Source organism: Trachemys scripta, chromosome 3 (genome assembly GCF_013100865.1).
Source record: "Trachemys scripta elegans isolate TJP31775 chromosome 3, CAS_Tse_1.0, whole genome shotgun sequence".
NCBI lineage: Eukaryota > Metazoa > Chordata > Testudines > Emydidae > Trachemys > Trachemys scripta.
Window position 1 is genome coordinate 136,763,547 of NC_048300.1, and position 144,179 is coordinate 136,907,725.

A 144,179-nucleotide genomic window follows, 5' to 3' on the forward strand; every position below is an offset into this window, starting at 1 on the left:
TGAAGCTGTTGATAATGGGGAGCCGTTATAGTGCTTCAAAGAGAAGGATCAGGATATTGGCAGTAAGTACAGAAATGCAAGCAACAGCTATTTCTAATTTTAATTAACATCAGAGACAATTTCTTTACTTGTAGAACATTTTTTTCCTCTAGTCCTTTGAAATCCTCTGTTGCTCTCTTCACCCTGTCATTCTCTAGTCTGCAAGTGACAATCAGCCATGATCTCCTATAAATATCCAGCTGCAGAGAGGATAAATGAGTCGCCCTATGCTCATCTTTACCTCCCTAACTAGAGATTTTCCATAGATCCTGTGTATGTCCAAACAGCTTGGCAGTGAAGTGCGTGACACAGGTTCTGTAAGCACATCAACAATGGCATCACCACACGCTGCAAGCATGATGCAAAACCAGGGAAAATAAGATCAAATATGTTCCTTAAAAGCTAGATAGAAATTATGATGATTGTATCTGCTTCCAGCAGCTAAACAGGTGTTTAATAAAGACTATCATATTAGGCATTAACAGGTACACTTAAATCAGCAATTAAAGAAATCTTTGATCAGCTAGAATATCTTGGTTCACCAGAAATATGCCATTTTCCAAAATACCTGAAAGGTTTTGTCTTAAATCAATTTATACAATAGCCTGTTTGAACAAAAAAAAAAAAACATTCTGTAGGAATACGTGAATTCTACACTGTTCGAAAATCCCTACCATCTGACGTAGAGGGATTTATAGGTTTAGTGGAAATTGCTTTCCCCACTGTCCAGATTAAATACTGCAGGATGATTTTTTGTATGAGTAAACATCTTTCCAATAACGAAGGGACTGATAATGTCTTAAAAAGAGAAACAGACTCTACATTTTGTTTTTCTTCTTGTGTGGACTATTTCTGGATATAGGACCCCAAAGTATCATGTTGACTGTCCATAAAATGCAGTTTAGCATCTTCTTGCTGTTGTGGGGATGGGTTTTGTCTACTGAATGCAGAGCTCACCGGCAAGGAAAAGAAATACATGAGGTATATAAGAAGGGCAGGTGAGTCTCCTTGTAAATTCAGATGTATACAATTTGGGCAAATGCAACATTGCAGATAACTATATCATTCCTAATGCAGACCTCTGAAGTTTGTATTGCAGCATATTCAGGGTTATCTGACCAACAAATATTGTGCTTAGCTTTTTCTTTTTCCTTCAATGACTAGTAGATTTACATTTTTTACATCCAAAACCACTAGTATCAACAATCTGGTTTAACGTGGCAACAATCTGGTTTGCTTGTTCTTGATTATAGCAGCTTTGGGGAAGGAAAGGAGGAGTTGATTGCTTATTGCGGTAGAATGCTGGGGTATTTACAAGACTGGATACAGAAGTTTTATTAGTTCCAACATTTCTGCAGACTACAAGGATACAATCAGTTATGCCTGTGAACAAGGACATTGAATAACCTGCAGATCAATTGCCCAGTTGTTTCCAAAAGGGCTACATGCTAATTTTTTTCCAGTGCTACCATATGCGGTCTTTTAGGAGTTTGACTGGAGGGAAATTTTCCTGATATTAGAGCAGTTTCGTGTTGTGTTTTGGAGTACTCATGTTCTGTTTTGTAAAAAATGTTGAGGTCTAGTAAGAATAATTACATAACATGACCTGTACATGCAAGTAGACAAACACTAGGGGATATTGCTGGAGAAAAAAAATTCTGTGCACTTGTCTGGAGGGTATCACTGGCTTATGCCTTCTAAGAAGTCAGTATTTAAAATGATGTCTGCTGAAGCTGTCCAACACAAATTAAGATTTTCCCTTCACTGCAATCATTGTTTTTGCTCATTAGCAACTATGAATTGTTGCCAATGCTATCTTAATTACCATGAGAAAAGTAGTTTTAAGGGAGATGAACTATTAATAGAGCTGCAGTAGTGTCAGGCAGGAAGAATTCAAGCCATTTCTATAAACATCAGTGTTAGGGGAAAAATCATCAGAGAATGAAGTATGGTTCCTGTCTGTCTTCAAATATTCCCCCTCTCTGCTTTCTTGAAAATGGGCCAGACTACCCTATTACAGAACTATTGCAGTGTTAATATCTGTGAATCCAAGATCCATCTTGCAAAGTATGAAATAGGTTCAATGGTGATGCCACATAGCCAGAAATAAAACTGGGAAGATGGATGCAGTGGCCCCTATTCACAAACAGACCCCAATGGATACATGGCAAGAGATATTAAAACAATGTCACCCTTTGTTGTTTTCATTCAAGTTCACAAAAATGGCGGTGATGTTCTACCATACTGTAGTTGACACTAGCAAAGTAGATGGCAAGGTGTAAACTGGCAGCTTTAACAGGTTGAACAAAAACGCAATGTACAAGTTGTACAAACCTGTGTACGCCCATAATGCAGCTGTAATTAGCATCTTTATTAGAGAGATAGCCCCAAGCACTTCATGTAAAATACAGTTAAGGGAAAGAATAAATCCTAGTGAGGGGAGACGTTAAGAGGTACGTGCCAAAGGAAGAATGCTACCTGAATATGCCACTTGAAAATAAATAGACTGTTCTTTGTGCCTTGTGTGGTTTCATTGTCCCACCAGGACCTCTGAAGCACTGAGAATCCAACTGAGGTGACATTGCTGCTGGCTGGTGTGGAGGGGAGCACACCCTGGACCCCACTTCCTCCATACACAATTTGGGATGGTTACCTCTGCTAGTGGCCAGGGCTGGCATTAGACTTGTTGGGGCCCAGGGCAGAACCTAAGGAGTCGGCCTCCTATCCTGCCTCCCTGGCCTGCTCACAGGTTGGATTTCTGCAATGCCTGAGGCCCCCTGTGGCGTGGGGCCCTGAGCATTTGCCCTGCTTGCTACCCCTTAACACCAGCCCTGCTCGTAGCAATAGTCTCGAGCAGTCCATGCAATTAGAGAAGTGTGAGGCCTGGAGCTGTGCCCAGTCCTTCCCTAGTGGTACAAAATGGAGGTGGAGGGGAAAGGTGCCTGGCACTCTTCTCTCCTGTGCGCTGCCTGTTCTGACCTAAGGTGTCAAAGACGTGGGGGAACAAGGAAATTGCATGTGTTCCTTGAGAGCTTTCAACATAGCAACAGCCACAGAGAGCATAGTTCACTGTTCTGATCTATAGACACAAGGGTATGTCAATTTGTTTAATAAACAGAAGCAGCATCTGGGAGTTTTGCAATAGTTAAGTGCCTTTAAGTATCTCTTTATTTTTGCAAAAAAGGGAGAAACATGATGAGACAGAACATAGGAATGTAATAGTAATGGAGAGGGCTAGAAGTAGAAAAAAAGGATAAAGAACTTTATCCACAGGATGAAATAGGATATTAAGATAGTTCCAACAGAATCACTTAATAAGTAGGCACACCCACGGCCAGCTCCAGGCACCAGCTGGTCAAGCAGGTGCTTGGGGTGGCCACTCCAGAGAGAGGTGGCACATCCAGCTGTTCGGCGGCAATTTGGCGGACGGTCCCTCACTCCGGCTTGTTAGGCCAATCAAGCTGATCTATTTGAGGACCCAATCACACAGGGCCAGATCCCAAGCTGCAGTCCAGCAACACTCCACTCAGCACACCCTGGGAGATCACCTTAAGCAACATTTGTGCTCCCTGATCCTGGATCACTCTGTAGGGCTGATCCTCCTGGGGCAATATGGAATAGCTGGAAGGCTGCAAGGGGCTGTTCCAGCAGCCAAAGATCACCATCCATAGGAACACACCATCCATGCCCCCTCTACCAGCCACAAGGAGGGGGGAAGGTAAGTACCCCATAGAGCAATGCTACTTCACTTGAAAATCCTTACTTTGAAGTGATCCTCCACTGGCCAAGTAAGGAAGTTTTCAGATAGCTTTGCAGCAATGATCAATCTGGACCTAGCCCAAAATCTCTCAGAGGTTTGTCGATTTTAAGGTTAGAGGTGACAATTATCATCTGGTTTGACCTCTGGTATAACACAGGCTATAAATCCTCATTCAGTAATTTCCACTTCAAGCCCATAAACTTCTGTTTGAGCTGTAGAATCTCTTTTAGAAATACATCCAGGCTTGATTTAAAGACTTAAAGTGATGGAGAACCCACCACAGTCCTAGGGAAGTTGTTGCAGTGGTTAATTATCCTCACTTTTAAAAAGAATTGCATCTTATTTCTAGTTCAAATTTGGAAACGGAAGCTAGGCAACCATTAGGTCTTGTTTTGCCTTTTTCTGATATGTTAAAGACCCTCTACAATCAGATATCTCTTCCCCATCTAGGTACTTGTAGACTGTAATCAAGTCACCTCTTAACCTTTTCTCAGCTAAACTATGTAGACTGAGCTTCTTTAGTCTCTTGCTATAAGGAATGTTTTCCAGACTTCTAATCATTATTCTAGGACTTATTTGAACCCTTTCAATTTTCAACATCCTTTTTCAGCTGTTGACATTGGAAATGGACACAGTATTCCAGTAATGGTTTCGTTAATACCACGTTCCTATCGCTATTTGCTATTTCTCTGTTTATACATCCAAGGACCGTGTGTCCTTAAAATCCTTTTAGTGTCACTACACCCTAGGACAATCTTCCATTGTCTGTGGCCTGCATGCTCTGTTCTGAGATGTACTGACCTCGCATTTGGCTGTATTAAAACATCTTCACATGAGGCAATCTTGATGCAGATAAGATTCCCTTTGATTTTACCAAAAGTGCTGCCTGCACTGAGAGTGCAGAATTGGACTCTGGGAGGCAAAACAATTCAGGAGAACCCCCACCCACACAATTTCAGAATTAGTAGATCATGGTGAAGGCTGTAATTCAGCATTTCTATTACAAGCTCTACTTCCTCATGCTTCATAAGCCAGCCCTTAAAATTCATTTTGTACAAGAACTTAGAGCAATTTGGGGTTTTTTTCAGTTTAAGGTTGGCTTAGTCCCTAAATTAGTTAAATGCAGGAAATGGCAAAATTCAAGTTCTTCTGATTTCAGGCTCTCTGCACATGGAACAGTATCATTTCCAGCAAAATATTGTAATCTGACTCTGAGCCATGCTCAGGCTAAGAGGCTGCGTTAAGCATAGAATCATAGAATATCAGAGTTGGAAGGGACCTGAGGAGGTCTTCTAGTCCAACCTCCTGCTCAAAGCAGGACCAATCCCCAACTAAATCATCCCAGCCAGGGCTTTGTCAAGCCTGACCTTAAACCTCTAAAGAAGGAGATTCCACCACCTCTTTACGTAACCCATTCCAGAGTTTCACCACCCTCCTACTGGAAAAAGTTTTTCCTAATATCCAACCTAAACCTCCCCCACTGCAACTTGAGACCATTACTCCTTGTTTTGTCATCTGGTACCACTGAGAACAGTCTAGATCCATCCTCTTTGGAACCCCCTTTCAGGTAGTTGAAAGCAGCTTCAAATCCCCCCTCATTCTTCTCTTCTGCAGACTAAATAATCCCAGTTCCCTCAGCCTCTCCTCATAAGACATGTGCTCCAGCCCCCTAATCATTTTTGTTGCCCTCCGCTGGACTCTTTCCAGTTTTTCCACATCCTTCTTGTAGCGTGGGACCCAAAACTGGACACAGTACTCCAGATGAGGCCTCACCAATGCCGAACAGAGGGGAATGATCACGTTCCTCGATCTGCTGGCAATGCTCCTACTTATACATCCCAAAATGCCGGAGTCTTCTTGGCAACAAGAGCATACTAACTCATGTCCAGCTTCTTGTCCACTGTAATCCCTGGGTCCTTTTCTGCAGAACTGCTGCCTAGCCACTCAGTCCCTAGTCTGTAGCAGTGCATGGGATTCTTCCGTCCTAAGTGCAGGACTCTGCACTTGTCCTTGTTGAACCTCATCAGATTTCTTTTGGCCCAATCCTCTAATTTGTCTAGGTCCCTCTATATCCTATCCCTACCCTCCAGCGTATCTACCACTCTCCCAGTTTAGCGTCATCTGCATCTGGAGTTTCAACCTTCACTCTGAAAGTGCTTGGGGTTTTCTGTCTAAGACTTTGAGACTAGACAGGATATTCTAAAGTAAGAACTGAAATGAAAAACAGTACAGAACCTACATAATGAGGTGGTGGTATAGCAGCAGACCAGGTGCCAGCTCACGCCAAGGCCCCTAGGCCTCTCTGAACACTGACCAATGCATAGCTGGAAGCCATTCTGGCTCACCTGTGTTAGTATTGATAAAATAGATGTTAAGAATGTGTTTATGCAATGCTTGTGAGTTGCTGCCTGCATTCATCTCACTTATAATATCTGTGTCCCATGTTATAGGGTAACTACTTGCTTTGAAACTATAAAAATGTTTGCTATACAACTGGAAACCCCCCCAGTCAGGAGAGAAGCATTACCAAGTGTGAAGTACTAGTTTACGACAAGAAGTGTCATCTCCTGTCCAACAAAAGAAGGCCCGTAGACATCAAATGAACCATTGTGGAATATCGGTGGACAAAAGACTTTGTTAATTGTTCCCTATTTGGAGAGGGCAATATTTCTAAACATAAGCAAGGGATCCCCAAGCTGCTTAGCATGGGTTAGCCCTAAAGGACATATATACAGCAGCTTCTAGTACTTTTTGAAACCCAAGACTAATCATTTTTGTGTGTCTGTGTGTATTTGTTTGCCTACTTTAAACTTGTAAACTTATTTTGTTTTCCTAGTTAATAAACCTTGAGTTAGTTTAATAATAGGATTGGATAAAAGCATGGTCTTTTGGTGAGCCAATGCTGCTAAGAGAGGAAGCAGAGAATTTGAGTATCAAACAGAATGGTTTACTAAGTTCCAGTCAGTTACACCTGTTGAAACCCTTTGAAGGCCAGCAGCCTGCACAAGTGTCACTGAGGAGATAATCTCAAGGACACTAGAACTACACGGGTGGTGTTGATGGCCTAATTAGACCTGCAGAATTATTACTGATGAAGATGAGCATATGAAAAGAAGCCTAGGCTCTCTGAACCCAGCTGACCATTAGGCAAAATATCTTTTAACATTAAAATCCTGAAGCCATTGTTACAGTCACATTTCAGACATGTGCCACCCTACTAGGTAGGTTTTGTTAAACATACGCATACTGTCTTTTTAAAAAGGGAGTGGGAGGGAGTATCTACAACACTTGCCTCTTCACCATCTCATTGCATGACCCTATCCATATTATTTCAGCTCATTATATTCTCCACATAGGAACTCTATTTCTGCTACTGTGGTGCAAGTGGTCCCATATTTTCTTCAATGGAGAGCAGTTATAACAACTGAAATATGTGCTTGCACCATAAACCATTTGGATCACCCTGGTGTTGGACGTTGGACTAAACCTATGGACTAATTCTATGAACTCTATGCAACCCCTAAGCTCACCATCTCTACTATGAAATTGATCCCAGAACTGTACTCAAGTCTCTATGTATAATGATCTTTTAACAAATACACACACTCTCTCCTCTTTTTTGTAATACATTTTAGTTTAGTTAATAGGAATTGGCTATAAGCATGTATTTGGGTAAAATCTGAAATATTTATTAATCTGAGAGGTAACGTGCCCTATCCTTTGGGATTGGTAGAACTTTCATATTTGACTTGGCTGTCTGGGAGGGAGCCCAAAGGTTGGGTTGCTTTTAAGGGAACTGTGTTTTGGCTTCTGTGTAACCAATAAGGTATTGTAGAAGCTGTTCTGTTACTAGCTGGGTGGATTTAAGTATTGGAATAACTACCAGCTTTGGGGATTGTCTACCCTGTTCTTTGCAGTTTGCCCTAATTGAGCAACCTCAGTGTGCCCCCCCCCCCCCCCGGGACCCCTGGTCACACCCTCAGACTCCAAGGTCTCAGGAGTGGCCCATGATTCTCACAATTCCTTCCTGGAGTTAGCCAACAAATCCCAAGCCAGAAATTCAACCTTAAACCGCTCCCACCTTTCCTAGGCTTGAGCTTTGGTCCCTCATAAGTCTTCTCTGATTCTCTATTCCTCAGCTGAGCACCAAAATCCCATGGCTGCCTCCCAGGAGTCTTAACTCCTCTGGCAGGTCTCAAAATGGGGGCAACTCCCCTCTTATATCTTTTCCCAATTCTCCTCATTCCTGACTTTTATCAAACCATTCTCAGAAAACAGGAAAAAACTCTTTTTTCCCCCTCTCCTCTCACCTTAAGGATACCTCACTGCTTTCCAGTGGACCTGCTAATAGACATACTGAACACCTTTCCAGGTGCCAGCGGACGTGGTAATTGAGCTCCCAGGCTCCTGTTAACCCACTCAGTATCACTGTGAGATTTACATCCCATCATAGTTCCCTTCTCTTTTCTTTTTTTTCCTTTTAATTTAAGACTCAATTACATAAAGCAACATTTGCTAAACATGCAAACAGGAAAAGCAGAGGAAAAATATGGCTAGAACAATTAAGAAATGTGTATATTACACCTAGCACACAGTTTACTAGCCCATGTTCTCAAGCTGACAGTACAAACTAGTATGTGTGAATCATCATCGTAAATGCACTTTTGTTTAATTGTTACTTTTGCCTCTGTAACTGCTCATTTTTTATTGCTAATATGGAATGTTAATGCTTGTAAGAGGCTGCCAGTCCTGAAGACTTCAGCATTCTATTCGCTAAACTGGTACCACATGGGTAGCAGCAGCACAAGCTTCTTAGCACTGCTCTGCCAGCTCGGGTCTGTGGAACCAGCTCAAGGGGTGAAAGGTTACGTAAAGGGCTCCACTCACTGCACATGCACCTCTGTGGCTAGGTCTAGGAATTAGCTTTTGCCCCACAGAGCAAGTGTCATTGGTTGCTCACCCTGTGCTTTCTCTCTTCACAACCCAAGGTGCTCCCTCTTTGTGGTGTGCCCCTCCAGCCAAGTCACAGCATACTATCCAGGATACCAAAGTCCTATTGGACAAGCTATCCAGGTGCCACCTCAGGCAGTCTTTCATTCCACTTCTAAGTCAGGTGCTGTTTCCCAGTGGCTGGTAGGAGAACCCCAGCCCATCTGCAACTCCAGGTTCCAGCCCATGGGCCTTACGACTAGCAACCCAGGTCTGCACTCAGTCTCACTCCCTGTTGCTATTTCCCCAATTCCTTCCTATCCCACTTCTCTATCCCCTGCTCTCTCTCTGGGTTTGCCACCAGAGCTTCCTCTACTCCCCATGGCTACTTCATCCCTCTTAGCCCCTTGCCTATACCAGGTCAGGATCCCAGGAATATTCTGCTCCCCCGTACAACTGCAGGCCCCTTCCTAGCAGTCTCCTGCTGACTTCACTTAGAATCATAGAATATCAGAGTTGGAAGGGACCTCAGGAGGTCATCTAGTCCAACCCCCTGCTCAAAACAGGACCAATCCCCAACTAAATCATCCCAGCCAGGGCTTTGGCAAGCCTGACCTTAAAAACCTCTAAGGAAGGAGATTCCACCACCTCCCTAGGTAACCCATTCCAGTGCTTCACCACTCTCCTAGTGAAAAAGTTTTTCCTAATATCCAACCTAAACTTCCCCAACTGCAACTTGAGACCATTACTCCTTGTTCTGTCATCAGGAACCACTGAGAACAGTCTAGATCCATCCTCTTTGGAACCCTCTTTCAGGTAGTTGAAAGCAGCTATCAAATCCCCCCTCATTCTTCTCTTCTGCAGACTAAACAATCCCAGTTCCCTCAGCCTTCTATCATAAGTCATGTGCTCCAGCCCCCTAATCACTTCTTGTCTTGATAATTCTAACCCAACTCCTTCCCCTCCCCCCCACAGGCTTCATTTTTGAATTAGGCTTTATCAATCCCTGGCTGCCCTCCAGCTGCAGCATATATGATTAATTGGCTCTTTCTGGCCCATATTAACCTGCTCAGGAGTTGTAGGGAGTGAACACCCGATCACAGGGGAGTTCATTCAGTCATTGGTGTTCTCATTCAGTGTTCAGCCTGGCTACCTAGATTGCCAATTAGGATAATTTATAATGTGTTTTGAGATGTTTATACCTCTCTGTGATGCTCTGTACCTTGGGGGAACACCCAGCAACCCCATGTTCATCCTTATAAAATGATTATGTGGGCTACCCAATGCAAAGTTTGTCATGCGTGTCTTCGGAAGGCTCGTGATGCACTGAGCATTGTTGTTATAGTGATGTTATAGGTTATAATTTCATGTATATAGTTATGAGGCTGAAAATGTGTCTTCATTGCTTAAAATAAGCCCAGGCAAAAACTCTTGAAGAGCAGAGAGGTAATTCACATCTCATCAGGGCATGTATGGGACAAACCCAGCCCAGCCTCACAGGAACAAAGGACACTGGCCTAGGCAGCAACAAAAGAATCTGTTGGACTTTCAAGTGAGTCATCCTCCTTCCCTTGGTCAGTTTGGAACTGCAATGAAGGGGGTGGGGCAAAGCCAAGAGGGAAGAAAGGACATGATAAAAGGGAGAGACATTTGCCATGCTCTCTCTCTCTCCCACCTCCATCTACAGACATGACTGAAGTGCTGATCAAAGGGGAGAACCTGGCTGAAGGGCAACCAGCCAGCCTGTGGTGAGAAGCATCTAAGTTTGTAAGGGCATTGAAAGTGTTAAGATCAGCTTAGAATGTGTTTTGCTTTTATTTCATTTGACCAAATCCAACTTATGTTTTGACTTACAATTACTTAAAATCTATCTTTCACAGGTAATACATTTGTTTGTTTATTCTACCTGAAGCAATGCATTTGGTTTGAAGTGCATCAGAGACTCCCCTTGGGATAACAGGCCTGGTACATATCAATTTCTTTGTTAAATTGATGAACTTATGTAAGCTTCCAGTGTCCAGTGGGCATAACTGGACACTGCAAGACGGAGGTTCCTAGGGTTGTGTCTGGGACCGGAGGTATTAGCTAGTGTCATTCGGTTGCACAATCCAAGGAGCAGCTTACATGCCAGAGGCTGTGAATGAACAGCCCAGGAGTGGGAGCTCTCACAGCAGAGCATGGTAAGGCTGGCTCCTAGAGTCAAGGACTGAAGTGACCTAGCAGATCACTGGTACAGATAACATGAGAGGGGAATGCCACACTCTCCATCAAGAACTAGGACAGTGACTACCTGCTTGTACCATACAGGCTATTAGCCAGCTATTAAAATTATCATCTAAGTCATTACCAACCTGAACTGGAGATGGGTTGGTGACTTAGAGAAGAAATGCTCTGCACCTCAATATTAACCCCTGGAAACATAGTGCCCCCCCCTTTAATTTTTCATTTGTATGTATCAAATTAAAGAGGGCAGATTGGGGTGTAAAATAATCATTTGTGCATCTAACAGCATGGAACACAAATGGAATGTTTTAATGCCAAATGAATTTTGAAATTTCAGTGAAGTTTTGAATTTTTTTAAAAATGAGAAATTTTGAAGAGAGTCTCTACGTTCTTTTTTTTAAAAAACAATGCTGTATGTTATGAAGGTTATAGTTTCCATACATATTTAGCTTTGGTTACATTGTGAAGAAACACTCATTTTCAAGTACATTAGCAATAAGCTATAGATACGTGCAATACGAATAGGTGAAGAGAGTGCAAACAAAGGAATGCAAAAAGCTATTCTATATTTATAACAACTCATTTCAAGGTGCACGTACATCATTGGTACATGTTTCATACTTGAAGCCAGGGACAGCTTAAGTAGAACAAAAGTTTGAATCACCATTGTGATATTGTGGTAAGATCTGACGATGTTGCATCATGACGTGCTGAAATATTATACCTTAGTATAGTGTTACAATGCCACAACAAATACTTTTTACTAGTAGTAAAGGAGTATACAAGTCAGGGAGGAATATATGGTGGCAGCACAGAAGATTGTGTAATTCACCCACTAGGAATAAAAGTGCCCATTTTACTACTAGATCTGTAAATGAATACTAATATGTGCAAAATGCTTGTCTCTTGTTCCTCCAGTAATTGCCTTATCAAGCTTTTCAAGTCCTTGATTATATCATTTGGTATTGAGCAGTCTTGCTTTCATCTTACATTTTTAATAAGGTGTTGCGCGATTAGACTATAATAGAATACCATTTATTTGAATATTTTTGGATGTTTTCTACATTTTCAAATGTAATTGAAATCAATATAACAGTATACAAAGAGTACAGTGCTAACTTTTTATTTATTTTTTATTACAAGTATTTGCATTGTATAAAGACAAAAGAAATAGTACTTTTATTAGGTGAATTGAAAAATACTGTAATGCAATCTCTTTATCATGAAACTTACAAATGTAGAATTTAGTATAAAAAAAAACTGCATTAAAAATAAAATATAAAATGTTAGAGCCCACAAGTCCATTCAGTGCTACTTCTTCAGTCAATCACTCAGACAAACAAGTTTGTTTACATTTGCAGGCGATAATGCTACTCTCTTCTTATTTACAATATCACCAGAACGTGAGAACAGGTGTTTGCATAGCACTGTTGTAGCCAGCGTTCCAAGATATTTACATGCCAGATTCACTAAAGATTCATATCCCTTCATGCTTCAACCACCATTTCAGGGGACATGCTTCCATACGGATGACAGGTTCTGCTCGATAACAATCCAAAGTAGCGCAGACTGATGCATGTTCTTTTTCATTATCTGAGTCAGATGCCACCAACAGAAGGTTGACTCTCTTTTTTGGTGGTTTGGGTTCTGTAGTTTCTGCATCAGAGTGTTGCTCTTTTAAGACTTCTGAAAGCATGCTCCACACCTCATCCTCTCAGATTTTGGAAGGCACTTCACATTCTTAAACCTTGGGTCGAGTGCTATAGCTGTTTTTAGAAATCTCACATTGGTACCTTTTTAGTGTGTTGTCAAATCTGCAGTGAAAGTGTTCTTAAAATATACAACATGTGATGGGTCATCATCCGAGACTGCTACAACATAAAAGATATGGCAGAATGCAGGTAAAACAGCAGGGAACATAAAATTCTACCCCCAGGAGTTCAGTCACAAATTTAATTAATTTTTTTTTTTTTTTTTTTTTTAAATGAGCGTCATCAGCATGGAAGTATGTCCTCTGGAATGGTGGCTGAAGCATGAAGGGGCATACAAATGTTGAGCATAACTCGCACGTAAATACCTTGCAATGCTGGCTACAAAAGCGCCATGCAAATGCCTGTTCTCACTTTCTGGTGACATTGTAAATAAGAAGAGGACAGCATTATCCCTTGTAAATGTAAATAAACTTGTTTCTCTTAGCAGTTGGCTGAACAAGTAGGACTGAGTGGACTTGTAGGCTCTGAAGTTTTACGTTGTTTTGTGTTTGAGTGCAGTTATGTAACAAAAAAAAATCTAATTTGTAAAGTTACACTTTCACAACAAAGATTGCACTACAGTACTTGTATGAGGTGAATTGAAAAATATTATTTCTTTTGTTTATAATTTTACAGTGCAAATATTTGTAATCAAAATAATGTACACTGATTTCAGTTACAACACAGAATACAATATATATGAAAATGTAGAAAAACATCCAAAATATTTAATAAATTTCAATTGGTATTCTATTGTTTAACAGTATCATTAAAACTGCGATTAATTGCAGTTATTTTTGAGTCAATCATGTGAGTTAACTGCGATTAATCAGCAACCCTAATTTTTAAGCTTTCATACAGACAGCAGCCTACCTATCGTACTCTTCATTCAGCTACTCGCTTTTATCGGGACAGAATGCATCTCTCTCTGCATGTAATTAGAGATAAACACACCTCTCAGGCTATTTTTGATTCACCAAAATTATTTCAAGGCAGCAAACCTTTTATTAATGTAATTTAAATCCAGGGTTTTTCCCTCCAAAGATGATTCGATTTACAAACAAACATGTTTCTCAAACTATAAGAAAGCCTGTGCTTTGTTTAGGGGAAAAGAAGAATTTTCAAAGTTAAGTTGGCACTTGTATACTGTGTATATATTGTATTCTTTTATTATATTTTTCCCTACTCTCCTTGTATTTGTTTCTCATTCTAATTTCTCTCTTCAATTTTTCACCCCATCAGATATTTGTTCCTGTCTGATTTTTAGCCTCTTATAAGAGGGATAACAACCTCAATGTTTGAGTTCTAGTTAAACTCTACAAGCCATAATGATTGAGTGTGTTCCAAAGTGGGCAAAACTGGTTTATCAGCCTGTCTTTATTTACATTATCGCATAGTGTCTTCTTAACACTTCCCTTTTGTGGTTTTTAAGGGGAGATGCTCACCAACACATTTAAAAGTATATTTTCTAAAATGCTGGAACATAACATATGACTGGTGGATGGAAAACACCAGGGGATAAGAAATACATTTACAAACTTCATCTCTTTGCCACTACCACCCTCTGTTTACTCTGATAATTTGCCAGAAATACATATCAACACTATTTCAGCAACTACACTGTCCAAGCAGCTCTTCTGTGCCTTTAACCCTTTTCATTTTAGTTACTGAATTTATTTTTTAATGTTTCCTTCACGTCCCAAACTTCACTTTGTTCAAAATGCAGAAATCATTTCCAGTTTTCACTTACCAGTTTCCAAAATAAACAAAAAAACAACAACAAAAAAAACAACCCAGGAGCGCCGCCAGCTTTTCTGCTGCCCTAGGCGGCGGAAGGTCCCGCTGCCGAAATAGCACCGCGGTCGCCGCCCCCCAAATTGTAGTGCCCTAGGCGACCGTGTAGGTCGCCTAATGGGTTGCGCCAGCCCTGCTCTGCCACATAAATCTTTGAGATTGTCCATAGACTTCCTGATGCCCCACCTTATCTCATCACTCAGCATATTGCCCTTGGGTAGTCAAATACCAAACTAGTCTGTCTTCACTCTTTGCCATCTAAGATATGCCATGAAGCTTTGGACACAATGCTGACCATGAGATGCAGATTACATCCTTATAGATCTGTTATCACTGGTAAATTGAGTGTTAGTATAAATGTTGATATTTTAAAGTGAGAAATTTAGATACTTCCAGTTCTTTAGTCATGAAACAATTTGTTTAATTGTTGATTTTTTTTTTTGGCTGCCCTTATAAAGTATGAAAAGGCTTTGTCTGGCTTTTTCCCCCAAAGTACTTCTTTGCATCTCAGTGCTATCATAATATAACTAAATCAAGTTACTTGACATTTTTATTTCAATCAATCCATCCCAGAAATTCCAAGGTGGTCTGTCATATGTTGCATTGTCCAACATTGGACTCAGTGTCATCTCTCATCTAAAAACACCCTAACATCCCATTTCCCTCCATCTCTTTAATTTTAAACTCATCAAGCAAATTAACTGTTCACACCACTTAAATTTTTTCTCCTCCATTTTTCAATTTAACCCCTTATAATCTATCTTTTGCTCACTTCACTCTCACAAAAAGAATAATGGTCTCATTCACCTTGAGTTACTTCCTTTTGACATAGTCAATCACATGACGCCAGGAGTTGGGATCACAAAGGGTCTATATAGCCTATGGCTTAATCCAGTCCTGCCTACATCTCATCTCACTCCCTCTGCTCTACTTTATTTTGCTTCTCTCCTGTCTATTTCTTGTGTATACTTTGTTCACTCCTGCCTTTGTGCCTTCTGGCCCTTCCTACCACTCATTTTGCCTAGAATAGATCCCAACAGTATGTTCCTAGTGGTCCTTCAATCCTTTCCATCTTCAAAACTGGCATTGTACTGTCTCTCAAGATTGCTCCATATTCAGATAATATGGGGATGGCCGGGGGATTTCATATAGAATTTTCTGGATCACTTCAAGTAATACAGTAGAACCTTTTCAGCTCATCTCCACTGATCCTCACACATCATTTGTATGCCGAAAAGGGCTCTCTTCCAGCAGCGATTTAATAGATCACTGTACTGAGGTGAAATATTAAGACTTCATACTACAGATTACAAAGTATGACCAGAAGTAATGACAACTAAACTGTTTGCCAAATATCTAGATAAAGTACCGTTACATTTTGTGTTACGTTCTCCTTGCTTTAAGTTTGTTCACAATTCAGAAATGTACAGTACCCTTGCTCATAAATGCAAATCAATGAGGTTTTATGCCACATCTTCAAAGAATAATATTTTTTTATATTGTATCTTCTGTTTCAGTCTGTGTGTGAGTGGATAAAACTAAGGGGTATAATGGCTTGTGGTCCCATGACTGCCAGTTTCCTACGCTGTATGTTTGCCCTTTCTTCCTTCAGCAACTGTATGCTTTTCTCCTTGTTAAACCATCTTACTCTGCTTTCCCTCCTCCATTCCCCAGCAACGCTAGTCCACTTTGAATTTCTGCTCAAACTTGCTGCACCAACTCCCTGTCTCCTACTAGTCTGGACAGTTTATTGATGCATCAAATGGAGACTCGCAAGAGCTCACTGTCATCCTGTCCTCATAGCCCCTCTCTATTTTACCACAGTTTCTGACTCCAACATCTCCTGTCTTCTATCCACTTCAAAACCTTTGATGTGTCCCCTCAACCTCATTCCCTCCAGCCCTACTTAGTGTCCTCTCCCCTTCCCTTATTATTGGCTTCTCTCCATTCATTGGCTCTTTTTCTCCATGTTCAGGCACTCTTTTTTTTATCTCTATCCTGCAGTACTCCACCCTTCAGCTCTACATCTCTCTCCAATTGTTGTCCCAGCTCCCACTTCCCATTTACCTCCAAGCTCCTTAGCCTGATGTCAACTCATACTCCCTCTTCAGCTCCCTCTTTGGCAGTCTGGCTTCTGCCCTCAGCATGTCATTGATGCTATACCCACCAAAGTCATTAACTGATGCTGAGATAACCAGAGAGGGACAGATTAGAGATTAGACAAAGAACTAGGCCCATCACCCTATCTTTAGACAGCTATGTGCTTTCCAAGCAAATTAAATCTGTGTGATGAGGGACTTTAAGGAGTTTTTAGATCTTCACCCATCTCTGGATAAGGAGGCTCTCCTCAAAGAATAATACATATTTTAATGACTTGAATATGCAAAGTATTCAGCCATTATTTATTTAGGCACCTCTTTCTCCTACTCCTGCTCCTCAGTCATTTGGCTGCCTTTGGCACTATGGACCACAACCTTCTCCTCAAAACCCAAGCCTATGCTATACCAGCAAATCCTTCTAGTATAGATGCAGCTTTACCAGCAAAGGAGTTATGTATACAGTTTGTATCAGTTCCCCAAATGATATACTGTCAAAAGGCCTTTGTTGGTGTAATGGTGTCTACACTAGGGCTTTATACTACACTTCCTACATCTACATACTATATTGGAAAAGCCTCCCAACTGTATACCCGCCTGAGGTGATTTGGCCAAAAAGTCTGGTGAAGAGAATTGAATCGTTGTCCAAGTCAACACCCTGACCACTGGACCATCCTTGCTGTTAGGAGCCAAGATTTGGGTTTAGGTGCATCATCATTCATAGCAAATAACTAGAAACTAAGGTGCAAGTCTTCAAACCTGTGCCCAGCACAAGTAGCCTGGGAGATTAGCAGGCATATCCTTGACATCTCTCCAGGAAGTGGGGAGGCAAGTGTAAGAGGTCCCAAACAGGATACTCTGCCCTTCCTCAGCACTGGCATCTGAGTGCTGACACACAAGGTGGCACTGCTGGACTGAGCTCCACACTGCACAGGGGTGCTCACCCTCTTCGCAACTCCCATTAAGCCGGTTTCCTTTGCACAATGGTTCAGCTTCCCAAATGGTGTCAGGGTTTATCCTTTAAAGAATGATTAGAGATACTTTCTCATTCAAAAGCAGACAAATAATCAGAGCTGGGGCATGATGAGGGGTGCTGGGACTGTACTAGAGAGCGGAGACATTGTGAGGGACACCAGGGCTGTAGGTTGCATGCACTGTTAGGACTATGCTGAGGAATTCTGGACTATGGTTGTGAACACTTATGTGCATGGAACTTTTGTAATAAATGAATCCCACAAGGGTTGTATTTATACTTGGAAGATGCTTTGGACTATTTCTGGGAGCTCAGAGAGAGGGAAACTGAGGCAGCTGCACAAGTTGTACCATGACCTGCCAAAAGGAGGGCATTCTGGGTGTTCTGGCCTTCTTACAGGCACTTTATAGACAAGTATAATCTGGTCTCCACCAAGAGGTGCTTACATTGTAAGTATATTTAATTATTTCCTGCTGTCTGGGTAACTAGAACAGAATAATAATGAGAGCCGTCATCCTTAGTACAAACCTGCAAGCCAGAAGATCCCAATTTCTAATCCTGACCCTAATCCCTCCTATGGTTTTAGGCAAATTAATCTCTGCTTCAGTCTCCTAATCTGTGAAATGGGATAATAATCCTAACTTCCCTGCCTCTCAGGCATGTTGTCTCTCTAATGAATAGTAACAAAGAACTCTAAAGGTAAAAAATGTTGTCTTATCTTCCGTATTATATGAAAGTGTCATAAGTGGTGGTGTGAACAGTAACAGACTGGGGGAGAGGATAGGGTGAGAGATGGGGTAGTACACTCCTCTCCTCTGACATTTTTATCAAGCTATTTTTCCTCATTCTGAAAGTCAGTTGCTCACTACAATTCTTCTGGTACTCTGTTAGGGCTTAGCTACACTTGCAAGTTAGAGCACATTAAATCAGCCCCCGGCGCCCTAACTCCTGAGGTGTCCACACTGGCAAGGTACTTAGAGTGCCTGGACTCCACGGCTGGAGCACCCCTGGTAATCCATCTCCACAAGCAGCATAGAGCTTGCTGTGCCCTGGCTGAAATGCCCCAGTGTCAGTGTGGATGACGTGTTGCATTACTGTGCTGTGATTGGCCTCTGGAAACCTCCCATAATCCCTTGAAATCAAGTGGCCACTCTGGTCGTTGTTTTGAACTCAGCTGCAGGCATGCAGATATCTCCTTTCAAATGCTCTGTTTCTGACAGCCGGCATGCTTATCTGCTCCGGGACACAAAGAAAACCATTACTGTGGAATGCTGCTGCCGAGGCAGGTGTGCGTTGGGGGGGGGGGGGGGGGGAGAGCTGATGTCAGGATTTCCCTCTGCTACTGTCTGAACTTACAAGACAGCATGCTGACACACTCTGCCCCCCAAAACCATTGTCTCTCCCCCAACACACAAACACACTCCCTGTCACGCTCCACCCCTCCCCCCATTTGAAAAGCACACTGCAGCCACTTGCACACTGGGATAGCTACCACAATGCACGGCTCTCCGTGGCATTGCAAGAGTTGCTAATGTGGCCACTCCACTGCGCTTGCAGCTGACAGCGTAAACACACTTCAGCGCTTTCCCTGCTGCTGTCTCCGAGGGCTGGTTTAACTCCCAGCGCTCTACATCTGCAAGTGTAGCCATAGCCTTAGGATTATGCAGCTGTAGCTGCTGGGGAGGGAGATGCATAATGTGCTGTGAAGAGAAGACCTGCAGTGCAGGCTGTCTGCTAAGGGACACTCATTAAAGCAGGGTCCAAATTGGGATAAGTGAAGAGGACATAGTTGCCTCAGTAGCTGCTGGAGTTGGGGAGGAACCCATAAAGCCAGGTCCTCGTGGGGAAGACAGACATATACTGCAAAACCAGGTGTCCGTGAATATTGAGAGGCAGAGCGGACAGGCCATCACAAGTCAGATGATTGGAGTAAAATCCCATGTCTACCACTCTTTGAAAGACCTCAGGTAAGTCACTGACCCCTCTGTGCACTAGTTTCCTCCTGCATAAATAGGGATGAGATTTACCCCCTTTAGAAAGTGATGTATAAAGTTAATGTGGTAGAACACTATGAATTACCAATTTAAAAGAATGACTCTTTTCTTATGTTCACCTCTTGTGCTTGTGTTCTATGAATATTTGTGCTAGCCTTAGCAGGAAAAGAACTCTGAAGTTGCATTTGGCAGTACTGATTAAGAGAATTTTAAATCTACACCTACAACTATTAATGACAGAAATGTTTGTGAAATTATCCCATCAGGGAACAGGAAAAATCCCATGTGACATAACTGCCCCACCAAAAATAGCTCAGTAAACATTGGTTGCCAGTACTTTTAGAGAACTGTCTGACTTCTAAAAACTCTGGCCTGATCACTTTTTGTAACAAGCAGAGGCTAAATCTGTCAAATTGTTTGTTGCAAGTTTCATTGTCTAGTTCCACCTCACTAAACTAGCTTGTTCAGATCATCAGAGAGAGATTGAGTGAGGATAGGAATTCTAACACTAACACACTAGTAGTTTGGGATTTTCACTTTACAGTACAGTATTTCCCTTGGGCCAAATCCTGTAATCCAGGGGTGGCCAACCTGAGCCTGAGAAGGAGACAGAATTTATTAATGTACATTGCCAAAGAGCCACAGTAATATGTCAGCAGCTTCCCACACACACACACACACCCACCCCGCTCCCAGTGCCTCCTGCTCGCCGGTAGCCCTACCAATCAGCACCTCCCCGTGCCTCCTGCCCGCCACGATCAACTGTTTCGCAGTATACAGGAGGCTCTGGGATGGGGAGGAGCAACGGTGCAGTAGGCTCAGGGGAGGGGGTGGGAAGGGGCATGAGCCTTGGGGTAAGGGGTTGAGTGGGGGCAGGGCCTGGGGTTTAGCAGTGGAAAGTTGGCACCTGTAGCTCCAGCCCCAGAGTCAGCACCTATGCAAGGAGCCTCATATTAACTTCTGAAGAGCAGCATGCAGCTCCAGAGCCACAGGTTGGCCACCCCTGCTGTAATCCAAGTTACTAGACACTTAATTATCTACGTGAACATAGTGGATATGCTGGAAGTTGGAACACCTGGCTCTTATTCTTGGCTGTGCCACTGACTTTTTGCATCATGCTGCAAATAATTTAACTTCTTTGTAAGATGGAGGAAATAAGGGAAGATAACCCAGTGGGCATTTACCTTTGAAAATTACTTAGTGCCTTTCTTCCACAGATCTCAAAGTGGGAAAAATGTTATGAACCAGGTGTTAGTGGCCTACCAGTAGAGAACCTTTGCTTCCGAGATCCCACTGACCACCTTTGAGTAAATAGGTGCATTAAGTGCTCAGACATTGCTTTGTGCAGTAAAAGCAGCTTCAAAAGAGAGATCTCAGTCTCACTCCTAGAGCCACCAAAGAAAACAGTGGCCCAGAAGAGTATGGAGTTAACAGGGTTTTACAAGTTTTAAGCTTAGGAGCTGAGGGTGGGTCGTCAACAGGGATAACCTGCATTTTGCTGTACATGTGGGTCCCTGGAGAGAAATACTAGAAAGGGAGCTGCTTCTTGGGATAAGGTAGAAGGCGCCCAGTCCAAGAACTTGGAAAGAATTGCATGGGGGCAGTTTTGATCCTACTGCTGTTCAGGGAAACAGAATGTGTATGTTGTACATACAGACTTAGTGCTATCAATTTCCCATCCAAATGGAAACCCATACAGTAAGGCTCTGAATGTGGGTTACTACTTGGCCAATGGGACAATACTACCACTATTATAATGGGAGTTTTGACAGTAATTCTCAAGGAAGAACTGGAGGATTTGAATGTCTCTACTTATAGAATACATTCAGTAGACAAATGCCATAGGAGAGATGGCTGAAGATTTTCACTGAAATAAGTTTCTTCGGTTTTTAAAACAAAACTTTCAAATCAGGATTTTTTTTGGGGTGGGGTGGGAAGGAAAATTGGTTTAAAGAAAACACTTCTCATTTTGAAGCTGTGGGGAAAGCCCACATTCTTTCCGTCCCACTTCCCCCCCTCCTGAAAAAGGGGAAAAAAGTTAATTATGTGTTACTTAATTTAAAAATTAAGTTTATACTGTGTTAACACTCAGTTACAAAGATGATTTAAAAAGTGAAAGATTCTCTCAAATGAACATCAACATTTAACATTAAAACGTTGATAGTAAGGGGGGAGGGATAGCTCAGTGGTTTGAGCATTGGCCTGCTAAACCCAGGGTTGTGAGTTCAATCCTTGAGGGGGCCACTTAGGGATCTGGGGCAAAATCAGTACTTGGTCCTGCTAGTGAAGGCAGGGGGCTGGACTCAATGACCTTTCAAGGTCCCTTACAGTTCTAGGAGATCTCTATTAATTATTATTATAACTCTTTGAGAGCAAGTGATACAAAATAAAACTGACTTTTGCAGTAAAAACAATTTTAAACAGTGAGCAGAGCTTGGTTGTTCATCTAGAAAAAGTTGGAAAACAGCATGAAAGTGGGAGGGAGGGAAAGATGTTTCCACTTTTTTTTTTTTTTTGAACTTTCACCATGAGAATTCATTTCTGAGGGGAAATTCTTGAATGGAGATTTTTCCTGATAATTCTCTCAGAAAAGTTCTCATTTCCCACACAGTTCTAATCAGATATATAGTGCCATAAGAAACTCAAGCCAGCTGAAACTTGTTTGCCAGTGCTTTTTTGAAGATAGGGTATGTTACATACTGTCTTTACATTATCTATTTTGATAATGTATTGCCTTGGTTGGCATGCAAGTACACTTACATAAACTGTACCTGCACTGGCAGAAACAAAAGGAGGGATTACCAAATGAAGCTGCTAAAGTGATAGATCATTTCGTTGTTCATGAAACCTGGATTTATGTGCTTAAAGGCCTGGTTGCTTGTTTTGTCCCACCAAGTATGCTAATTTAGAAGATCCTCTTTCAAAGCATGGTACTGCATAACCTGCAAAGAAGAATGAAATTGTCAAATGTTACGTACACCAGAGCATCTCCAGGTCAAGCTCCCCGGAATTCATTGTGTCTTTGACTCTAGGGAATCCCTGAAATGCATAAGATTTCAAGAGAGCAGCTGTCTCAGCAGAGATGCCACACCTGCTGAGCTACTACAGTGGGCTTGATAGGATATTAGCAAGGGTCAGAGAGCCTGCTCTGGTCAGAATAGATCTTTTTTGACTTGGAGGGAAGGATATTGTACAAGTCTAAGTAGGACTGGCTTTCTAATTCTGATCACTCTCCAAATAGACACTTAATTCTAAACTCTTGGCTGAAAGAACAGTATTAAATATGTCATGTCTGCCTGGAAGTAACATCCACCATGAAGGCTTTGAGAGCTTGGTTCTAATACACTTCTCTTAACACCTTTACATGGCACTGCAGGGTAGCCATGGTTTGATTTAGTAACAATATTACCCATAGTGATAGACAAGTAATAGCTTACCAGCCTTAAAGGTAACACATTCTGTAAGGATGCGTTACGCTAAAAATGGGTTGACTTTATTTTTCTCTATGCAATGTCAGGGTCAAACTCCACAGGAGGCTAATGTTAGGCAAAGACCGAACCTGTTTTGAGGGCTTAAGAGAAAACAAAGCAAATTAGTATAGGCTCAGGTCACATCCCCTTCCTGACATACAGGATGTCAGACTAGATGATCCAGTGGTCCCTTCTGACCTTAAATGCTAGGACTCTAATAAAGCTTTAAACATAAAAAACCTAACCAATATCTCCAGAGTTCTGATGCCTGGGTTTTAGAAACCCAAGGGCTCGGAGAGAAGCTTAACTCTTTTTAAGGGGAAGGAGCAAAACTTGGTGCATCTTCACCTGATGAAAATTTGGTCTGACATAAGCCCAAAATCTTCTTGGTCACCATCTGTCTCAGTCAGGCCTTTGCCAGAAGCACCACTGAGAAGCGGAGTAGTAACTTTAGGGCCCCTGCAGGGAATACAGAGGGCCTGCACACACCATGTGGTCCGTTTAGAAACTCATATATCTTAAGTACCACACAGAGCACTTTCTGTCCATGTTGAGTTCAAGAAACACCTTAGGATCTTGGCAAGTGGACAGAAAGAGAACACTGTGTGACTAAACAGCCACCGAGGCTTGCCAGGTGTATTCACTCATATTCAGAGGATGTTAAATTATAGATTTGGGCTGGTGGAGAACTGAAGGATCCTGGAAGTGGTAGAAGAGCCTGAAAGCTTTTAGGCACACAGGCCCAAATTCAGAGATGAGTCTAAGGGCTTGCCTACACACAAACTGCACCAGTTTAACTCAGGGCTGGTCTATACACAGATGTACCTGTAAATTACAAGTTCAAAAAACCCAATACAAGATTGCTCACACAGAAATACTAAATAATTTTAACATTACATCACTAGCTAAACCAGTGCAACTTCTAGGTTTAGTCCAAGCCCAAATTACTGTACTTCATAATTTACTCCAGCCTAGCAATGTCCACTTATTGAGCAACCCTCATGGCCAGGGGGTCACATTACCGGCACCCAGCCTCTATCATCCCCCTCTTGTTGGTCCCTTAAGCACTCCAGACAGTCTCTGTTGTGGCTTACAGCACCCCTTTCTAGGGCTGGTTCAACATGAAAGTTCACACAAACCTCAGAGTCCTCAATCACAAAATGAGCCAAACAATCCAATGAGCCCCCAACATAAAGTCCAAAATCTTGTTAAAAATAGTTTTAAAAAACCCTCATTCAAACTTAGCTCTGATTTTTCAGCCACACCCAGAGCTCTTTCACTGTCACTCTGCTCCACACAAAGCAGCTGGTTCCCAGCCATCTGGTTGGAGCTTCACCCTCTAGCCATACTTCCATACTGTCTCTCAACTAGACACATGCCTGCAGCTGCCCGCTATCTTTAATTTAAGAGCACCTGATTCCCCTCAGGTGAGGCTCATCTTGTAATCAAGGCTAGCTTAGCCCCAGGCTCACTAACTCATGGGCTACCATCCTGTTACCCAACCCCATCCAAGTGTACTGAACATGCCCAGCTGGAAATCCTGTTGACTCACACCAGCCTAACAAGGTGTAATTTACACCACTTTACACATCAATTCTTATGTTGGCCCACTGAGTGTAATGGAGTCTAACAAAGTAACTTACACGCTGTGGTCTGTAAGACAAGAGTGTTTCAAGCAAATCACCTAATGCAAAGGTTACATTAGGCCATCTGAGTCTTTAGTTTCCTCCTTTTTGTGACTTCTGGCACCTCAACATGTAAATTACAGCTTAAGTCTCCCTTAGGCTCAGACTCCCCTAACACATTTACCAACATGTAACTTACACCACTTGATATATCACTTATGAATTTGGCCCAGAAACTATCAGGCCTCTAAAGGGAAGTGAGGAAATTCTTCAGAAGCTTGGAAATAGAAAAAAGTAGCGTTGTAACCTGGTACGGCTGCCAGGAATTCAGTGAGCCTCTCCTAATAAAAAAATGAGTAGGTAAGAGACAAAAGCTTTGGATTTGGGACTGCCAGCTTGTGAAGACATGGAGAGCAAAGGGAGGGTGGAAGAGGCGAGAAAGGCATAAATGTAGACAGGGTTGGTAAAAGGGAGAAGAGCTTGTGCTTGCTATGGAAGAACAGCAGGAACCAATGCAGAGATTCAAGGAAACAGAGCAGCAAGAAAAGATGATTTTTTTAAAAAAAGTCAGGCTTTGGGAGTAGGAGGGGATTTCCATTATCATCCACTAATGTGATATGTATTAATCTTGGGCCAAGTCCTGAAAACTTTTACTCAGACAGGATGTCTGCATCTGAGCCTGCTAAATGTGGTACATAATGTGGGACAGAGACCCAAAATGAGGAATACGAAAAGCATATTCATGCAGGTAATGTAACATACTGTGGGATTAATTCCTTTTGTATAACTATCTTTCTGTAACCATAGTTCTTTATTTCTAATGTAAATAATTTTCAACAATAACAGTGACCAGGAAATTATGTGGACTTTGAGGACTAAAATGGGTGGTGTCCCTCAAAATGAGGTATACTTGAATAATCTGAGTTCCACTGACATCAGTGGGAATGTTTCATGTGTATTTACAAGATCAAACCCTTAAATAACAACCAGAAAGCAGGTTGGGGTTTATAGGGATTGGGGTTTCTTCTAAACACAAATATCCTTGTCATACATACCTTCTGTTTCATCTATGTACCTTAGAGAGTATCTCAAGACACTGAGCAAATGTAGCATAGCACAACAAAAATGGGACATTTTAGATATAAAAAATGTCATCCTTGTAAGGAGCATACCACTATCAGCTGAGAGGATGTGTAACTAAAATTGGCTGCCAGGTAGCTTTGATGAGTTTCTGGACTAGGTGCAAATGAAATGCAATTCTCATTTGTCAGGAGTGGCTGAACAAGTTTACCCTAGTAGGTTGCAGTATTTTTATAATTCACTTTAGGCTGCCTGCATTCTTCTAAGACTAATTTTTTATCTGAATAAAACTGAATGACTGCTGTATGTCTTGCCACCCTCTTTTGAATACCTAGTACTGAATGCTTTGGCACAGAAATCTCTTATTTCTCTTCTTAGGTGTTCTCCTATACAGGATGACAAAATCCAGCCCAGTACAGTGGCACCCAAAGGTGCAGAAGAGAGAAAGCTGGGTAGAAGACAAAGACCCATTACACCAAATTAAGACTAACTCTACCATCCTCTCCCAAGAAAAATTCAGGGTTTTAAATAAGTTACCCTGAAATCATATAACTTCTGAGTACTGCATTATTCATAGACAATCACTGGCCAGGGTCAATAACCTCCCTATAGCCAAAGGCTGACCGTGCTTCTAATTAAAGCAGAAAGGACCAGACTGCCCTATAGTAAACATAGGTCCAGAAATTATTATAGATTTCTTCTTGCAGAGCCAATGAAACCAAGTAAATTATTACAAAGGACAGTCTTGGACCCTGTGTAAAGAATGTGATCTATCCTGTCTCAATCCTCTGTCCAGCAACCTAGAAGCAATACTGACAGTAGTTTAGGAGTACTCTGCAGGTCCTCATCTCCTATGGCTATGTTGGCACTCAAGAGGAGACCAGAAGGATGGATTAAAAAAAATGCAGGTGGAAACATTTACACACTTTGTAAAGGTGGGCAAAGCAAGGACACATCGGTGCTGTAGTTCCCACCTACCCCTTGCCACTACTGCCTCCAACGCCACCTTTTTTCCTGGTATTACTCAAAGGTTAGATTTATAACGTGACAAGCTTTTTGTGATATTCTGAATGTTTAAATTCTTCCTTGTCTCTGTCCTTTTCTTACAGTCAACCGCAAAGACAGAGACGGGAAACACATGGAGAAACACACAAGCAAGGCAGGTATGCTACTAAAAACATATCGTCCCGATAGCCATTACATCTTGCTAGCTCTTTATATTATTGGCTGTCAGCAGCAAAATCACAATGCTTTCCTCCCCATCTGAAAGGGTCAGATTTAAGAAAAAAATCCCAGTTAGCAAATGAACATGGGAACTCCAATGGTAAGTTCCGGTTTGATGCTCAGAGTGGTGAGGTGTAAGTCTGTTCTCTCTGCTTCTAGGGCAGGTAACCCACTTGTCAGGAGGTGGTGGTATCCTTCTTTGTGCCTAATCCACTGAAGATGAGTCTGTTACAGCCTTCATCTACACCAGGGGTCGGCAACCTTTCAGAAGTGGTGTGCTGAGTCTTCATTTATTCAGTCTAATTTAAGGTTTTGCATGCCAGTAATACATTTTAATGTTTTTAGAAGGTCTCTTTCTATAAGTCTATATTTTATATAACTAAACTATTGTATTTAAAGTAAACAAGGTTTTCAAAATGTTTAAGAAGCGTTATTTAAAATTAAATTAAAATGCTGATCTTACGCCACCAGCCTGCTCAGCTCGCTGCCAGCCTGGGGTTCTGTTCACCTATCCCGGCAGAGGGCTGATTAGGTCCTTGGCCAGGACCCCAGACCTGGGGGGGAGTGTTTTAGGGGTCAGGGCAGAGGGCTGGGGGAGGGGGTTGAAGGCTGGGGTGTATGTGGCAGGGGTTCAGAGATCAGGGCAGAGGGATGGGGCTGTGGAGGTGCAGGGCAGAAGGCTGGGTGTGTGTTGGGGTGGAGGGGTTCAGGGCAGAGGGGTGGGGGGTGCAGGGCAGAAGGCTGGGGTGCTCGGCTCGTGGGGGTGCTCCCAGCCCCCTGCACTGAGCGACTCAAGGCAGGGGGCTGGAAGGGATATGCCCTGTTCTACCCTCTTCCCCCAGGCACCGTCCCTACCTCTCTCTGCCTGCTCTACAGAGCTGTGTGCATGCTACCGCTCTTCCCCCTCCCCCTCGCGAGGGCCATCAGCTGATTGGCGCAGGGAAGGAGAGGGGGAGGGGCAGGAAAGCACCACGCTGGGGGAAGAAGCAGGGGAGGGGGGAAGCTTGGCTGCCGCAGAACCAAGCTTCTGCCTCCTGCCCCCGCAGGAGAGAGTGGTGGGCGGGGGGGCTGAGTGGGGCTGGGGGCTGGGACCGCGGCATGGAGCTGCGTGCCATTCAGAATCAGCTCGTGTGCCGTGTTTGGCATGCGTGCTGTAGGTTGCCGACCCCTGATCTACAGAATCATAGAAGATTAGGGTTGGAAGAGACCTCAGGAGGTCATCTAATCCAACCCCCTGCTCAAAGCAGGACCAACACCAACTAAATCATCCCAGCCAGGGCTTTGTCAAGTCAGGCCTTAAAAACCTCTAAGGATGGAGATTCCACCACCTCCCTAGGTAACCCATTCCAGTGCTTCACCACCCTCCTAGTGAAATAGTGTTTCCTAATATCCAACCTAAACATCCCCCACTGTAACTTGAGACTATTGCTCCTTGTTCTGTCATCTGCCACCACTGAGAACAGCCTAACTTCATCCTCTTTGGAATCCCTCTTCAGGTAGTTGAAGGCAGCTATCAAATCCCCCCTCACTCTTCTCTTCTGCAGACTAAACAAGCCCAGTTCCCTGAGCCTCTCCTCGTAAGTCATGTGCCCCAGCCCCCTGATCATTTTTGTTACCCTCTGCTGGACTTTCTCCAATTTGTTCACATCTTTTTTGTAGTGGGGGGGCCCAAAACTGGATGCAGTACTCCAGATGTGGCCTCACCAGTGCCGAATAATCACTTCCCTTGATCTGCTGGCAATGCTCCTACTAATGCAGCCCAATATTCCGTTAGCCTTCTTGGCAACAAGGCACACTGCTGACTCATATCCAGCTTCTCATCCACTGTAATCCCCATATCCTTTTCTGCAGAACTGCTGCTTAGCTAGTCGGTCCCCATCCTGTAGCGGTGCATGGGATTCTTTCATCCTAAGTGCAGGACTCTGCACTTGTCCTTGTTGAACCTCATCAGATTTCTTTTGGCCCAATCCTCCAATTTGTCTAGGTCACTCTGGACCCTATCCCTACCCTCCAGTGTATCTACCTCTCCCCCCGCTTAGTGTCATCTGCAAACTTGCTGAGGGTGCAATTCATCCTATCATCCAGATCATTAATAAAGATGTTGAACAAAACCGGCCCCAGGACCAATCCCTGGGCTACTCTGCTTGATACCAGCTGCTAACTAGACATCAAGCCATTGATCACTACCCACTGAGCCCGATGATCTAGCCAGATTTCTATCCACCTTATAGTCCGTTCATCCAGTCGATACTTTTTCAACTTGCTGGCAAGAATACGGTGGGAGACCGTATCAAAAGCTTTGCTAAAGTCAAGATATATCGCGTCCACTGCTTTCCCCATATCCACAGAGCCAGTTATCTCATCATAGAAGGCAATCAAGTTGGTCAGGCATGACTTGCCCTTGGTGAATCCATGTTGACAGTTCCCGATCACCTTCCTCTCCTCCGAGTGCTTCAAAATGGATTCCTTGAGGACCTGCTCCATGATTTTTCCAGGGACTGGAATGCATCTTTCTGTACCTGAGCCACAGAGGATGTGAGCCTATTACATCCTCCCATTACAGAGCCTGGCTCTCTAGCTTAAGCTGGAGAGACCTGTGCTTTTTGCTCAAGAGATCTCATGTTCAATCTTGGATATGTGGCTGCTTATGTGTCATGTGCCGTCTTGGCAAGCACACTAGGGATTGACTAGGGACCTCCAGAGCTGAATGCATTAATCTCTACAGCTCAAGCTAAAGAGCCAGCTTCTATAATGGGAGGATGTAATAGGCTCACATCCTCTGTGGCCCAGGTACAGAAAGATGCATAACAATCACCATCAGTGTGTTACAAACACATCTGTCCATCTCGCCCTTAACTGAGATACTGGGGAAATCCCACACCCTCTACTCACCCTAGCAGCTGGGGGTCCCCATCCCTTCTAGTAACAGAACAGTATCTACAGAAGACGACTTCTGATAGTAGAAGGATCTTTAGTCCAGCAGACAAAGGCATAAAAAAGGTCCTATGGCAGGAAGCTGAAGCTAGACAAATTAAAAACTACCTAGTATTTCCATTTGGAACAGTGAGGGTAGTGAGCCATTAGAACAACTTATCTAGGCCTGCAGTGGATTGTCCCCCACTGAACATATTTAAATCAATAGTGATGTATTTCTAAAATATGTAGTTGAATTGGAGCACCTGTTATTGGGCTTTATGCAGAAATTAGTCAGTAAAATCTATGGCCTGTGTTATGCAGGAGATGGATGATCATAAAGTTCTTTCTGGCCTTAAAGTCAATGAATATAAAAGATGTCCAACCATCCCTTATGTCTAGCTAGGAATCCCACTCCTCGAGCCACAGGGGAAGTCTGTAGCAGTTCAGATGCCAGTACACCCTTTGAGTTCTGCCTCATGCTGACTTTTCTGTCCCTAATGGAAAGCTTCTCTCCTTGATCAGGACCATTACAAATATATGACTGAGATCAATGACATGTACAGATTCAGTAGGTGGCACTAGCTTTTTTATAATGGCTGCGGTGTAGCCCTAGCTAATCAGGAAAAGGAAGCATTGTCAAGAGAACAGGGGAGAAGCTGTACCTTGAACAGAACCACATGAATCCCAGAGGGGGACAGTGAGTTCAGGAAACAAATTGGCTTCCAAGGCATCTTTTAGAAATCCAGTGCGTGCACCCACACACCCACATACTAGCATTTTCCTCTGGGGTCTACAACTGCACTCTCTGGTGCTGCAATATATGTGCACAGAATATATGTGGCTGGAAAATACAGTGTCTGTGTGTCAGTTATAAACTTCCACCTCAGCCTAACCTATACAGAGCTCACAGCAGCAGTCTCTGTAACAGAAGTACTGTGCAATGTCAGTCCTAGCCACTAATGCAGCAGTTGGCAAACTTGGCATCAGGAAATGTCACTCATTTCCCTCTCTTCAGTTCTGTCCTTCTGATCATTAAGGCAATCTCCTTAGCATGGGTATTAAGCAGAGCCAGATTTAGGGTATGTCTACACTACGGGATTAATCCGAATTTACAGAATTTGAATTTTGGAAACAGATTGTATAAAGTCGAATGTATGCAGCCACACTAAGCACATTAATTTGGCGGTGTGCGTCCATGTACCGGGGCTAGTGTCGATTTCCGGAGCGCTGCACTGTGGGTAGTTATCCCATAGTTCCTGCAGTCTCTCCCGCCCATTGGAATTCTGGGTTGAGATCCCAGTGCCTGATGGGGCAAAAAACATTGTCGCAGGTGGTTCTGGGTACAGCCTCACCCCTCCCTCCAGGAAAGCAACGGCAGACAACCATTTTGTGCCTTTTTTCCTGGGTGAACACAGCAGACGCCATACCACGGCAAGCATGGAGCCCGCTCAGCTCAAGACAGCAGTCATGAACATTGTAAAGAACCTCGCGCATTATCGTGCAGTTTATGCTGAACCAGGACCAGAAAAATGAGGCAAGGAGGAGGCGGCGATGGCAGCGCGGTGACGAGAGTGATATGGACATGGACACAGAATTCTCTCAAACACAGAATTCTCTCAAACTGCGGGTCCCGGCTCTTTGAAGATCATGTTGTTGATGGGGCAAGTTCTATCCATGGAACGCCGATTCTGGGCCCGGGAAACAAGCACAGAGTGGTGGGACCGCATAGTGTTGCAGGTGTGGGACGATTCCCAGTGGCTGCGAAACTTACGCATGCGTAAGGGCACTTTCATGGAACTTTGTGACTTGCTTTCCCCTGCCCTGAAGTGCCAGAATACCAGGATGAGAGCAGCCCTCAGAGTTGAGAAGCGAGTGGCGATAGCCCTGTGGAAGCTAGCAATGCCAGACAGCTACCAGTCAGTCGGGAATCAATTTGGAGTGGGCAAATCTACTCTGGGGGCTGCTGTCATGCAAGTAGCCAAAGCAATCATTGAGCTGCTGCTATGAAAGGTAGCAACTCTGGGAAATGTGCAGGTCATAGTGGATGGCTTTGCTGCAATGGGATTCCCTAACTGTGGTCGGGCGATAGATGGAATCCATATCCCTATCTTGGCATCAGAGCACCAGGGTACCCAGTACATAAACCTCAAGGGTTACTTTTCAATGGTGCTGCAAGCACTGGTGGATCACAGGGGACGTTTCACCAACATCAACGTGGGCTGGCTGGGAAGGATTCCTGACGCTCGCGTCTTCAGGAACACTACTCCATTTAAACGGCTGCAGCAAGGGACTTATTTTCCGGACCAGAAAATAACCGTTGGGGATATTGAAATGCCTATAGTTATCCTTGGGGACACAGCCTACCCCTTAATGCCATGGCTCATGAAGCCATACACAGGCAGCCTGGACAGGAGTCAGGAGCTGTTCAACTACAGGCTGAGCAAGTGCAGAATGGTGGTAGAATGTGCATTTGGACATTTAAAAGGTCGCTGGCGCACGTTACTGATTCACTCAGACCTCAGCCAAACCAATATCCCCATTGTTATTGCTGCTTGCTGTGTGCTCCACAATCTCTGTGAGAGTAAGGGGGAGACCTTTATGGTGGGGTGGGAGGCTGAGGCAAATTGCTTGGCTGCTGATTACGCGTAGTCAGACACCAGGGCGATTAGAAGAGCACACCAGGAAGCGCGGCGCAGAAGAGAAGCTTTGAAAACCAGTTTCATGACTGGCCAGGCTACCGTGTGAAAGTTCTGTTTGTTTCTCCTTGATGAAAACCCGCCCCCTTTATTGACTCATTCTCTGTAGGCAACCCACCCTCCCCCTTCGATCACAGCTTGCTTTCAAAGGAAATAAAGTCGCTATCGTTTAAAAATCATTTATTCTTTATTGATTATAAAAAGAGGGAGAAAACTGACAAGGTAGCCCGGGTGGGGTTTGGGAGGAGGATCGGAGGGAAGGAAAAGGCCACTAAAAAAAGGTTAAAATAATGCCAGCCTTTTGCTTGGGCTATCCACTGGGGTGGAATGGGAGGGTGCACGGAGCCCCTCCCCCCCCACGTTCTTACACGTCTGGGTAAGGAGGCTATGGAACATGGGGAGGGGGGTTATACAGGGGCTGTAGCACCAGTCTGTGATCCTGCTGCCCTTCCTGAAGCTCCACCAGACACCAGAGCATGTCTGTTTGCTCACGCAGCAGCCCCAGCATTGCATCCTGCCTCCTCTGATCTTCGTGCCGCCATCTCTCATCTCGAGCGTCTCTCCTCTCCTCACATTGGTCCCTCATGTCCTCACGTTCCCTGGCATCTTTCCTATACTTTGAAACCGTGTCCTTCCACTCATTCAGATGAGCTCTTTCATTGCGGGTGGAATTCCATGATTTCCGCAAACATCTTGTCTCGCGTCCTCTTTTTCCGACACCTTATCTGAGATAGCCTTTGGGACGGAGGAGGGAGGCTTGAAAAATTTGCAGCTGCTGGAGGGAGGGGAAAAAAGGAGAGAATTTTTTTAAAAGATACATTTTACAGAACAATGCTTATACTCTTTCACGGTGAACAACACTATTCACATTACATAGCACATGTGATATCTGTGCAAGGTCGCATTTTGCCTCTTAATATTGAGTGCCTGTGGCTTTGCTGCTAGAGATCACAGACGCAGGTCCAGGCAACAGAATTCGGCTTGCATGCGGCCATGGTAAGCCATTGTCTTTCAGCTTCTGCGCCCTCCTTTCTCACATACCAAACAAAGCCCGTTGAGTGCTGCGGTTTTCCTGTTAACCTTCAGCAGCAGAAAACAAACTAACTCCCCCCATCCAATTCTCTGGGATGATCGCTTTATCCCTCCCTCCGCCACGTGGGTGGTATCAGGGAAGATCCCTGCTAGCCAAATGCGAAAAACTCAGGGCCAATTCCTCCTCCCCCTGCACTTGGCTAACTGCAGGGAAGGATTTCTTTTCAGCCACAGGCAAACAGCCCACTAGGAACGGCCACCTCTGTCCCCTTAATTAAATTCCCGTATTTCAACCAGGTTACCATGAACAATATCACTCTCCTGAGGATTACACAGTGAGATAATGAACGGATGTTGCTTGAATGCCAGCAAACACCAGGACCATACGCTGCCAGGCTTTGTCATGCAATGATATCAGATTACTTGTTACTAGCATGGCGTGGTCAAGTGTCCTACCATGGAGGACGGAATAAGGCTGCACTGCCCAGAAACCTTGTGGAAAGGCTTTTGGAGTACCTCCAGGAGAGCTTCATGGAGATGTCCCTGGAGGATTTCCGCTCCATTCCCAGACACGTTAACAGACTTTTCCAGTAGCTGTACTGGCCGCGAATGCATCCCAAGTCCTCAGGGCAAAGTAATCATTAAAAAACACATGCTTTTAAAACAAGTTTTATATTTTAAAAGGTAAACTCACCTGATGTCCCTTCCATGGGGTCATGGTCTTGGATACTGGCTTGGGAGGGTACTTCAGACAGGCTGAGAAAAAGATCCTGGCTGTTGGGGAGAACAGAGTGCTGTGTGCTCTCCGCAAACTCGTCGTCGTCCTCCTCCTCCTCTTCCCCATCTGCAGAATCCTCAGGTGTGGCTGATGACATTACCCCCTCCTCGGAATCCACGGTCAGAGGTGGGGTAGTGGTGGTGGGCCCCCCCTAGAATTGCATGCAGCTCAGTGTAAAAGCGGCGTGTCTGCGGCTCTGACCTGGAGCGACCGTTTGCCTCCTTTTTTTCTGATAGGCTTGTCTGAGCTCCTTGACTTTCACGCGGCACTGATCTGAGTCCTATTGTGGCCTCTCTCCATCATGCCCTTGAAGATTTTTTCAAAAGTTTTGGCATTTCGTCTTTTCGAACGAAGTTCTGCTAGCACTGAATCCTCTCCCCATGTAACTATCAGATCCAGTACTTCCCGTACGGTCCATGCTGATGCTCTTTTTCGATTATCGGCCTGCATGGTTACCTGTGCTGATGAGCTCTCTGTGGTCACCTGTGCTCTCCTCTGCTGGGCAAACAGGAAATAAAATTCAAATGTTCGCGGGGCTTTTCCTGTCTACCTGGCCAGTGCATCCGAGTTCAGATTGCTGTCCAGAGCAGTCATAATGGTGCACTATGAGATAGCTCCAGGAGGTCAATGCCATCGAATTGCATTGCAGCCACACTAACCCTAATTCGAAATGACAATATCGATTTCGGCACTACTCCGCTCATCAGGGAGGAGTACAGAAATCACTTTTAAGAGCCCTTTATTTCGAAATAAATGGCTGCGTTGTGTGGACGGGTGCAGGGTTAACTCGATTTAACGCTGCTAAATTCGAATTAAACCCTTAGTGTAGACCAGGCCTTAGATAGCCACAAAACTCAGGGCTGCTCAGCGGAGGCCAGTACATCAGAAAGTGAGGAGGGAAAACTGAGTCTCAGTGCCTTAGTCTGCATCAGTTCATTGCAGCATAGACCGAGGATGCTGTTCCATCAAATCAGAACAAGGTAGGGTTTCTACCTTGCTTACCCTGAGGAGTGTCTGCTGTAGATTTTGGGGACCATTTTCCTCTTCCAGTGCTCCAAAAGGGAAGAAGAAAGCAGCAAATCACATTGGATTAGTCAAAATGTTTGTCAACATTTTTTCAATGGAAAGTCATTTTGAATGAACCTAAAATTCTCACAAACGATTGCTTTGTCTGAAGGTTTGATATTTTGATGAAAAAATTGAAAACATTCTTTCTGTTTTTGTTTTGCTGTTTCAGCTAGAAAATGTTTTTGTTTCTGTTTCAAAAACCAAAAAAGGTTGGGGTTTGATTTTTGGGGTTGGGAGGAGGGGTTATCCTCATTTCTCTCTCTATTGTATTTTCCCCTTGCCCCAAAGGGGAAAATATTTTTTTCAGAAAGGAAGAGGAACAAAAACTGAATCAACCCCCAAAATGTTTTCAGTTATCAAAAATTACAATGAAAATTTTCAAATTTTGAACAGTCAAAGCAACAATCTTCATTTCACCTTTTTTACTGAAAATTCTAAAAAATAAAACATTAAAATTTCAAATAAATAAAAAAGTTTTTATTTGAACATGTTCACGGAAAGAGATTTATATATTTTTGACCAGCTCCACACTTATTGGCCAAAATCTTCTGAAGTGGCCGCTGATTTTGCGTGACTCATTTCTGACTAAATAGCATTTTTGATGGGAAAATCTCTCAAACATTTTGACCAGCTTTAGTCAACAGCACTGCAGGGCAAGTCCAAACAGCTTCTTAGCCCTTTGTTTTCCCAGATCCTCAACTAGTATAAACTGACATAGCTGCACCTGAGTCAATAAACTGTGCCACCTGGGGATATAAGCCTTAAACTCTTAATCATTTTCTTCTTCAAATGAAATCATACTTTTCACCCTTTCTGTGTCAAAGGAGCTGCTATAAGTATATGTTCTGGTTGGATATGGCATTAGGGATTAGCTCCCATGAGCTCCTACTCAACCTGAATTCTGACCTAGTCTTTCCCTCCCCAGGCAGACAGTGATGCATTGTAAAAAATTTGAAGGCATTAGGATGTGAGACCATGATTTAGCTGTCAAGTCTGTAGACCACCTTTGAAGTCTGGATTAGATTATGTGTGCAAATGAGTTTAGTGGCTTCCATTCAGCTACATAACCATACAAATCAGGCCAGTTACTAGTCATAATGTCAGTTTTTGCAATGTCTTCCTTATGAAAAACACAGGAATAGCTTCAAGCATTACATTCTACTGTAGAGGTGTTCCAGGGCTAAATGTTTCTTGGAGGTCTGTCATCTAGGTCAAAACCTACACAGTCTGAGATTATTATTGTAGTGCCATGGAGATTATGGTTAGGGATCAAGATCCTTCTGTGCTAAGAACTGTATACACATAATAAAACAGTCTCTGCCCCACAGCACTTACAATCTGCATAAAATGAGGGAACAGGTGTATATAAAACAAATGTGAAGAAGGACAAGGAAACATGAGATCCCAGCAGGAGATTGGATAGTTCAAAGTACAAAGCATATCCATCGTTAGCTTTCTAAAACAGTTGTGGATCCTCTGCTTGACAATTTAGTGGTTGCCTAGATAAGTGATCACAGCTTAATTACATTTGTTATGTGCAATATAGTGCTGACAAGTAATATGTAAAGTCACTTGGCGCTCTAAAAGGCACAATTTCCCAAGGCTGAAACAATTATAAGCAAAATTGATGGGAGGAAACATTTAAACAAAAAAGTATGAGTGAAAATTGGGAGTTAAGAGAACTTCTCCAGATGCCCACAGCCTACAATTCAACAATCATCGAAGAAGGCTTCCGCAGTTAAGACATCCTGATTAAGCAGAAATGAAATAATATATAATATACATCAAATCAACTTCAAATCATTTATTGATGATATTACAACTTTGCTTGACAAAGGTAACTGTATTGACATCATAGACTTATAGAAGGCATTTTTACTTAGTTCCATGTGACTTTCTGATTTAAAATATAGCACAATTCAAGAATCAATGTAGTCCACATTAAATAGTTTAAAAAGTGGTTAATTGTTAGATCTCAAAAGTTCATTGTAAATGGGGAATTAATATCGCATGGCCGTGTTCCCAGTCCTGCTGCAATCTGTTCTCAGCCCTGTGCCATTCAATATCTCTTATCACTGATCTAAAACAAAACATAAAATCATAGCTCGAAAGTCTGTAGATAACAAATTGGCGTAGCGGTAGATGAATAGAGCTTAGTGACCTTTTTTTGACAACCTTTTTGCAGGGAAAAATGCAGATTTGGCAGCACTAAAACATTTTGCAAATTTGTACTGATTTTTGTCAAATTATTTTGGTTGAGGGGAAAAAAAACCCTTCAAAAATTCCAAAAAAATCAAAACATTGGGTTTTTTTCTGTTCCAAGCAACTTTGTTTCTAAATGTCCTTTCATTTTGTTTAAAAAATGCTTAAAATGGAAATATGTTGTTCTGGGGTCAAAATATTTTCATTCAACCTGAAACAATTGTTTTTTCAATTGTCAACCAACAGAAAAACTGTTGTTGAGCCAGTTCTATAAATGACAGGTCAGGTCTACAGAATGTTCTGGATTGTATAGTAAACTGGATGCACTTGAACATGTGTTTAATATAGTTAAATACAAGTCTATACATCTATGAACAAATAATGTAGATCAGGAGTCGGCAACGTTTGGCATGCGGCTCGCCAGGGTAAGCACCCTAGCGGGCCGGGCCAGTTTATTTACCTGGTGACGTGGCAGGTTCGGCCGGTCGCGGCCCCCACTGGCCGCGGTTTGCCGTCCCTGGCCAATGGGGGCAGTGGGAAGCCGCGGCCAGCACATCCCTCGCCTGCGCCGCTTCCTGCCGCCCCCATTGGCCGGGGACGGCGAACCGCGGCGAGTGGGGGCCGCGATTGGCCAAACCTGCCGCGTCAGCAGGAAAATAAACTGGCCCGGCCCGCTAGGGTACTTACCCTGGTGAGCCACGTGCCAAACGTTGCCAACCCCTGATGTAGATTATACAGGCTGGGGGACAGTAACACAGAAAAGGATGTAGGGGTCATGGTGAATAACCAACTGAAGATGAGTTTGGGGCTAAGAGAACAAGTCCATGCAATCCTTCCATGTATAAGCAGAAGAATATTGAGTAGAAGTAAGGTGGTGATATTACCAGTATATATGTCATTAGAGAGACCATTACTGGAATTTTATGTTCTGTTCTGGTATGAACAATTCAAAAAGGATGTTGCCAAGCTGGAAAGGGTTCAGAAAAGAGCTACAAGAATGATCTGAGGTCTGGAAAGCCTGCCTTACAGTGAGAGGCTAAAGAAGCTCAATCTAGTTAGCTTAATAAAGAAGGTTGAGAAGTAACTTGGTCATTGTCTATAAGTACCTACATAGTCAGGGCTTTTTAATCTAGCAGAAAAGGGTATAACAAGAAGTTAAATCTAGACAAATTCAGACTATAAATAAGGCACAAATTTTTATCTGTGAGGGTAAGGGAACATTGGAACAACTCACCTAGGGATGTGATGGATCCTCCATCACATAAAACCCTTAAATCAGAACTGGTTATCTTTCTAAAAGGTATATTCTAGCTCAACCAGAAGTTATAGGCTTGATGAAAAAATCACTAGTGAAATGTTGTGGCCTGTGTTATGCAGGAAGGCAGAGTAAATTATATTAATGGTTCTTCTGGACTTCATGTTTATGATCTATGAGAATTCAGCACGATAAAGCAAGCCCCCACATTCACTAGAAATATTTTTCTCTCTCGAAGATACTTCTTCTATATTCAGAAAGCATGCCACAGTCAAGGATTTTTGGTTTTTTGTTTTGGTTGGTCTATTACTGACTTACCTTTTTAATTAATTGTGAAAAGGGGTGTCTGAGTGCAAGCTGCTGACATCCAGTATATTTTTTGATCAGAAACAGAAAACCTTCCTGAATCCTTCTTTTTCTTGGGCTCCTCAAGCAGCCTAAGCCATAAAAGAGAGCCACCTACTCTATAGCCAGCCCTGACTCCCACATAAGTATAACTACATCAGAGAAATAAAAGAGATGCTGCACTTGAAATCTGTCTTTAGACTGAAACACTTTACTCTGTTTTCAGAGGTAAATTTGGCACACACCCAAAGCAAAGTATCGACTACAAGATATGGTGCAATTGTGTACACTTCTGGTCTGACCTCATATATTCCTATCTCTAGCGCTCCCTGTTCTCTTTAGAAATCTGGGGCAGGAGTTAATCATTTTATTCCAAGCTCAAGTCAACTTGCCTCCTGGCTGGGTTCCCAATCCATCTCCATTTTGTTCCTGGGCTGCAGCCAGTAGGCTTTTATTTGAGATATTGTTTCCCTAATTCCTATCCTTGTGTCCTATCATAAATCTATGTCAGAAATGCTGCCCTCCTCCCCCAAAACGCTTATTCTTTTATTCACGTCTAATAGCATCTAGGGTAAACAAATATTTGAATTTTTGTATCTAAAATATATCACAAACACAGATAATCTTTATACAGAAACAAGAGTTTGAAATGACTATTTTGCCATTCAGCCAGTATTCGAATGAGAACCATTCAGAATACTCTGTCTCACCATGTAAAATCCAAGAGTTCTTTTTAAATTACATGCTTTCAAACATCAGATATGAACACAGGGATATAGTTTGATTGGTAGATGAACAAGACTGGTCTCTAGTTGAAGGATTAGAGTCAAATAATTGCATGTCTCTTAAACACAGTTAATTCTAATAATGCTGTATATCTTTCCCACATAGCCCAATACTAAAACGAAGCCCTGACATCACCAAATCACCACTGACGAAGTCAGAACAACTTCTGAGAATAGATGACCATGATTTCAGCATGAGACCAGGTTTCGGAGGTATGAAACCCATGCATTTGATTCTTATTTTTTGGCGTATCTTTTCTGTAAGAAATAATGTACAGAACAGTGTCTCACTGGTGAGTGGATTGACAAAAGAGAGATTGGAAAGAACTGTTCATTGAGAAAGACCATCCTTGTTTCTGTTCTGAATTTACAGCTAGGGTGATCAGATGTCCTGATTTTATAGGGACAGTCCCGATTTTTGGGTCTTTTTCTTATATAGGCTCCTATTACCCCCCACCTCTGTCCCAATTTTTCACACTTGCTATCTGGTCACCCTATTTACAGCACAGCACGTTCTCATGACTGAGGGGGCTTACAACAACATGACCTTCCTCCTAGGATCACCAAATAACTTTCAGCAAAACCATGAGACTGTAGATAGAGGCATCATTTATGGATTTTAACTCCTCGTATTGAGCTGAACCTGTGACTGGTAAAAATATATCCAGGTTCAGTTAACATTTATTTCTAGATTACTGTGAAATACTAAGGTTATATCTCACTATGACAATGTTTGTGTGTAATCAGCTAATTTACAATACTTGCTGACTTTGTGTCTTATTATAAACTAAGAGAATATTTAGACTACTTTGTGTTAATGTTTTCCTCACAGTCTTGCAGTCATATGCGACAGCAAACCAAGCTTTTAGAGCAAAGGATTAAGAAGACTGTGCTTTCTTATGACCCGCTGGATTAAAGAATGTTGTAATTTATCTACCCTTCCTGGCTGACAGATGGTCATACAAATCCAGGACCCATTATACATCCTGATGGGAGAAGCTTTTATTACCAAATGCTTGATATACACAATACCAGTATGTTCAGTTCATTTTAAAATGTCTGCAGTTTCAGGACAGTCCATTAATATTGCCATTATTTATTATAATAAATATCTTGTACTGTAATTGCCAAAGGTATACAGTGGCTGGTCAAAGTCTGGAGGAGGAAGAGGAAGTACAGCAGTAAAACTATAGAAGAGTCTGTGTATGCATTTAACACATCCTTATTAAATGCTAGACATCTAAAAAACAGAAGTGTTTGGTACTAGCTGGCCTGTCTGTTAGCAGTCTGAGATGAGAAGGCAAGTAATGACATACGGAAAAATCCACTCACTCGTAGAGATAGCCCATCCCTAAATTTGCCACTACCCATACAATACCTATTCTGTGTATTAACAGAATGCTCTCCAGGGCTGTCAGACTGGCAGCATGTAGCACAAAGAAATTAAAAAAAAAAAAAAACCCTTCAAACATACAGAATAAGCACACCATCCCCCTGCATGTGGGCAGATGTGCACTGCACAGAGCCCCATTGAAGTCAGTGGAGCACCACATGGGTGCAGGGGGTCCACTCACTTGGTTCTGACTGCATGATTAGATCCTAAAGAGAGCACAATCAACTATATCCACAAAGAGAAATAGCTTAACTGTTTCTTACTATCTTCATGGAGGATTCGTTTTACCCAGGCCTCCTGCCTATGGAACTCCCATTGACTGGAGCGGGAGTTGTGCGTGCAGCTATATTGCCGGATAAAACTCTGCCTGGTTTTATCTTGTACCTGAAGGATGCCATTTTCAGTTTATCAAAGGCCATAAATATTTGGTATGTTGAAGCAGTTCCAATGGTCAGTACTACATGTATTTACTCTTTGAATAAGTGGCAATCTTTAAAGGCAGTATTGTCCTAAGCATCAGCAGCTAAAAGGATCTTAAGGGGAGGACTGTGGGCACTCATTGCCCTTTCAAAAAAGGGTATAAGTGACCACAAAGGATTGGGAATGGGCTGTGGTTAAGGGCATAAGTGTCAACTGGGCATTTTCAGCCGTGTTCCATGCATGCAGCTAAGAGCTGTTGCTCTAGTGCCCCGGGCCGGCTCTACTGTTTTTGCCGCCCTAAGCAGCGCGCCGAATTGCCGCCGCGGACAGCGGGGGCAGTCCGTGTGCCGTTAGGGCAGCACGTGCGTTTCTGCCATGGCGGCAATTCAGCCACAGCTTCTGTCTTCAGCTGGAAAACAGAAGCCGCCAAATTGCTGCTGTGGGCAGCTGAACATAGAAGCTGCCGCCGTTGAAACGTGCATGCCGCCCTAACGGCACACGGACTGCCCCTGCCGTCCGCGGCAGCAATTTGGCGCGCTGCTTGGGGGTGGCAAAAATACATGGACTGCTGCCCCAAGCACCTGCTTGGAATGCTGGTGCCTGGAGCCGGCCCTGCTAGTACCTGCCTGAACCATAACAAGTTCACCCAGTCATCTCACATCTATCCACTGGCTCACACAAATACCAATACCCTCAGCCTCTATTACACACTGATTAAAGGATCACCAAGCACACAGGACACCCTGGGCTGGAGTGAGACATGCAGCAGGGCTGGGAGGGAGCAGGCAGCTAATTGTGGTAGCTGGGCAAGAGGAGGGTATGGGACAGGCTTCTGGGAGCGTGGAAGGAAAGCAGGGATGTGGTCTTGGTTTGAAGGGGGATCTCAGCCAATGAAGGGCTGCTGCACAGCCTACCTGTTGCACTGTTTCCAGGCCCAACTCCTTTTTAGGTGGTGAGGGAGAGGAGGAGTATGGCACGGCAGTAAAATATATCAGCCCTTTGGAACCTTCCTCAGCTGCATGGAGGTGTAATTGATACAGAGGTACGGACTCCTGAAGTCATTGTACACCCATATGATGAGCTAAGGAGGACCTGGAGAAGGTGGCACTATGGATACACTCTTTGTCTGTCTGTAGTGGTCACTTCTGCCACGGCACTTCCAGCCACTAGGCCTTCCAAAATACCGTAGAACAATGGCTTTCAACCAGGGGTCCGGGGCTCTCTGTGGGTCTGTGAGCAGGTTTCAGGGGGTCTGCCAAACAGGATCAGTGTTAGACTCACTGGGGCCCAGGGCAGAAAGCCTAAGTCCGGCCGCCACCCAGAGCTGAAGCAGAAGCTGGAGCCATGGAGCCCTGGGCAACTGCCTGCTTGCTACCCTTAACACCAGCTCTGGCTTTTATATGCAGAAAAACAGTTGTTGTAGCACAGGTGGACTGTGGAGTTTTTATAGCATGTTGAGGGGGCCTCTGAAAGAAAAAGGTTGAGAACCCCTGTCGTAGTAGACACCAATCATATCCGTGACTGCAGTCTTTACCTGTGTAAGATTTCCAGTTTGCTGCGATCAGGATGGGATCTGATTATATTGTAACCTGGAACCCTGCTGCAGGCTTTTGCTCAGTTCTAGGAATTGCTCCATGGGTGAACAATGCAGCCTTTAGAAGCAGGACATTGTTCTACACTGAACATGCCGGGTGTGCTGCCAGCCAGGTGCTTGTGAAAGGTTTCCAAGTGCCTGTCACAGCTCTTTTGTCCTCAACAACTCTGGTGTCCCAGCATGGTTTGAGCGATAGGAGGTAGTTTCCCTCTGTGTGAATGCCTAGCAATGGTGAAGAGCAAGCCTTTTAGATACACAGAGAGCAATATTGGTTTACATTACACTTTTATAAAGAGTCACAGCCAGAGCACAGAAACAATGTTGCTCTGAGACACTCAGCAAGCCTTCACCAGGTTAACAGGGTATTGCTGGTGTATTAGGATACACTGTGACAATGTTGTGTATGGCCAAAGTGATGGGGGATGCGAGGGACAAGGAAACCTAGGATCAGGGATCCCAGAGTGATTTGCCAGAAGGAGGTGGCTTGCAAGGAGAATTTCCAGCATGTTTGAGCTCTCCTCTTAGAATCATTATAGACAGCATTATAGCCAACAGGTTTGTAGGAAAGGAGCCTGGAGGAACAGATTACAGGGCTGTAAGATTGCATGCTTCAGAGTCAGTTTAAATGGCTATGGTTATCACAACCCACTGGCCATTCAGAAATGGGTCACTATCCTGGACTCTTTAGCTGTTTATCTCTTCTGCCATATTTGTATTACCCAACTGATTAGCACCTGTACTCCACTCCTCAGGGCTTTCAGTAGGGATGTTACACACGGTGACTCTAATTTTGTTCAGGTCAGACTATGAGGGTAACACACAACAGGTTGTGGTGTTTTCTCAGAGCATAGCTCCCATATTTCCCCCAGAGCTCTGAGAGCCATAGCCTTCAGAGAAGGCAACTGGGACTCACCAGGATACCTCCTGCTGGCTGGCTAGCCTCTGGATTGGTTGCTTGGCCTCCCCTTCCTAATTCTTCAGTGTATGGCAGATCGCTCATTCTACCCGTTTGATTATTCAGATGGTTTGCAGAGTGGGAGCAGCAGAGAGGCCTAATCCTCCCTGCCCTCCATTACTGAATAGGATTTTTTTCAGGACACCAGCTGTGGGATCCACAGAGGGACTTAGGTGTTGCAATGCTGAGCATCACAGCACCTAACTTTTGCACCTAGAAAATCACAGGAACACCACTACGATTCACAATGAATGACGAGAGACAGGCACTAAGCATGCAATCCACAAAATGCCCACTTTTGTCAAAGAAACATGGGGTGCAGTGTGGAGGGGGTGAGCAGAGATGTCAGCCCTCCCCCCCACCCCCCAGAGGGAGGAGGCAGGGCTGGGGGTGGAAGCAGTGTTCCAGATGCAGGGGGCATCCCTGCAGGGTTCCAGCGACTGGACAACAGCCTCCTGCGGGGCCTTGCAAGGTTCCAGTAACCCGGCAACATCCTCGCGCAGGGGTGGTGTGGAGGGCAAGGTTTCAGCGATGGGAAACAGCATGGGGCAGGGCCTCGGGCGAGCGGCTGGGGGTGTCCCATTTTCTCTTTGGGAAATATGGTCACCCTAACAAAAGCCAGCACACTGGGCGGGGAGCCATCTAAGCCAGCCAATGGGAGGTGCTGACGACAGAGTGCTGTGCTAAGCCACGTCTCTCTCATGAAGATGAGTGCCTAAGTCCAGGCTGCAGAGAGGTGCCTAGCTCTGCTTAGCGACCCACAAACAGGAACCTGCAGCCTGGAGTCAGGTGCCTTAGGAGATTCTTGAGGGAGTGAGTTAGGTGCCTGCAGGGCCCCACAGAGGATTCAGGGGGCCTGCGGCAAAGCGGGGGAGCTGCGGCGCTTGTACTCACCCAGCGGCGGTCCAGGTCTTTGGCGGCGGGGGGCCCTTCAGTCGCTCTGCATCTTCGGCAGCACTGAAGAGCCCCCTGCTGCCGAAATGCCACTGAAGACCCGGAGTGGCTGAAGGGTCCCCTGCCGCCGAAGACCCGGACCGCCGCTGGGCCAGGGCTTGCAGGGCCCCTGTGGGGCCCGGGGCAAATTGCCCCACTTGTCCCCCCCGCCCCCGGGGTGGCCCTGGGTGCCTGCATTGTTCCACACAAAATGGCCAGAGGATAAGGTGGTGCCATCACTGATCCACCTTATAATGTTTAGGCCAGTGGCTGGAGCACGTGCCTGGGATATGGGTGACCAAGTTGCAGTCCCCGTTCCTCTGCCAGAGGGGAAGAAAGGATTTGGACAGGGGTCTCCCACCTCATGGAAGAATGTGTCAACCACTGAGCTATGGGATATTGTATGTCGAGCTCCCTCAGTCTCTCTTGCTGAAGCTGTTCCACTGGATAAAATAATGATAGTGATTGTAACAGGGGGACTGGAGGACCCCAGGTCTCCCACCTCCCAGATGGGTGTCCTAACCACTGGCCTGCAGAGTCATTCTTATGTGCTCTCTTTCTCTCATGTCCAATGATTATTTAAGTTTGTATCCACAGTGGAACAGTCATTGGGCTGGAGAGAGAAAGTGTGTGGGAATGTCTCTGTAGTCCAATGTTTAGGGAACCCACCTGGAGCTTAGAGACCCTAGGTCCAGCCCCTCTGCTACAATCACTCCTTCATTATCATGATGCAAGGCCCTAAGAGGAGACCTACTGGATCGGAACCTGCATGTGATAAGTGTTCAGGTGCCTATCTTCCTCTGGCTTGTGAATCCCTCATGAATCCCTCTGGGTTTAGGCAGGAGATAGGCATCCAAATGCCAAGAGGGAGGCAGCAGGGTGCATACCCAGAGGCTGAAACATAGGTGCCTGTGAAACTTTTAGGTAGGCGCCAAGTGAATTTAGGTGCTTACAGTGTTCAGCAGTTTTGGCATTGCAATGGGATCCCCAAACTGGGATTTAGGTGCCTAAAACAGGAAGTTAGGTGGTGCCTAACTCCTTCTGTGCATCCATACCTATGTTCCTCTGTGTTCTCTAATTGACCTGTGAAAACTTGGATCCTGAGCCCTGTAAAACTATTCCTTCTGTTAAGACGCTATAAGGGGTCAGATTAAAAACTAATAGGAGTGGGTTAGTTCACCCTTATGTACAACATTATATTTTAGGCACCCTAATTTTTCTTAAGACTTGTCTACACGTAGTTTTTGTACCACTTCAGCTACAGCAGTTTAGAAACTACTATAATTAAATCACTGCAACCCCTTACTATTGACACAGTTATGAGTAGAAAGATGCTTATATTGGTATAATTTATTTAGGTAAATATATGACAAAAGTTATACTACTGTAAGCGCCATTATACTGGTATAACTGCATCCACACTAGGGAGTTGGAATCATTTTAATTATGTGTTTTTGAACCAATACTGTTAAATCAGTAAAACAACTGTGTATGGACCAGCCCTTAGGTGCAAGTTTCAGTCACCTAGAAAAGTCTGGCTGGAGTGGCATTTAATTGCCACGTACGTTTCCTCTGAAGACTTTAATGCCATTCAATTAAATTTAGAATTTAAGTTCCACCCATTCTCAAACTACCTGTGTGGGATACTGCTGTGATTGTATGCAGTGGTGTTCTCAGTGCTTCCTGAGGTGGTACAGTCATGTGGACTGGTATTACGACTGTTGTAACTAAAATGGCTTTTGGCCATCTGACATTTTGTATCATTGTTTGGGGCTTAATGGCATAGCACTGTCCCAGTTTTGCCTCAGGGCCAGCTCTGTTGTCCAGTGGGATAATGGTCCAAATATAGCCTTCTGCTGCCCTAAAATCCTTCAAAATAAATGACAGAAATTGGCCCAATAAAAGGTATTACCTGAGCCACCTTGTCTTGCTCAGATCCTGGCATCCACACGGCTACTACAACACTGCAAACAAAGTCTGGCAATGCAGTTTGTTTTTCACTGTTTGAAAGAAGACGCTTTTCCTTTCCAGGTCAGGGACAAGTTGTAAAGGGATAATTAGTTTTTCCTTCACAGTTTAACTGTCTAATTTATTGTCCAATTCATATTTCATACAGTATTAATTACATTATGAAACAGCTCTATCATCGACATAGCTCCGTATTAACCACTGGGTGAGATTACAAATAATTTTCTGTCAGTTACAGTTTGATTATGGAGCCTAGACATAATGTAACAGGAAAGGTTCCACAGCATTTGTGCGGGAAGTTAATAAAACATAATTCAATACTACCCAGACATTTAATTGTCTCATGATAAATTAACTCTGCTTTCTGGAGAGGACTAGACTCTGGACTAAAAGAGAAGAACACCAAGTGCTAGGGCAGGGGCAGGCAAACATTTTGGCCTGAGGGCCATATCAGGTTTCTGAAATTGTATGGAGGGCTGGTTAGGGGAGGCTGTGCCTGGTTAGGGGAGGCATGGCCGGCCCCCATTCCCTATCTGACCCCCCCGGCTTCTCGCCCCGACTGCCCCCCCAGGACCCCTGCCCCATCCAACCACCCCTTCTCCCTGACCGCCCCCAGAATCTCTGCCCCTGACTGCCCCCCCACTACCCCATCCAACTCCCCCTCTCCTTCCTGACTGCTCCCCGGGACCCCTGCCCTCCATTTAACCCCCCTGTTACCACCCTCTGACCGCTCTGCCCCCTATCCACACCCCCGTCCCCCGACCACCACCCTGAACTCCCCTGCCCTCTATCCTGCCCACTTACCACGTTGCCTGGATCACCAGTGGCTGGCGGTGCTACAGCCACGCAGCCCAGAGCACCAGGACAGGCAACCGCACCGCCTGGCTGGAGCCAGCCACACCACCGCGCAGCACAGAGCACCGGGTCAGGCTGCGGCTCTGCAGCTTGTAGCCCCGCCACCCAGAGCATTGCGCTGGCTGCGCAGTGAACTGAGGCTGTGGGGGAAGGGGAACAGCAGGGGAGGGGCCGGGGGCTAGCCTCCCAGGCCAGGAGCTCAGGGGCTCAGGGGCCAGGCAGCAGGGTCCCACGGGCCGGATGTGGCCCGCGGGCTGTAGTTTGCCCACCTCTGTGCTAAGGCAATGAGTGAAATAGATACAAAAAAGAAGGTAGTGTTTACACAATAATAGGACACATAATAATAATAATATTTTGCATTACTGTAGCATTTGCCATTTGAGTATCTCAACTGCTTTAAAAACATTAATGTTCAAGGGCCTGGTCTAAAACCCAGTAAAGTCATTGAGAATCTTTCCACTGACTTTAATGGGCTTTGGATCAAGCCCAAAGTCCCCCAACATGCCTGTGAGGAGGGTAGATACCATCATCATTTTGAACTAGCAGTGATGAGGTAGGGGAACAAATTTCATCACTTCCACTCCTGGGCTTCACCTTCTCAACCATCCTTCATCTTCTAATCATGCCATAGAATTATCTGATAGCAACACAAGATTCTGAGAGGGTGAAATAGATAACATTTTTGAGAGAGTGATGAAAAGTAAGAGTCTAGCTTCTGACTTTCATTAGCAGTTAAGAAAAAGAAGCAGCATCTTGCAGTAGTTTTTACTGCTTCACTTTTAAATGCCCTCAGTTTCCTAGTGAGTGTCACAGGACTGAATCTCAGCTCCTGATGGGCTCCTAAACTATGGCAGACTCTTGTCAGATGGTTTGGAGGAGGTGACATCCATACACAAACGGAGATCACGCAGTCTTGACCCCTGTCTTTCCACAGCCAGGCTCCAAGCGACACCAGCACTTCTCAATAAAGCAGGAGTAGGAGAGGAATGATTTAAAGCAGACTTAAGATATGTCTTCTACATCAGAGGTTCTCAAACTATGGTCCGTGGACCACCAGTGGTCCGCGAGCTCGATTCAGGTGTCCGCGGATAGTTCCCTCGAAGGTGCGTGCCTGGGCGGCCGCACACAAGAAAATGAAGGGCCACCCACCTAATTGGTGGATCTGCACAGGCATGGCTCCACTAATTAGGTGCCTGGACCCTTGAGAAGATGCACATATAAGGTGAGGTCGTGGCCTTGGGGGGAATAGGGGGTAGATGGGAGGGGGCAGTGGGGATGAGAAGAGGGGTAGGGGGCATTTGGGATGTGCAGGGCTGTGGTGGCCAGAGAAAGAAGCGACTTTCCCCAGCTCCAGGGCTGCGGCTGCTGGGGAGAGACCCCCCTCCTTCCCAGCCTCAACTCTGTGGCTGCTGTGGTGAGAGAGACCATCCCATACACACACTCCTTCCCAGCCCCAGCTTAGGGAGAGAGGGCACATCCATCGCATTAGAAAGGTAAGACTACTGATATTAAAATATGAATTGTGTGCTTTTATTTGTAGAACAAAAAAACATTAATTATTAAAGGGTTTTTTTAATATAGCACTTTTATCCAAAGCACTTTACAATAGTTAGTTAATGGTACAAACAACATTTGGAAAGATCATTAAGTGGTCTGCCGAGATTCTCAGCAATTTTCAAGTGGTCCACAAAAAAAGAAGTTTGAGAACCACTGTTCTACACTTTAACCACTACAGCAGCATAGCTGCAGCTTGTAGCCCTAAGGATTAATCTGTTTGTCTGTATAAATATATTTTTCTTATAAAATAAGTATTTGATGTATTGGATTTATAGATTTATATTAAAAGTAAGTTTAGCTGTAATGCAAGAGACCTACCTACAGGTTAAACTCTGTATGTTAAAGCTAATGCGTAGTTAACAACTTTTGAGACCCTTCCCAGGAAAAAGTGAAATTAGGCCAAACACCCAGGCAGATGTCTAGAGACCTTTACCTAGACCAATAGTAAAATGGGGTGGAAAATGAGGGGTTTTGCCCACATTCTAACATATTTACCACAAGTGCGTACATACCTGTCATTCATACGCACATGCATACTAGTCTATGGGTAAGTGTACCCTAACATTTCCATGGGGGAAGAATGAAATATGGGCATAGGAGGGAGGATTTCCGATTAAATACCTTATAAAAAGGCAGGCAGTTTGCCATTAGACAGGCAATCTACCCATCTACCTACTCCTGTCTACTCTTCATTGCCTCCACCTTTCAACTACGTATCGATACTACTTATCTTCCACACGACTATTAACTATTGATAGGTCATTCTTCATTCTTTTCAAGACTGTAAGTTAAAAAGGGATTTAATCTCATTTACATTTTATTTAGATAAGGCATATAGAGTTAAGTTAGAAAGCAAGTCACTTTGCAGTAGCTTCCTTTACTAGAAGTGTGAAAAATGCCCAAGGTGTTGCCAGCACCAGATTATTATCAAGAACACAGTGTGAGTATTAATCCATTTTGCAGTGTATAGCCTTATATTCTCTTAAAGAACTGTGATACAAGTGTAACTCTGTAATTCTAACTGTTTTACCATTGACTTACTATCTTCATTGATTTTAATAACAAGTCTTTATGACTACATCTGTTTCTGTGTAAACTTCCTGTCACAACCCCGAATTTCCTTTTTAAACTCTGTGAATCCTGATTCAGGACGAACTCTATCTTCTGACTAAACAAATTGGCGAGCCAAATACCCATGCTAATTAATATTCACTATAATTATTAACCTATTTAAAATTAATAAAAATATTATTAATTCATTAATTAAAGAAAATAAAATTAAGTGGATAAATTAAATCAACACTACTAACCTACCCCAAATCAGACTACAAGCTGCACCGCTGTGGCACTTCAGTGTAGACACTCGTTACAGCGACAGGTTTTTATCCCATCGCTGTAGTTAATCCACTTCCCTGACAGCTGGTAGCTAGGGAAACGGAAGAATTCTTCCATCAACCTAGCACTGTCTATTCTGGGGGTTAGGTTGGCTTAACAACATTACTCAGGAGTGTGGATTTTTCACACCCCTGAGCGATGTAGCTGGGCAGACCTGGCTTTAGTGGGGGTCAAAGATCTGGCTCTGTGTTCTGTATCTTATAGTTTGCAATACATCAGCAATTAAATGATGTTTGCAAACCTGAGGCGTTTTGCTGTTCAAAGGGCCTATACACTGTACACAGTTAACATATCCAAATGTTTAAAATAAAAAAAACTATAGTTCATTGGAGGTGGGGGAAACCTCATAGGAATTACCATACTAATCAGACCACGGTTCCATCTAGTCCTATGTTCCGTCTCTGACAGTGCTCAGTATCAGATGCTTCAGAAACCCCATTGTGGACAATTATGGAACAATATGCATATGTGTTTAATAAAGGCTAGTGGACTAGTTCCATTTTTCAATTATATAAATATTCTCATGCATTTACTGAAAATCATCCTAACATATTGAATTTTCTCCTGTGCAGTACATAGGATAGACCTTACCAGGTGCCATGTATTTTAGAATTACTTATGGTTGTGGTGTCTTTTTGATTGATTTTTGTTATCTTGGGTTTTTTTCCAGGAGGGGGGGAATTGTTAGTTTGGTTGTTTTTTTGCATATTTTAAATAAATTGTAAACTGCTCTGTTGCAATATAAAATATTAATGATTGTTTTAAGGAGTCACTAATCTAAAATAATCTACTAGAGGATGACTGAGTAATGGATCAGTCTAAATACTGTTACAATAAGCATTTCGTATGAATTCCAATCTCTTACAGTGTTTACTGTGATTTCTATTCCAGAGGAAAACGGACAGTTTCCTCTATCCTTTTGAGTGCATTTTAGCCTCAGGGGTTTTTTTTTTTTTTAAATTCTTTTCTTTTTTGCAGGTCCTGCAATTCCTGTGGGAGTAGATGTACAAGTTGAGAGTCTGGATAGTATTTCAGAGGTGGATATGGTATGTGTCTGTCTGACAACTTATGTAAATGATCTCAAACTACTGTTCCACCACTGTAATGTCAGGCAGAACAGAAGAAGAAGGAATGACTGCTAAGATTATATGCTCTTTTCTGTAGAACATTTGTTATTCTCGAGAACAATACTGTGCTCCCACAAAACCAAGGATTTTGGTTGCTATCCAAAAGTGCTTCTTAATAAGTGATGGAGGTTGGTGATTTGAAACTGTTAACAAAAACCACAAGTATGTCAGCTTTATAGCACAGCTCTTTATTATGAGATACAACCGTAGCGAGAACCGAAACACCTGCAATTTCAATGCTACCACACGAGGCAGGTCATCCATTAGGAAAGGGATCTGAATAGAAAGAGCATGTGTGAAGATGCAGCTTATCTAGAATCTGCCTTCTGTGGAGGTGAAATTCACTTGAGCCGAGGGTCAACAGGAGACTTGTGCCCCATTTTGGTCCCTCTTAATTCTTTAAAATAAACCTTAAGTAGGAGGTACGTAACACACAGGATCTGTGCTGTCTGGCTGCATAGGGTTTAATTTTACTCTAGTCTCTATACCTTTGAATTCCTACCCACTGCCCACAGGGAGATAAGTTAATTCTGCAAATTTCAAAGCTTTACAAAATTCTGTGGAGTTATGTATAATTTCCCCAGTTGCTCACTTTTCATCACAAAATACCCTTGGAAATTAGGGGATTTTCTGAGGAGTTATTTTAAATAAAGTATACATAATGATACACCCTATGGACAGTTCAAGACAAGAGGAGATAAAAATCAGAGCTAGAGATTGGCTCAAAGTGCAACATTAGCATTTGGATCAAGATTTTGAATCTTGCCAAAATTCAGGGCTTTTCAAGCCCATCTAGTTAGATCTTTGCAGGTTCTGGAAAGAAAAGCTTTTCAACCCTGTTAAGCTTGTTTTCATTTCTTAGAAAATAATTCATTTGACTAAAGGAAAAAAATAGTTCCAAAATGTTTCAATATTCTGAAAGGTGGAGTTTCAGTCAAGGGGGATGCTTCATCCATCTCTTGGGTTGACAGACAGAAAAAAGAAACATCCAGCTTCTTAATAGAATTTCTTATGCTTCAGGATTTCTGATAATCATGAAGGGTTTTTATGGGTTTTTTTTTTAACAAGTCATTTAGCTTTCTCCCCACCTTGGCCCTTGCAGCATTGCCAGTTCTCACTATATTTGGTTGTGTTGGTGTTAAAGCCCCAGCTCCTGGAGTCAAGTGATTACATAATAATCTCAGCTTTCATTTTTCTAAAAAGGTACGTTTCTAGCCCTCATAGTTGATGAGAAATCTTGAATATCTGACCAGAGTGCACCCTAAAGTCTCAAAATCGAGAAGGCAAACAAAAACAATGCTGCATTTATTCATGTTGTTTGCAGTGTTAGTGTAGCCAAATTGGTCCCAGGATATTTGAAAGACAAATTGGGTGAAGTAATATCTTTTATTGGATCAACTTCTGTTGGTGAGAAAGACAAGCTTTCAAGCTTACACAGAACTCTTCTTTGACCTGACTTTTATATATAAAAACAGAACATTGCAAGAACATTGTTTTTGAATTAGACATCAATTTGAGTTTGCACTAGATTTATGCCATGGGAGACAAGTAAATTAAGTTTTATTTCTCTCCTGAATTCAAATTATTTTTTTAACTATAAAGTGGGGAAAAAAGAAGACATTTTGAAACTCTTTAGGATGTCACAATTCAGAAGCTTTGTCCAATTCACTCCAAATTATGCAGGCCCCTACATCGGGCCCTGATTTGGAGACTAATTTGGCTTTGTTGTGAGTTTGTTTCATTTGGGAGGGTTCAGGACAGGGGGAGGGTGTCAGTCAAAATCAGGCTGTAATAAAACTTAGAAACTCAGTTGAATCCATAACTGCAGAGCATCACTCCATAACAATTAATACATGATATTTTGCAGCATCTACAAATGTATCCATTTATGCACAAAACTTTGGGAGTTACCTCCTGTCTGAAAAATGAACATTTGTTAATACATTATTGCTAAAATGAGATCTGAGCCTTATTAAGAGTTAAAGAAAAAAGGTTTTCTTAGATCCATTTTCTTAAAGCATATATAGGAAAAAGACCTGAACTATAGCTTCTTAGATGAGAATGGATCAAAAGATGAAGGAAGAGCTTCGTACAGGGTTACGAGGGACAGGAATGTCAAATTGATGTATTGTGTGTAAAACATTTCATAAGTTATAGTGGTCCTCAGTATAACTTAATAGCATAAGAAATAATTAATAATCTCTATTGGAGTTACTAAAGGAAAACAGATTAAAAACAGGTTTTGATTCTAGATTCATAGATTCTAGGACTGGAAGGGACCTCGAGAGGTCATCGAGTCCAGTCCCCTGCCCACGTGGCAGGACCAAATACTGTCTAGACCATCCCTGATAGACATTTATCTAACCTACTCTTAAATATCTCCAGAGATGGAGATTCCACAACCTCCCTAGGCAATTTATTCCAGTGTTTAACCACCCTGACAGTTAGGAACTTTTTCCTAATGTCCAACCTAGACCTCCCTTGCTGCAGTTTAAGCCCATTGCTTCTTGTTCTATCTTTAGAGGCTAAGGTGAACAAGTTTTCTCCCTCCTCCTTATAACACCCTTTTAGATACCTGAAAACTGCTATCATGTCCCCTCTCAGTCTTCTCTTTTCCAAACTAAACAAACCCAATTCTTTCAGCCTTCCTTCATAGGTCATGTTCTCAAGACCTTTAATCATTCTTGTTGCTCTTCTCTGGACCCTTTCCAATTTCTCCACATCTTTCTTGAAATGCAGTGCCCAGAACTGGACACAATACTCCAGCTGAGGCCTAACCAGAGCAGAGTAGAGTGGAAGAATGACTTCTCGTGTCTTGCTTACAACACACCTGTTAATACATCCCAGAATCATGTTTGCTTTTTTTGCAACAGCATCACACTGTTGACTCATATTTAGCTTGTGGTCCACTATAACCCCTAGATCCCTTTCTGCCGTACTCCTTCCTGGACAGTCTCTTCCCATTCTGTATGTGTGAAACTGATTTTTTCTTCCTAAGTGGAGCACTTTGCATTTGTCTTTGTTAAACTTCATCCTGTTTAACTCAGACTGTTTCTCCAATTTTCCAGATCATTTTGAATTATGACCCTGTCCTCCAAAGCAGTTGCAATCCCTCCCAATTTGGTATCATCCGCAAACTTAATAAGCATACTTTCTATGCCAATATCTAAGTCATTAATGAAGATATTGAACAGAGCTGGTCCCAAAACAGACCCCTGCAGAACCCCACTGCCTTTCCAGCAGGATTGGGAACCATTAATAACAACTCTCTGAGTATGGTTATCCAGCCAGTTATGCACCCACCTTATAGTAGCCCCATCTAAATTGTATTTGACTAGTTTATCGATAAGAATATCCTGCAAGACCGTATCAAATGCCTTACTAAAGTCTAGGTATACCACATCCACAGCTTCTCCCTTATCCGCAAAGAAAGCTATCAGATTGGTTTGACATGATTTGTTCTTTACAAATCCATGCTGGCTGTTCCCTATCACCTTACCACCTTCCAAGTGTTTGCAGATGATTTCCTTAATTACTTGCTCCATTATCTTCCCTGGCACAGAAGTTAAACTAACTGGTCTGTAGTTTCCTGGGTTGTTTTTATTTCCCTTTTTATAGATGGGCACTATATTTGCCCTTTTCCAGTCTTCTGGAATCTCTCCCGTCTCCCATGATTTTCCAAAGATAGTAGCTAGAGGCTCAGATACCTCCTCTATTAGCTCCTTGAGTATTCTAGGATGCATTTCATCAGGCCCTGGTGACTTGCAGGCATCTAACTTTTCTAAGTGATTTTTAACTTTGTTCTTTTTTTATTTTATCTGCTAAACTACCTCCTTCCCATTAGCATTCACTATGTTAGGCATTCCTTCAGACTTCTCGTGAAGACCGAAACAAAGAAGTCATTAAACATCTCTGCCATTTCCAAGTTTCCTGTTACTGTTTCTCCCCCTTCACTAAGCAGTGGGCCTACCCTGTCTTTGGTCTTCCTCTGGCTTCTAATGTATTGATGAAAAGTCTTCTTGTTTCCCTTTATTCCTGTAGCTAGTTTGAGCTCATTTTGTGCCTTTGCCTTTCTAATCTTGCCCCTGCATTCCTGTGTTGTTTGCCTATATTCATCCTTTGTAATCTGTCCTAGTTTCCATTTTTTATATGCCTCCTTTTTATTTTTTAGATCATGCAAGATCTCGTGGTTAAGTCAAGGTGGTCTTTTGCCACATTTTCTCTCTTTCCTAACCAGCGGAATAGCTTGCTTTTGGGCCCTTAATAGTGTCTCTTTGAAAAACTGCCAACTCTCCTCAGTTGTTGTTTTTCCTCAGTTGTTGTTTTTTGATGTTACCAAAGAACCCAAATAACCCAAACAATTAAAAAAAAATCAGCTTTTTTGACTTTGTGTCTCAGCTGTCAATTCACTTTTATCAGCTGTCCACAAGCCAGCAGAGTTTCCCTCAAAACAATAGGGTACTATATATTCCCTCGTAAAATAGTGCTGGCTTGTTCTTAACCCACAAAGGACCTACTGCCAGATCCAGAGTCGCTTTTCAGGCACACTTTTATTTTGCAAACATAAGCAAAGCACAAAACCAGCACCACCCTAGGCTAGAGCTCCCAGGGGATTTTCCCTTTTGCATCTTTCAGTCCCACCCGCCTCAGGTGCTACTGCAGGATTCTTCTGTGTTTGGTTAACTGAGCACCGTTTTCCAGAGCTTTCTCCTCAGCAGGTTCCCACTGCCTCCACACCCAGGGGACTCTGGTAGCTTCTTCTGGGGGACCCAGACCCCAACCCCCATTATCCTCCTCTGCCACCATCCCTTCCTTACTGACTGCCTGCCTCTATACAGACCCAGGTGCTGCCCTGCCCTTTTAATTGGCCAAACTGGGAGATTTGTTCTAGCACAGGGGTTCTGGGACCTGCTTCATATAAAGGGGCCAGACACCCTGCAACATCTTTGGTTTCACAGTAAATCCCTGATCCTGAAAACCTTTATGCACATGCCTAACTTTAGGTAACTGAGTAGTCCAGTGGAGGTCAGTGAGGCTGCTCACTTGCTAAAAATTCAACACAAGCATAAGCACTTTTGGGCTCAAGGTTGTAAAGGATATAACTGAACCAAAAAAGATGGAACACATCTCAGATCTGGCAGAAGTTCCATCTTTTGAAAAGGTAGCACATGATGCAACAAATAAAATAGAAACCAACTGAAATTCATTAAATATTTTTGGATGTTTTTCTACATTTTCAAACATATTGATTTAAATTACAACACAATACGAAGTGTACAGTGCTCACTTTATATTATTATTTTTATTACAAATATTTGCACTGTAAAAATGATAAAAGAAATAATATTTTTCAATTCACCTCATACAAGTACTGTAGTGCAATCACTTTATCATGAAAGTGCAACTTACAAATGTAGATTTTTTTATTACATAACTGCACTCAAAAACAAAACAATGTAAAACTTTAGAGCCTACAAATCCATTCAGTCCAACTTCTTATTCAGCCAGTCCCTAAGACAAACAAGTTTGTTACATTTACAGGAGATAATGCTGCCGGCTTCTTATTTACGTCACCTGAAAGTGAGAACAGGTGTTTGAATGGCACTTTTGTAGCCAGCATTGCAAGGTATTTACGTGCCAGATATGCTAAACATTTGTATGCCCCTTCCTGCTTCGGCCACCATTCTAGAGGACATGCTTCCATGCTGATAACGCTTGTTAAAAAAAAATGCGTTAATTAAATTTTGACTGAAGTCCTTGGGGGTGCATAGTATGTCTCCTGCTCTGTTTTACCTGCATTCTGCCATATGTTTCATGTTATAGCAGTCTCGGATGATGACCCAGCACATGTTGTTCGTTTTAAGAACACTTTCACTGCAAATTTGACAAAATGCAAAAAAGGTACCAGTGTGAGATTTCTAAAGATAGCTACAGCACTCGACCCAAGGTTTAAGAATCTGAAGTGCCTTCCAAAATCAGAGAGGGACGAGGTGTGGAACATGCTTTCAGAAGTCTTAAAAGAGCAACACTCTGATGCGGAAACTACAGAACCCAAACCACCAAAAATGAAAATCAACCTTCTGCTGGGGGCATCTGACTCAGATGATGAAAGTGAACATGAGTCGATCTGCACTGCTTTGGATTGTTATCGAGCAGAACCTGTCATCAGCATGGACGCATGTCCTCTGGAATGGTGGCTGTTTTACATTGTTTTATTTTTGAATGCAGTTATTTTTGTACATAATGCTATATTTGTAAGTTCAACTTTCATGATAAAGAGATTGCACTACAATACTTGTATGAGGTGGATTGAAAAATACTATTTCCTTTGTTTTTTACAGCACAAATATTTGTAATAAAAAATAAATATAAAGTGAGCACTGTACACTTTGTATTCTGTGTTGTAATTGAAATCAATATATTTGAAAATGTAGAAAACATCCAAAAATATTTAAGTAAATGGTATTCTATTACTGTTTAACTGCCCAATTTATCACGATTAATTGTTTTTCAATCGCTTGACAGCCCTAATAGAAACACTTCCCACACTAGGTTGGAGTCTTTTAAGTCTAGAGAAGTAGAAATGTAACAATAAAAAATAAGACCAACAAATCCCACAATTTTGGCCAGATCCTCATCTGGAGCAAATCAGTGTTTGCAACTTACACTAGCTCAGGGTCTGACCTCCTGTATATTTTTTTTAATCTTAAAATGAAAGCGAGGAAATATGTCCAACAAAATAATTGGAGGCCTTAAAATTGTGGACTTTACAATGTTTTACACACGTGAAAGTTCTCTCATCTTGCAGCTAAATCATATTTTGGAGGGTTTCTGCTTTGCATATTTCAGAAAGACAATGACAATCTTCCTCATGCATAGGATCCCATCTGCAGCCTGCCTGCACAGGGCTCTGCATCAGACTGCACATTCTCTTTGCACAGCCTTTTGTTTTTAGATTTGCCCCGTCTCTTGATGAAATTTAGAAAAGGCTCCCACATTTCACTGCCATCTCCTAGTTTATTCTCAGCACAGTCTGATGGCTCAGACTGCAGTCCTGTGCATGGGAGCTACTCCACTGGCTGGCTGCATGAAAAGCCATTGCAAGAGCAAGAATGGAAGGTGGATGGTTTCTAGGAGCCACCTGCTTCTTCTTCTTATTAGCCACAGGAATGTGAGGTGGGGAGAGGGAGGATATAGAGTCATGTAGCTTTCTCCACCCCACTGCCTTCACCTTCCATCAGTGGATTAGTGTGTCTACCCTCTAGAGGGCTACCCTACATACTGAGAAGCACTGTATAAGTACAAAAGTATATATTTTATAAATGGATTTTCCATTTGGAGGGTCTTTGGACCACAGTTAATCAGTCTTCAGGAGTTAAAGGAGAGCAAGTGACTTCAGTGGGGCAGGATTGGGTGCTGAACTTGTAGTTCATAAAGGAGAATGGAATTCCTGAAAATAAACACAGCTGGAGTACTGTGTCCAGATCTGGGCACCACATTTTAAGAAAGATGTAGACAAATTGGGGAAAGTCCTGAGGAGAGCAACAAAAATGATAAAAGATCTAGAAAACCTGCCCTATGAGGAAAAGTTAAAAAATAGGGCATGTTTAGTCATGAGAAAAGAAGACCGAGGGAGAAACCTGATCACACTCTTCAAATATATTAAGGAGTGTTGTTAAAGAGGAGGGTGATCAACTGTTCGTGTCCACTGATGGTAGAATAAGATGTAATGGGCTTAATCTGCAGCAAGGGAGATTTAGGTTAGATGTTGGGAAAAACTTGTCAAACTATTAGGTTAGTTAAGTATTGGAATAGGCTTCCAAGGGAGGTTGTGCACTCCCCATCATTGGAGGCTTTTAAGAATAGGTTAGACAAACACCTGTCAGAGATAATCTCAGTGCCGGGGCTGGCCTAGATAACCTCTCAAGGTCCCTTCCAGCCTTACATTTCTATGATTCTATAATTATTCCCATTTAAATTAGGTTGTATAAATTTATATACTGTTGGTGCTAAATGCAGTGAAATGTTCCTCACAAAGAATAAATCGTAATGTGAAACCTATTTCTTTCGTTGGTTACTTTCAGGACTTCACCATGACCCTTTATCTGAGACACTACTGGAAAGATGAAAGACTGTCCTTCCCAAGCACCAACAACCAAAGCATGACATTTGATGGCAGGCTAGTGAAAAAAATTTGGGTTCCTGACATGTTCTTTGTACATTCCAAGCGCTCCTTTATCCATGACACCACCACTGACAACGTCATGCTACGGGTCCAGCCAGATGGGAAGGTACTTTATAGCCTCAGGTAAAGTTGCATTCACAATGTTAGTTGATTGTGTTAGTTTAAGAACAGCCCTACTGGGTCAGACCAATGGTCAGTATAGCCCAGTACCCTATCTTCTGACAGTGGCTGGTGCCATACCTTCAGAGGGAATGAACAAAACAGGCCAGTTTCTCAAGTGATCTGTCTCCTGTCATCCAGTCCCAGCTTCTGGCAGTCAGAGGTTTAGGGACACCTAGACCATAGGGTTGCGTCCCTGACCATCCTACCCTCCATGAGCTTATCTAATTCGGGTTTGTTTGTTTTTTTGCACAGTTATACGTTTGGCCTTTACAGCATCCCCTGGCAATGAGTTCCACAGGCAGACTGTGCACTGTGTGAAGTAGTACTTCCTTATGTTTGTTTTAAACCCGCTGCCTATTAGTTTCATTGGGTGACACCTGTTTTTTATGTTACATGAAGGTGTAAAGAACACTTTTTTCCCCCACACCATTCACAATCTTATAGTCTTGTATCATACACCCCTTAGTCACTTCTTTTCCAGACTAAACTGTCCCAGTCTTTTTAATCTCTCCTCATGTAGAAGCTGTTCCATATCCTTAATCATTTTTGTTGCCCTTCTCTGTACTTTTTCCAATTCTAATATATATTTTTTCTGAGATTGGGTGAGCAAACCTGCATAATAATATCATTACAATATTTTGTGTCTTATTATCTAGCCTTTTCTTAATGGCTCTTAGCATTCTGTTAGCTTTCTTGACTGCCACTGCACACTGAGCAGATGTTTTCAGAGAACAATCCACAATGACTTCAAAATCTCTTACTTGAGTGGTAATTGCTAATTTAGAGCCTATCATTTTGTATGTATAGTTGGGATTATGTTTTCCAATGTGCATTACTCTGCATTTATCAACATTGAATTTCACCTGCCATTTTCTTGCCCAGTCATCCAGTTTTGTGAGATCCCTTAGTAACTCTTCACAGTCAGCTTTGAACTTAACTATCTTGCACAATTTTGTATCATCTGCAAACTTTGCCACCTGACTGTTTGCCCCCTTTTCCAGATCATTCATAAATATGTTGAACAGCACTGGCCCCAGTACAGATCCTTGGAGGACATTGCTTTCACTCTCTCCACTGTGAAAACTGACCATTTATTCCTATTCATTGTTTCCTATCTTTTAACCAGTTACTGATCCATGAGAGGACCTTCCCTCTTATCCCATGACAGCTTGCTTTGCTTAAGAGCCTTTCTTGAGGGACCTTGTCAAAGGCTTTCTGAAATCCAAGTATACTAAATCCATGGGACACCCTTGTCCATATGTTTGTTGACTCCCCCACAAAAAATTATAATATTTACTTGTCTGTCTTCATGTGATGTAATTGAATTGGACCCTTTTTTGTTTGACTGCTTTCCTTCAGTTCCTACCTGTACTTTATCAAGTTCCCATTGCAGTGCCACCTGGATTGTGAGCCGATAAGGCAGATTTAAATACTGATGTCCCTCCAGCAGTGCTCCATTTCCTAGTGTGCTTAATCCTCTCCTAAAACAAACAGCAGTTCCTTTGATAGCTCACCAAGAAAAAAAAAAAAGCAAGCCATGGTCTCTGAAGGATATTCCCAGGACAGCAAGCCAACTCAGGGGTAAACTAAGGAAACAAGAGAATCTCAGGGCATTATATAATGTCACCTTGATCGATTGGTCCATCAGCCCTCACAGAGAGAGCGCCGATCACAACATGTCATTCATGTTGTTCTATCCAGTCCTTCAGCCACCCGCTGGCCAGGCATCTGATCACTAGGCCGTGAACTCTGTAAGCAGGGTATATAGCTACAAAAGGGCCTGGCTCCCACTAACTCAAGATTATAGCTGGAGCAACTCAAATATGACACTTACTTAGATATTTATAATAATCGCATCAGAATAGAATAGAACATGAATAAAAACTCCTGAAAATAATTATGATAATCTAGCCTTGAAAAGACAAAGATTAGTAGTTCAAAATCTCTTTTTCCCAGCAATGGTCACAGCCTGACAAAGTTTCATACATGAAACAGAAGTCTGAGTAATGGACCTAAGATACCTGACCATCAGTAAATCTGAGGATAGTGTTGTGAGGGTTCCCCCTGGAGTGCCAACTGGAACTCGGGTACCGCTGAGCCCTCTGACTCACCAGCCTGGGCTCCCTCTCACACTGTGATGCTGTGACAAACTGTAGACCCGCTCCCGGTCCTACACTTCCACCAGCATTCACATAGGCAGGGACACACCTAGCTGCAGTTACATGCAGGCTCTCTGACAAGCCACTGCATGAACCAACAATAGAGAGGCTACAACCAAGATAACCACCATCTCCCCAGTCACACACCCCCACTCTGGAATATAAACACAAAATTATATGATCTTGTGCTGAACAGGAAACTGTATAGCGTAAGCTCATAGAATTCACCCCTCCCTCAATGTGAAAAAGAAATGCAACAGACCCCTGAACTAAGATTCCCAAGCACTTCACTCCAAACTTACTGGTTTAGATTAAAACATAAAATAAAATTTTTAACTACAGATTACCTAGTAAACGCAAACTAAGCTTAACATACTCGAAAGAGAGGATTTGAATTAACAATCTCTCACCCTCACTGATGATACAAGCAGGTTGCAGATTCTTAAGAGACAAATTACACTTGTTTTGCAGCTTGGAATCCCCAGGTTTTTCATACCCGGGCTAGAAATCCCTTTAGCCTGGGTCCAGCACTTCTCCCAGTTCAGTCTTTGTTCCTCAGGTGATTCCAGGAGTCCTCTTGTGTGGGGAGTGAAGAACAACAGATGATGTCACTCCCTGCCTTACATAGCTTTAGCATATGGCAGGAACTCTTAGTCCCAAACTCAGTTTGTGGAAAAACACAGACATCCCAAAATGGAGTCCAGAGTCATGTGGCCTGGTCACATGCCCTTGCATACCTTGCTGAGTCATAGCAACCACTACTTTTGGGCTGTCAGGAACATTCACAGGAAGGTTATGTTCTTCCAGAGTCCATTGTCTTTGCTGATGGGCCATCAGCACTGTCTGGCTTCTTCATTATTGTACCAGAAAGGCTAATTGTGGGTGTCACCCAGAGTAAGCACATTTGAAATACACATACATCGTCAATATTCCTAACTTTAGATACAAAACTGATACATGCGTACAAATAGGATAATAATATTCAGCAAATCATAACTTTTCCAATGACACCTCACATGACCCATTTTGTACAAAATGCATCATAATTATGCCATAACCATATCATAATAATATCACTCTGAAGAATATGGGCTGCAGATATAACTCCTGATTTATTTTATTATATTTTTTGTACATGGAGATAGAATCAGTGACATAATCAAGCGAATGAGTAGCGTTCAGCAATCTCTGACAGAGCCAATAATCAGTACTTCTGTCTTTCCTGACTTCAGCTTCAGGATGTTATGGGACAGATATTGCCAAATGACCCATAAAGAACTGGTCAGAGATAAAATTACCGTAGGATACTCTGAAATAAGAATAAGGTGAGTATCATCTGTATAGCTATGCAAGTGCAGATTATATCTCTCTGAAGGACATTACATTAAAAAGAAGCAGAATCTGACAAATACTAGTTCTATGAGACTGCCATGAAGTAGCATGATGACAGATGTAATTTAAACCATGACAGGCTTGACATTCTGGGGTGCAGTCCAGACCAGTGAGGGGCTCTGTTACCCCTGCCATACAACCTTGGGTGCCCCAATGCTTCGCTCTTGTAGCTTCCTACTTCGGTTTTTCACAATCAACCTGCCAGCATGCAGGTTACATCCTGAGAATCTGTGTGTAGCCACAGCCCTGGTCCAGCAACTCTGGCCTCAGGAGCCTGTCAGCAACACACCAGCCACACTCTGGCTTTCACCAGCCTTGTTTATTATTTGACAATGGTGCAAGTAGAAATCAAGTACTGCACTCATGGGAGGGACACAAATGGGGGGACACATGACCTCCCCCACATGACCCCACCATGTGACTCCTCCCCACACCACTCCAGCCTGGGCCCCTGCGCTCTCCCCGTCCCCTTCCCATGATTCACATCCATCCGACGTTACCTTGGGGGGCGGGGCTCTGTCCTCCTCCCACTGTGCTGGAGACTTCTGCTATACAGATCCCAGGCAGGAGGACACAGGAGACACAGCTGCGTAGAAGGGCTGGGGGCAGGGCTGGGAGCGGAACAGCCACGCTGGAGGAGCTGCCAGCATGGGGCCGCTGGACAGCCCCACGTTCTGGTCCTTTCCCCACTGCGATTCCTGGGAGATCAAGGCTCTCCAGAACCACAGCGGCAAAAGGAGCAGAAGAATGTGCGGTTGCCCGGGGGCCCCATGTTCTGCTCCTTTCCCCGCTGTGGTTCCCAAGAGAGCAGGGCTTGGGGCGGTAGAGCCACACCAGAGGAGCTGTCATCATTATGCTCCTTTCCCCGCTGCGGTTCCCAGTGGGGAAAGGAGCATAACACCGGCAGCTCCTCTGGCGACTATACTGCCCCCAGCCCCAACTCCCAGCCCTGTCCTTTGAGGGGCTGTTGTACAGACAAAGGAGATGCAGCTCCGTGTAAGGGCTGGGGGTGGGGCTAGGAACGGGCTCCCTGTCTGTCTTTCCAGTATGCCATACTAGCTATAAATAGCTTACTGGTATGGGGTACCGGACCGTACCACTGTACTTGCACCACTGCTATTTGCAGGGTGAACCCAACACACTCCGAGGTCCAGATTTCCCACCCCCGCAAAACATGTGTTTTGCACTGTCCAGCCCTCTCCTGGACATTGCTCCTCTAAGGGGATCAGTACTCAACAGCTTGCCACCTTAAATGGAGTTACCCAAATAATTCACAACACTGGTTAAACTTTGATTAAAGAAAAAACAAGTTTATTTAACCACAAAGAGATTACTTGTACTCACAAGCTATGAGCCATTAAAGTCAGAAATTGTTACAAGAAAAATAAAGACAAAATGCTTCTTAAACTTAACAAACTAGACTTGGTTCAAGATGAAGTTCTTACTAAGTATTTTCAGTACATTGCTGATCAAACTCTTAGGCTAGGATCTGCTTTCCAAAGTCTATAGACTGTGTATTTTATCTTCTTAGGTGGAAAAGAGAAGTGGAAAGGGAGAGATAACTTGGAGTTGTTTTACCCCTCACTTGTATAGTGCAGTCATCCTTTGAAATGCGTTTTCCTGAAAGTGACCCCTAGATAAAGTTCTTTCCAGCTGAGAGCAAGGAGACATGGAATCTGTTGTCGGAAGGAGACTTCATGCTGTTTCTTTTCACCTGTGTATGTTCAAATGCAGATTTTCTTAGTTTTCTTTCTTCCTCCTCTCACTGTCTAAGGATTCTGTCTACTGCTTATATGCAAATTGAGGTAAACACACACCCATTTGTTTAAGACAGACCTGCTTGACCAGTTCAATCATATCAGGGCTATGTCAGTTTGAATATGTGCCTTTAACATTATACAGCGGGATTTCGTAACTTTACACATAATGTTTCTACATAGGTTTCAACATGATATTATTGACCAGTGAGCTATTGGTTTTCAAATGATACCTCACAAACTATATTTTGTACAACGATTATTACAGTAGTATTTAGAATGTGAATACAGGCGTGCATTCGGTCACGCCAGGTTATCCAGCTAGTCCAATTATGGATGTTAAGCTAACAAAGGAAATACCAAAAGTCCCGAGAAACCCAAAGAGACTAAAAATTACAATGCTTACATTGGCAGCAATTGGTAAATGAATATCTACCCTCAGTAATGCAGTCTGTATTGTGGTGAGTGCTAGAGTCTGACTGGGATTTTTCAGACATGCCAAAATGTACTAGATACATGTGTAACTGATTATTAATATTTTTTCCAATGCCTTTGGCAGAAAACAAAATTTGAAAACTGATGAAAATTTGAAAGCTCCCCTACTGTCAAAAATGCTTGCTCCACTTGCCAGAGCAGGCAAGAATAGGATATAAAGAACATGTTGTGTTTCTGTACCACTTAGTAATATCTGGCACAGATACTTGAGAAAAAGTCCCATGTCAATGAGAGGTTTGGCTGGCTAAGGAGTACAGAATCTGAGTTTAAGAATATTTGAGACACTCCAATCTCACCACACATAAATTCACACAATTTACAAGGTTTAGTTATAACCACCCTACACAAAAATAGTATTACACTTTTTAAAAGGCAAACTAAATAGTAAAATGTATTATTATTATTGTTTCCAGTAGCACCGACAACATGCTGGGCACTTATAAACACTGAAGAAAGGATATTAATTCTATTAAAATTTAAAGCACTGTAAAATGTTTTGTTTAGCGATTAGTCTGAATTTATACCGCATATTCAAACTCAGGTTCTGAATTCTCTGGATCTGAATATCTTATCTCTGTACTGTGTCAAAACAAAATCCCAGATCCATACACTCCCAAATTAGGTGGTTTTAAATCCAGACTTCGGTTCAATCAGAACTTTCCCAGATTTCGTAGTGTTTGGATTTGGTCCATTATTATGGAGGTGACTAAGCAACTCCATAGGTAAAGTTGCATTGAGATTTGCACTTTGAGCAGGACTAGAAGGGGAGAAGGACAAGAGGGCTGAGTTGGGGGAAGGGGAATTTGTTTTTAAAGTTAAACACAATAAACAACCATGTAAGTGTTAAGATGACAGCCTAGCATTACCCTGATCACTTTATTTGTATATTCACCAAATTTTGACTTTGTAAGAATCTTCACTCTTTGGGTCCAGAACTGTGTCTTCAACTGTGTATGGAAAGCACCTGTCACATTTTAGACAGCACCACAAGCTAAATAAGAAATCTGAGCACACTTGCTTTCAAAGAGTAACAAATACAAATGAGAGTGACATCAATGGAAATACACGTGACTAGAGATTAATAACATAAGGGTTTACAAGAGCAGGCTCTGTTAGATCCTCAGTAATCTAATTGTTGACCGTCTTTAAACTTGTTATGGTTCATAGATTGTTCTCTCACTATAATCTATAAAATTGTTCCCATTTATTTTTCCACCACCAGTGTTTATATCAGTTGGGTTTATAATTACCTGATGCTTCTTGTACACAAACACAAAACTAGTCTATTAAGAAATAAAATAATGAGTTGTTCTTAGCAAGGCCAGAGCTTTGGATTTATAAGGTGGAGCATTTCAATGTATTTTCTTTTCAAACAAACTTAGTAGGACTAGAGGTATTACCTGTGCCCCCTAGAGGATGATATAAATGATAGCTCATTAGACTGTGATAACATTGATAACATTTCACAGAATACTGATATACTTCATCAGTAACACCAGTGATGTAACTACAATGGCGCAAGTGGAGGGCCCATGAGATTATTGAGATCCAACCAGAGGGGCTTCTGGGGAAGAACAGGGCCTGCTAGGGCAAAAGGGGGAAGTGTTCTGGGGGACGCATGGGGGCAGGTGGGGTCCCTGGAGACAGAAGACACAGCCCTCCCCCAAGAGACAGAATGCAAGGAAAAGCATCAACCATTTTGCATGGAGTAGGAGAGAGGGACAGCTGGGGTAGCTTGATCAAAGCTGCAGGGAGGGGAGTTGGAACAGAACTGGGTGGAGCTGGGGGCTGGATTGGTGCTGTTGAGGTGGGGGAATGGGGTGGAGCAGAATTCAGGAGGCCTGGATCAGGACTGGGGGGATGGGGGTGGGGAAGGTTGGAGATGAGCAGAAGGGGACCGAGGGGAGGAGCTGGGGGAAGGTTTGTGAGAGCCTGAAATGGGGCTAGTGGGGTAGACCAGGATGGGAGGAAGAAGGGGAGCTAAAAGAGCCTGGAGGGGAGGTTGGATTAAGGCTGGGGAGCTGAGGGCTGGGCTGGACTGGAGGCTGAAGGAAGGTTTGAAGGAGAGCTGGGAGGGGTGGATCAGAACTGGAAAGGAGAAAACAGTAGCTAGGAGGAATCTGGGGGATGAGAGGACTAGACTAGGGCTATGGGAGAATTGGGCAGGGGCAGGACTGGGGCTGTGATGGGAACTGGAGTAGAGCTAGGCAGGAGCCAGGGGACAGGGTAGCTGTACTGGGGCTGTGGAGGAGCTGAAGGGGGACAGATTTCAGAATTGGAAAAGGGCCCCACTAACCTATTCTTGTACCAGGGCCCAGTTACACCACTGCATAGTGTGACAGACATGGCCATTTCCTGCAATATCTGCGGGAGATCCTACTGGATTGCATTTAAATAGCTGTGGAGTCCGTTGTATTAAAAATGCAAAATGTATATATTATTGTGTGATTGTATGTAACTTCTCCAGCAGGGAGACGTGGCCAGTGTAAACCCTGGGGAAGTGTTATGAGCTTCAAAGGACTATTTTAAACAATGTGCCAGACAAGAAGGAACTTTTGAGATAGGCACAGTAGAGTGGGTTTCCTAAGAAATACCTGGGGGGAGGTAAATGCAAATTCCCACCTCCAGACCCAACCCTTTGAAGCTATGCCCTGAGTAGAAAACCATTGTCTGGCTACCTGTTCACAATCTCTATCAAAATCCCCAGCTGTAAAAAGGAAAGGCCAATCTATGATGGTGGGTTCTTGTTCTGAGCAAAAGCTGTTATGAACTTATGGCCATAGACAAATCCCTTGGTGTTGTTTGAAGGACAGAATTCTACCAGAGCCATTGTTGGAGTTGGGGTGAATTCTGCTAAATTTATTAGCATGTTTGTAGGTTCTGGTATTGTTTTAAATGTTTTTTCTGTAATTTTTTCATCTTAAGAATAAATATGCTTGCTTAGAAAGGGCTGCATGTTAACTTATAACTGTGGGCAAGTATGCTGTTTTTAGCCACTGAGGAGAAAGCAAAGCAGGCCTGCTTAGGCCATTCTGACTTGTTGCAGAATTCAGAATATAGGAAGGGACCTGTGTAGCCTTGAAATACCCTGGTCAGGAGGTCTCCACCCAAGAGAGGTGATGACTGAGAAGCTGGAGCCTTGAGTGAGTTTCTTGCTGTACCATGAGGGGGAAATACAGGTGCAGTTGCCCTGAACGGTGACACGTAGGACTGCCAATGCATTGATGATTATCTGAATATCAATAAACTATTCTTTACAACTGGAAAGCAGATGACAAAGCTGACATTCTCTGAAAAAAGCAATAGAGGGTCCTGTGGCACCTTTAAGACTAACAGAAGTATTGGGAGCATAAGCTTTCGTGGGTAAGAACCTCACTTCTTCAGATGCAAGTAATGGAAATCTCCAGAGGCAGGTATAAATCAGTATGGAGATAACGAGGTTAGTTCAATCAGGGAGGATGAGGTGCTCTGCTAGCAGTTGAGGTGTGAACACCAAGGGAGGAGAAACTGCTTCTGTAGTTGGATAGCCATTCACAGTCTTTGTTTAATCCTGATCTGATGGTGTCAAATTTGCAAATGAACTGGAGCTCAGCAGTTTCTCTTTGAAGTCTGGTCCTGAAGTTTTTTTGCTGTAAGATGGCTACCTTTACATCTGCTATTGTGTGGCCAGGGAGGTTGAAGTGTTCTCCTACAGGTTTTTGTATATTGCCATTCCTAATATCTGACTTGTGTCCATTTATCCTCTTGCGTAGTGACTGTCCAGTTTGGCCAATGTACATAGCAGAGGGGCATTGCTGGCATATGATGGCATATATAACATTGGTGGATGTGCAGGTGAATGAGCTGGTGATGTTGTAGCTGATCTGGTTAGGTCCTGTGATGGTGTTGCTGGTGTAGATATGTGGGCAGAGTTGGCATCAAGGTTTGTTGCATGGGTTGGTTCCTGAGTTAGTGTTGTTATGGTGCAGTGCGCGGTTGCTGGTGAGAATATGCTTAAGGTTGGCAGGTTGTCTGTGGGCGAGGACTGGCCTGCCTCCCAAGGTCTGTGAGAGTGAGGGATCATTGTCCAGAATGGGTTGTAGATCACTGATGATGCGTTGGAGAGGTTTAAGCTGAGGACTGTAGGTGGGCAGAATTTGGGCTAATAGCATTTTTTTCCCCTTTTAATTCAATCCCTGGTAATATGTGGATTTGTTTGAAAATGTAGGGACTATATTTTATTTGATACAAAACTAACTTGCAGTTTTTGTTTTTCCTTTACCATTTTTCATTCATAAAGATAACAAAGTTTTTAAACATGTATTTTTCATTTCTAGGGTCACAGTAACTGCAATGTGCAACATGGATTTCAGTCGCTTCCCCCTGGACACACAGACGTGTTCACTGGAAATTGAAAGTTGTAAGTAAACAGGATACAGATGTAGGCCAATATTTTCAAATATGGGAACCTAAAATTAGGCTCCTAAATTTATGTAAGACACCTAAGTAAGTGGCCTGTTTTTCAGAAGTGCAGAGCAACCTGCAAGTCCGACCAAAGTCTACAAACTGAAAACAACTGGGAAAGCTTTTTCTCCACTCTCTTTCAGTTACAATAATCGTAGGTGTGGTTTATCTCAGTTAATCCCACTGCACTGTACTACTCAACAAATAAATGAATGTTCTTAATATGCGTCACAAATTTATCCAGAGTATAAACTAAAGATACATCCAAACTAGCATCCCCATGGAGCTCCTTTTTCTAAATCTGACCTATCTTTGAATGTCCTGGCTTTCATACATATATACATCTCTACCCCGATATAACGCGACCCAGTATAACATGAATTCGAATATAACGCGGTAAAGCAGTGCTCCGGGGGGCGCGCAGGGGGGGCGCACTCTGGCGGATCAAAGCAAGTTCGATATAACACAGTTTCATCTTAATGCGGTAAGATGTTTTAGCTTCTGAAGACAGCGTTATATCAGGGTAGAGGTGTATTTTTAAACAACTATAGTCTATTGACGTACTTTCCCCTTTGGATTGTTAAGAAGCATTTGCAATCTTAATGCTGCTTTAACGATTGTTTTTGGGGTTGGGGTGGGGTTTTGTTTGTTTGTCTTTTTTCTGGGAATAACTAACCCTGATATAAAACCCAAGACTAGACAACTAAATCTAATTGGAACACAAGGAAAGAGGTGATTATTATGTCCTACAGCGGTCACCATAACTCTCTGCAAGATGCAGGGCTAAGGCATCTTGAAATCCAAGTTACCACTTTTTTCACCCAAGCAACTAGTCAACTTTTGGGACCTTGAGGATGTTCCAGTTGAGAGTAGAAATGGATGGAGGCTGGTATTTTATTTGATGCAGTCTTGTTTATTTACAAGATGTATACAAGTCCTGCTCCTCTGAACACAGGAGGAACCAAAACAAGGGAATAGCTTCGTTTCCAGCCCCAACCCTCTTTAGCCAACCCTAGACCCAAAAGCCCTTTCTAGGGATCCTCTAGGGTCACATCATGTTTGAAGACTCCTGCTTGGCTTTCTTGCTCTGCCTCAGTCTCAGTTTCTTGTCTGCCCCCTCAGCTACCTTTTCACTTCCACAGACTCACTCACCTACCTGGTCAGAAGAGGAGGGAACCCTCTGCCCCCCTGTTGCTAGTGTGTGGTCAGACTCTATTAGGCCTTAAGTGTTTCTTACAACCATTTTAAATGAAAGGTGCATTCACACAGCAGTTTCAACAATGTTTTAACTCCACTCATAACAAGGCTTAAACTAACTCATAACAATAACCAGAATGATCCTTTATCATAATTAGGGCTCCGTGTTTGTCATGGAGGTTGTGGAAGTCACAGATTCCATGACTTTCCGCGACCTCCGTGACTTCTGTGGTGGCCAGTGTGGCTGACCCAAGGGCTGCCCAAGCAGTTGGCTCCAGAGCCAGCTGCTCAGGTGGCCCAGCAGCCAGCCACACCAACCGCTGCTGGAATGGCCCCAGGACCAGCCACGCCAGCTACTGCTCCAGCAGTCCTGGGCGGCTGGCCCTGGGGACCACCTGAGCAGCAGCTGGTGCAGTTGGCCCCAGGGACTGCCTGAGCAGCAGTCCCCGGGTGGCTGGAGCAACCCCCCGGGACATTCACTCTCACAACAGTGGACCCCAGCTACCCCTCTTCCCAGATTCCCCCCCTCCCAGTAACACCCTCCCCCCCAAGATTCAGTCAGGGGTATTTATAGTATAAGTCATGGACAGGTCACCAGCCATGAATTTTTGTTTATAGCCCATGATCGCTCCATGATTTTTACTAAAAATACCCATAATTACATTGTAGCCCTAACCATAATCACATGCACAATCATCCATGACCATCACTAATACTGGACTAAACTGGCAGAAAATTTGCTGTTTCCCCCAAAGCTTTTGTACCTACCTTTGAAGACATATTGACACATTCTGAACTGTAGAGTCGATACTATTTGGTATAATTGCACTGCACCAAAGATTTACTCCTATTTTCCTAGATGCCTACACTGAAGATGATCTAATGCTGTACTGGAAGAATGGGAATGATTCCCTAAAAACGGATGAGAGGATATCGCTATCCCAGTTCCTTATACAGGAGTTTCACACCACCACAAAGCTTGCCTTTTACAGCAGTACAGGTAAATGATTTTTACTAAAGTTGTGAAATTATGATAGATTTTTGCTTTCTCCCCTCCCTCCCCAATCAGATGAGATCAACTTTACCTCTCCCTTATGAGATGGACTGGTATGTGGCTTCCTCTGGGGCCCATAAAAATTCCCTTCAATTGGCCACAAAAGACTCACTAGCAAATGGTCTAAGGCATTCCCTTTCCTACAAGGGCTGAAGCATAGGCAAAGTTCATGCGGAATTGCAAACTAGGACTTAATTATTTGTTCATCACCCATGGTCCTACCACACCCTGCCCCAGGAAAGGGAGCAGAAGAGGTGAGTTCTGCAGGCTGCCTAAAGAGGCTGCAGGGAACAGCCCATCAGAGACCAGCAGGCTCTGCCTCAGTGACCTGAGTGATTCCCTTCTGTATGCCTACACTCTTCACGGGGTGGATCTGCTGCGCTGTGATAGTCTTCACTGTTTCTGGTGTCAGCTCTGGTGCCCCTAGCAATAGGGATTTGCACCATCAGACATTCTCTTCTCATCTGGCTAATCCTTGGGGTCCCTGCCTTTCCTCTTGCAGCAAAACCTTTTTATGTGGCCCACCTCTCCAGAAATTAAAGCAAAAATCAAAGCAATTAAGCCTTGCCCTTCCTCCCTCATTCAACCCCAGGGCAAGCCCCATCCTAAATGCCCATAACATCTCCGCAGCTGGGCTTCAGGCCTCCAGCCTGGTAAACCAACTGGGTGTGATACGGCTCAAGCATCTCTGTATCCACACCTGCTATTTGGAGTGGGTCTCTTGCCATTGATATTGTGCTGCAAACTGAGTGTTCTGCTGGTTCTCCAACAGCTGCATCAGCAGGGCCTGGGTCCGCTGCTTCTGCGGCATAGTGCTACCTGCTGCTGCTATCCTGCCACTAGCAGGCAGATCACCTCTTCCATTGTAGTACCCCTTGTTTTCAGGGGTCAGGCCAAAAGGATCCCACTCTGGTACCACTTGTGATGGGGCCCACTCACCTCACATGAACTCCTACTATCGTGTGTGTGTGCTTGCATTCTCTCTCTAGCTGCACCTGGCAGTTAACTTCTCTGGCAGGTTTCCAGTGACTCAGACATCCGTCTGAGTCACACACAGTCATGTGTGAAACAAACACACAAAACAGACCCCTTCTGGGGTACATGATCCAATAGGGCCTACCTCAGTGCCCTCAGTACAGTCTTTGTAGCCCTATCCCTGGGCTCGAGCCTCAATCAGTCCAATAGAGCTTATCACAGTGCCCTCTGCTGGTGTCAGCCTGCAGTCCCGTCCCTGGGTTCAATCCTCTATCAGGCCATCAAGGCCTATTGCAGTACCTTGGTTATAGCCCCGCCTGGGTTAGCCTTCAAACTGTCTCTCACGCCTTCTGGGCTCTCTCTCAAATTGTCCCTGCTCTGGTATGGAGAAGTGCCCCCAGGGCTTCCTCCCTGGAGATTCTTCATAAGCCACTTCCCTAGTGGCTGATGGGGGGGACCCAGGCCCGCCCAGTACGCCAGGTCCTGACCCAGGGACTCTATAATGCTGCCTGCTGCATCCCTTTATTAATTGCTGCATTTTCCTGGGCCACTTCCCCACGGCCCCAGTACCTTCATCCTTATCTCAGGGCTGAAATTTTTCTTGAGTCCATGCAACCAGCCAGGAGCACCTTCCTTGCTCCCTGGTCCCTGCCAGCAACTGCTGTGTCCAGGTACTGCAATTCCTGCACCTAGCCAGGAGCACCATCCTTGGAGCCTGGCTCCAGACAGCACAGATCTGTCCAGCCCTCCAGCTCCTGCAGCCAGCCAGGAGCACCCTCTTTGGTCCTCTGGCTCCAGCCAGCAACTGAACTGCTCTGTCCAGAAGCTCCTTTTTATATGAGGCTTGTGGTCTCTGATTGGCTGCTCCCTGCAGCTCTCTAGGCAGCCTTGAGGATTCACCTCTTCTGCTCCCTTTCCTGGGGCAAGAAGTGGTAGGACTGCAGGGCCTGGTACACCCTGCCACAATCACACTTCTCCCTTTGTGCAGTGCAGTGCTGTGTAATGGTACATTTGTGGTGTTATATAAAGAATAATAATCCCTGTATGGAAGCATTACAGCTGGACCTCACAGTAACTGGGAATGTCCTTGACTGAAGTGTGGGAAGATTTGCAGATGCAAAGCTAATTGGCAATTTTAAATTTATATCCACATAGTTATCTGGTGCATTTGTTAGAATTATATATACAATGAAGGTTCCGATCCTATAAGCCCTCTCTGCATAGAACTCCCATTATTCCAATCAGAACTGACTGCAACAGGAATTCCTTGCCCAGGGGGCTTTCAAGAACAGGTGTGATATTTGCTTTAAAGGTCCAGTCCTGTGAGGTGATGAGACTTCAAGAATATGAATGGTTTGATTAAGATCCACTCTGCTCTTAAATGGAGATGAACCTGTAGTGGTCACTTGTAATATTTTTCTTATAAGAAAGTATAGCACTGTTCCACTGTGGATGTTGAAATGATCTCAAAATGTCCTATATTGTATTTGTGGATGGTTTTCCTTTGGTGTTAGTTATCCTTTTTTCCTTTTCTCTGTGGTACAGGGTGGTACAATCGCCTGTACATTAACTTCACTTTACGCCGCCACATCTTCTTCTTCTTGCTGCAAACCTATTTCCCTGCCACTTTGATGGTCATGCTGTCCTGGGTGTCTTTCTGGATTGATCGCAGAGCTGTACCTGCCAGGGTCCCTTTAGGTAAAAATAATCTTGTAATCGGCACACCTGAGTGACCATACACTAGCAAAGACCTACTTATTGAGACAATCTCATCAGCATCAACCCCCGGTCTCTGATATATGCCATACCACATTGTCACATAGCTTAGAATTCAGCCACTGAATTAATCTACTGCTCTTGCTCACACTTACACATGTAGGTTAGGATAGGCTGACCCCATTCATCTCTTCTTTATTACCCTAACAACACTTTAACTGTATTAGTCAGTATCACAAATGATAGATGCACCCCAAAAACATAGTGAAGAACAAACACAGCATTCATTTTCTCATTCTGTTATTATATAATTATAATTAGGGCGGTCAAGTGACTAAAAAAATTAATTGTAATTAATTGTGCTGTTTAACAATAGAATATCATTTATTTAAATATTCTGGATGTTTTCTATATTTTCAAATATCTTGATTTCAATTACAACATAGAATACAAAGATTACAGTGCTCACTTTATATTTATTTTTATTACAAATATTTGCACTGTAAAAAACAAAAGAAATAGTATTTTTCAATTCACTTAATACAAGTACTGTAGTTCAATCTCTTTATCATGAAAGTGGAACTTACAAATGTAGAATTATGTACCAAAAAACCCTGCATTCAAAAGTAAAACAATGTAAAACTTTAGGGCTTACAAGTCCAATCATTCCTACTTCTTGTTCAGCCAATCGCTCAGAAAAACAAGTTTGTTTACATTTGCAGAAGATAAATGTACCTTGACTTTAGCAAAGTTTTTGATACTGTCCAGTATGGATTGGATGAATGGACTATAAGGTGGACATAGGATGGAAGGTGGACTTAGGATGGAAGAATCCCGTGCACTGCTACAGGCTGGGGACCGAATGGCTAAGTGGCAGTTCTGCAGAAAAGGACCTGGGGGTTACAGTGGATGAGAAGCTGAATGAGTCAACAATGTGCCTTTGTTGCCAAGAAGGCTAATGGCACACTGGGCTGCATTAGTAGGAGCATTGCCAGCAGATCAAGGGAAGTGATTATTCCCTTCTATTCGGCACTAATAAGGCCACATCTGGAGTATTGCGTCCAGTTTTGGGCCCACCACTACAGAAAGAATGTGAACAAATTGGAGACAGTCCAACAGATGGCAACGAAAATTATTAGGAGGCTGGGGCAAATGACTTATGAGGAGAGGCTGAGGAAACTGGGCTTATTTCATCTGCAAAAGAGAAGAGTGAGGGGGGATTTGATAGCAGCCTTCAATTACCTGAAGGGGGATTCCAAAGAGGATGGAGCTTGGCTGTTCTCAGTGGTGGCAGATGACAGAACAAGGAGCAATGGTCTCAAGTTGCAGTGGGGGAGGTCTAGGTTGGATATTAGGAAAAACTATTTCACTAGGAGCGTGGTGAAGTACTGGAATGGGTTACTAGGGAGGTGGTGGAATCTCCATCCTTAGAGGTTTTTAAGGTCAGGCTTGACAAAGCCCTGGCTGGGATGATTTAGTTGGGGTTGGTCCTGCTTTGAGCAGGGGGTTAGACTAGATCACCTCCTGAGGTCTCTTCCAACCCTAATCTTCTATGATTCTATGAAGATAATGCTGCCTGATTCTTGTTTACAATGTCACCTGAAAGTGAAAACAGGTGTTTGCATGGCACTGTTGTAGCCAGCATCACAAGATATTTACATGCCAGATGTGCTAAAGATTCATATGTCTCTTAATGCTTCAACCACCATTCCAGAGGACATGTGTCCATGTTGATGATGGGTTCTGCTCGATAACAATCCAAAGCAGTGCAGACCAACGCATGTTAATTTTCATCATCTGAGTCAGATGCCACCAGCAGAAGGTTGTTTTTCTTTTTTGGTGGTTTGGGTTCTGTAGTTTCCACACCAGAGTGTGGCTCTTTTAAGACTTCTGAAAGTGTGCTCCACACCTCAACCTGCTCAGATTTTAGAAGGCACTTCAGATTCTTAAATCTTGGCCCTGTGCTGTAGCTATCTGTAGAAATTTCACTTTGGTATCTTCTTTGCATTTTGTCAAATTTGCAGTGAAACTGTTCTTAAAATGAACAACATGTGCTGGATCATCATCTGAGATTGCTATAACATGAAATCTATGGCAGAATGAGGGTAAAACAGAGCAGGAGACATACAATTCTCCCCCCAAGGAGTTCAGTTACAAATGTAATTAACACATTATTTTTTTAATAAGTGTCATCAGCATGGAAGCATGTCCTCTGGAATGATGGCCAAAGCATGAAGAGGCATATGAATCTTTAGCGCATCTGACACATAAATACCTTGTGACACTCTGTGTCTCAGGGGAACACTCCCGGCACCCCCATGTTCATCCTTATAATATGATTGTGTAGTATCCAATGCAAAGTTTGTTACATTGGGTGTCTTTGGAAAGCTCATGATGCACTGAGCATTGTTATAGTAATGTTATAGGTTGTAATTTCATGTATATAGTTATGAGGCTGAAAACGTGTCTTGATGGCTTAAAACAAGCCCAGGCAAAACTCTCCAAAAACAGAGGGGCAGTTCATCAAGGCATGTGTGGGACAAACCCAGCCCAGCCTTACAGGAACCAAGGACACCGGCCTAGGCAGCAACAAAGGATCTGTTGAACTCTCGAGTGAGTCATCTACCCTCCATTGGACAGTTTGGGACTACGATGAGGTAATGCTCACCTGACCCTTGGGGGGGGGGGGGCAAAGCCAAGAGGGATGAAAGAACATGATAAAAGGGAGAGACGTTTGCCATACTCTTCCTCTCTCTTCCACCTCCATCTACAGATATCACCTCCAAATGACTAAAGAGCCGATCAAAGGTTGAAGGGCAACCATCAATCCTGTGGTGAGAAGCATCTAAGTTTGTAAGGGCACTGAAAGTGTTAAGATCAGCTTAGAATGCGTTTTGCTTTTATTTCATTTGACGAAATCTGTCTTGTTATGCTTTGATTTATAATCACTTAAAATCTATCATTTGTAGTTAATAAATTTGTTTATTTTACCTGAAGCAGTGCATTTGGTTTGAAGCGTGTCAGAGACTCCCCTTGGGATAACAAGCCTGGTACATATCAATTTCTTTGCTAAATTGACAAACTCATATAAGCTTGCAGTGTCCTGTGGGCATAATTGGACACTGCAAGATGGAGATTCCTAGGGTTGTGTCTGGGACCGGAGGTATTGGCTAGTGTCATTCAGTTGCATAATCCAAGGAGCAGCTTACATGCCAGAAGCTGTGGCATGAACGGCCAGGGAGTGGGGGTTCTCACAGCAGAGCAGGGTAAGGCTGGCTCCCACAGTCAAGGATTGGAGTGACCTAGCCGATCACGGGTCCAGATAACACCAGGGGAACGTCACAACCAGTTACAACAGTGCCATGTGAATGCCTGTTCTCCCTTTCAGGTGACATTGTAATTAAGAAGTGGGCAGCATTATCTGCCAAAATGTAAACAAACTTGTTTCTCTTAGCGATTGACTGAACAAGAAATAGGTCTGAGTAGACTTGTAGGCTCTAAAGTTTTACATTGTTTTGTTTTTGAGTGCACTTATGTAACAAAAAAAACTACATTTGTAAGTTGCATTTTCATTATAAAGAGATTGCACTACAGTACTTGTATGAGGTGAATTGAAAAATACTATTTCTTTATCATTTTTACAGTGCAAATATTTGTAATAAAAAATAATACCAAGTGAGCACTGTACACTTTGTATTCTGTGTTGTAATTGAAATTGATATATTTGAAAATGTAGAAAAAAATCCTAAAATATTTAATAAATTTCAATTGGTATTCTATTGTTTAAAAGTGCAATTAATCATGACTAATTTTTTTAATTGCGATTAATTTTTTTCAGTTTACTGTGATTAATCGACAGCCCTAATTATAATACATAGCAAGTACAGAGCATTTTCCATCCATAGGTCTCAAATCACTTTACAAATTCTAGCAGAAAAAGGGTTGAAAACCAGCATCAGCACCTCTCTGTTCAATCTTGCAACATTTTTCTTTACAATAAAATTAACTATTGTTGGAATTAAAATATTAGGTGATATTTTCAAAGAAGTCTATGGGATTTAGCTCTCAGTTCTGTAATGAACTAGATGCAGGCAGACCCCTTGGCTTACTTTGTAAGATTGGGATCTTAGACACATCCCTTCCTTTAAAATTAATGTTCTAAATATCTTATCCTTAATCATTATTAACATATCTCACAGACTTTGAGTCCAATCCCACTCCCACTGATTTCAACTTGAACCAGGATCAGGGCCTTATTTATTGCAAATTAACCTGCTTAATGGAGAGAATATGTATTGACATACAACAGATATGAATGGAACATATGTATTCATGTTTTTATTACAAATTGGTTCACATTTATATCAAGGCAGTGATATCAAAAGCTTAGAAACCTAGTTGAGAGTTACAGCAATAGAAAGTAAAAACGTAGTGCTTATGTAGAGCTTTTCATTTTCAAAGCGGTTTACTAACATTAAGTAATTAATCCTGCTAACAGCCCTGCTTGTGAGGGAGGTATATAGGATTATCCCTATTTTACAAATGGCAAACAATAGCAGGAGGCAACTTAATTACAGCCAGATTCTCATGCTCTGGCATGTTGAGTAGTACCTTCATCCATGAGACATCCTGCTAGAATCAGTGGGATTTCTCACAGAATAATGTACTATTCAGCCTGAATAAAGCTATCAGACTCTGGCCCTTAACCTCTCTGCCTCCAAGGGAGCTCACTTCTGGTACATTCTTGGGGAGTTGCTGAGCTGGGTACTATGACATTTGGTCTTCTGCTACTCATTCTTGAGGGATTTAATTTTCTCTTGACATTGAGGTCCTTTTTGGTAGATCTCTTCCTCAGCTAGCTTCTTGGAGATGACATCATAGAACTGTAGATTTTGTGTCCTGCCCCCCAAATCATGGCTTGCTGTCCTCACACCAGAGATCCACCAAAACCCTGGTGTCGGTCTCTGGTCAGCTGACAGGATGGTGAGAATATGATCTCCCTGGCACCAGCTCTTCTGTTCATATGCTGTAGAAGCACAATAGAAATGCTGCAGGTATAGCAAGCCACGTGCAATATGAGGCTCAAATGTATACCAATGTATATGAGCTGGTAGGTGACTCCCTGTGCAGAAGCAGGGAGTAGGCAGATGGCACAAAAACCCAGGCTAGGGGGAATTGTGGAAAGGCACTGGAAAATTAACAGAGCCCAAGTTGCTTAGCCTGCATCCACACTGCAGAGTGCTCATGTTAGAAGCTTGAGGGTTGGCAGCAGTCAAGTGTTAGTCTTTATTCCCATTAACTGCCTCCCGTGTAAAGCACCCCAGCATCTGGACGAGAGGTTTTTGTGTGGATGGAAGTTTGGGCTAGGGACAGCACTCGAATAAGAACACACAGTTAACTTTGTACTGAAGACAACCCCTTAGTATGAGAATCAGAGTTAGAAATCAGGGATTTCTGGATCCCACTAAGCCACCTCTGAAACTGAAAAAAAGACATTTTAAAGATAAACTAGAACTTCAGAAATAGGACCTCATGTTTGCTGTAAAGAGCGCAGTTTGAATTGTCTTCACTGTTTATGTCTGAATGATGGTGTGTTCCCAGGAATAACTACGGTACTGACCATGTCTACAATCATTACTGGTGTAAACGCCTCCATGCCTCGAGTTTCCTACATCAAAGCTGTGGACATTTACCTCTGGGTCAGTTTTGTGTTCGTCTTTCTCTCAGTGTTGGAATATGCAGCAGTGAACTACCTGACAACGGTGCAAGAGCGGAAAGAGAGGAAACTGCGAGACAAAGTGAGTTTATATGTCCAGTGCTGTTGTATGTATTTGAAATAGGTGTTTGAATGGGCTGATCATGCTTCAAAAGTCAGCATCCACAATGTGAAAAATCTAAGCTTCCTTAGAAGAATAGAGCGTGTACAAAAAGTGTCAGTACAGTGTTCCTTGTTAGACAGTTTAAAGGTTAGCTAATATTATCTGGAACCCTATTCCACTGAAGTTTCTTCAGCATGTAAAGTCAACCGGACAAAATCCTTATTCATATTGTAATGTGACTTTTTGGTATCTTTTCTTTTAAATTCTCTCTTTTTGTGGTTAAGAGACTAACTTGCAAATAGCACCAGATAGAAATAGTATTGCGAATGGAATGGGTGTTCAGATAACAAGGAAGATTCAAACACATCTTAGGTTCTGTTTACAATGTGCCATTAAAAATGGGCATCCTCTCATGAATATTTGTAATTGTAAAGAAGTGGAGTTCCCACCCTTCTCCAGAAGTCTAGACTGCGATGATTCAAATTTATGCCTTTGCCTTTGCTGTTATGTTTAACAACAACAAAATCCTGCACCTATGTTTTCCTCTTGAGCTTCGCTTTTTCTAAGGTTTTCTCCCTGCAAGTTCCTTCTCTCCTTCCCCATAGTTCCCTCTGCTTCAAGGAGAGACTCCAGCCCTCTTTATAACCTGGAGTGGAGCTAACACGACCTATCAATTTTGCTTTCTCATGCTAGGAATCTCTGCACCTTTACACAGGGTTCTAACTAGAGCTGGTTGAAAATATTCCACTGAAACATTGTTCCGTTGGAAAATGCCGATTCATCAAAATCAAAAATTCTGTGGCAACATGTTGATTTCGACAAAATTTTGCTTAGAAAAAAACTAACCAAAGGATTTCAATAAGGCTTCAATCCTATCAGAACGAAGTGTCTCAATTTTTTGTTTTGCAACAACTTGTCTTGTAGAAACTTATATTATTATAAAGTATAACATTTTAAAAAAGAATAGATGAAACAACACAAAAAGTTTGTTTTGCAGGTAATTCAGAATGAAAGCGAATTTCAAAATAGCAGAATTTCCTGAGAAACAGAAATTGCGGTTCGTGCACAGCCCTAGTTGTAACACATGATATTTGCCTGATTCAGCAGAAGAGCCCATCTTCTTATGTAGGGTCCTAGAGCTTACCACGCTCTTCCAGCATGGACAATCCTTCACAATTTTTATAGTAACCTGACAAATAAAATCCCATCCTTTGTTGTCATATAAGAGTATGAAAGATGGTAAATACTACAAATTATACAACGTGAAGCCCAGTGATCGGGGCTACAAAGGTAAAATGGGCTCCATCCAGCTGGATCCAGGGACAGCACTGCTTTTCCTCACCCCTGACAGCATGATTCCCTCTTTCACGCTCTTTGCAGCATTTGCACCAAGGGAAGAAAAGGTCCCCAGGAAGGGCATGCTACAGAGGGAGCTGTTGCCCAACTCCATTGCTACTGTTCTCTCTTCCTCTTCCCCCAGCAGCCTGGTTTCCACCAGGATTTGCTCCCTCTGCCTATGTAAGGAGAGGAGGAGCATCAGGACCAGATAGTTCCAAATACCTATCTCATATAACTACACTCAACCTTATTCACAGCTTCCTTGTACTTGCGGACTACCTCAGCCCCGGCCCATGATGATGGACGGCAGCTACAGCGATGGGGATGTGAATGAACTGGGACACTATGTGTCTGAGAATGGAGATAAACAAGACAGAATGATGATGCAGCTGACACTTGGTTCTGAAAGGAGTTCAAGCAGGAGGAAAAGCCAGAGATACGTCAGCATGCGCATCGACACTCATGCCATTGACAAGTATTCCAGAATAATATTCCCAGGCTCATACATTTTATTTAATTTGATATACTGGTCCATTTTTTCATAAATATCAGTTATTTCTCTAGTCAGTTTCCACATGTCGCACTGTGTTACTGTTTAAAATTAACATCTATCATGCTAATAAACAGAAAATGGAGGAAACACTTAATTTTAATGCTACTTGACTGATCAGAATTTTGATACATTGATTATATAAAATCCATCTGTTGTAAAAGATCTTTATACACATTTCAGCTTTGAACTAAAAACTAGGATCCATTGCGTAACTTTTTATACTAATTTTAAGCTGTACTATGTTCCTTCTTGTGCCTCATGGGCCACTCTAATTTGTTTTAATAGATGGCAAGAATAATCATCAACTGCTCATATAGGGTACATCACTCATTTTATGCCTCAGAAACCTTTCCTAGACTAATGTCCTGATCCTGCAAATACTTAAGCATGTGCATAAGTTTCCTGACTTAAGCAGTTCCATTGAGTTCAATGGCAATATAACAAGGAAGGTTACACGTGTACTTATGTTTTCAGGAGAGGTATTACAAGCACTGGAAAATGTATTGATGTTTAAAGCTTTCTTCCCCTGGTTAATGCATGCTTTGGTTAGCACTGTGTTGGAGTAACTGAAAGAGCCAAATACTAATGTTTTGTACAGCACCTGCGCCCCCTCTTGTTCATTCCTGAAAGGAAATGCTTTCAAGCTGCTTTGAATTAACCTGTTCTAAGTGTAACCAACAGTATATATTTACTAAGCAATTCACCCAAACCTTCCTAATTGAAATGAGATTTTTTTTCAACACGAACAACATACTCTTTAAAAAAAAGTACAGGAGGCTTTCAGTGGACCTGGGTAGATCTAGAGAGCAATAAGAGACCGCAGGCATGGCTGCACCTGGCCTGGGTCACCTGACTCAGGCTCACAGAGCTCAGGCTGCGAGGCTATGACATTGCAGTGTAGATGTTAAGGCTTGGGTTGGAGCCCGGGCGCTGAGACCCCACAAGGGGAAGGTCGCAGAGCCCAGGGCTCCAGCTTGAGCCCAAACAATTATGCTGCAATTTTATAGCCCCGCAGCCCGAGCCCAAGTCAGCTGAACTGGGCCCTGAGACTTGGTCCCACAGGTTTTTTATCGCAGTATAGACATACCCAGAGGGTTTTGCCAATGAATTCACCAGAGGAGGGAACGAGCCTTTCTGCCAATTAAAGAAAAATTGTGACAAACCCTCCTTTTTCAGAGGAACAGACGTACAAAGAGAATGATAAAAGAACAGTTTCCCTCAGAGAGTCTCACTGCAATATCCTGCCATTCCTGGTAAGCAGCATGCATTCTAAACACCAAGAAAAATGTTACACCTGGGCCGAACTCTGCCACTGTGTAAATTCCCCTTAGCAATGATTTCAGTGGGAATAGTCTGTTATTTCTACAACCAGAAAAGGATGAGTCTCAAAAGGAAAAACAACAAAGCAATCATAAAGATTTTATATCTGGGACACTGTCTAAGTTACTAAGACTAATGCTCTGAAACTTATCTGCAAAGGAGTTTCCATCATGAAGAGCCAAATCCAGTGAGATGCTGAGCACCTTTAGCTAGCTAGGTTTTCATACTACCTATTGCATAGTATCCAAATTCCTCCTGGGATGCACGCTGAAGGTGCTCACCACCTCACAGGATAGGATTGGAGAAGCACTCAATAAGGGGAGTTGAGGGCACTCAGCATCTAGTTAGATCACCCCCTAATTTAGTTAAGTATGGTATTCATGTGACAGAGTGTCTGCAACACATGAACAAAATATGTCAAATCAACCTAATTTTCGTCTTTCACTGGGTTACTGGCCTAATGGAAAAGGAGAAGCAATGGATGCAATGTATCCTGATTTTAGTAAGGCTTTTGACACAGTCCCCCATGTTATTCCCCTAAGCAAACTAGGGATACAGATGAAACTACTATGCAATGAGTGCATAACTGGTTGAAAGACTATACTCAAGAGTAGTTGTCAATTGTTCATTGTCAAACTAAGAGGACATATCTAGTGAGATCCCTGAGGGGTCTGTCCGGGGTCTGGTACTATTCAACATTTTCATCAATTACATCGATAATGGACTAGACACTAAGCTGGGGGGGGGCTGCAAGCAGTTTGGATGACAGGATTAGAATTCAAACAGATCTTGGAGAATTGATCTGAAATCAACAAGATAAAATAAAGACAAGTGCACAGTACTACACTTAGGAAAGAAAAAATTAAATGTACAAATACAAAATGGGGAATGGCTGGCTAGGCAATAGTCCTGTTGAAAAGGATCTGTGAGTTATAGTGAATCACAAACTGAATATAAGCCAACAATGTGATGCAGTTGCAAAAAAGGATATCATCATTTTGGAGAGTATGTGAAACATGAGAGTTAACAGTCCCACTCTACTTGGCACTGGTGAGACCTCAGCTGGAGTCTTCTGTCCAATTCTGAGCCCCACACTTAATGAAAGATGTGGACAAATTGGAGAAAGCCCAGAGGAGAACAACAAAAATGAGAAAAGGTTTAGAAAAAACCTGACCTGTGAGGAAGTGTTAAAAGAACTGGGCATATTTAGTCTTGAGAAAAGAAGATTGAAGAGGAAACTTACAACAGTCTTCAAGTATGTTAAGGAGTGTTATAAAGATGACAGTGATCAACTGCTCTCCACGTCTACTGAAAATAGCACAAGAAGTAAAGGGTTTAATGTACAGCAAAGGAGAATTAGGTTAGATATTAGGGGGAAATTTTCTAACTATAAGAATAGTTAAGTACTCCAGTACTTCCAAGGAGGTGGTGGAGTCCCTGTCTTTAGAAGTTGTAAGAACAAGTTGTCAAATATCTGTCAGGGATGGTCTAGATATACTTGTTCCTGCCAGGGGGAGGGAGGGCGCGGATGGGCTGGACAAGATGACCTCTCAAGGTCCCTTCTAGCCCTACATTTATGTGAGTCTATGACCAGCATGTTCAGGCAGAAAAAGTAACGTCTGTTAAATAGCTTAGGTAAATAATAATATTTGACTCCAACATTTTTTTCTTTCCCCAATCAAACCTTTGGCCCTTACAAAAATGATAACTCAAGGTTTCTTACAGTTAATTGGTTATATGTTATCTTTAAAAATGTAGGTAGACAAGCAAATGTGGATGGTTAATAGGACTTGAAACATAAACCAACCACAATTGTAAAAGAAAAGGTTTATGTGTGTGCAGGAAAAATGTTGTTTCATACACTGTAAAACATTCCTGTCTTTTGCACTTGTAGCCACTATCAGGATCATATTGTAGCTATGCTATCGCTGTATGACCAATGGACCTTTTCCTTAATGAAATCTGTTTTGGCCTGGTTGGTTTTGACCTTCTATGCACTATATTAGTTATAGACACAGAAAATGTTTGAACAATGTTACTTGTTTATTTTTATATGTAAATTAAATAACTATTGTAAAATGTTCACAATTTTTGCTGTTTCAGGAAATTGTGAACTGAAAAAATATAAATGGAGCACAACTCTATTGGTATATGGAGCCAAAGCATCCAAGTATAAGGAAAAGAAATTGTATAATAGTCACTAACAGATACATATCTGGTATGTCAGCAGTGATTTTTGTTTAAATTCTACATCAGATTATACACATACATATATTATTTTGCTATCTTATCTTAAGAGCTTTCCCAGATAATAAAGAAATTACTTTCTTACAAGGACATTGTTTGAACTGAACAAAGGGGAAAATGTTACATTTGAAAGAGCAATTGAAAAGCTAAGGACCAGAATACTGTAGTATCTTACTCCACGAAGAGCCCCATAGATTTCAAGGGTATTACTTGCACAGTAAGGTACTCGGCCCTTCAGTGTTATCAAGAACAATTGTTTCCATTGTTACAACTAGAATACTTAAGTTGACATTTTGTAAGCAGGATTGCAAAACCTTACACTAAAGAATTAAAATATTTGCTGTGTTAATTATTTAAACACATAACCTATAGCTGGTTTGTTTGTTGAACCATTACTTAAATGTTTTAATAGCTCACCAAATAGTAATATTCAAATTCTTTGACTTTTGACCACATAGTAATAAGGGAGCCTTTCAAGGATACAAATGAGTTAGGTACCCAACTCTCACTGATTTTCATAGGACACCTAACTGCCTTTTGTGCCTTTGAAAATCTCTCCCATCATGGATCTTTACAATTAAATTGTCCAAATCGCAAATCTGAATTTACATTGCTATTTTATTTATATGGTTATATTTTCAGCTCTAGTGCCTTTTTGGTTTGTATTGTATATAAATATATTTCTTTCATGAGAACAGGGTATGTTATATAAAGCCAGTGCTTGATTTTAAGACTCATAATCATAAAAAAGAAAAAAAGTTGCTTTTTGGTTTTCAACCTTCCAGTGTACATTGTTGCATAAGATCATTCATTTTCATAATGGCTACTAGTTGTTTGTTTTTTAATTTATTTCTAGGAAAACTCAAACTCATAATAAAACTTTGCATATGTACAGCATTGTGTGTTTTCTCCCCAAAATTCTAAAACTGTATCTCCCTGAATTTATTAATACGCATAGTATCTTTTCTTCTCAAGGACCTAATCCTGCCAGTGCTGCATGCCCTTAATTCCTATTGACACTAGTGGTTTGAAAGGGCTTAGGACGTCAGAGCCAGGACTGTAATAAGAAGACTGGACTGAAATTATAAGTGAGAAGATGTATTAAGCTTCCATCCTAGATTGTCTAGGTGTCTGTGATAGGGTGTCTGCCACACAGTGGCAGGGAAATGGTTAATAGAGCCCTAGGGAAGCTGCACAGGAAGCAGCCAATTAGAGAGAGGCTGCGAGGAATGGCCAAACAGGGCAGATCAGGCCTATATAAAAGAGCCGCAGGGGCAGAGCAGAGTCAGTTACTCCCTGGAGCTCAAGGAGGGGAGACTGCCTGCCTGCCTGTCTGTCTTGCTGGTGGAGGAAAGTTAGCACCCTAGACAGAGCAGTGCTGGTCAGGAACAGGGGAGGGAGAGGAAGCTCTTGGCTGGCTGCTTGCTAGGACTGGCAGGCTGAGGCCAGATGCTCAATGCTGCAACATGCTAAATATCCTCCCATTCATTGGTTTTAATGGGAGTCAAGGATGCTCAGTAATCTTAGGGCTGTTCTACACTGGCGGGGGGATCGATCCAAGATATGCAACTTCATCTACGTGAATAGTGTAGCTGAAGTCAAAGTATCTTGGATCGAATTACCTGGGGTCCACACAGCGCGGGATCGACGGCCGCAGCTCCCCCGTCGACTGCGCTACCGCCGCTTGCTCTGGTGGAGTTCCGGAGTCGACGGTGAGCGCGTTCGGGGATCGATATATCGCGTCTTAACGAGACGCGATATATCGATCCCGGATAATCAATTGCTACCCGCTGATACGGCGGGTAGTGAAGACGTACCCTCAGACTAAGCACTAGGTTTCATCTAAAAATGTGCTGAGCACCTCACAAGATCAGGCCCTGGTAGAGATGGTTGCCATTTTCTTCTAACACTCAATAAGGATATTAAAGGATATTAAGCTAATTTGTCTACTTTACTGTATAGCATCTGCCTAGATCCTTGCCTGACCTCCTGCTACAGATTAAAAGAAAATTGGATGTGTGTGTATCTACATATTCATAGTGGTCTCACTACATCTGGGTTGAAATGCACTGGCAGGGTGTGTGGAGAGAAGCTTTGACAGATCCTTGCTCACTTGTAATTTTTGTGCTTGTTAACATTTCTGGATTAACAGCCCAGGAGAAAGTGAAGGTCTCAGCCTAGCTACATAATTAATAAAAAGCACTTACATAGGGGAAGCTACGCTTTCAGTGCCACAAACTGTCACTTTTCAGCAACATGGGCACTGCTACTGCATGCTAAATTATTACTTGGGTGGAACAGCAGGGATGAAGTAGCTAGAGGCAACACCAGTCAGAGAAACAGGTAAAATAACTGGAAGCCAGGCTGAAAAGACATTGGCTCCTCATTTCCCTTCTCCATCAAAAAAAAATCACCCCATAACAACCCAAGTCCCAGTACACTTCCTCTCACACCTGCCTCATGTCTGAGAGTAGTGGCTAAATCTGCACTGAACAGATCTAAATTCTTGCTTAGATCTGAGGACCAAGCAGACTTCAGGTCCCTAAGGCTCACTTTTCTCATACTCTCTCACATGGCAGCATTGAGTGTGCAAGGACGAGTGAAGACCAAGCAAGGTTAGAACACAGACTGTACATCTGCCGTGGGGGCAGCATGTAGCAGAGGTTCTGCCATTTAGCAGAATTAGACCTGTTCCAAACAATATATAAAAGCAATTAATACACTGAATTTCAAGGCCAAGTAGGTTGTAGCTTAGTACACAGACCCATAGACTTTGAGGCCAGATGGGACCATCGAGATCGTCTAGTCTGACCTCCTCATGTTGCAGGTCACAGAACCTTTCCACTTTCCAAAGAGCAGCAAGTACAGAGTTAAGGGACTTAACAAAGCTAAGGTTTTTGTATTAACCAAGTAATTGGTTACTAGACATAGGGTCTCTGGGCTGGAGCCTGGAGTAGTGGGCAGGCCTGAGTTTCCCTACCAGCGCTGGGGAAGTGGCACAGTCACGGTGGATCAGAAAACTGCCTGAGACTGTTTGTCCAGTGGATCTTTGTTACCCTGGAAAAGGCAAACTATAGTGCCCTGGCCAGAAGGAAGACCACCGGCTCCTCCCCAGCACTGCTCATGCATCTATTTAGATGTCTTGAGAGATCTGAAACTGTTTCACCATGCAGTTATCCCAGTCATCACAAACAACTATTTATATTTCTAATAATTGAATCCCCCATTACTATTACCTGTCTCTTCCTAATAATAGGGATCCACTCCTCTAGAGGGGTATCCTCAGTGCGAGGTCTCTGAGGGCCATGAGCTGCTTGCACACCTATGCCCATCTGCACACAAAGCAGGTAATTGTACATGCTGCATTCAGTCCCACTCTGCTGCTGGAGTTCTGCCTCCGTTATTTTTACACTTGCAGGGTTTTGTTTGTTCTTTGTGGGGGGGGGGGTTGGGCGGGGAGGAATAATTAGCCTAAGTTTAAAGTATGTTTGTTAGGTGCATCTGGCGCTCATGCTCCCTCTTGAAACTCCCTTGCAAAATTTCCATTTCCTGCTCCTGTTCACTCGCTAGCTGCTCTGGTTGCTTAGGAACTGGTTTTTAAAACCCTGTTCTCTGAGCCCTGGTCTACACTACGAGTTTAGGTCGACTTTAGCAGGGTTAAATCGAATTAAGCCTGGACACGTCCACATGACGAAGCCCTTTCTTTCGACTTAAAGGGCCCTTTAAACCGGTTTCTTTACTCCATCTCCGATGAGGGGATTAGCGCTAAAATCGGCCTTTGTGGGTTGGATTTGGGGTAGTGTGGATGGAATTCGACGTTATTGGCCTCCGGGAGCTATCCCACAGTGCTTCCTTGTGACCGCTCTGGACAGCACTCTCAACTTAGATGCATTGACCAGGTAGACAGGAAAAGCCCCACGAACTTTTGAATTTCATTTCCTGTTTGCCCAGCGTGGAGAGCACAGGTGACCACGGAGGAAGGGGGAAGCAAATGAATACAGAACAAATCTGGTCCATCTATTTTTTACATCTTAAGCTGGCAGCAGACGGTGCAGCATGACTGATGGCCCTCGGCATCTTCTGGGCGCTTGGCAGAAGATACTGTACTACGACTGCTAGCCATCATCAAGACGGTTCAATGGGACTGCCGGCAGGACTGAGTCTCCAGGAGACAAAGCATGTCTGCCCAGGTGCCTATGATTGAACTGAAGTACGACGACGACGGATACCAGTTGTAATACACCAACTACTACCAAAAGGCAAGGGGCTGCTGCTGTGTAGCAATGCAACCCCACGTCTGCCAGCACCCAGATGACATATGGTGACGGTGAGCTGAGCTGAGCTGAGCGGGCTCCATGCTTGCTGGGGGTATGTTCTCTGCGCAGGTAACCCAGGTAAAAAGGTGTGAATCGATTGTCTGCTGTTGCTCTGACGGAGGGGGAGGGGCCTGATGGCATGTACCCAGAACCCCCCGCGACACTGTTTTGCATCATCAGGCATTGGGTCTCAACCCAGAATTCCAATGGACGGCGGAGACTGCAGGAACTGTGGGATAGCTACCCACAGTGCAACGCTCCGGAAGTCGACGTTAGCCTCGGTACTGTGGACGTGGTCCGCCGGCTTCATGCACTTAGAGCATTTTATGTGGGGACACACACAATCGACTGTATAAAACCGATATCTATAAAACCGGCTTCTATAAATTCGACCTAATTTCGTAGTGTAGACATACCCTGAGTTAGCCCTGTCCCCTTGTCAAAGCATCTTAAAGGGATTAGGGAATCATAGGATGGCAGACTAGTGCCTCAGTAGGGAGCTCTCAGCCTTGCCTAGCAAGCCAGTAGGCTCAGGATACACTCCCTAAAACAGACCACACTGTAAACTTCAATCAAGCAGGCACACGGCTAGCAAGCAATCATACAATAAACAACTCACCCAGAGTCACAAAATCACTCCTCTTTCACCTGGAAAACCTGCTAGGCCGCTCCTATTTTTTTCTCCACCCCGAGGCATACCACTGATAGAGCTACTGAAGTGAACTAAAAGGATGTGAACTCCAACTTTGGAAATATGTACAACACAAGGTGTGATCTTGAGAGAACTAGATACTTTCTTTTTTCCTATGTGAGGGACCATAAATCTGGGTTGTTTAGTCTTTGTGGTATGCTCCCCAGCCTGCAAGGCTTGCTTCCAGAATGAGTATGCAAGGTCTAGAGTGAAAATTGGTTTGGCATTCAGCATGTTTGTACTTATCTACTCCCTACCTTCAGACACGACATGGGAATGCCACCCAATTTTGCATTGTGCCCAGTGGTGGCAGTGTTTCACGTCCTCACAAGGAATGTCTGGAGACCTGTTTTGTAAAATCTTACTAAGGGGATGATACCAGTGTCTGGCACTAGCAATCCGAGCTGATGGAGATAATTGATTGTGGCTGGCCACTGCTGGGAAACAACTGATACAATGCAGTATGGGGTCTTTTGAAACCTTTGCTACAGTAGTACAGATATGACTAGAACCATGCCTATTTTGAACCCTGGGAAGAGCAGGTCTCTGCACAGTGTGTTTGATGTTCAACAACTGGCAGGCATACATTCTTTCCAACAGGTGTCAAGTGATGAGTCAATCTGTTTCTCTGGACAAGACCCAGATTAGGATGTTGTCAGTGAATGCATGGCTTGCAACCTGAGCCTTATTGTGATGACTATCAGCTGTTAAAGACTCTGGCTGCAAAGGGTAAGTCAAAGGGAAGTGTTGTACAGGAATGGGTAACTGTTCCACATAAATACTCACTTGTCTATTGTCATGGTGAGGATTTAATTGGTTTTGGAAGAAAAGGTACTGAAATCTTCTTTGGGAACCTCTCTTCTAGATTTTTCCTTCTGCTAGGGGAAACGGTCTCTTATCGAATACCATTAGTGTGAGTAGCAAGGATTGCTATACTGGATTTGATAGTGAGGAAGGAGGTCTCTCCACATTCTCAGATATTAATTTCTTTAAATGTTTCCTTAAAAAGCCTTTCATTTGTAAATCTGGATCTACAGGATAGTTGTTTGGTATGATTTATTGCTATAAATGGGTGAAGCAATGTCTTCTTGTAGCCATTGAGTTGAGTCATTGCTCCTGTCACAAATCACACAAAGACACAGGAAAATTGTCAAGAAAGCATATTTTATGCACCACTGCCAAATTTTGATCAGACAGTGAACCCACAATCTCTCACACTAACAGTAAGGATTGTATCCTTAGATAAGCCACTTGTTTGCCACCAAATAGGCTTTCCTTACTAAGTCAGGAATACTTGTCTTCTAAATTGCTACAGTCAAGGATTTGAAATTACTGTGTAGTGTGTCCTCACTCTTATAGTCTCGGGAATCTTTTGGAAGGAAGTTGCCTTCAGAAAGTGTGACTGTTTCATGGGTGGAGCTACTACTACACCATCCTTAGGTTCCCAAACCTATGAAGTATCTTTGTTTTTATATAAAATCTTAGTTTAACATACCCAGGTCTTATGAGGTCCTCAGAGGAAACTCTACATTATTTTGTTTGTGGGGGAAGACAATGATTCATGCAGGGTTTGGTGTTTTTTGGTGCAGGCAGGGAGAGGTTGATGAATATGGTACTTCCCCAGGCACTTTAGATGCAGTGAGGTAGCAAACTGTTTATTCTAAAAAAAAAAAAAGAACAGGAGTACATGTGGCACCTTAGAGACTAACAAATTTAAGGTACCACAAGTACTCACCAGGAGTTGGTGGGAGGAAGGAGGGGGAAATGGTTAATGGTGCCACAAGTACTCCTGTTCTTTTTGCGGATACAGACTAACATAGCTGCTACTCTGAAACCTCTTTATTCTAAGGATCACTCAACCAAGGACAGGTAGGACGACAAATATCCTGTTTGTGGGAATGCCTGCCTGCTCCCCCAGGCTGTCTAGCAGCCATTTGAGTGCTTTAGGAGAGACCTAATACCTTCTCATGGGACTTTACTCAGTACACCAGGAGTATTTAACACGGGAAAGGATTTCTCACTTGTCATCCCATGATGGTGAAGCTGTGTGGGGAACGGAGTCCTCATGAGCCTCTATTCTGGGCAGAGGCCCAGATCTACAAAAGGACTTAGGTATTGTGATGCTGAGTATTGCATCACCTAACTTTTAGGTGCCTAGAAAATCACAAGAACACCAATGTAAGCCACAAAGCCTGAGTTTGGCATGGATATCCCTATACAACGAATAGGGAGAGAGAGGTACCTTAGAACATGATTCACAAAAGTCAAAACGCTAGGTGGGGAGCTGCCTAAGAGTCATTGGGAGATACTGACGAGAGGGATGGGTCCTCTTAAGCCTCTCTTGATATAGAGGCCTAAGTCGGGCTGTCTATCCACTGTGGGGGGAGGGGGAAAGATTGATCTAAGTTACGCAACTTCAGCTACGTGACTAATGTAGCTGAAAGTCAATGTACTTAGATCTACTTACCCCGGTGTCTTCAGCGGTTGATTTATTGCATTAGATGCAATAGATTAGATGCAATAAATCAACCCCCGCTGGATCGATCGCTGCCTGTCGATCCAGCCAGTAAATGTAGACAAGCCCTAAAAGTCACTGGACCAGAGAGAGAATGACTCTGTAGCCTAGTGGTTAGGGCACCCATCTGGGAAGTGGCACCCAGTCCAGTCCCCCTGCCCCAATGACTCAATTATTTATCCTCAGTGGAACAGCTTCATCAGGAGAAAGAGAGCCCCACATCAGAATATCCCATAGCTCACCTGAGAGGTGAGAGAATGGAGAGAAGTTGAGCTATCTGCAGGGCAGGCAGCTACAGATCACTGAAGAATGATGACCTGAAAGATGGCCTAGAAGGCCAGAGCCAGTCCACAGGCCAAACATTTGATTTATCTGGATCATCTCTAAAGATAAAGCATGACCCTAGTTCAAAAAAGCAAGAGATATCATAATGAAAACCTGTATTTCACATGGTGGCACAAAGTGCTGCTAGGCATACATTGCAAGTGCTTGCTTAAAATAGATGTGGTTTGGCCTTTTCTCTACCCCACACACAAAATATTTGTTACAGAATGGAAACGTACATCAGTTACCTTCCAAAACTCAGTCAGCAAATGCAGAGTAGCACCTAGTCAGTCAAGTATTCCAAAGGATTTGACCAGTACAAGACTATTTTAAATAACATTCATCTGCCACCTTTGTTTTTTATTCTGAGTTATTAAACCAAAACAATAAGTACTCAAACCACCACAGCCACTAAATACAGTTTATTTTTACTTAAGATTTAATGTGTACTGAATACACTGCACATCACTAAAAGCTTATTGCACAATCAAAAGCAATAGTGATAGCAGAACAGCAATGATTTACTAGAAAACACAAGTAAAGAGCATACCTGATATACAATAAGCTTTGATGAAAGGATACTCTACCCTTATAACCAGCTGAAGTACCTGTTTTGTAACATACAAGGTTCTTTCTTCCTCAAAAACAGCTTCATGAAAGGAGGAATTCTCTATAGAGGTGTTTCATAGGCTGCTTTTACTTTCTAGGCACATCTTTTGCTCAAGTTCTAGGATGGATATTTATCAGATCACTAAAAAACAACAGAGGGTCCTGTGGCACCTTTAAGACTAATAGAAGTATTGGGAGCATAAGCTTTGCAATATACAAAAACCTGTAGGAGAACACTTCAACTTCCCTGGCCACACAATAGCAGATGTAAAGGTAGCCATCTTACAGCAAAAAAACTTCAGGACCAGACTCCAAAGAGAAACTGCTAGCTCCAGTTCATTTGCAAATTTGACATCATCAGATCAGGATTAAAACAAAGAGACTGTGAATGACTATCCAACTACAGAAGTAGTTTCTCCTCCCTTGGGCCTGGTCCACACTAACCCCCCCACTTCAGACTAAGGTACGCAAATTCAGCTACATTAATAACGTAGCTGAATTCGAAGTACCTTAGTCCGAACTTACCGCGGGTCCAGACGCGGCAGGCAGGCTCCCCCAATCGATGCCACATACTCCTCTCGCCGAGCTGGAGTACCGGCGTCAACGGCGAGCACTTCTGGGATCGATCCCAGAAGATCGATTGCCTGCTACCGAACCAGGAAGTAAGTATAGACCTACCCTTGGTGTTCACACCTCAACTGCTAGCAGAGCACCTCACCCACCCTGATTGAACTAACCTTGTTATCTCCATACTGATTTATACCTGCCTCTGGAGATTTCCATTACTTGCATCTGAAGAAGTGAGGTTCTTACCCATGAAAGCTTATGCTCCCAATACTTCTGTTAATCTTAAAGGTGCCACAGGACCCTCTGTTGCTTTTTACAGATTCAGACTAACACGGCTACCCCTCTGATATCAGATCACTGCAGCTTATTAGACATGAAGAGGTATACATTCATCACAAGAGTTTTATATGGATCCTGCAACCCTAAGATAAATATGCTGCACTTAGGTGTCACACTTATTCAACTTCAAGTAAATAATTATAGCCAGCTAGTAATGCATTTTGAATAATTGGTACAATTGAATATTTATGCCAAAGATACTCCAATATTTTTCAAAACTGAGGGTACTTTGAATAAAGTGTAAACAGAGAATTGGGGGAAAGAGGAAGCAATTATAGCAATAAAAAGCTAGAAAGAGACACCATGTGGGGTTTTCAAAAATGCCAACGTGATTCAGGAGCACAGGTAACAAAGTCAATTGGACTTGTGCTCCCATGTCACTTAGGCTCGGATCCACAAAGGGACTTAGATGCTGTGACTCTGAGCATTGCAATGCCTCACTTTGAGGTGCCTAGAAAAATCACAAGAACAACACTGCAATCCACAAAGCCTGAGTTAGATGCCAAAGCTCCTATTCACTGAATGGGGAGAGGTGCCTTAGAATGCAACCCACAAAAGTCAGCAGGCTAGGTGGGGAGCCACTTATGATAGCCAATGGAAAATGCCAAAGAGAGGGTTGTGTGTTGAACCTGCCTATCTCGGAGTGATCCATGAAAAAGAACCCTTCTTTTGGAGTTAGATGGCTTAGGTGTCTAAGTTATTTCTTGTAGGAATGAGTTAGGCACCTGCCTCATTCCACACGAAAGTAGCTGGAAGATGAGGAGCCCACCTTATAACTTTTCATCTACTGCACTCACCTGGGATATGGGAAACCCAGGTTCAATTCCTCTCCACACATACTTAATGGGGAAAAGAGGATTTGAACAGTGGTTTCCCACTTCTCAGGAGTGTATTCTAACCACTGAGTTTTGGGATAGTCTGATGGGTGAGGGGAGGGGGCTCCCTCAGTCTCTCCTGTTGAAGCTGTTCTGCTATGTATAATAAAGAGTGATTGGACCAGGGGGACTGGACCCTGGGTCTAACCCCCAGGCTAGAGTCACTCTCTGGCTGGCCCAATGAGTGTTTAAATATTTATCCACAGTGGCACCCTCATTGGGACAGCAAGAGAATTAACTCTGTAGCTTAGAGCACCCACCTGGCAGGTAAAATTTTCCAAAAATTTAGGCATTGGCCTATAATTAACCTTCACCTTGTATAACTGAATACAATTCTCCTTGCCCCCCCCCACACCTCAAATAGGGAAGAAACAGATGTGTAGAAAAGCAGTATGAGGAGGGGGAAGGAGAAATATTCCTCACCCACGCCACTTCTAAAGGAACTGCAAGGAGAGGGGAAAGGAAAGAAGATATTGCACTGGAGTTAGAGCCACAAACTCACATCATCACATCTTGAAATGGCCTTGTAAGGTTTGCAATGTTATGTCAATTAAACATCATCATCCAATACTGATGCTATATCATAATGCAAAATGCCAGGAAGCATCAATACATAGTATTGCAATGTTGGGGCTCAGATGTAAAGTTCTCAGAATAATTTCTGCAGATGGTTTAGAAGTATTATTGCTACATTTGTGCATTAGCATTATGTCAGGATAAAGTGTGCACAGTTTAATAACCAGGCCTACAGTTAACTTGCCCTGAAGTCCATTAATTCTTTCAAAATTGGTTTATTATTGCTGCAGAAAATAGGACGCACACAAGTAGGAAATGAACATCATAATCTGTGTGAACTAAATGCTGAAAGAAAACTAGTTCCTTACACATCACACTAAATTAGAAAAATGAGGTCAAGTTACAGGTTCAAGTAGAGTTGACAGCTCTGCAGAACAAAAAAAGGCTTAAAACTGCAAAGGGTACCAGCACTTGTTTGAACCCAACCCACTGTAGAGAAGGTAGAACAGATAAATCCCTGTAAGAACTAGAAGTTTAATTCTGTGCTTCAGTTGGTAGAGAGTGGAGGGGAGAAACGAACACTCTGTCTTTGCAACTCTCAAACTGTTTAATGTAGGTGTTTTGAATCCAATGTTAGTGAAATGTGTCAGACACTTGAAACAAAAGGTCCCCTACTTATCTACAAGATAGGGCTGCAGAAATATGAATTACCTATACCTCACAATTGTTGTATGCAGTGTTGTTGTAGCTGTGTTGGTCCCAGGATCTTAGAGAGACAAGGTCGGTGAGGTAATATCTTTTACTGTACCAACTTCTATTGGTGAGAGAGACAAGCTTTCGAGCATACCAAGAGAAATCCCAGACCTGAAGAAGAGCTCTGTGTAAGCTCAAAAGCTTGTCTCTCTCACCAACAAAAGTTGGTCGAATAAAAGATATTACCTCCACCCACTCTCTCTCTCATACCTCAATGAGGACTTACAACTATTTCTAAAGGAGATACCACCAAAAAACCACAACAAAACAACCCATGAAGGCCAATCAAACATGAAGATTTTTCCTTTGGTCTTGTGCTAATCAACTGGAAAGGCCAAAGGTTCAATGAAATCCTAGATTTATAATATTTTGCCCCTTGAACCTTTAGCCTTTCCACTTGATCAGCACAAGACCACAAGATAAATCTGCTGTCAGGGATGCCTCCCCAGTACTTCAAACAATTTTGAAACAGGAGAGTGGTTTCAGTTTTATCCATTAAGGAAACCTCCAGTTAGAACAACCTGTAGTCCCAGCAGGGTGCATTTTAAATGGACCAAGTGGAAGAGCAGCATTGTCATCTCTAAAGGCTACAGCCAATATATACGTTTATGTTTAACTTTTAGCTGGTTTGGGTTAGGATTCTCTCAGTCAGGACAAGGGGAATGCTGTGAGATGAGGGTTTGTACATCCTTATCTGACACAATGGGGCTTATGGATTCTTGAAGAACTTCAGGGAAACCAATATTTTTACCTGCTGATCCAAAACCTGTAAAACTTTGGATACAGGCAAGATCTTAATTGGCTATAAGATGAAGAATCAGTCTCCTATTAATCCAAGGACAAATACTGTTAGCTAAAAGGATCGATGGACTATTGATGACAGTGACTGAAGTGTTTGGATAAATACTGAGATACTACAATATTTTTTTTTTTAAAAAAAAGGTCTGAAGAAATCCAGGGCCCACTATTTTATAGTGTAGCCTAACATGTAATTTCTCAAAGATCAAAGGGAAAAGAATGTATGTGCTCTAAACTAGAGAATGGAACACAGGGATCAGAAACCTTTGGCACGCAGCCCGCCAGGGTAAGCTCCCTGGCAGGCACATCCCTCGGCCCATGCCGCTTCCCGCAGCACCTATTGGCCTGGAGCGGCGAACTGCGGCCAGTGGGAGCTGTGATCAGCCGAACCTGTGGACGCAGCAGGTAAACAAACCGGCCCGGCCCGCCAGGGTGTTTACCGGGGGGGGGGGGGGGGGGGGGGGGCACGTGCCAAAGGTTGCCGATCCCTGGTAACATCAGCAGAGGTATTGAAGTTTCTCTAGGAAGAAAAAAATGGTAAATTTATTATCTAAGTAACTTTTAAACAAGATGATTATGAAAATGTTCATTTGCTATACAATTGTATGGGACTTAGCTTCCAGTTGGTATTACATGCAGCATTTTGAATACAAAAGTTCTGAGATTTAACTTTGTATAATGTTTTCCAGAAAGTCCTGAACAGACAAACACTGTTCTATGATTTACCACAGAAACTAAGTACATGGGGAAATATAAGAGTAGGTGTATATAGTTTACTCCATTGTCCATCAACATTAGGGAAAAAAAAAAATCTCTAAGTCAGATATGTATCTGAAAGAATACCAATTACACCTCTACCTCGATACAACGCTGTCCTCGGGAGTCAAAAAAATCTTACCGCGTTATAGGTGAAACTGCGTTATATCAAACTTGCTTTGATCCACCGGAGTGCGCAGCTCTCTCCCCTCCATCCCCCCGGAGCACTGCTTTATCGCATTATAACTGAATTAGTGTTATATTGGGTCGCGTTATATTGAGGTAGAGATGTACATTCCATTTTGCGCAGCTGTTCTCTTTGCTTGGTTATGTTAGTGTTGAATCCTAGTCTTTCAACAACACATGATTTGGAAATTGACAGGAATGAGAGCTGGGGAGACTATTTCTGTATGACAAAGCACAAGGGCTAAGAATTAAAATAAATAAAATAATTCTAAAAAATAGATTTGATGCTGGGTTTGAGAAAATTGCACTGGTTTTAATTTAAGCTGTTTTTAAACCAACTTAAGCAAAATTTTGTGTGGACACTTATTTTGGTTTAGCTTAAACAGATTATTAAACTTAAGTTAAACCAAAATATAAGGAGTGTTTATGAAGCCTTTTGTACTAGTTTAACTGAATTGGCTTTAAAAAAAAAAAAAAAAAAGATTGACACCTTTAAACAGGTGCAGCTTTCTCCTGCAGACAAGACCTACGTTGAACTCCTATGAGCAAGCCCTGATTTTTGGAAGCATTCCGTTCCAATTAAGTTCTGTGGGAGATGCTAGGAGCTCAGCACCACTGAAAAATAAGGCTACCAATTTAGGCACCTACATAGAATTTTATTTTAGGCACCCTATTTTGGCTCAAGTGTACAGATTTACCCTCTCTGGTATGTTACTTTCCCCTGAAAGTTTGTACTTTAGCTAGGGGATGGGGTTGTTATACATCTTGTACAGATTTCAACACATGGTTCCTCCAGTCCTTCCCCACAAAAGGTTTACCATGACAGGTCAATGTTTTTAGGGTATTTTTAATAGGTGAGCTTTTCTATATGGTTCTGCCATCTTAACCTGAAATGTGGATGTTGTAGCTGTAGACTGAAGTACTGTGCAAAAAGCATTCAACCAATTGTCTGTCACTGTGGATCAACCATCCAAATAGCGTGTATCATTTTATAGCATGCAAAATTACAACTACATGATTATTTTTAAGAGGAAATTTTTTTTGAAAGTAATGAGACCATTTGGTTTCCCTACATCCCTTAAAAAAAAAAAAAAAGTCAAAAGTCAAAAGTCAACCTTCCTCCAGCTAAGAAATCTGTCCTGCCTCCTTTAGAATTCAAGTAGAACATTTATTCCGTTAACATGGAAGTATTTAGGTTTTAGTTTTGTTTAACGTGTTGCACACGCTGCCGCTGGGCCAGATTCTTTGCCTTGTTCCGTTACATTTAAGTGGCCTTTCTCTTTTAGAGTCGTTTGTCTGAAGTCTTCTCTGACTTTTTCCAACAGATCTGGCTTGAAGATAACATCTAGTGCAGTCATTGCCAAAGCTTTTGCTGCACGTAGAGTGTAGAACTGTGCTTCTTGAGACCCTGTGGTAAAACCAAAACACCACTTCAGGTTAAAAATCTAGCCACTGAAAATCTGTACAACAGCAAAGCATTCAAATAAATTAATATTATTGGAAATAGAACAACCTTAAAAAAGTCAAAGTCTCAGTGACATCTAACTAAAACCAATATTACTTGTTTTACAGAAAGTCCTACTTGTAGAACGTAAAATGCCTGGAAATGAACAACTGAGGGATCCCATCTATTTCCCAGTGCCATATAATCCTGTCAGTATGTGGATTTTTTTCTAAACCTGTAACAGGAAGCTAGGCAGAAGGGACTGGAGGGGTTTATGATAAGCTCTACAATAAAGCAGAGAGAACATAGCTTTAAAAATAAATGCCAAAACACTTCATTAAAGGAGGTAAGGCTGCCCAGTGGTGCCTCCCACCCTTCTAGAATGTGGGGTGGTGAACCTTAAACCCGAAAAGCAGAAAATAAAAATTTACAATACATGCCACCACTGCAATGCAGCTTTAACTCTGCTGTGCTCAAGTGACATCCCAACACACACACACACACACACACACACTCCCACTATCCAGAATGGGTTGGAACCAGAACACATGACAACTGTAGGACATTTTGGCTAAGGCAAAACTCAGTTTTAGCTTGGGTGACAAATGTTACCACTCCCTCACCCTTGCCCAGAGGACTGCTTCTGACACACTGCCTTCACTAAGCCCCAGGGTCACATATGCCAGACCCTCCCCTCCTCTCCCCCTCTATTGACAATCCCCATGACAAAACCACTGTTGGTCACCGCTACTAGTGCAGCCTAGAGAACTCAGCACTAAATGAGGCATAGTTGATCCCTCGAGGTACACATGTACTATTCTGCATATCACAGTGACAGCTGTGCCAATCTGCTCCAGCTAATCCCTCCACCATTCAGTTCAGCTACATCTAAACAGTAAACTGCTCTGCCTCCACATTCCCAGCGCCGCGCATCCAGCCTCATACACCACCAGTTCCACCCTCCTCTCTGCCACTCCATTTTTATAACACTCTTGAAGGGGCATGCTGGAATGCATACAGATAAATGATGCAATTTAATCTTAACTCTGCATTAAGTGTTTTGGCATTTTATTTCCTTGTTTCCTGCCTATCTTGGCCCCTGGACCTTTTTGTCACTTGCAGGGTGGTTTGTACAGTCATTGGTGGTAGAAAGGCTGTGGAAGAGCCCTTCGCGTATATGATTGTTTGCGGTGATTCCTCTTCAGAGCTGAAATATAGGTGCCCAGGGAAGAGAAGGTTGACCTGGAGTGTGTGTTTTTTGTTTGTTTGTTTTTGTTTTTTTAAATAAGTATAAAGACATCTGTTTTCTCACTGAAGAGATTGGTTTTAAAGGACAAGTCCTCTATGCTGTTCTGAACCTCCCTGGGGAACCCCAAAAAGTGGAGCCATAACTCCCACTGCATTACTATTGCAGTCATCATAGATTTTGATGTGGTATCGGCTGCATCCACTGCAGAATGCGAGGTTTCAGACACACATCTACTTTCCTCAACAAAGGGCTGGGGAATTGAGCCCTGTCCTGGGGAGTTTATCTTTGAAATCTAGTAACTGAATAGTTCATAAAAATCATGTTTCACTTACAGGGTCTAGTAGTTAGAAATTCTGAATAGGAAGCTGGTGGATGTCAATACCTTCCTCCCCAGAAGGTTAAGATGTTTAGCTCCCTTATTGGAAGGAGCAGCCCTGGGGTGTTGCTGCCTTAATCTTTCCATAGTTGCTTGTACTACTAGAGAGTCTGGGGTCAGGGTGAGTGCAAAAGGAGCAGAAATCTTGTTAAGACACAAAGTAGCCCTTCTTAACCATTTTAGGAATAGAGGTACACGTTGCAGGTGCATGCCATACCACTCCAACTGGTTCCATATGGCATTTGCTGGGAGTGCTAGCCAACTGGGTCTGGTGGGCTGCAGAATGCTCAAGAGCTTTGGCTGAATATCTTCAACTTCCTTAATAGAATTTGAAGCTCTGCTGCCACCCTTTGCAATAGTCCTTGTTATTGCCTATGGTCACTGGGGCGGGGGGGGGGGGGAAAGAGGGGCTGAAGATGGGGCAATTGCCTCATCCATTGAGGAAGATAATATACTTGGGGGTACCGCACGGTGGATCTAATTCATAATCTTCCTCTTCCACGTATCCTGTGGAGCTGGCTGCTGTCATCCAAAAGGAAAGGGATGGTGTGAGTCTCTGGTAGAGCATATGGATCTGGGGTATTGTGCATAAGGGTCCCAGGGTTCCCAATAGGGCCAATCTGAAGGGTCAAAGGTTGATTGGGGTGGACCCTAGGGCATTACCCACGTTCTCTTGGAAGCCCTGTCTGTGCTAACCTCCCTAAGTTGAGGAGTTGACTGTTCGTCTTAGGCATCGGATTCAGCCAATGAGAAGGCCAGATCTAGGCCCAATGGTGGTACTGCCAGTATCAGTGGGAGTAAATTTCAGCTTGTGGATGAAATAGGGGAATGACTTCTTCAGGCGCATCCTCTTCTGGGATAAATATGTAATTCAGAAGGACCAGGCTTGAAAGTAGAGGAGATTGGAGGACCAGGAAGACTAAGATATCCTTTGTAGTAGAATATGTCACAGTTCTTCCTGGAGTACAAGGAGACCCGGTTGTCGTTGCGTCAGATCCAGTGCCATTACAGATTCAGTGTTTCCTTTTGGGACTGCCTGGGTACTGCCGTGGAGAGAGGGTCCTGTCTGGAGCTCTTCATTGGTATTGGCAGTTGATGGTCCTTTGACTTAGAGATTGCAGTCAGCACTGGCTTTGCTCTGGTGTGCTTTCCCTTCATAGTCGAAAGGCCTAGGCCGACTAAAGTTCTTGGGACCTGCAAACAAAGACTCACCCTACTTGGAAGTAGTAAACAAAACAAAAAATCCCTTCTCCTGGACATTGGATTAGAGGGGGACATGTTTTTATACCCATGAGAAGCCCGAAACAATGGTTCTTTAACTGAGCCAGCCTTTACTTGAGAGTTCATGTTCAGAGGGGCACTGCTTGAGATCTCCAGATGATGCAGAGAAGGCAGACTCCCTGGCCTGGATCTGACTGGGGTCTCATGGTTTTTTCCCCATGAGGTACTTCCTCCGTCAGAACTCTATTCTCCCCTCGGGGTGGGACCGAGCAACAGATACTGCACTTGGCAGAGATATGAGCCTCTCCAAGGCAGTAAAGGGAGCATTGGTGGTCATCACTGAATGGGACATAGCAGGGGAAGGAGACAGTTTTCAAATCCCAGAATTCCTAGCAGAGTCCTACTCCTGAAAGGAACAGGAGTACTTGTGGCACCTTAGAGACTAACAAAATTATTAGAGCATAAGCTTTCGTGGACTCCAGCCCACTTCTTCGGATGCATAAGTGGGCTGTAGTCCACAAAAGCTTATGCTCTAATAAATTTGTTAGTCTCTAAGGTGCCACAAGTACTTCTGACTCCTGAAAGGGGAGACAAAATAAGGTCATCAGGGTGAGTAAAATAAGCTACACTAACTATACAAAAAAAAAAAACTAAAAAAATCACTAATGAACTATATTCAATTATATTTACAGAGATGAAGACAAACTTGATGCAAAGATACTTCTGGACACTGGAGGATTCTGACTCAGGCCATGCAGCAGGAAGAAGGAACTGAGAGGCAGTTGGTCCACACTGCCCCTTATATTCTTGGTGCAGAGCAAGAGGAGAACTAGGGCAAAGGTGCGGACCAACGGAGGCTGTTTGCAAGATTTTCCTGGTCTCAGGGGTATGTATGCATGTCCATGTGTGGAATACACATAGGGACCAGCACTCGAGGAAGTCTAAGTTATGGTTTGACAAATGACTGGAATGCCTAGGCGGCAATGCTACTAACATTTAGTGTGTCAAAAACCAGAGCTTCCAGCCTGGTTTCAAAAACCCAGACAGCAACAGAAAGATTAGACATTTTAAGCTAGGGCAAAAATTCCTTAACATACAAAGCATCATGCGTTAAGCCTCTCAAAAATACTGAAAGACATCTCAGGGAACCCAAACAAAAAGGAGAGTTTCTAGACTAAGCCATATCAGAGAAACTTCAATTTAAAGAGTTTTCAAAAAAAAGTTAACCTGGGGTATGTTTTCAGACCACCATAACTTAAAAATTCCTTTCCTGATTTTCAACTAAATTAAGATGCAACATGCATCATTTCAGAAAGACCAGATTTCTTTCTGAATAACTGTGGGGCACAAACTTAAAGAAGGAACTCAGGCTTCTAACAGCTTCAACCTTAAATATGGGACACCTACCACCACTCAGTTTTCAATTTGAAAAATATGACAAGTATTCTCCAGCCAATTTTAGTTTCTATGGCTATTTCAGCCTTTAAAAGTTACCATTTTGATTGAGGAACAACTGTATAGCTCTTTGATTTTTTTTTTTTTTTTTTTTTAATATATAAAGAGCATACAGTCAATTCTTGAAATATTTACTGAATAAATACCATTGCTATCTACGTACTTATTATGTGATCATTGTAATACCTGAGCACCTAAAACTTTACAGGCTTACCATAGCAGGATTCAAAACCAGTGCCCAAACTTGACAAGCACTTAATCTTCTGCATCTCCAGCTCTGCCAAGTGTTTGTATTTTGGTGGATTACTGTTGGTTAATTTACAGCAAATACTAATGGATCAAAACCAATGTTTTATATACATCCTCTTAACGGTTACTTATAATCGGAGTACATTAGTCTCAAACAATTGAGAGAATATTTCTAGCAAGCTAATTAATAGCTTTTCAATTTCCATCCTATAATGCAACTTTTAAAGGCAACCTTTTATAGGAGAGAAAGTAATATAGGATGACATCCTTCAAAACTGTATGAGGCACACTTTAGGACTAGTACTTTATTGAATGTGGCTTTAACCATAAAATGTTAGTGGACATTCTTCTATATTTAAAGTTTCAAAGAACACCTATAAATTAGAGCCCTGTTCACTTCAAAAGCAATTACCTGAAGCTGCAGTGTATGGCTCAGTATGGTTCAATGCATCTGAGCCAATGTAAAAATAGGGATGAATCCCAGGAATCACATACGTAACATTCCCAAAGTCAGTGGAACCTAGGAAGAGACAAAGAAGCTTGCTCAATGAACAAATATTATAATGTACAGCTTTTAAGACAAATTAAAAAATCTGGGTTACTACAGTTCAGGTGTGTATAACAGTACAGTAATCACTATCTAGAACATCATATCTGGTCATGTTACTAACAAAGCAGAGTCAATACTTATTTGATTTTGCACTTCTATTTAACAGCAGTGCACATGGAACAAGTTCACTCAAATACAGTGCCTCCTTACAACACAGATCAGTAAGTGCAGAGTTTTATAGAGATCCGTTCCTCCTTGGGGTTAGTGGCAGGATTGGAGATGACTGGAGATACGGGAGCCTTCTATAACCACTGTGCCCAAGGATCTGTGCCCACAATCAGGTACTTGTGGAGATCCACTAGTTCCTGTTTTCTAGAAGGCTTCCAAAGCTCAACAGCACCAGGCTGGTGCCATCCCTCAAGTGTGAATATACAAAAGCAACATTCTTGAAGAACTTGATACCACAGTAAGCAGCAATTTCTGTGGCTTCTATCTATTCTCATTTGTGGGAGTCTAAGCAAACTGTACAACTCAAAGTAGGGCTGAGGAATTCTAGCGAAACAAGGATTGCAGAAGAGCCCTTGGAAAGTAAGGTCACTTCTAGATGCCAAATCAAGAGATTAATGTTTTGTAAAGATGCCACATAGCAGTCCTGTAGATGTTTACAATGGGAATTTTAGACACATGCCATCAGTGAGGCATGGTCAAGGGAATTCTAACATCTTGAGGTAAGCATAGTATCTCAATGCACAGCATGAGCCATTTAGACAGGTGCTGAATGAAAACGGGATTCCCTTCATACTGATCATTCAAGAGTTACAAAGTGTTTCCTACTTGATGAATGACATGTTCTATCCATATATGGAGTCTAGTTTTCCCACTGGTGAGAATGAGGTTTTGGGAAGAATTTGTGAAAGAGGAATTCCTATTAGAACTCACTGCTCACTCTTCTCACAACTGTGACTGGAATTAGAAAATTTATCTTTGAGGACAGATTAAATAAAGCGTTCTCTCAGACTCAAAAAATACCTCTATCAAGAGCAGATCCATCTCAAGACAAGGTCTTTGACTGGAAGGAAGACATTACTAGTTCCTTCAGTCAATCCACCACTAAGTCTTAAAGACTACAACTTTCCTTTGGAAGGTGACAGAGAGAGATTGCCAATAAAGAGACTTGAGAATCTTCATCTCATACAATGAGAACAGAAAGTATAAGATTAAGTGGAGCAAGTAGTCCACAATAGACAAAATGGAAGCAGAACAGAAACATGGTTATCTCTTGCCAAAACAATGAACCTTTCCCACTTTAGTAGTGTGGTCTGAATGAACCCCCGTTTTGGCATAGCACATATCCGATGTATTTAAGGTCCAATGGCTCAGATTGTCAGACCATCTTCTTAGTCAACAGTTCAGAGACCTGGGGAGACAAAATGGAGGCTCCAGGAGTTCTATATGCTCGCATTGCCAAGCTCAAATCAGATTAAGAGAATTTTAACCTGTCTTGTTTTATTTTTCTGATCATTAGAAGAATATATGGAATTGTCAGAGACATCCTAGTACACCAGCACATCAGAAGGGATCCACTACAGATTTCCTATGCATACCTCCTTTGGAGCAGAACTATAGGCATCTTTCTTGCTATTGCTGGAAAAGAGGTAAAATGGTAACCCATCTTCTGAAGATCATTTCACTACTAACTTAGAAAGAAATTATTTGTGATGAGCCTAAGGTAGCCAGATGCTGAGACACCATTATCAACTCAAACCATGCTATCAGATAACTTTTTCAAAAACTGGGTAATGTTAGATTTTCCCCTTCTTTTCATCATCTTGTGTTCCTCTATAGAGGAATACTATTTCTATCAGAAGTCTTCTGATCGCTCTGCATCCAAGCAACAGGACTCTGCCACCAGCTAATCAGATTGCGGTCACACAAGTTGCTTGACCTTTCTAGTTGCTGCCTAGGTAGTCAAATTTGATTCAGGAAACATTAACATTGGCTTGTGGCAGTCTCCATTGTGGAGATGCAGCCTTTGTGGCCACAGTTCTGTGCCTACTTCAACGGAGAAGGTCCAACTACTAAAAGGGCAGAAGTGTGCCTTGAAGTGAATACTGAAACTTTGGTCAGATCACGGAGCATATAATAGAACCCAGAAATTATCATCATCTACCTATCTCACAAACATGAATGGAGGAGGGAAAATCCAAAGATTTCAAGAAGCTTCACTATGGAGTCCTAGCTTTTAACAGTGATGTTTTCGAGAACTGCTGGCTCCCTCGCAACCTGCCTCAGTGTCTTCTGTGGAGGCTCTGCTTCATTCTGACAAGTCAAAGTATGCCATCATCTCAATTGTTGGGGCCTCATGCACACGAAGCTGTTGAACTTGAAGGAATAAAAAAAGATCTTGTAGTGAAGCTACACCACAGGGTGTAAGGGGAATCAGGTCATGGCACTGAAAGCCATAATGGCACCAAGTCAAAGCCAGATCAGGTTCACACTTAGGGCTTTCTCCTTCACTTGAGGCTAGTTCTGCGCCAGATAAGCAGAATACTGAAGTGCGCAATTTGAGGGATTAGAGTAATTCTTCAAAACCTGCTTAACCTCCTAGGGCAACACCTGCAAGCAGATTTGCACATTTGACTTCTCTGCTGTACAGACATTGCAGAAGCAACTGAGGTGTCTTCCTTCTCTGTCAATTGTGAGAACAGATATCCTAAAAGAATATATTGAATCCACATTCAACCTTTAAGCCATTAAGCCTCTTACCTTAAAAGAAGCAGAGACGTTACAAATATAGTGACAGAAACACTCAATACACAAAACAAAGGCCAGGCCATAGAGAAACTTGAGTTTCAAGGTCTCCAGAGGCCAGCTCCTAAAGTCAGAGTTCCTGGGTTTCTCCCATTTCCCACCATGACAATGAAAGAACACAAAAAGTTGTGAAGACCCACCAATCTGAATGAAGGCCAGGAGGAAGACAGTATCAGAGGGGTAGCCGTGTTGGTCTGAATCTGTAAAAAGCAACAGAGGGTCCTGTGGCACCTTTAAGACTAACAGAAGTATTGGGAGCATAAGCTTTCGTGGGTAAGAACCTCACTTCTTCAGATGCAAGTAATGGAAATCTCCAGAGGCAGGTAGAATAGCTTATGCTCCTAATACTTCTGTTAGTCTTAAAGGTGCCACAGGACCCTCTGTTGCTTTTTAGGAGGAAGACAGTAAAAGATATCCAATGCCATTAATGCTGGATGGGATGAAGAAAAGCTAGAGCAAGAGTAGCTAAAGAGGGGCAGCTTTTGCAGAGGACCATGGTCAAAGCTGGAAGGTTCTGAAGGTAATTGTTAAAGATCAGGAGGAGTGAGTGAACACCACTAGTAGGGAATTCATGCTTTTTCTCTTGGTCCATAAAGGCAATGGTAGCAAGAATTTAACAGCTTTGGGCATTTCACTTGTTTTGTGATGGAAGGCCAAGACTCTGCAGTGAGAATCTCCCCAGCATTTCCTTACTAAATTCTACACACTTTGGGTGTCAGTGATAGAAATGTTTTTTGGGGATTTTGTGGTCTAATTTAGGATTTTTAGAAAAAAGCAGTACTTTGCTTTTCATCTTTAGAATTTGGTGTTTCACCTATACAAACAAATTTGCAGTAATCAACATGAAAGTATGGGTTAATATAGTCCTTTTGAAGAGTGTGATTTACTCATTTGCCTTCCTTACTGATCAGTTATCTTCACTTAATTTCCCCTCATGCCCCCATTTCCACTTGAAATATATGCAGTTAATAAGAAATCTTGATCAAGTTCTGACATTTTAAGTCAGCTAATAGTCAAAGCAACCTTTGAGAGATCTCACCTCAAAAATGAGATAAAAACAAGTTCCACGGTTACCTGATGGACCATTCAAAAAAGACTCATCTGCAAGGAATTCCATTCCAAGCTCTTTTCCATTCTCCATGTAAGTTTTCTGCAGACTCTTGTTCTGAAGCACATTGTAGTAATCATGCCTTCCACCTTTGATTTCCACCTCACCAAGAAAAGAGAATGGTTACATTTCCATTCCAATACAAAGCTAAGTTTAACCAAATATGTCATGTTTTTAAACAAATCAAACACTTCATTTACATTTTATAGCCTATGGATATTGAGAGCAAAGTTTAAGAGCGTAAATTTCTTTTCAAAAGGAGTGAGCCTTTGACTGTCAGCATTTAGTCAATTACTGCTTGGACCAAAAACAAAGTTGGGGGAGTTCTGACAGTTTCACACTAGGAAGCCAAGTTCCAGAAGCAAGAACCCTGGTGGAAAGCATCTTTAGAAAAAAGACAGTTACCTGTTCCGTAACTAGCATTCTTCGAGATGTATTGCTCAGGTGTATTCCACTATAGGCGTGTGTGCTTGCCACGTGCACCGGTGCCGGAAGTTTTTCCCTTAGCAGTACCCATAGTGGGGGAGCCCGGCTGCGACCCCCTGGAGTGGCGCCTGTATATCGCACCATAAAGGGGGCTGCATGCTCCCCCCACCCTCAGTTCCATCTTGCCAGACAACTCCGACAGCGGGGAAGGAGGGCAGGATGTGGAATACACCTGAGCGACACATCTCGAAGAACACCAGTTACGGAACAGGTAACTGTCCTTTCTTCTTCGAGTGATTACTCATATGTATTCCACTATAGGTGACTCCAAGCTATACCTGATGGAGGTGGGTAGGAGTTTTAAGTTTTAAGGGTTACCTGGGCGGAGAACTGCCCTACCAAACTCTGCGTCATCCCGCGTTTGGGAGATGATCGCATAGTGCGAGGAGAAGGTGTGGACAGAGGACCACGTAGCAGCCTTACGTATGCCCTGAATAGGGACATGAGCCACATAGGCCACTGACGAGGCCTGAGCTCTCTTCGAATGGGTGCATGCTGCCATATGGCCTAGGATTTGAAGCCACACCCGTGCCGTAGTTACCGGGAAGGCCGTGACTGAGGCGATGAGAGCCATGGCCACCCGTGAGTCTAACAGCGCCCCTATGACGTGTATGCGCTGAACCGGGAGTAACATGGATTGCGCCTCATTTACCGCTAGGCCTAGAGTTGCGCAGGTGTTTAGCGGGAAGTTCATTTGCTCCTGCACCTGAGACCGAGACTTGCCCTTGAGCAGCCAGTCGTCGAGGTAGGGGAAGATCCGCAGCCCTTTCCTCCTGAGGTAGGTCGCCACCACCGCCATGCACTTTGTAAAGACCCTGGGGGCCGTAGAAAGGCCAAAGGGAAGGACCATAAACTGGTAGTGGTCCTGACCCACTAGGAAATGGAGGAAGTGTCTGTGAGCCTCGAAAATATGGATGTGAAAATATGCATCCTGGAGGTCCAGAGCCGTGAACCAATCCCTAGGGTCTAGGGATCGAATAATAGAGGCCAGAGATACCATGCGGAATTTGCAACGAACCAGGAACTGGTTGAGATTCCGCAGATCAAGGATGGGCCTGAGCCCGCCTTTCACCTTTGGGATCAGGAAATACCTGGAGTAAAATCCCTTGCCCTGGAATTCCTGAGGTACCCTCTCCACAGCTCCCAGGGAGAGGAGGCGTGCTACCTCCCAGCCTAGAAGGGGGGCATGCTCCGGGTCCCCGGCCTGCTCCCAGGACAGAGGATGGGAAGGGGGGGGAGGGAGGGCAGGGTGAAACGAACTGCAACCTGTACCCCTGGGAGATGGTGCTGAGGACCCATCGGTCCAACGTTATATGGGACCATTGTAGTTGGAAGGCAGATAGATAAACGGTTGGCAAAACTCAACTTTCTTAACTGGAGGGTTTCCCTGGCAACAGGCCCAGTGACCCCCCCGCAACGAGTCAAAAACGCCTCTTCCCTGTCCTCTTGCCCTTCAAGGGGCCAGGACGTGGGGCCGAACGGGACTGGCGCTAGGATCTACGCCTCTGCTCCCTCTGCCTCTTGGGCAGGGGCTCATATCTTCCCTTAAACTGGGGGAGCTGAGGTTTGAGGCCTGGGCTTGTCCTTGGCGGGCGGGACATACAGGCCTAGCGTCTGCAGGGTGGTGCGGGAATCCTTCATCCCATGCAGACGCATGTCTGTCTGGTCCGCGAACAGGGCCTTCCCGTCGAACGGCAGATCCTGCATGATGGATTGGGACTCCATAGACAGCCCCGACAGTGAGAGCCATGACGCCCTTCGCATAGAGATGACCGAAGCCATCGAACGGGCCGCTGTGTCCGCTGCATCGGAAGCCGCCTGGAGGGCTGCTTTGGCCACCGCCGCACCGTCGTCAATCAAGGCCCGGAACTCCCTCTTGTCCTTAAGGAGGGGTTCAAACTTGGGGAGGGACCCCCACAGATTAAAATCATATCGGCTCAGCAGCGCCTGGTGGTTAGCTACTCTGAGCTGGAAACTTGCCAAGGAATAAACCTTTTTTCCAAAGGTGTCAAGTCTCCTAGCATCCTTGTCCTTGGGGGTGGGCGCGGGCTGGCCATGCCTCTCACGGTGGTAAACGGACTCTACCACCAGAGAGTTCGGTGCCGGGTGGGTGTAGAGGTATTCGTGCCCCTTTGTGAGCACAAAATACTTCCTCTCTGCCTTCTTCGAAATAGGCCCCAGGGAGGCCGGGGTCTGCCAAAGGCCAGTGGAAATATTGGCCACCCCTTGGTGCAGAGGAAGGGCCACACGGCCCGGTGCCGAAGAAGTCGGACCCTTTATTCAATGTCCTGAGGGCTCCTCCATCTCCTCGGCCTGGAGCTGGAGGTTCAATGCCACTCTTCTAAGCAGCTCCTGATGAGCCTTAAAGTCCTCCTGAGAGATGGGAGACGGCGCCGCAATGGACTCGTCCAGTGCCGAGGATGCAGCTGGCACCGTGCCTTCAGTGTCCGGCGGCACCGGCGGGCCGAACTCCGGACCCGGTGCCGGTGGTTTGGTGTCCGCGGCCTGGTCATGGTGCTGATGCAGAGATGCTGAGTGGACCCGAGAGGCCCCGGCCATGGAGCGGGGTCTCACCGGTGCGGGTGCCTGGGTCCACGGTGCCCACTGGCACCATTGTCCTTGCCAGGGTGCCCCCTGCCACTGAGACACGTGGGGCCCGACAGAGCCGCTTGCTCCTTCGCTGCGGCCCCAGAGAGGGGCGGCTGGGCGCTGACGCCGAGGTCATCGACGAGCGCACGGTGCCATATGATCAGCTGGAACAGTCCCGGCCATGACGTCTCTGGCCCCGAGATTTCGACCTCGACGATGAGGACAGGTAAATCTCCGAGGTGCTGTCTCTCGACTCCCATCAGCGACCATGGCTACGACGCCGCAGTGCTGGGGACGCCTGGGATGCACTCCGAGCGCGGCGTCTATTGCGGTGGGCGCTAGAGTAAGAGTGCCGGTGCCATCGGCGTTGAGACCTGCTCCTCTCACTCTGGCTAGAAGAGGATCGGCGTCGCCTCTTGTCCTGGCGCCTGCGGTCCCTGCGACCGGAGGAGTCAGACTCACTCCCAGAAGACCCGGCCCGTGGGGTGGAAGTTTGTCGCGGGCTTCGGGCAGGACCTTCAACCCGGGAAGGCACCTCGGTCTCCGATGCCTCCGGGGAGGGCTGATGTGCGCCCAAGGGCGGCTTCCCTCGGGACCGGGGGCCCGACTGAGGTGGCGCTCCTGGCACCGGTAGGCCAAGGATGTCGTGCGTGGCCTGGGCTGCCTCTGGTGTCGAAGGCATCCTCACTTCAGGAAAGGCTCACGCAGACAGAACCAGACTACTCTGCTCAGCCTGAGTTGGAGGTCAAGGTCCTGACGGGGATCGTGGGCTGCCCAACTCGGGTCTGGCCTCACCCCTCTCCTTATCTCAGCGCCGCTGAGTCTTCCCTTGCTTCTTAGCCAGGGAGCGGTGCCGACTGGTAGATGGTGCCTCACTGCGCACCGAAGACTCGGTGCCCTGAGCTGGGTTGGGTCAACGCGTCGGTGCCGGGGCCAGTGCTGACTCCATAAGAAGGGATCGGAGTCGTATCTCACATTCTCACTTCATCCAAGGCTTAAATGACCTACAGATCTTGCAACGCTCACTGAGGTGAGCCTCACCCAGACAGCGAAGACACTGGGAATTTGGATCACTTCTGGGCATAGAATTGCGACAAGAGTCACACGACTTGAAGCCTGGGCCATGGGGCATGCCCCGAGCCAGGCTAAGCACTAGAGAAACTGTTCACTCACGAAAGGGATACCACTAAGGCTATAAGCGCTGCAGCTAAGGCTGGAGCAGAAGTTCCGACTACCTTCACTGGCGGCAAGACGCAACTGAGGGTGGGGGGAGCACGCAGCCCCCTTTATGGCGCAACATACAGGTACCACTCCAGGGGTCGCAGCAGGGCTCCCCCACTACGGGTACTGCTAAGAGAAAAACTTCTGGCACTGGTGTACGTGGCGAGCATGCACACCTATAGTGGAATACACATGAGCAATCACTTGAAGAACAGAAGTTATCAAGACCTGGTCTATGCTACAACATTAGCTCAACATAAGTCACCTTACGTTGACCTATTTCTGTATGTGTCTATGCTCAAATTGGTCTTTGGCCAAAATAAGTGCCCCATTACAGTAACAGTAAAACCACCACACTCCCCACCCCAAAAAGTGATGACTTATGGTCAACCTACTGAGGTTGATGCAGAGTGTAGACACTGACTGATCTGCGTCGACCCTGACATGATGCCCCATTCCCTGCAACAGTGACCATTGTGGTTATAATGGTGAATTCCATTGCCCAAGGGTCACAGAGATCAGAAACCACACACTTCCTCAAAAATACCCCAGTTATTTTTGAAATGCCTTTTCCTGATTGGCCAGCATGGTGAGCACACCTAGCAGTTCTCCTTTGTTGGGCAGCTGCACACAACTGATCATGATGGCTCCATGCAATAGACGTGCTCTTGCCTGAAGCAGACAAAAGATATTGGATCTCCTGGGTTTGTGGAAAGAGAAGAGACTGTGCAAGCACAGCTACAAAACAGATGTACAAAGGTGGACAGCTAAGAAAAGACTGCATAGGGGATGCAAGCAAAGGGATATGATAGGGATCAGCATCAGGAAGTGAAGGAACTGCGCCAGGAAAACCACAGGATCAGGGTGGACAACAATTGATCTGGTGCTGAGCTGTAGACCTGCTGGTTTTACAACGAGCTGCATGCCATGTCTGACAGATACCACAAGCACTCTGCAGACAACCATGGATACCTTGGAGAAGACCAAGACAAAGTATCACCAGCCAAAGTATAGACGAGCCAGATGAAGGGGAAGCGACCTTAGATAACATGGGCATGCATTTTTCCTTACATTTAAATTTAAAGATGGCACCCAACCCAACCCCAAATTAACAAGACACAGATATTGACTTTTTATTCTTTTACTAGTACAAGAAGAGACAGCAATACAACAAACAGAGGTATAGCGTGTATCTGCTTTTCATTCCCTTGTATGCAGAGGCCATACAGAGCAGTTTGATTATGTACATAAGGACTGTCCCTTGTATCTTCCGGAGAGATCCAGATTGAATTTTCATGAACATACTCCACAATCGTCACCCAACGATTTCTAGGAATGGTAGCCTTATTTCTTCCCCTGCAGAACACTTTCCCATGCCACTCCACAATGAGTTTGGCTGCTACCATTGCAGTAAACAGGCTAGCGGCATATAGGCCCAGGCAGCTTCAGGACACCAATAGCAGCTGTGCTCCTTTGCTACACGCAGGAGAGAGATCCACTAAAACCACCACTGCCTGTGGAAATATTCTGTGCCATTGCTCTCTACTCATACCCATGCCATAGGGACTAAAATGTTATTGTTCCTGAGGATTCCTTCCCCCCTCCCAGCAGGCTATGCTTACCATGGCTGGGGTTGGAGAATGGGGCTGTGGAGAGTTGCTCCAAAGCTTAAGTGTCACTAAGCATGTCTTATTAAAAGTTTTTATGGGAAAAAAGGAAGGGAGTTTTGAAATTTCTCTCTGTTAGGGTATATCCAATGATACATCTTTTTTATCAGCAGCTGCTGCGGCCTTGAAGTATGCCCCTTCCACACCCACACAACACCCGATTCTGATGACGAAAAGAAAGAAAAGGATGTTCAGTGAGATCCTGCAAGCCAGTGCTGCACCAGAGTGCGAACAAAGGACCTGGATGGCCAACATGGCGGATGGCACAGAGAAGGAAAGAGTGGACAAGAGAAAAGCCCAGGACAAGGAGAGGGAAAAATGGACCAGGACATAATGGGTTTTTTCAGTCAGCAAACTCAGCTGCTACAGACCCTGGTTGACAGACAGGTCAAAAAATCCCAGGCTCTCTACCCTTTGCAGACCTTGGAGAACTCCGTGGTAGCAGTTCCCTACATCCTCCAGCATATAACAGGGCATCACAGGCTGCAGCCTTATCCCTACCACTGCATCCTGTGGGACAGCAAGGAAAACCCTGGCTTCACATACACTAACTGTGGTTCTCACCGGTCAGTGTATATGTCGCCACAACAGATTACATTTATGCATTGAAATAGACAAATATTTGCTGTTTTTCCAATTTTAAAATTCTGTTCCGTTAATTTATCTTAAAAGTTTGTATTGCATTGCCTGTTTCTGCACAGAGTGGCAAAAACAGTGCAGAAAAACTTCTATTTTTTTGAAAAATAAAATCATCATTATTAGTTCACAAACATCTCTGAATGCATAGCAATAATCTAAGAACTCAGTGCTTATAAATGTACAGCACCACAGAACTTATAGGTTCAGGAAATCACCCAGCCATATTAATAAAGGTAGCGCAAGCACTACGTAATTCCTAACAGCACCCAAAGCTTCAGGCCCAGGCCCAGAACTCTACTGTAGTTGATCATTAAATTCTCTTTCAAAGCCTCCCTCAGCCACATAGCTCCACACTGAGCTCCTATAATGGCCCTTGTGTCTCGCTGTTCAAACTCAGACACCTTAGCCCTCCACTCTGGCAGCAGCTTTTTCCCCTTTGCCTCACAGATGTCATTCAGGCCACAACAATATTTTTCTCCCTGAGATCCAACCCAGTGAGTAACGACCACCAACGTACCGTCAATGTACCAAAAGCACATTCAACTGGTTTCTGCACCTGCTGAGCCAGTAGTTGAATCTTTCCTTGGTACTGTCAAAGTGGCCAGTGTACAGCTTCCTGAGTTCAGAGAGCAAAGGGTAGGCTGGATCCCCCAGAATCACTGTTGGCATTTCAGTATCCTCAATTGTAATCAACCAGTCAGGAAAGAACGTTCCTGTGTTCTTAAATATGCATGTCATGCACTTTCCCTGACCAACCCCCATTGATATCAATTAAACACCCACAGTGATCCAACAACACTTATATAAACGTAGCAAAGTAGCCCTTCCTGTTGATGCACTCTGTGGCAACGATGTCTGGTGCCAAAATAGGGATATGTATGCCATCTATCACCTCACTGCAGTTTGGGAACCCCACTGCAGCAAATCCATCCACTATGTCCTGCACATTGCCAAATGTCAAGTCCTCCATAGCAGGAGACGACTAATGGCCCTACACATTTGTATGACAATAGCCATGTGGGCATAGTTAAAGTTAGCTTACGTTTAGTTAAGAAAATAGTTTTATGGTTTGTGGCTGGTATAGAAAAGGCCCCAATCAGCAAGTAAAAGGTCATGAGAATAAGTAATATTGCTTACAGTGTGGGAAAGATGTATGGTCCAAAAAGTAAGTGAAAAGCTGCAGTAATAAGACAAAGGAAAACTGTCTTAAAAGAAACAAGCATAAATCTTCCCACTGTTCTACTTCTAAACAAGGAGGACTGGGGAAGGAGATAAGAAAGGAAGGCCTTGGAGAAAGGAAAGTAGCAAGGATGAACTGATTCAAATTGGGTTTTTGATAAAGCTGAAATTAACTGAAGTGTCTGAAGAGAGATAAATTTGAACGTTCTTTGTCAGACCCTTCCTGACCATTCTGGCCTATTTGTAAGTATATTGATCATATGCTTATAAATATTTCGTTACTGTATTAGGTGTAGTGACTGCTTATTTTTAGGCAGTTACACATTTAAAGCAATTGTATAAATACCATTTGGCCTTTGGATTTAATAAAGGAATTATGGTTAAATTTGTGTCTGGTGGTTTCAGACACTAAAATTAATAATTTCAAATACAAATAATTCTAACAAACCCCAACCATTGATTTTCCAGCTCCAAAATGATTTCCCCCTAAATAGCAGCAATCTAGCATAGCAAGTTCCAGAATGCTATTGCCACTTGCTTCTCCACTGTCAATGAAGATCTCATTCTGCTATGTCTGTGAGGGAGAGGAGTTATTTAAGTTAAGCGCTAATGTGGACACAAGAACAAAGGGATATAAACTGGCCATCACCAAGTTTAGCCATGAAATTAGACAAAAGTTTCTAACCATGAGAGGAGTCAAGTTCTGGGACAGCTTTCCAAAGGGGAAAGGGAAGCAAAATACCTAACTGGCTTCAAGACTGAGTTTGGTAAATTTATGGAGAGGATGGTATAATGAGACTGCCTGCAGTGACATGTAGCCAATCTGCAACTGCTGGCAGCAAAATATTTCCAATGGCTGGTAATGGGACACTAGATGGGGAAGGCTCTGAGTTACTGCGGAGAATTCTTTCCCAGATGTCTGGATGATAGGTCTTGTCTACATGCTCAGAGTGTAACTCAGAGGTTCTCAACCAAGGTACACTTACCCCTGGGGGTACGCAGAGATCTTCCAAGGAGTACTCCACTCATCTAGATCAGTGTTTCTCTACCTGGGGGTTGCGACTCCCAGGGGGGATCATGTGACAGGATTAGGGAGAATTGCACATGTATGGCCGGCATTAGAGGGTGAAAAGCAAGGCAACTGCCTGGGGCCCCAAGCCACAGGGGACCCCACAAAGCTAAGTTACATGCTTCAGCCCTGGGCAGCCGCCTTGGGCTTCAGACAAGACTCACAAGTGGAAAAACAGGCTCAAGTATCACACTGAAATCTAAGTACAATACAGTAGAACCTCAGAGTTATGAACACTAGAGTTATGAACTGACCGGTCAACCATACACCTCATTTGGAGCCAGAAGTAAGCAATCTGGCAGCAGCAGAGATAAAAAAATAAAAATAAAAAAGCAAATACAGTACAGTCCTGTGTTAAATGTAAACTACTAAAAAATATAAAAGGGAAAGTTTAAAAAAAAAGATTTGACATGGTAAGGAAACTTTCTGTGCTTGTTTCATTTAAATTAAGATGGTTAAAAGCAGCATTTTTCTTCTGCATAGTAAAGTTTCAAAGCTGTATTAAGTCAATGTTCAGTTGTAAACTTTTGAAAGAACTACTATAACATTTTGTTGAGTTACAAACATTTCCGAGTTATGAACAACCTCCATTCCTGAGATGCTCGTAACTGAGGTTCTACTGTATTTATATTCCAATCATTTTATAATTATATGGCAAAAATAAGAAAGTTAACAATTTTTTAGTAATAGTGTGCTGTGAAACTTTAGTATTTTTATGCCTGACTTTGTAAGCATGTAGTTTTTAAGTGAAACTTGAGGTACGCAAGAGAAATCAGACTCCTGAAAGGGGTACAGCAGTATGGAAAGGCTGAGAACCACTGCACTAAGTGACCTGCAATTCTGTTCCTGCTAGAATGCCTGAAATAGAACAGATAATCCAAACCACTTCCCCATCAGTTTAGACTATGATTTTCAAAAATGAATTTGCAAGCAAGATCAACATCAGGTATCTGCTGCATTGAGCCATGTGTAAAATTGTGGTTTCTGTTTGCAAGAGGTGATGCTGCTGAAAAAAGCAGAGGGGCTTGATTGCAACATTTCATTCCATACATTTCAGCTTGAGCGAAAGGCACGGCACAAACACCTGCTTCTTGGCTGTGACTTGTCAGCTATGGGCTAGCCCAGGGATAGGCAACCTATGGCACATATGCCAAAGGCGGCACGCGAGCTGATTTTCAGTGGCACACTGCCCAGGTCCTGGCCACAGGTCTGGGTGGCTCTGCATTTTAATTTAGTTTTAAATGAAGCTTCTTAAGCATTTTAAAAACTTTATTTACTGTACATACAACAATTGTTTAGTTATATATTATAGACTTATAGAAAGAGACCTCCTAAAAATGTTAAAATGTATTATTGGCACACGACACCTTAAATTAGAGTGAATAAATGAAGACTCGGCACACCACTTCTGAAAGGTTGCCGACCCCTGGGATAGCCTCTGTGGTCTGACGCATCAGTAGCATACGGCTTGATAGCTCTCATCACCATGCAATTTTGACAGGTCTGTATGCCCAATTAGGGCTTATGTCCCGCCTTCCCACCCCATTTCCGGTGGCACCAAAGTTTGGTGCTGTCGGCCATTTTGAAATTTTTTGTGTGTGTATGTGTTTGACTAAGGGAAGTGTGTGTGTTTGTGCTTGGGTACATGGAGAGAAAAAGGTTGAAAGAAGAGAGAGAGTGTAAAGATGAAAAAAGAAAGTCTGAGTAAGGTTTAGAGAAAAAAGGTTCTTTGGGGTGGTTGAGTTAGGCGAGAGGTTGGTAAAGACAGGTTATTCAAGAATAGAAAGATAGAACTTAAAGAAAAAAGGAAATATTTGTTTTTAAAGGGTTAGTTTAAGAAAAGAGTTAAATAATATTGAAAACTAGGTTTAAGAAGGGAAAGGCAAAACCTGATTGGTAAGCCCACGGTAAAAAAGTGAATAAAAAAAGAAATGAGAGAGAAAGAAGCAGGCAGAGTCTGTTTAGTAAGCTCAGGGTAAAAAAGTGAATAAAAAAGCATTCAATATCAGGGTAGGTTAAGAAAAAAAAAGGTTAAAAGAAAGAACGGGGCAAGAAAAGGGAAAAGAGCCCCCTTTGCAAAGGGCAAAGATAGACAGCACATGGTTGAGTCAGAGAGAGAGAGAATTCTCACCTTTTAAGTCTTTCTGTCCCTGGTTCAGACCCTCTCAGACTTGTTATCACCGCCTTTGGATCGGCCCAATCAGAGGCTGTTTTACAGCAGCATCATAGAATTTATTTTTCTGAACCAATCCTAGAGTTCCGAGATTTTAAACAATAGACAACTTCCTCTTTTTCCCCCCTCCCCTCCTCTCTCCCCCTTTCTTTTAACTGTTTTATTCTTATCTATAGAAACAGGCCCCCAGCATTTTTCCCGCCATGTAGCCCTTTTATGAAGGAGTTTTTATAAAAAGTTAAAACCATAAGCTTTTAGTAACAAACAATTTTTAAAAGTTTTCCCCTAGGTTTTAGACTAATGGGTTATTTATTTAGTAAGCACAATGTGAAGCTGCAGCAAAGCACCTGTTAGCAAAGCAGCCTCTGTGAGTCAGTGGATCACAGAGAAGGAGTTTGCTTCTTTACCTGCTTTTTAACAAACACAAGTTAAAGTTACATTAAGTTTTGCAAAGGTATAATGACTTGAAAAGACAAACCTAAGACACATCCCTTTTGTATGTGTTGTAATAAAAAAAAAAAAAGGAGCAGGAAGAAGCACCCCAGGTTTAAAACACCAGGTTTTTAGTAACAGACAATTTAAATACCCCTTATTTTGTAAACCGGTGGATCAGAGAGAACAAGTTTGTTTCTTTTCCCATTTTTTAACAAATAGAGGTGAAAGTTTTGTAAAGGAATAAACATTTGAAAAGACAAGTTTGTCTAAAGACACATTTTTTTATTTAGGACCCTTGGCATAAGTGTTTTAATTAAAAAAAAGAAAAAAAGAAGGAGCATGCAGAAACAACCCTGGGTTATAAAAGTAATGTATAGTGACAAAAAAAGTGTTAAACTAACGTGGGGTTTTTTTAGTAAGCACAATTTGAAACAGCAGGCTTTTTTTCGCAAAGCCATTGTTAGCAAACACAGCGTCTGTGAGCCAGTGGATCAGAGATAAGAAGGCTGCTTCTTCCCCCAATTTTTTAATAAATGCAAGTAAGTTACATTAAGTTTGGCAAAGGTATAATTACTTGCTCACTTGGGAAGCCACCTGGGAAGCTCCTTCTGGGAAGCCAACAAACAGAAAATGAAATTTAAAAATCCTGGGGCTTGCAAGGGGGAGGGGCAGGTTGGCTGCAGGGCAGCGGAGTTCAAACTGCTGACCAGAGTGGCAGCATGGGAATTGTGGGACACTTTCTGGAGGCCAATAAAATCGAAGAAAAAAAAAAAAAAAAAAAAAACCCTGTGGTATCTATACTGGCTGCTTGTCAATAATAAAGGGAATGGAAAAGACAAAAGTCTCTCACAGGACTGGAAGTATTTTGTTGCCAAATCTAGGTGTTTTTTCCAAAAAAAAAAAAAAAAAAAAAAAAAAAAGTAGAATACAAAGTGACCTTGCACTTTGTATGCTACTGCTGTTTTGGGGGACAAAACTTGCCAGTGTAGACAAGCCCTTAGAGAATAGCTCTGAGAGGTATGAACTGCCCTTAAGTGTTGCTTTCACTCTGAAACCAGATGGCCATTCAAACGTTAATGTTCTTTTTCTGATAAACACATCTCATCTCACAATTCCAAACTGCATCCCACACTCTGGGTGTCGAAAGCTTCAGTTATTCCCAACCCTGCTGCTAAAGCCGCCAGTGTCTACCTTTCCTATGGATTGAAAAAGTCTTCCAGATCTCTTGTCTCTGCGGTGTTCTTCCCATGTGTCTTCTCCACTTTCTTGGTGTCAATGATTTATCCTCAGCTCTGTAAATTTGCACAGACTCAGTTTACCCCATTACTTCATCTGTGTACCTTTCTATTCTAACCACCTCATTAAAACCTTCTTGTGCATAAAATCAACTAACCCAATACCCTTTTAAGCTCAGGAAACACAGGGTCAGCAGCTCTAAACTAAACATTGAACGGTCTTTATAAAAACACATTAACTAAACTCATTTAGCTCCAGTTCAGCAAATCATCCTGATTCAGCACGCACTTAGGAATGGGCTTACTTTAAGTCTATGCTTAAGTCCCATTACTTCACTGCTTTGCTGGACTGGCACCTTTGGGCTTGATCCAGCTCCCCTAACAATCCAGGAAAAGATTCCTAGTGACTTCCGATAAGCTGACTCAGGAGCTTAAACCCTGACCTGCAACCCTCTCTCTTGAGAGCAGTCTGATGGCCTCTAGTAGGAGCGCTCTCCTGCCACAGCTGCCAGGAGAGCGGTGAAGCATGCTGTGAGGATTTCACTCAAAACTCAGTCCGAAAAAGTCAGATTGTATTCAGGTTCTTCTGCCACACCCAATACCAAGCACACACTTTATGGGCAAGAAGCCGGGCAAATAGACCGCATTTGTCAGGTACTCCTGCTTTACACTGACCTAAAAACCAACTGTTCTGCTCTGCTTTGTAAGTTAAGACAGGATTTGGAAGTTAATAGTTTGCAGCTGTTGACCATCTGTGTTTCCTGAGCTTTCGAATTGGAAGCATCTGTACATATCAGAAAAGCAAGGAGGGAGTTACCAAAATGGAAACGGTCTTTGGCTAGCAAAAATTGCCCAGGCTGTCTAGTGTCCCTTGGGACAATGGTTCTCAACTTGTGGTCCGTGAACCCCTTGGGGTCCACAGACTACGTCTAAGATTTCCAAAGGGGTCTGTACCTCCATTCAAAACTTTTTTAGCAGTTCGCAAACGAAAAAGATTGATATAGAACCACTGGTCTAACTGATCACCATACTTAGTCTGGAAGGAATTTTCTCCCGGGTCAGATTGGCAGAGACCTGGGGGGGGGGGGGGGGGAGAAGGGGTTCACCTTCCTCTGTAGCATGGGTCATTTGCAGGATTAAACTAGTGTAAATGAGGGATTCTCTGTAACTTGAAGTCTTTAAATCATGATTTGAGGACTTCAGTAGCTCAGCCAGAAGCCTATTACATGGGTGGGTGGGTGAGGCTCTGTGGCCTGCAATGTGCAGGAGGTCAGGCTACGATCATGATGGTCCTTCTGACCTTAAAGTCTATGGGTCTGAGTTTGAAGGCTAGGGTGAGCTCACTACACAGATGCAGGAATGTTGCCTTTCACATCTGAACATTCTGCAGCCATGGTCCACAGTCTCAAACCTGCATTACAATACAATCCCACCACCCACTGCTGGTTTCTTGGGCCCAACAATGGTGCTCCACTGTCTGCAGCAGCTTCCTGATCACCACCACCAAATTGTTTTTCACTTTGTCCCTGAGCAAACGGTTCTCAAATAAATTGTCATCTCCTGTTGTTGCAGTACTTCCAGTGGGTCTGCAAATACAGGAGAATCATGTATCCTTTATCTGCAATGTTTGTAAGAGCAGCACAGATCTCTGTGGGCTCCATGCTTCTGTCAGAGATGGCAGACACTGAAAAGTGTGGAGCATATTTGTGGCAAGGCTTTTTTTTGTTTGTTAAAAGGCGCAAAAATTATGGGAAATGGATGGCATTATGAGATGGAGAAAGTTGCATGTTGGGAACTTGACCCCTAACTCCTAGAGATCTCTGGGCAATTAATTTCTACCCCACAACACACAGAAAATTTCCCAAAAGGCATTGCACTGAACTGTGGCATATTGGGATATCTATCTTCACTTTGCATCAATACAGGCAAGCCTGCTGAGTACACACAGCATGGACACAAGCAGCCAAGTATGTATACGTGCTCAAGCGCTATACTAAGATTTAGCAACTGTACACAGATGTAATTTGTGTTGATCAAAGTTTGTAGTGTAGACATGGCCTAAATAGGCTGGTTTCCTGTTTGTAATATTGCCTCAACAGATCCCCCATTGTAAGTACAGTAAAATTTCAGAGTTACAAACACCAGAGTTACAAACTGACAAGTCAACCCCAAGCCTTATCTGGAACCAGAAATATACAATCACACAATCAGGCAGCAGCAGAGAGAAAATAATAATAATAATAATAATAATAAATAATAATACAGTGCTGTGTTAAATGTAAACTATTAAAAAATTAAAGGGAAAGCAGCATTTTTCTTCTGCATAGTAAAGTTTCAAAGCTGTATTAAGTCAATGCTCAGTCGTAACTTTTGAAAGAACCATAATGTTTTGTTCAGTTATGAACATTTCAGAGTTACAAACAACCTCCATTCCTGAGGTGTTTGTAACTCTGAGGTTGTATTGTAACTAGCAAGCTGGGCTGCAAGTCATTAGATAGATCACTAAAGACTCAATCGGATTTCTCCCATGCCTAATTCTGTCCAGATTATAACAGCCCTTTTTAACATCCACGGTAGTCAATCTAGCTTCACCTAGATGCTTCACCTAAACCATCTAGGTTCAATCAATGCTTCACCTAAACAATCTAGCTTCACCTAAACCATGTGGTTTGGAAAAGACAGGTAAGAGAGCCAAAGAGATGACTTTGGTCAGAAGTTTAGAATGAGGCCTTACCAATTTACTTTCATTATAAACGAGCCTTATTGAAATTTTTCTCTAACTGGAGCAAAGGCCGGTAGGGAAAGCAATTTCCACTAAGAGGCAAAAGAACACCTGATGACTCAAAAGGGTGTTCCATGAACTTTAACTTGGTCCTCACTAACTCGCTCACCATGTATTGAGGCTACAAATTATTAGCCCCTTTACAACAGATTTACTAACAGATGAACATACACATTTTTGTCACAGCAATATGGCAGACAGCCATTAGCTACACTTTAATTACAGTCTCAGAAGTTAGAGATAAATTGCAAGATGACCTGACTTGGTCAAGACCAATACAATTTTTTTTTTTTTTATCCTGAGCATACTACTGGGAACACTTTTGCTTATGACATAAGACTGGGGAAAGCTTCAGTTGAAAATCTAGGATATTTAGAACTGTAGCAACTAAATGTTTCTCTTCACCAACAAAATCTTTTTCAGCACATAGTGGAGTAGCAGATTAGTACTCAGATCTAAATTTTAGGTTGCTTTAAAAAGGTAAGTGCCATACAAATCATGTAAACAAAGACTTAGGCTCCTATTTTAGCCTAACTTCAAAATGATAAAAATAAATGAATCTGCTCTAGAATTCTTACTTTGCATTCTGTGGCCACAGCTGCAGCTTTGAAGGAATTTTCAGCTTTCTTTGTCAGAATGGTGAGGTCCTTCAGTGAAGGGGCACGCAAGTAAAACTCTAGCTCAGAATAAGAAGGGATGATATTAGGTTTCACGCCACCATTTTTTATTATGCCTACAGAAGAGAAGAGACCAATTATTGAATGTTGCAAAGGATCAAGCAAAATTACGTACTCTGCCTTATGAAGCTCCTCATTTATAGCTGAGCACACAAAACAGAAGTATTAGAGATAAGGCATCAGCTGAGCACTAAGTCCTGAGAATGCACCATTTAAAACTTTGTATTTGGACTCAATTACTTCCCCTCGCAGTCAGCTCAATAGAAAGGAGTATCATGTATACAAGGGTGGGTAAGGTAAAATCTTTTACTGGACCAACTTCTATTGAAGAGAGAGAAGCTCTCACAACATATCATGTATACAGACTTTTTAAGGTTGGTATCACTGCATTCTTTTGGAGACAAAACTCAATTATTCACCTTGAGTTCATACACACACAAAAAGGCACAAGTAGTATTTACAGTTCTCCCCTGCTATTCACTGCAAACATTCTAAACTGTGAAACAATCTTGCCAACGCTGGGAAAACAAGAGAAATTAAACTAATGAATATGTGACAGAAGTTCACAGATCATATGTAAGCACTTAGTTTAAATATAGCCAAGTAATTCTCCAGAGCTTAAGTTACACAAGCATACGTCTTGATTTTCACATTCCTCATGGTTACAGCCAGCCATTCTGGTAGTGTTAAGTTAATCTTTTTAAAAATAGCGTCCTTGCCCTATGTTACAAAGACCTCCTTGGATTCAAAAACTCCTTGAGTTTTTGAAAGTTTATTTTACCATTTGTGCCATGTGTTCCTATTTTGCTTTGCTAGTTTGGACAATGAAGAAAAGATCAGTTGGCTTCTGGTCAGCTTCAGGTTCTCCTGTTTTAGCACACCGACATGAAGTTTGAATTCTTCATTGCAAAGTAATTGGCATTTGCTGCAACAAAGGGGAAAGCAAGCTTGCTAGTATCCTCACTGACTCTTGCCATTCTTTGGAAACATTTCCATTGATCTTACATTTCGTAGAATCTTACTTTCTTACAAAGCCTAATTTTGGAGCCAAGTTTGAACAGAAAATGTGCCTTCAAACAAATGGATACCATTCCATCATGTCCAGATATGGGTACAGAAAAAGCCAGCTACTGAATAAAAGTTATTTCTTGTTACGTGTTCTACACACCTTACTCAGCACCACATTAGATTTCTTCTCTCCACAATAGTTATCTTTTGTTATCGTAACTTTAGTGGGAAGAGACGTTGCTAGTGTTCCCATACCATACTTGCCAATTAATATAATTGGCATGATTAAGACTCTAACCAAAGCCAAGATATCACCTATGTTAGTACGCTTGAATTCAAGGCTGTTCAAAACATTGTGAGCACTACAATATAATATATGGAGATATACCTATCTCATAGAACTGGAAGGGACCCTGAAAGGTCATCAAGTCCAGCCCCCTGCCTTCACTAGCAGGACCAAGTACTGATTTTGCCCCACATCCCTAAGTGGCCCTGTCAAGGATTGAACTCACAACCCTGGATTTAGCAGGCCAATTCTCAAACCACTGAGTTATCCCTCCCCCTACACCTGGCAGGGTAGGTCTATCAAGAGGCAAACGTGGAACAAGATCCTGTAGTCTCAATACACAGCAATACGGATTCAGAAGGTGAAAGTCCTGAAAGATATGGCAACCATATGCTACATAAAGTAAGGTAGAAGAGGAGAACATGGCACCCAATGTTGGCAGAGGCTTGGAGATAAGAATAATGGATGGATGCCAGAAAAAGTTACTTTGGACAAACAAGGAACTGGAAAGTGGGCAATCAAGCAGATTTGTGCAATGCACACACTATAATATGTACTTTTCCAAAGAAAGAAAGTTAAGGAGAAAAGTGTTTAAAGATGTGCTGTAACACATTAGCAAAACTGGATAGATTTAAAGAACAGAATACTGATTTTCCTAGTACTTTTGGCAAGCTACCAACATTTTATTTGGGGAAGAAAAATAAGCTTGCCTGGAATCCTGGCCTTACTCTCCCTCTACATCTCTCCCCCCACCCCACAGCAAAAAATTAAAAACTTTCAAAATCTTGCTGAAGGGAGGTCTCAAGATATACTTCAGTTTGACATTAATCAGAGTCCTAAAATATATTTTAATACTAGAGGATAGATTAGGACATTCATTTTACAAGCTCGGGTTCCTTGGAAGGTTATTAGCTGTTGCCTCAACTCAGTGACAAGATCCTTGAATCTCTGTCAAGGGAAGCTTTTATGCTTATGTTACATCTTGTTCCAGCTGGTCAGGCTTCCCTAAAAATATTGTTTCCAGTGTACAAAGCATTTGTATGGCTATAGTTATACCAATACAGCGTCTTCACCATTAGTGTCTTGAGTCTTAGACAAGTTTGGCAGTTATGAAATGCTATATTCAGTTTATGTAAATATTAAATCTGCATTAATATACATAAAAGTGTCTTATTTGTGTAAATATGGAGGAAGAATGCTTATGACTTGAGGCCATACTGCCCTCCTATTGGTCTGCATTCAACAGTTTATACTAAATGTTGATGGTACCATAGAAGTTCCCTTAGAAATGTATTTGGATGAAAAATGTAATTATTTCAAATTACTTTTCCAGTTAAATGTAACAATACAATATTTAGGATTTTTTTCAGAGTCAGTATCCAAATAGCCAGAAGTCTTACTTGGTGGACATAAGATTGAATGAAGCTCTCTCACCATGAACTCTCCAGGTTGGTTTCATTTGCTGTCTTAAAACTGATATATTGTTGTATGCAAGAACAGCAGCGTCTAATGCATTTACTCCTTCCCAAGGATAAGCAGCAGCATGAGAAGCTTTTCCATAGTATTTCACAGTCACACTAGGAAATAAAAGCCATGACTTATTTGTTTTTGTCCACTTTTAAAAACTAAAATCAAAGTCCCTTTGGATTCACCCAACAATTATTAAAATTTTATATCAATGTTTTTGAAGCATAAAAGATTAAGCTGTGATTTACCAGGTCCTAAACTGTTGGGAAGCTAAACCACCAAAGCATAGATCCTGAAAGAGATTTAGAAATTAAGATTGTCCTTTCCCTCCCCAAACTCTGCCAACACTCCAAAGGTGAAAACAAAATAGACAATGCACTATATACATTTACAATGGTTAAGAACAGATTCTTTGCAGTAAAAATAGCAATATCCTGCTATATAAATTATTGCCATCCACTTCTTGCCAGCAAGAGTCCTACTATGCACCTAACCATTTAATAGAAGCCATGGTATGGGCTAGCATAAAGCCTCTTTTACCTCCTCCTCAGAAATTGGTAGTGTCTCTACGGCAGAAGTAAGACGAGCCAGAGAAGAAAATAGATTTGAAGCAGGATGAAAACTACATGAAAAAAAAAAACAGTTAAAAGGAAGTCTATTGCGATTTTTCTGCTTCCCCTCTTCTATATGAGATTTATAAGAATATGCAGTTAGAGGAAGATGATAGATGTTGGAAATTCAGATAATTAGATAGAAATTTTCTACACACAGTTAAGGCAGATTTCAACAGGATTAACATCTACACTGCAATCGAAGGTGTGATTGTACCTTTAATCTAGCTAGCATAGCTAAAAATAGCAGGGAAGCCCTCACAGCTGCATTATCACTATTTTTAGCCATTCTAGCTGGATTTAAGCTAGCACAGGTATGCCTACTTGAGCTGCAATCACACCAACTGCAGTGTAGACATACCCAAAGAGGTCCAGTGCTAGTTGCCAACACGGACAGCAATTAAATGCACTGTACAAATAGCATAAATTTACTCTGAAGTTCCTTACTGACAGTATCAAATCTATACCTTTAAATTCTTGCCTATCTGCAATCAGTATCAACATTTTTCCCTTAACAAAAACCCATCATGTTTTGAAAAACTCCTTAAGACTATTTAAGCTTTAAATTAAATGCATCCCAGACCAAAAAAAACCCCCAAAAAACACCCCTCTGAATTAAGAAAATTAAGAAATTAAGAAAAAAACATGACAGTTAGACATTCAGAGTTAAGGGTGAAGATAAAGAAAACACTTGTCCATGGGATAGAATTTGTAAAGCGATTGAACTGTTAGCAGCTTATTTTCCCTTTTACATCTGTTTTCAATAAAATCTTGATGTCTGAAGTCTCTTAAATTTGGAGAAGATATTACTTGCAGATGAAACACTGAATACACGCACCATTAAACATGTGCACCAGATTATTGGTTTTATAATTCACACCACATGCACAGGTATGACAGTATGATACTTTGCTAGTACCGCTTTGTTGTTTATGTGTGCTTCCTATCATTCCATTATCTGAGCCCAAGAGGTTTATAACAACAAGATAAGTTCACTGTTTAATGACACTTTTTATTTGGTGTCACATAGCATGCTGAAGATCATTTTATCTGTAGAGCATGCGCTGAATGTATAGTCATAAAGGTGATTAAAATCAATATAACCACTGTACACCTTCAGAGTAAGGTATTCTAATGATCACTAACAAAATATATTTTATTGATGAGTACAGCACCAGTTTCTGGTTTGGCAATATAGAAGATCACAGATAAGGCATTCAAATTACTTAACTTTGTCCTTTAGTGATCAGATTATCACTACCCAGCAAAATTCATTTGGGTGCATCAACTGCAGCCTTTCATACTTGCAAATGTTTAGGATTATTATAAATTTAATCTTAACTTTAATTTCTAATGGATTTGTTTTAATACAATGTTCAAGGAAGCAAATCTGAAACTTGGAGCAAGAATCTATGGAACCTGGTACAGAATGGAAGCCTGTTGAAGTAATGGATTAAGAAAGATTACTTGAAGTCAGTTACAAGATACATCTGGCCCAGATGCTTATGACCTAAACCACTCACCCAAGGGCACCGAGTCTGGAGAGCTTCCTGGCCTCTTACTTCATGCCACATTTATGTGGCTAGGAAGTTCCTAGAGTTCTCATTATACAGTAATCCCCCATTGCCATGGAACTTTATTGCCTTAGAAAAGTGGAAGTTTTGCTCAGGTACCAGGGAAAGGATAGACAGTTTTTCCTAGAGATATTGTTGGCACCAACTTGAGAATAATTGAAGGAATGTACAGGGAATAGAGCTACAAGATTGTAAGTGGAGGGAAAGGGGCAGAGAAGATATCAGGAGTAGGTTAAGAATTCTGACTGCCAGCCAATAGCTGGTATTAGGCAAGAGAAAACAGTTCATGGGGTAGTTTGAGAAGGGGGTTGCATATCCACAAAAAGGAAGAGAAGTTTGATTTGAGTTTTTTGTATTTTTAAACTAAAAAGCTGATGTCCTCACCAGTCATGCATGTCCCAAATCCGCTGTAGCCAGACCACCCCATTCTGAGGTTCCGAGTTAGCAAAAAAAAAAAAAAAAAAAAGCCACAACCCCCAAACACCTTCTTGAGTATTTTTTTCCTCCAACTCAGAAATGGAGTATGAACCAAATCTCACCAAGGTTTTTGGATGTACTTCATTTGAAGTTTCCAGGACAACCCATTTGAAATAAGACATGGCAAAGACACAAAACAGTTTTTAAGGTGATCATCACATACTTTTTTCTTCCATCTTAGAAAACAGCTTGTATAAATTATTCAAGTGTAAGCAAAAAATTATAACTCGTGGCCAGAAGACATTAGCCAAAATGTAAGTTAGCTCTGAAGCTCCTTGGGGCTAGTGATGGCAGAAAAGAAGCCTCAAATATGGAGGTGAATGCACCTATAGGGTCTTAAAATAAAACATGCACTGCTACAAGCCCCAAAATACATCCCTTCTTCCTCCCTCCTGACTCCAATACCTCAAAATATACCCTAGCCTTTAGAAATGCAAAAGCCTAGCACAAAAGTTATTCAGTTCAAATGACTGGGTAAACAGAACTTTTTGCAAGGCTGCAAAACCGTGCAACCTGAACTTCAAAAAGAAGCCAATCCATACCAGAAGCACTCTGTGGAAAAAGAGATAATTTAGTTCAACAACCTATCAGCTTCCTAAAGAACCTTTTAACAAAAACATTTATTCAATTATTCAAACTTTTTGCCTTGGATGAAAGGCTGTCAATCAGTAAGCCTCAACAATCCTATCACCATTTTCCAAATACATGAACTGAAGTGAATGAACATGCGACTTTTGCAATGGATAGCTGGGAATAGAGCCCAGATCTCGACTGTCTATCCTATCACTAACCACTAGTTCAAAGGTCCCAAAACTGGTCCACAGGAGGACTTCAGGCTAGTCTACACTCGCAATGCTAAAGCATTGCCGCAGCACTGGGAGACAGCTCTCCCAGCGCTCTAACCAAAAAAACCAACAACCCACCTCAACAAGGGGCATAGCTCCCAGCGCTGGGGCACTGTTTACACTGGCGCTTTACAGCGCTACAACTTCAGTGCTCGGGGGGGTGTGTTTTTTCACACCCCTGAGCGAGAAAGTTGCAGCGATGTTAATTGCCAGTGTAGACAAGCCCTTAATGATGGTACACAGGGATCAGGCCATGTTTCACCATGCTTGCTCTCCTCCTGGATTCTACTCAGTGGAAAAGTGGAAGGGGAGAGGAAGTTAAGAGCAAAAAGTAGTGTGTGCAGTTATCACTTATCACTCTAAAGGCAACAATATAGACTTTCCCAACATTACTTTTCCATGCAGATTCTGTTGTTGCCACAGGAATGTCATACAACCTTGCCTAGAAGAGGAGATTTTTCACAAGGATCTGACAAAGTGATCCACGCTGTGACAGTCTGAGAACCCCGCAGCACTAGACAGCTCACTTCAGACCAGAGAAGCAGATCTTTTGTTCAACAATACAAAACTAAGAATAGGGTGATTAAGGAGGAGAGTGGACAGGAATCGGAAGTCTATTAAATGGAAGTCTGTCAAAAGAAACCATAATATTTATAAGTTATACATTTACATTAATGAAGTTTTAGGTATAGGAAGCAGTTAACATTTGCAGAAACATACTACTCACTACAATCTAGGATCAAATAAGCCTTAAATGTTTGTAGAGGAAATAAGAAGTTTGAGAAAATACAGACTGCAAAATCTTGGGCACAGGCTCCTCTATTTTACTCCAGGGGAGGCGGTCCTTCAGATCAGAAGGACAGGTTGCAATCAGTCCCAGAGAGACAGATGAAGGAGCAAAAAACTCAGAGGCCAAAGACTAGTTAAATCGTCTGCTTGAGAAAGGAAACCATGTCTTTCCAGAGACACTAACCCAGAGGCAGGCACTGCCAAGTTAATGTGAACTTGAAAACACACATTTTCATTACTTTGTTATGAAACCTAGAAAGCTATGCACTCATATATGACGTAAGTAAATTTACTTGTGAAAAGGACAGATTATTCCTGATGAATTATATAACTGACATAACCTCTGAACTTTTATTAAACAAATCTTCAAGATTAATTTGAAGCATCAGTGGGACAAACTGGTTGGCTACCAACAGGGTAAATGGAGAAAACAAAAATTTACAGCTTGCTCTTGAATCCTTGGATATTATCTGTATATAAAAAGCCATGATACATGGGTTCTTCAAGAAAAAGCATTTCACGCTCTTGAGATTAGTGACAAGGTTGTTTTATACCAACTAGCTTTCATTCTGCTTTACAACAGAAAGCAAAGTCATCTCCAAGTCAAGAGTTTGAACGTTTTCCCCATTCCAATTAAGGCTGACAGTACTTTAGTTTGAACACTATTGTATCTATCATTGTGGACGGAAATAATCCTACTTTAAGTAAATTTAAAAAGTAAATATTTTCCAATTAACTTTAGAAGGCTTTAAGATGCATGCAAATGTTTGTTTTGGGACATTTTAACAGAATCAGTCCAAGGGAGAATAAAGAATTTCAGGGAATTGAAAAATATACAGCTTGCACAAAAAGACTGCATCGTTGAGCAATAAAATACAGCAAATGTCTGAGAAAGACAACTCAGGAGTAGAATTGTGTGGCACCAACATGGACAAATATTTTCCCAGAAACATAATATGCCATATAACAATGCATTATTTCTAATTAGCTAAATTGCAGAAAGTCAGGATCTGTATTGGCTTCCTTAACATAAGCATGACATATTTAAGTTTTATCAATGAAATGAAATGCCACTTGCTACCCTGACTAGATATTATCTCTAAAATTCTTGCAACAACAAACATAACAGATGCAGGTCTGAACATTACATTTTAGGAGAATACAAGAACTGGGTTTGAGTGCTCAGTACTGAGTACATCAACTTGCTCATGAATTGACTACATATTACATATGAGGAATACCAGTGATTACCAGACTCCAACTTTAACTACTTTAAAGGCAGGTCTCCTTTCGCTGAAAAGATTGTGATGTACAGAAAGCAAAAAAAAAGTGTCTTTCAAACATCTTACTTACTCATGCTCAGCCACATCAGGTAAATAAGCGACATCACTTTGTGCTGGATGGGCCATAAAAACAACATCCAGATCATCAAAAGCACCAGCTGCCATGAGATCTATTTTGCCACCTCCACCTTCTTCTGCAGGAGTTCCCAGCACAGTGATCTAGAAGAGGTTATAGGGGTCAACAAAATTGTCAACAACCTGATTTTGTTGTGCACAGTAGTGTTGTACATGTTGGTCCCAGGATGTTACGGAGACATGGTGGATGAGGCAATATCTTTTATTAGACCAACTTCTGTTGGTGAGAGAGAAAAAATTTCATGTTTACACAGACCAGTGGAGGGGGCCTCTGTCATCCCTACCCTGTAACCTGGGGTGCTTTGCAATGCCCTGCTGCTGTAGCCTCCAACCCTGACTGCTCACGAACAGCCACACCTTGCAGTGTAACAAAGGCTGGTGAGAACCAGGGTGTCACTGGCAGGCTGCAGTTACATAAACACACTTTAAGAAGACCTCCCAGTGTCTCCCTCGCCCAAAGAAGCCGGTCCAATAAAAGACATTACCTACCTCACCCACCTTGTCTTTCTAAAAACCTGACTGGCAGAAAAATAAACCCCGCAGGGATGGGCCAGGGAATGTGCTTAGATTAAATACTGAGTAGACATGCTGGAGACCGTGGCTTCTTGGTGCCTTTGATGGCCAGGGAGAGAGCTCAGCCTGGGAAATGAGAAGTTGTTTTGTGCAGCAACGGGATGGGAACCAAATCGGGCCAGCTCCCCTCATTCCCGGGCAGGTTCCGCCTCGAGCGACGGATCGCCCCCCTCCCTCGCCGGGTCTCACCTTCACCGCGGCGGGGAGCGGCTGGGGCAGACTCTCCAGGGCGCCCTTCACGCCCAGGGCAGCGGCCGCCCCCACCTCGGCGATGAGGTTATGGCCACAGGCGTGTCCGATCCCGGGCAGCGCATCGTACTCGCACAGGAAGCCCAAGTGCAGCGGCCGCGAGGCCGGGGCTGTGGGGCCCCACTCGGCCCGGAAAGCCGTGTCCAGCTTGTAGTGCGGCTGCACGGCCCAGGCGGCCCCCGGCAGCTCGGCGCACGAGAAGAAGCGGGTCATGGCGCTGTGCGCCTGGTGCTCTTCGTAGGCCAGCTCGGGGCGGCTCCAGATCTCCCGGCTCAGGGCGCTCAGCCGCTCGGCGCTCAGCTCGATGCACTCAGCCGCCCGCTGCTTCAGCTTCTCCAGCGCTGCCGGGGACACGGCGGCGGCACCGCTCTGCACAGGTACCTGCTCCTGCGGCCCCATGAAGCCGCCGCAAGAGGTGGGCGGCTCGGAAACGGCTGGAGTCCGCCTTGCCCTGAGCATCAGCAGGCGCGGGCTCCACGCCAGTGGGTCTGTCGGAGCTCTACGGCACCGGCGCCGCCTCACAAATATCCCTCTTTCGCCTGAGGACCAGCGCGCGGAGCTTGCTGAGAAATGTACCGCGCTGGGAGGGGTCTGTAGTGGTGCACGATCCAATAACACATCGAGGGGAGGCAGAGGGCGGGGCTTCCCCACAGCTTTCTGTCTCTGAGCCCAATACCCAAGGCTGTGCTGTGGGGTATTGAGTTGGGGGGGAAGCTCTGGCACCTAAGGGTGGGTGATGGATTTCTCTCCCTGATGCAATGGCCTGTTAAGATGGTCAGTGGGTATTACTGAATGGGGGGGGTAGCTCAGGGGTTTGAGCATTGGCCTACTTAAACCCAGGGTTGTGAGTTCAATCCTTGAGCAGGGCCAGTTCCAGGCACCAGCTTCTCAAGCAGGTTCTTGGGGCAGCCACTCTAGAGAGGGGTGGCACATCCAGGTATTCAGCAGACAGTCCCTCAGTCCACCTGGGAATGAAGGACCTCCCACAGATCACAATCACAGCTTTTTTTTCTTTCTTTTTTTGGCTGCGTGGGGCGGCCAAAACCCTGGAGCTGGCCCTGTCCTTGAGGGCCGTGCTGTAACAAGGGCAAGATGAGTGAGGCACTTGCCTGGGGCGCCTAAAGCTGAGGGGTGCATAAAAGCCCCAGAGCCTCCCTGCCCAAAGGAAAGCTGCTGCTGCCTTGGCAACAGGATACCAGCAGGCAGCCAGCTAAGGCAGCTACTGCACTTTGGGAGGAGGCACACACATGCTTCACAGCCCTCCCTTCCCCCGGCACCCACCTGGAGGAGATGCCGAGGGGGCTTCTGGTGGGAGACAGACAGGATCACCTGCAGCCAGTGGACCTCACTCACCTGACCAGTTGCTGGGGCTTCAGTGAGCGTACTGTTTGACCCTGTGATCCACCCAGGGCCGGCTCCAGGCACCAGCCTACCAAGCATGTGCTTGGGGCGGCATCTGGCGGGGGGCGGCGCTCACCCGGGGAGAGCGGAGCTGCAGCGGGCTCTCTGCCCTCCTCCAGGCGCTTCGGCTGGCTGGGGAGAGCGGCGCTGCGGCCGGGCTCAGCGTCCTCCCCCCGGCGCTCCCCGCCACGGGGCGGTGGGAGGCTTTTTTGCCTGGGGCGGCAAAAAATCCAGAGACGGCCCTGGATCCACCCCCCGACCCACCCCAGCCACCATTCCTGCAAACTGGGCAAGGGGCAGCCCCATCCCCCACCCCCAGTGAGGCTATGGCAAGGGGCAGCAGGGGAGGAAGGAAGCCACATGTAATGGCAGTCCCCAGCGTCCGGCCCCCAAACTCCAGCCCAGAGCCTGCACCCCAGACCTCCTCCCCCCACCCAAACTCCCTCGCAGAGCCTTAGGCAGGTGTGCCTCCAGAGTTCAGGACGGGGCTCTGAGCGTTCTGGGCACCACCAAAATTTCTACAAACCTGCTGCCCCTGATACTTGGAGGAGGGGTGAGGAGGCAGTGAGCGGCGAGTCAGTGCATGGAGGGGGGCATCCATTTTCAGTATTTTAATTTTTGGTACTACATTGATTGACTGCTGTGTGCATTAATATAGTGACCCCCTGGGTCTTTGAATGAGGCTTTATACTTTGGGAGGGGGTGAGCCGGGGGTGAGCAGGTGGGCAAGTGGCGGGTGGGCAAAGAGGCGAGCAGTGAGCCATGGCAAGTTGCAGGACCTCATCAGTGTTTGGGGGGAGGAAGCTGTCCAGTCCCAGCTGCACTCCAGCTGTAAGAATTACGATACCTTTGGGCAGATATCAAGGGCCTTGATGGAAAGGGGCCATGACCAGGATGCTCTGCAGTGCAGGATTAAAGTGAAGGAGCTGCAGAATGCCTACCGCAAAGCCCACGAGGCAAATGGCCGCTCGGGTGCTCCCCCCGCAACCTGCCAATTCTACAAAGAGCTGGACGCGATACTTGGGGGTGACCCCACCTCCACTCCGAGCACCACCATGGACACGTCAGAGCGGGGGGAGGAGGAGGAAAGCGGGAGTGAGGGTGCTGGGGTGGGGGGGAGACACCCCGGAATCCCTGGAGGCATGCAGTCAGGAGCTCTTCTCGAGCCAGGAGGAAGGTGGCCACTCGCAGCGGCCAGTACTTGGTGAAGGACAAACAGAAGAACAGGTTATCGGTAAGCGGCTTTTTTTTCGGGAAGGAATTTTTTCAGGAGAGGAGGGTTAGGGCTGCATGCATGCCTAGATGCGGAATAGCGCATTGATGTGGTCTATCACATCGCGGTAATTGGCCTCGATAATCTCTTCGAAAGTCTCATCCAGAATGTGGGTAATGCGCTTGCGCAGGTTTCTTGGGAGAGCCACTGTGGTCCTTGTCCCTGTCAGGCTAACGTGTCCACGCCACTGTGCCATGAGGGGAGGGGGGACCATTGCTGCACACAGGCAAGCTGCATATGGGCCAGGGCGGAAGCCGCATTGCAGTAGAAGACCCTCCCTTGCTTCCCAGGTCACCCTCAGCAGCGAGATATCTTCCAGGATGAACTCCTGTGGAAAATGTTGGGACAGTGTTCAGTGTAGGTGCCCCCTGCAGCTGTTGGCTCTCCCCAAGGCACAGAAACCCAGAGGACAGTACAGCCCTGAAACAATCAGTCCCCCTTACTCACCATTTTGGGGCTCCCGTGGGTTATGTGCGCTCTCTTTGGGACGGGAAAATTATGCTATTGTGTAGACAGTGTGTGCCCTCCTTAAGTGTGGGGGAATCATTACTCTGTCTGGTATAAACAATGCTGCCTCTGTTAAGTGTTGCATTTTGGCTTTACAGGTGCAACCTTGAGATCTCAGCCATCCGTGTTATCACCGGCTGAGAGACTGCAAAAACTCTGGAAGAGACCCCGAAAAAGCAAACAAGAGATGCTGCAAGAAGTGATGCATCAATCTCTTAAAGAGAATCAAAAAGCGCAGGAGTGGCGGGAGAGCGAAAGCAGGATCCGCAAGGAAAGCTCAGCGCACCGGAAGCAAAACACGGATAGGCTGATAAGCATCATGGAGTGCCAAGTATCAGAGGGATAGCCGTGTTAGTCTGAATCTGTAAAAAGCAACAGAGGGTCCTGTGGCACCTTTGAGACTAACAGAAGTACAGGGAGCATAAGCTTTCGTGGGTAAGAACCTCACTTCTTCAGATGCAAGTCAATGTCTTAGTCTCATGGAGTGCCAAGCGGACTCTATCCAGGTGCTCGTAGCCATGCAGGCGGAGCACTACCGCGTCCGCCCCCACCCCCCCGCAGCCCTTGTCTCAAAACTCTTTGCCTTGTGCCCCCATGTCACCTCCAACCCACTTTCCCCAACTTCCGGGTTCTTACCACCACCAGCTGCCTCCAACACTTGTATCTTCACCAACCAGCCCTGAGAACTATGATCCTTACCCTCTGCACTCAACCCCCATCACCATGCAGTATAGCCATCCTGAAGTGCAGCCCTCATTGCACAGCACTCCAGACAGGACATACGCAAATCTGTGATTGTACCGTTCCCCACTCCACCCCCTTGCCCTTTCTGATTCCCAAACAGTTGTGTTTCTTTTCAATAAATGGATTTTTTGGCTTTGAAAATATTATTTATTATTGCATAAAGTAAAAGAAACAGGCACTGCAAATCAGCTTAGCAAACACAGATTCCTACTAACATTGTAACCACTGCACTTCACTCCCGTGCAGGGCACCAGACATTATTGCTGGTTTTCTGCCTCAAATTGCTCCCTCAAGGCATCCCTAATCCTTGCAGCCCTGTGCTGGGCCCCTCTAATAGCCCTGCTCTCTGGCTGTGCAAATTCAGCCTCCAGGTGTTGAACATCGGAGGTCCATGCCTGACTGAATCTTTCACCCTTCCCTTCACAAATATTATGGAAGGTACAGCACGTGCATATAACTGCGGGGATGCTGTTTTCGGCCAAGTCCAGCTTCCCATACAGAGATCGCCAGCAGCCCTTTAAACAGCCAAAAGCACACTCCACAGTCATTCGGCACCGGCTCAGCCTGTAGTTGAACCGTTCCTTGCTGCTGTCAAGGCTCCCTGTGTAGGGTTTCATGAACCACGGCATTAACAGGTAAGTGGGGTCTCCAAGGATCACAATGGGCATTTCGATTTCCACTACTGTGATCTTCCGCTCTGGGAAAAAAGTCCCAGCCTGCAGCTTCCTGAACAGGCCAGTGTTCCGAAAGATGTGTGCATCATGCACCTTTCCGGGCCAGCCTGCGTTAATGTCAATGAAACGCCCATGGTGATCCACAAGCGCCTGGAGAACCATAGAGAAATACCCCTTCCGATTAACGTACTCGGATCCTAGGTGGGGTGGTGCCAGAATAGGAATATGCATCCCATCTATCGCCCCTCCACAGTTAGGAATATCCATTTGTGCAAAGCCATCCACAATGTCCTGCACGTTACCCGGAGTCACGGTTCTTCTGAGCAGGATGCGATTAATAGTCCTGCAAACTGGCATCAACACAATTCCAACAGTCGACTTTCCCACTCCAAACTGGTTTGTGACCGATCGGTAGCTGTCTGGAGTTGCCAGCTTCCAGATCGCAATAAATACCCGCTTCTCCACTGGCAGGGCAGCTTTCAATCTCGTGTCCTTGCGCTGAAGGGTGGGGGCGAGCTCCTCACACAGTCCCATGAAAGTGGCTTTTCTCATCCGAAAGTTCTGCAGCCACTGCTCGTCATCCCAGACTTGCATGACGATGTGATCCCATCACTCAGTGCTTGGTTCCCGAGCTCAAAAGCGGCGTTCCACAGTGCTGAGCCTGTCCATGAATGCCACAAGCAATTTCGTGTCGTACACGTTACGCGACTGGACATCATCGTCGGACTCCTTACTGTCACTTTGGATCTTAAGGAATAGCTTGACTGCCAAACGTGACGTGCTGGCGAGACTCGTCAGCATACTCCTCAGCAGTTCGGGCTCCATTTCCCGCAGACCGAAATGGAACACAGATCGCGCTGCACAGAAACTGTTGAAAGATGACGTTGAAAGATGGCGCCAAGTGTGGACGGAAACACGGGGATTGCTGGGATGCAAAGCGATGCATCACGGGGCGTTGGGACAGGACCCAGAATGTCCCGCACCCCACACCCCCTTCCCACAACCCACGGCGCCAGAATGGGAAGAGGTGCTCTGTGGGATAGCTGCCCATAATGCACCGCTCCCAATGTCGCTGCAAGTGCCACAAATGTGGCCACGACAGTGCGCTGGCAGCTGTCAGTGTGGACAGACTGCAGTGCTTTCCCTACTCAGCTGTACGAAGGCAGGTTTAACTCACATGCCTGTACATCTGCAAGTGTAGCCATACCCTTATTGTCCTTGGTCTAGCTCCCAGCCCCTCTCCAAGGGTTGCAGCTGTCTGGAGGTGCCTGCCTTCCCCGCCTTCCTCATTCACACCTCATTCATTCAACAGAGCAATTGATTACAAAGTGGGGGGAAGATCTTATTCTACTTCTAGCAAAAAGACATTTTTCCTTTACCTTAATTATATTACCTTATACAAAAATGCATAATGCAGAGATTTATCTACAACTGCATTGATTGACTGCTGTGTGCAGAAATATAGTGACCCCTGGGTCTTTGAATGAGGCTTTATACTTTGGGAGGGGGCGAGCCGGGGGTGAGCAGGTGGGCAAGTGGCGGGTGGGCAAAGAGGCGAGCAATGAGCCAGCAGGGGCTCTAGGGGCGGGCATGGGGGTTTCTCGCAGGGGAGGGAGAAGGTGAAAGGAGGCGAGTGGTGGGTGGGGGACTGACTAGGACAGATGCAGCAGGCCAGCGGGGGGTTAGGGGATGAAGAGGGGTGTGATGATGGAGCTGAGCAGGGAGGGGGTGGGTCCCATTTTACTGCTGTGATCTGGTCACCCTATGCGTGCCATTTCTTCCCCCCTCCCCCCCCAAACCTCCCTTTTCGGCCCACAGCTGTTTCGGCGGGGCGGGTCTGGGGAAGGAGGGTTTGTTTCCACGGGGCGGGCGGCGCTTGGGGGGGGCTGTATTTTGGGGGGGCTGGGCGGCGCTGGGGGGGGCGCAATTTTATATTCTTGCCTCGGGCGCAAAAATAGCTAGTTACAGCTCTGCTTGAGGGGGCCACTTAGGGATCTGGGGCAAAATCAGTACTTGGTCCTGCTAGCGAAGGCAGGGGGCTGGACTCAATGACCTTGCAGGGTCCATTCCAGTTCTATGAGATAGGTATATCTCCATATATACTGAGTGTGGGGAGGCTCTGTGACCTGGGTTCCAAGGTGGTCAGACTGGATGGTTACAATGGTCCAGGCTGTCCATTTGTCCAGTTTTAAACCCCACCATTCTGCTAGTCCAACCTTTGTCCCCTGGCTGGTACAGAGATAAAACCGGACATGCTTTTGTCTGGTATGACAGGGACCTGACTGCACCACTCCACCCCCACCAGCGTGACCTTGCACACAACCACATATATAACAACCTTTTATATATTTGGAGATTGTTATCATATCCCCCTCTCAGTCTTATTTTCTTTACGCTAAGTTCCCAATTCTTTCGATCTTTCCTTATATATCATGTTTTCTAAACCTCTTATTCCTGTTGCCTTCCTCTGAACTCTCCAGTTTATTCACTTCTTTCTCAATGTTTGGTGCCCCAAACTACACATAGTGCTCTAGCTGAGACCTTATCAGTGCTAAATGGAGCTAAACAATTACCTCCTGTGTCTCGCATATGACACTTTGATTAATATAACCCAGAATGGCATTTGCCTTTTTCACAACAGCATCACACTGTTGACTCATATTCAATTTGTGATCCATTATAACCCCCTGATCCTTTTCTGCAATACTGCTGTCTAGCCAGTTATTCCCCATTTTGTATTTATACGCTTGATTTTTCCTTCCTAACTGAAGTACTTGTCTTTATTGAATTTCATCTTATTGATTTCAGGCCAATTCTCCAATATATCAAGATCATTTTGAATTCTAATCTGTTCCTCCAAAGTGCTTGCAACCCCTCCCAGCTTGGTGTCACCTACAAATTTGGTAAGCATACTCTCAACAACATGGATGGTGGAGTAAATAAAAAATATTGAATAGTACCAAATCTAGGACAGATCCCTGCGGGACCCCTGTTGGTATGTCCTCTGCGTCTGACAGTGAATCATTGATAACTACTCTTTGAGTATAGTTGTGCACCTCCTTATAGTAATTTCATCTAAACCACATTTCCCTAGTTTGCTTATGTGACCATCATGTGGGACTGTGACAGAAGCCTTACTAAAATCCAGATATATCACACCTACTGCTTCCCCTCATCCAGTAGGCCTGTTATGTTATGAGGTATAGAGAATTGATAAGAAATATTAAAAACTTCAGGAAAAAGTTCATGAGTGGCAGAGCTAAGGACAATAGCGTTTGAAAAGTATATTAGGAACAAAAGAAATCCTACCAATTGTATAGGGGGTATAGACGTAACACTGAATGGAGATGGTGAAATTGTTAATAATGATGCAGAAAGT

The 144,179-nt window shown here is 43.5% G+C and overlaps 2 protein-coding genes across 4 annotated transcripts; one reads left to right on the forward strand and one right to left on the reverse strand.

The window, feature by feature from the left end:
* The first annotated feature begins 915 nt into the window (after window positions 1-915).
* On the forward strand, window positions 916-83,579 carry LOC117875645 (gamma-aminobutyric acid receptor subunit rho-1). Of its 2 annotated transcripts, XM_034767011.1 has the most exons (10): window positions 916-1,037; window positions 26,844-26,897; window positions 40,142-40,248; window positions 52,084-52,151; window positions 60,317-60,540; window positions 70,699-70,781; window positions 72,882-73,022; window positions 75,597-75,749; window positions 81,369-81,565; window positions 83,182-83,579. In XM_034767011.1, exons 1-10 carry the CDS (start codon window positions 916-918, stop codon window positions 83,467-83,469), a joined length of 1,437 nt encoding a protein of 478 aa, XP_034622902.1. In that variant the 3' UTR covers window positions 83,470-83,579. The 2 variants fall into 2 exon arrangements, with proteins under 2 accessions (XP_034622902.1, XP_034622903.1); XM_034767012.1 differs by lacking the exon at window positions 26,844-26,897.
* A 16,292-nt stretch (window positions 83,580-99,871) lies between these two features.
* PM20D2 (peptidase M20 domain containing 2) lies at window positions 99,872-136,773 on the reverse strand. Of its 2 annotated transcripts, none has more exons than XM_034766050.1 (7): window positions 136,142-136,771; window positions 135,315-135,463; window positions 129,633-129,775; window positions 126,806-126,960; window positions 110,719-110,854; window positions 106,696-106,803; window positions 99,872-101,697 (listed from the first exon to the last, which is right to left on the reverse strand). In XM_034766050.1, the coding sequence occupies exons 1-7, from the start codon at window positions 136,658-136,660 to the stop codon at window positions 101,498-101,500; spliced, it is 1,410 nt and encodes a 469-aa protein (XP_034621941.1). In that variant the 5' UTR covers window positions 136,661-136,771; the 3' UTR covers window positions 99,872-101,497. The 2 variants fall into 2 exon arrangements, 1 of the variants encoding a protein (XP_034621941.1); XR_004645186.1 differs by having other exon boundaries at window positions 101,561-101,697; window positions 110,684-110,854; window positions 136,142-136,773.
* Between the last annotated feature and the right edge of the window lie 7,406 nt (window positions 136,774-144,179).

Bases quoted from the DNA above. Each gene is read 5' to 3' on its own strand.
- LOC117875645 (XM_034767011.1), top strand. From the start codon at position 916: ATGTTGACTGTCCATAAAATGCAGTTTAGCATCTTCTTGCTGTTGTGG. The intron at 60,541-70,698 runs GTAAAGTTGCAT...TTTCATTTCTAG, and splicing joins AAGGTACTTTATAGCCTCAG to GGTCACAGTAACTGCAATGT. The intron at 70,782-72,881 runs GTAAGTAAACAG...CTATTTTCCTAG, and splicing joins TTCACTGGAAATTGAAAGTT to ATGCCTACACTGAAGATGAT.
- PM20D2 (XM_034766050.1), bottom strand. From the start codon at position 136,660: ATGCTCAGGGCAAGGCGGACTCCAGCCGTTTCCGAGCCGCCCACCTCT. The intron at 126,961-129,632 runs GTGAGAGAGCTT...TCTCTTCTGTAG, and splicing joins ACCAACCTGGAGAGTTCATG to GCATAATAAAAAATGGTGGC. The intron at 106,804-110,718 runs GTAACCGTGGAA...GTCTCTTCCTAG, and splicing joins TTTTTTGAATGGTCCATCAG to GTTCCACTGACTTTGGGAAT.